The sequence below is a fragment of the Primulina tabacum genome, chromosome 6 (assembly GCF_025594145.1).
Source record: "Primulina tabacum isolate GXHZ01 chromosome 6, ASM2559414v2, whole genome shotgun sequence".
NCBI classification, from domain to species: domain Eukaryota; kingdom Viridiplantae; phylum Streptophyta; class Magnoliopsida; order Lamiales; family Gesneriaceae; genus Primulina; species Primulina tabacum.
Window position 1 is genome coordinate 1,903,843 of NC_134555.1, and position 136,278 is coordinate 2,040,120.

The 136,278-nt window shown below is 35.9% G+C and overlaps 22 protein-coding genes and 4 pseudogenes across 40 annotated transcripts in view; 14 read left to right on the forward strand and 12 right to left on the reverse strand.

The window, feature by feature from the left end:
- The first annotated feature begins 305 nt into the window (after positions 1 to 305).
- Positions 306 to 8,703, forward strand: LOC142548583 (peptidyl-prolyl cis-trans isomerase PASTICCINO1-like). The gene is made up of 20 exons (XM_075656977.1): positions 306 to 633; positions 718 to 802; positions 1,013 to 1,082; positions 1,218 to 1,315; positions 2,018 to 2,140; positions 2,417 to 2,449; positions 2,820 to 2,878; positions 3,047 to 3,131; positions 3,416 to 3,574; positions 3,736 to 3,793; positions 4,121 to 4,269; positions 4,460 to 4,557; positions 4,722 to 4,791; positions 5,668 to 5,727; positions 6,376 to 6,432; positions 7,091 to 7,159; positions 7,314 to 7,391; positions 7,885 to 7,986; positions 8,128 to 8,199; positions 8,275 to 8,703. Exons 1-20 carry the CDS (start codon positions 560 to 562, stop codon positions 8,536 to 8,538), a joined length of 1,863 nt encoding a protein of 620 aa, XP_075513092.1. The 5' UTR covers positions 306 to 559; the 3' UTR covers positions 8,539 to 8,703.
- Positions 8,704 to 11,615: 2,912 nt separating this feature from the next.
- Positions 11,616 to 16,059, forward strand: LOC142548584 (uncharacterized). Of its 4 annotated transcripts, none has more exons than XM_075656981.1 (3): positions 11,616 to 11,889; positions 12,822 to 15,414; positions 15,499 to 16,059. In XM_075656981.1, exons 2-3 carry the CDS (start codon positions 13,003 to 13,005, stop codon positions 15,781 to 15,783), a joined length of 2,697 nt encoding a protein of 898 aa, XP_075513096.1. In that variant the 5' UTR covers positions 11,616 to 11,889; positions 12,822 to 13,002; the 3' UTR covers positions 15,784 to 16,059. The 4 variants fall into 4 exon arrangements, with proteins under 4 accessions (XP_075513096.1, XP_075513093.1, XP_075513095.1 ...); XM_075656978.1 differs by having other exon boundaries at positions 11,616 to 11,881; positions 12,813 to 15,414; XM_075656980.1 differs by having other exon boundaries at positions 11,616 to 11,881; positions 12,819 to 15,414.
- A 1,504-nt stretch (positions 16,060 to 17,563) lies between these two features.
- On the forward strand, positions 17,564 to 20,962 carry LOC142548588 (phosphatidylinositol:ceramide inositolphosphotransferase 2-like). Of its 3 annotated transcripts, XM_075656985.1 has the most exons (13): positions 17,570 to 17,738; positions 17,833 to 18,019; positions 18,205 to 18,294; positions 18,970 to 19,056; positions 19,161 to 19,229; positions 19,319 to 19,399; positions 19,503 to 19,574; positions 19,681 to 19,738; positions 19,824 to 19,926; positions 20,064 to 20,159; positions 20,255 to 20,301; positions 20,387 to 20,496; positions 20,629 to 20,956. In XM_075656985.1, the coding sequence occupies exons 2-13, from the start codon at positions 17,987 to 17,989 to the stop codon at positions 20,698 to 20,700; spliced, it is 918 nt and encodes a 305-aa protein (XP_075513100.1). In that variant the 5' UTR covers positions 17,570 to 17,738; positions 17,833 to 17,986; the 3' UTR covers positions 20,701 to 20,956. The 3 variants fall into 3 exon arrangements, with proteins under 3 accessions (XP_075513101.1, XP_075513100.1, XP_075513099.1); XM_075656986.1 differs by having other exon boundaries at positions 17,564 to 18,019; positions 20,632 to 20,962; XM_075656984.1 differs by having other exon boundaries at positions 17,570 to 18,019.
- Positions 20,963 to 22,803: 1,841 nt separating this feature from the next.
- LOC142548587 (laccase-7-like) lies at positions 22,804 to 25,508 on the forward strand. The gene is made up of 5 exons (XM_075656983.1): positions 22,804 to 22,973; positions 23,389 to 23,540; positions 23,683 to 23,927; positions 24,051 to 24,179; positions 24,268 to 25,508. Exons 1-5 carry the CDS (start codon positions 22,872 to 22,874, stop codon positions 25,353 to 25,355), a joined length of 1,716 nt encoding a protein of 571 aa, XP_075513098.1. The 5' UTR covers positions 22,804 to 22,871; the 3' UTR covers positions 25,356 to 25,508.
- Positions 25,509 to 25,714: 206 nt separating this feature from the next.
- On the reverse strand, positions 25,715 to 26,611 carry LOC142547981 (uncharacterized). The gene is made up of 3 exons (XM_075656355.1): positions 26,471 to 26,611; positions 26,027 to 26,353; positions 25,715 to 25,930 (listed from the first exon to the last, which is right to left on the reverse strand). The coding sequence occupies exons 1-3, from the start codon at positions 26,538 to 26,540 to the stop codon at positions 25,803 to 25,805; spliced, it is 525 nt and encodes a 174-aa protein (XP_075512470.1). The 5' UTR covers positions 26,541 to 26,611; the 3' UTR covers positions 25,715 to 25,802.
- A 577-nt stretch (positions 26,612 to 27,188) lies between these two features.
- LOC142548585 (O-fucosyltransferase 19-like) lies at positions 27,189 to 30,574 on the reverse strand. The gene is made up of 8 exons (XM_075656982.1): positions 29,748 to 30,574; positions 29,265 to 29,337; positions 29,107 to 29,177; positions 28,921 to 29,009; positions 28,691 to 28,823; positions 28,362 to 28,594; positions 27,811 to 28,287; positions 27,189 to 27,735 (listed from the first exon to the last, which is right to left on the reverse strand). The coding sequence occupies exons 1-8, from the start codon at positions 30,333 to 30,335 to the stop codon at positions 27,477 to 27,479; spliced, it is 1,923 nt and encodes a 640-aa protein (XP_075513097.1). The 5' UTR covers positions 30,336 to 30,574; the 3' UTR covers positions 27,189 to 27,476.
- A 4,301-nt stretch (positions 30,575 to 34,875) lies between these two features.
- On the forward strand, positions 34,876 to 36,245 carry LOC142548589 (large ribosomal subunit protein eL33y-like; annotated as a pseudogene).
- Positions 36,246 to 36,920: 675 nt separating this feature from the next.
- Positions 36,921 to 39,745, reverse strand: LOC142548353 (steroid 5-alpha-reductase DET2-like; annotated as a pseudogene).
- Positions 39,746 to 39,917: 172 nt separating this feature from the next.
- Positions 39,918 to 43,721, reverse strand: LOC142548590 (E3 ubiquitin-protein ligase APD2-like). 2 transcript variants are annotated; one of them, XM_075656988.1, is made up of 11 exons: positions 43,617 to 43,721; positions 43,239 to 43,522; positions 42,921 to 43,027; positions 42,643 to 42,765; positions 42,431 to 42,527; positions 41,614 to 41,688; positions 41,457 to 41,539; positions 41,008 to 41,154; positions 40,695 to 40,767; positions 40,276 to 40,609; positions 39,918 to 40,042 (listed from the first exon to the last, which is right to left on the reverse strand). In XM_075656988.1, the coding sequence occupies exons 2-11, from the start codon at positions 43,498 to 43,500 to the stop codon at positions 39,967 to 39,969; spliced, it is 1,377 nt and encodes a 458-aa protein (XP_075513103.1). In that variant the 5' UTR covers positions 43,501 to 43,522; positions 43,617 to 43,721; the 3' UTR covers positions 39,918 to 39,966. The 2 variants fall into 2 exon arrangements, with proteins under 2 accessions (XP_075513103.1, XP_075513104.1); XM_075656989.1 differs by having other exon boundaries at positions 41,008 to 41,148; positions 41,451 to 41,539.
- A 1,244-nt stretch (positions 43,722 to 44,965) lies between these two features.
- LOC142548591 (LIMR family protein At5g01460-like) lies at positions 44,966 to 51,258 on the forward strand. The gene is made up of 14 exons (XM_075656990.1): positions 44,966 to 45,518; positions 45,616 to 45,701; positions 47,840 to 47,955; positions 48,037 to 48,147; positions 48,397 to 48,495; positions 48,616 to 48,738; positions 48,902 to 48,964; positions 49,080 to 49,144; positions 49,550 to 49,659; positions 49,749 to 49,863; positions 49,983 to 50,048; positions 50,504 to 50,614; positions 50,692 to 50,758; positions 50,848 to 51,258. Exons 1-14 carry the CDS (start codon positions 45,169 to 45,171, stop codon positions 50,893 to 50,895), a joined length of 1,530 nt encoding a protein of 509 aa, XP_075513105.1. The 5' UTR covers positions 44,966 to 45,168; the 3' UTR covers positions 50,896 to 51,258.
- Positions 51,259 to 51,674: 416 nt separating this feature from the next.
- LOC142548592 (GDSL esterase/lipase CPRD49-like) lies at positions 51,675 to 53,705 on the reverse strand. The gene is made up of 6 exons (XM_075656991.1): positions 53,491 to 53,705; positions 53,068 to 53,145; positions 52,825 to 52,965; positions 52,525 to 52,601; positions 52,274 to 52,423; positions 51,675 to 52,054 (listed from the first exon to the last, which is right to left on the reverse strand). The coding sequence occupies exons 1-6, from the start codon at positions 53,599 to 53,601 to the stop codon at positions 51,832 to 51,834; spliced, it is 780 nt and encodes a 259-aa protein (XP_075513106.1). The 5' UTR covers positions 53,602 to 53,705; the 3' UTR covers positions 51,675 to 51,831.
- Positions 53,706 to 56,472: 2,767 nt separating this feature from the next.
- LOC142547982 (vacuolar cation/proton exchanger 3-like) lies at positions 56,473 to 59,572 on the forward strand. Its single transcript, XM_075656356.1, has 10 exons — positions 56,473 to 56,938; positions 57,191 to 57,258; positions 57,337 to 57,365; positions 57,477 to 57,673; positions 57,774 to 57,989; positions 58,066 to 58,203; positions 58,453 to 58,569; positions 58,646 to 58,699; positions 58,785 to 58,901; positions 59,020 to 59,572. The coding sequence occupies exons 1-10, from the start codon at positions 56,714 to 56,716 to the stop codon at positions 59,131 to 59,133; spliced, it is 1,275 nt and encodes a 424-aa protein (XP_075512471.1). The 5' UTR covers positions 56,473 to 56,713; the 3' UTR covers positions 59,134 to 59,572.
- Positions 59,573 to 59,853: 281 nt separating this feature from the next.
- On the forward strand, positions 59,854 to 60,782 carry LOC142548354 (pentatricopeptide repeat-containing protein At4g21065-like; annotated as a pseudogene).
- Positions 60,783 to 60,885: 103 nt separating this feature from the next.
- On the reverse strand, positions 60,886 to 63,268 carry LOC142548593 (uncharacterized). Its single transcript, XM_075656992.1, has 5 exons — positions 62,794 to 63,268; positions 62,327 to 62,369; positions 62,080 to 62,240; positions 61,455 to 61,934; positions 60,886 to 61,183 (listed from the first exon to the last, which is right to left on the reverse strand). The coding sequence occupies exons 1-5, from the start codon at positions 62,995 to 62,997 to the stop codon at positions 61,016 to 61,018; spliced, it is 1,056 nt and encodes a 351-aa protein (XP_075513107.1). The 5' UTR covers positions 62,998 to 63,268; the 3' UTR covers positions 60,886 to 61,015.
- Positions 63,269 to 67,029: 3,761 nt separating this feature from the next.
- LOC142547983 (uncharacterized) lies at positions 67,030 to 69,870 on the forward strand. The gene is made up of 2 exons (XM_075656357.1): positions 67,030 to 67,204; positions 67,338 to 69,870. Exon 2 carries the CDS (start codon positions 67,362 to 67,364, stop codon positions 69,828 to 69,830), a length of 2,469 nt encoding a protein of 822 aa, XP_075512472.1. The 5' UTR covers positions 67,030 to 67,204; positions 67,338 to 67,361; the 3' UTR covers positions 69,831 to 69,870.
- A 4,111-nt stretch (positions 69,871 to 73,981) lies between these two features.
- On the forward strand, positions 73,982 to 76,592 carry LOC142548594 (glycerol-3-phosphate 2-O-acyltransferase 6-like). The gene is given in 3 exon segments (XM_075656993.1): positions 73,982 to 74,513; positions 74,515 to 74,736; positions 75,462 to 76,592. Coding segments are annotated over 3 exon segments (1,494 nt in total). The 5' UTR covers positions 73,982 to 74,117; the 3' UTR covers positions 76,338 to 76,592.
- Positions 76,593 to 79,511: 2,919 nt separating this feature from the next.
- On the forward strand, positions 79,512 to 84,742 carry LOC142548595 (tRNA (cytidine(32)/guanosine(34)-2'-O)-methyltransferase-like). Its single transcript, XM_075656995.1, has 11 exons — positions 79,512 to 79,737; positions 79,823 to 79,916; positions 80,089 to 80,138; positions 80,793 to 80,842; positions 81,134 to 81,242; positions 81,308 to 81,368; positions 81,462 to 81,514; positions 81,903 to 81,995; positions 82,817 to 82,880; positions 83,596 to 83,706; positions 84,296 to 84,742. The coding sequence occupies exons 1-11, from the start codon at positions 79,711 to 79,713 to the stop codon at positions 84,535 to 84,537; spliced, it is 954 nt and encodes a 317-aa protein (XP_075513110.1). The 5' UTR covers positions 79,512 to 79,710; the 3' UTR covers positions 84,538 to 84,742.
- Positions 84,743 to 86,178: 1,436 nt separating this feature from the next.
- On the reverse strand, positions 86,179 to 89,281 carry LOC142548596 (protein FLUORESCENT IN BLUE LIGHT, chloroplastic-like). Of its 2 annotated transcripts, XM_075656996.1 has the most exons (5): positions 89,009 to 89,281; positions 87,708 to 87,876; positions 86,927 to 87,247; positions 86,607 to 86,793; positions 86,179 to 86,455 (listed from the first exon to the last, which is right to left on the reverse strand). In XM_075656996.1, the coding sequence occupies exons 1-5, from the start codon at positions 89,234 to 89,236 to the stop codon at positions 86,428 to 86,430; spliced, it is 933 nt and encodes a 310-aa protein (XP_075513111.1). In that variant the 5' UTR covers positions 89,237 to 89,281; the 3' UTR covers positions 86,179 to 86,427. The 2 variants fall into 2 exon arrangements, with proteins under 2 accessions (XP_075513111.1, XP_075513112.1); XM_075656997.1 differs by having other exon boundaries at positions 86,179 to 86,793.
- Positions 89,282 to 90,420: 1,139 nt separating this feature from the next.
- LOC142548598 (sulfoquinovosyl transferase SQD2-like) lies at positions 90,421 to 95,148 on the forward strand. 3 transcript variants are annotated; one of them, XM_075656999.1, is made up of 12 exons: positions 90,421 to 90,556; positions 90,763 to 90,932; positions 91,967 to 92,033; positions 92,623 to 92,693; positions 92,879 to 92,996; positions 93,135 to 93,208; positions 93,307 to 93,362; positions 93,446 to 93,529; positions 93,707 to 93,794; positions 93,871 to 93,948; positions 94,068 to 94,124; positions 94,510 to 95,148. In XM_075656999.1, exons 1-12 carry the CDS (start codon positions 90,530 to 90,532, stop codon positions 95,006 to 95,008), a joined length of 1,389 nt encoding a protein of 462 aa, XP_075513114.1. In that variant the 5' UTR covers positions 90,421 to 90,529; the 3' UTR covers positions 95,009 to 95,148. The 3 variants fall into 3 exon arrangements, with proteins under 3 accessions (XP_075513114.1, XP_075513115.1, XP_075513116.1); XM_075657000.1 differs by having other exon boundaries at positions 90,538 to 90,685; positions 90,755 to 90,932; XM_075657001.1 differs by lacking the exon at positions 90,421 to 90,556 and adding an exon at positions 90,577 to 90,685.
- Positions 94,859 to 96,806, reverse strand: LOC142548597 (BAHD acyltransferase DCR). The gene has a single exon (XM_075656998.1). It carries the CDS (start codon positions 96,710 to 96,712, stop codon positions 95,270 to 95,272), a length of 1,443 nt encoding a protein of 480 aa, XP_075513113.1. The 5' UTR covers positions 96,713 to 96,806; the 3' UTR covers positions 94,859 to 95,269.
- Positions 96,807 to 104,158: 7,352 nt separating this feature from the next.
- On the reverse strand, positions 104,159 to 106,206 carry LOC142548599 (transcription factor DIVARICATA-like). Of its 3 annotated transcripts, XM_075657003.1 has the most exons (3): positions 105,910 to 106,197; positions 105,158 to 105,613; positions 104,233 to 105,081 (listed from the first exon to the last, which is right to left on the reverse strand). In XM_075657003.1, exons 2-3 carry the CDS (start codon positions 105,571 to 105,573, stop codon positions 104,616 to 104,618), a joined length of 882 nt encoding a protein of 293 aa, XP_075513118.1. In that variant the 5' UTR covers positions 105,574 to 105,613; positions 105,910 to 106,197; the 3' UTR covers positions 104,233 to 104,615. The 3 variants fall into 3 exon arrangements, with proteins under 3 accessions (XP_075513119.1, XP_075513118.1, XP_075513117.1); XM_075657004.1 differs by having other exon boundaries at positions 104,159 to 105,110; positions 105,394 to 106,206; XM_075657002.1 differs by having other exon boundaries at positions 104,234 to 105,081; positions 105,158 to 106,196.
- A 2,896-nt stretch (positions 106,207 to 109,102) lies between these two features.
- Positions 109,103 to 110,221, reverse strand: LOC142548355 (laccase-4-like; annotated as a pseudogene).
- Positions 110,222 to 112,162: 1,941 nt separating this feature from the next.
- LOC142548602 (protein NRT1/ PTR FAMILY 8.1-like) lies at positions 112,163 to 115,211 on the forward strand. Its single transcript, XM_075657007.1, has 5 exons — positions 112,163 to 112,397; positions 113,131 to 113,269; positions 113,358 to 113,575; positions 113,721 to 114,271; positions 114,353 to 115,211. The coding sequence occupies exons 2-5, from the start codon at positions 113,164 to 113,166 to the stop codon at positions 115,179 to 115,181; spliced, it is 1,704 nt and encodes a 567-aa protein (XP_075513122.1). The 5' UTR covers positions 112,163 to 112,397; positions 113,131 to 113,163; the 3' UTR covers positions 115,182 to 115,211.
- Positions 115,212 to 115,228: 17 nt separating this feature from the next.
- LOC142548600 (protein OCTOPUS-like) lies at positions 115,229 to 119,530 on the reverse strand. 2 transcript variants are annotated; one of them, XM_075657005.1, is made up of 2 exons: positions 117,368 to 119,530; positions 115,229 to 115,327 (listed from the first exon to the last, which is right to left on the reverse strand). In XM_075657005.1, the coding sequence occupies exon 1, from the start codon at positions 119,372 to 119,374 to the stop codon at positions 117,374 to 117,376; it is 2,001 nt and encodes a 666-aa protein (XP_075513120.1). In that variant the 5' UTR covers positions 119,375 to 119,530; the 3' UTR covers positions 115,229 to 115,327; positions 117,368 to 117,373. The 2 variants fall into 2 exon arrangements, with proteins under 2 accessions (XP_075513120.1, XP_075513121.1); XM_075657006.1 differs by having other exon boundaries at positions 115,231 to 115,352.
- A 5,042-nt stretch (positions 119,531 to 124,572) lies between these two features.
- Positions 124,573 to 132,760, forward strand: LOC142548603 (uncharacterized). 2 transcript variants are annotated; one of them, XM_075657008.1, is made up of 4 exons: positions 124,573 to 124,727; positions 124,908 to 126,651; positions 127,017 to 128,056; positions 132,495 to 132,760. In XM_075657008.1, the coding sequence occupies exons 2-4, from the start codon at positions 125,179 to 125,181 to the stop codon at positions 132,613 to 132,615; spliced, it is 2,634 nt and encodes an 877-aa protein (XP_075513123.1). In that variant the 5' UTR covers positions 124,573 to 124,727; positions 124,908 to 125,178; the 3' UTR covers positions 132,616 to 132,760. The 2 variants fall into 2 exon arrangements, with proteins under 2 accessions (XP_075513123.1, XP_075513124.1); XM_075657009.1 differs by having other exon boundaries at positions 124,584 to 124,727; positions 124,929 to 126,651.
- A 386-nt stretch (positions 132,761 to 133,146) lies between these two features.
- Positions 133,147 to 136,278, reverse strand: part of LOC142548604 (uncharacterized) — a 3,615-nt gene continuing 483 nt past the window's right edge. For 2 of the 6 annotated variants that reach the window (XM_075657014.1, XM_075657016.1), the window contains exons 2-6: positions 135,988 to 136,088; positions 135,044 to 135,213; positions 134,386 to 134,586; positions 133,662 to 133,721; positions 133,147 to 133,512 (exon numbers count right to left, since the gene is read on the reverse strand). In XM_075657014.1, coding sequence (XP_075513129.1) covers positions 133,348 to 133,512; positions 133,662 to 133,721; positions 134,386 to 134,586; positions 135,044 to 135,213; positions 135,988 to 136,088 — 697 coding nt within the window. In that variant the 3' untranslated portion in view covers positions 133,147 to 133,347. Of the gene's footprint in view, positions 133,513 to 133,661; positions 133,722 to 134,385; positions 134,587 to 135,043; positions 135,271 to 135,987; positions 136,089 to 136,278 lie in introns of all 6 variants that reach the window. The other 4 variants (XM_075657011.1, XM_075657013.1, XM_075657012.1 and 1 more) reach the window with 2 other exon arrangements.

Sequence of the window (136,278 nt, forward strand, 5' to 3'; positions counted from 1 at the left end):
AGGGGCTACGCCAGGACACTTTCCTGCGTCTGAACTAATGACACTTGCTTGAATCGGAGCCTGAATTTCCGATGAGTATCACCCTCAAAAATATATATATTTGTTGATATTTTATGACCTACATGATACATTCAAATCTGTAACCTAGATTCAAGAATCAAAACCTAATTATACCCATAATAAACCCCAGTTCTCAAGCAAAAAAAAAAAAAAATCTTCAAAAACGAAATCTTTCTTTCAGATTATTTCTAAAAGATTTTTATTATCTGAATATGTCTAATAGATGTATTTAAGATCCAAAATGGAATATATTTCTTGAATCAAATCTGGATATCCAAACACGGTGTTGGAGAGCAGCCACCGTTCCCTGGAGCGTACCTCCCAACGTCTTTCACCTAATCAATGGCTTTATCTTACACCACTTAGATTATTGCCTTGGGTTGTTCGCCATTATATGTGCTCTAGTTTCACCCTTGCACGGCTTCTGCATATACCCGTGATTTGGCTATTAAACTGGAGTTCCGGAGCAAGTTGCTAGTTCTTGGAATTCCAGGAGAAAATGGCTGTTGTTGATGAATCAGAGCAAGAATTTAAACCCCAGAAGAAAAAGATAGATTCTGAAGATGACAAAAGGCTCGCCCGACCCTTTTCCTTTTCTCTCAATATTTTCATTTTCGTAAGTTCCGCGGGTTCTAACGCCTGAGTTATGTTGTGTAGGAAGAAGAAAATTACGCCTGGAAGTTTGATGAAAGCTTTGATAAGGACTGGAAGCGGGGAAAGACATCCTACCGATGGTGATCAGGTTTGGTTTGTGCCATTCTTTGTCTTTGATGCTGGTATTTGATAGTAAACGACAAATTTCTGAGATAGTATCTGTTAGTTTTACCTAATGATATTGGGAATTTGGGATTTTGACAAGTTCCCAGTATCGAAGTTCTTGGGGAATCGATTTCTCGGGGTATATAAGAAAGAGATCTCTTAAATAATTAATGCCTTGTTCTATATTTTGCAGGTTATATATCACTGCACAGTTCGGACTTTAGATGGGGTGGTTGTCGAGTCAACACGTGCAGAGATCGGAGGTGAGTTCATGCTACTGCATTTTTTCCCTTTATCTATCAATTTCTGTTGCTTTAGTAAATTTGTATGGTGCTTCAAAGAAACTGTAGACCTATATCGAATGAAATCACCTCGAAGTCATGTGTATTGTATTTCAGGCAATGGTACACCAAAGAGGCAGGTGTTGGGTAAAAGTAAGATGATACTGGGATTTTTAGAAGGGATTCCAACAATGTTGCATGGTGAAGTTGCGATGGTATGCTCTGAAACTTTTTCTTGTCAATGAAATTAATAGCGAGTGTGCTGCCTGTTAACGAGACTTATGTTGGTGTTTACAGCGTGCAATCGTGCATCGCCATGTTTGAGGTCAATGAGCACACTCTTGCGTATTTGTGGTTTTGGATACCCTCACATTCTTTTTGTCTTTTTACACTTGTCCATATTGATAAAGACACCTCTCTCATTTACATTAGTTACAATTTAAATCATGTGAATCGAAAAGAAATTCATATAATTTGGGGGGTTTGCAAGATTAAAAAGACAATTGACGATGTCAATGAATAATCTCATAGTTTTCAGCCTGACTGGTCGATAGGTTTTTTAGGTGCTTTTCCTATAAATCCATTTTTCACTTTTTAAATAACATGTTTTCTATGTACTTTTGTATCGGTGAAATCGTTTTTCTTAGAATCTTACTGTTGTTTTGCTGTTGTTCACAGGTTTGTACTAGTTCTTCTGTCTTTTGAAAGCTGTTTTAACTTCCACCTCTTATTTTCTGTAATAATAAACACAATGGCCATAAAAAGTTATTAGTATTTATTAGGTCATTGGATGAAATAGAGAGCGATGCTCAAATTAAGGAATCCTATGCATTGGGGTTATGGTCATTTGTGCTCTTATAAATCGTGATATGTGTACGTCCTATTTCATTTTGACATTATGTAATCTCTGATGTCAGTTCAAGGTTAAACCTGAGCTGCATTATGGTGAGGAGGATTGTCCAGTTTCAGCTGCCGATGGCTTTCCGAAGGATGCCGATCTTCATTTTGAGATTGAGCTGATTGATTTCTGTAAAGTGAAGGCAAGACTTAATAATTTCCTCTCAAGCAGTGGCTAAATTTCATTCTAAGTTTTATGAAGTGTGATATCTTACAATGTGTTCATGTTAATAAATTTTTGTATTGTAGCACTCTTTCTTTTCAACTCTATGTAACCTGTAAATTTATCTTCTCAGGCGCCTGATTCCAATGTTGCTTCTTATGTTTTTCCAAAACACAATGTTTGGCCATTTTTTCGAAAATTTGAAAGTTCTATCTTATGTTTATTGTATATTATTTTGTGCCTTCATTTTTTTCAGGTTATCACCGAAGATTTAGGTGTCTTAAAGAAGGTAATTCTTTTTTTTACTTTATAATGCTTGTTCCTTTGATCAACTGAATTGAATGTGCTATGGTGTTTACTTTCATCAAACGTTTGGCGAAATAGTAAATTATTTTTTGTTACTTTATTCTTTCTTTAAGACCTAAATGCAATATGAAACACTTATAACTCTGCACCTGAGCAGTTTCAATTTGATTTCTCATTTCTTCTACAAGAAAGTATCGACAGCATAAATAAAGAATACAACCCAAATTTGTAACATGTAATGAATGCTCTTTTGTCAAGTTAGCGCTTTGTAAGATTATGGCATTCAATATACAAACCGTTGTTCTGGATATTAATTGAAACATAGAGTTGATTTATTGCATTTCTTTCAATAGGTAATAGAGGAAGGACAAGGTTGGGAACAACCTAGAGAGCCCTATGAAGTTAAAGCTTGGTATGGAATTTCTCTTCCTCTTTCTTTCTCTTTCTCGTTTGTATTCATTTTGTATTCCCCTGGAGAATATGGTGGAGGGTTCTAGTTAATGTTCTTTATGAAGGCTACAATGCACTTTTATCTTTGTTTTTACACTTCACATGATTGAACTTATGGACATAATACTAGGATTTCAGCGAAGTCGGGAGATGGAAACTTGATTTATAGTCATACTGAAGGACAACCATTTTTCTTTACATATGGAAAATCCGAGGTACATTCCCTATGCTGTACTTCTAAATGATTCCATTTGTTGTAGATTTTGACAGTACTTGGTCTTCTGTATCCTTTCTCTGTATTCTGTCTTTCGTGAAATCTGACCGGTAATACCTTAAATTTTTCTATGGCTTTGATCTCGGTGAATTCTATTTTTGATACTCCCAAGTTTCCCAAGTTTCTAGGAAAGTTTTGGTATATTATGATGTTATGTTCGAATTTTGAGATAAGAATATGAATTCAAAGTTCAAACTGTCATGTTCATTGTTGTTTCTTAGCTAGGTCACAAAAGGTCTTGAGATGGGAATTGGAACAATGTCAAGGGGCGAAAAGGCAGTAATATATGTCAATAAGCAGTATATCACTCAAGGCCCTCTGATTCCCTTGGTAGAAGGTATTGCAGAAGTCCACTTTGAGGTGGAGCTGGTACACTTTGTGCAGGTAAATACATGAACTTTATGAAATTGTAGTTATCTTCCGGTCATTCATTAATGTGGGAAGAGAGATTATTGATTCGAGATTAGCATGATACCGCAAAAATTTCAATGAACAATTTGTTTGTGTCGATGAATAGTGACAGATCGTTACATTTCAAAGTATAGGTGCGGGATGTGCTTGGTGATGGACGCTTAATAAAACGCCGGATTCGTGATGGAAGAGGTGCTGCTTCAAAATTTTCTGAAATTCTAGAACTAGAATGGTCCAAGTGCTTGTTTGTGCGATTCCATTAGGGAATTTTAGTTACTGCAGAAAATTGCACACAAAGACGTCATACCTAAAGCTTTTTTCACTCAATTTTAGTCCCTAAAGCTCATGCTAACAATTAAGATATTCCAGCGCACTGTGCCTTTGGGGTTGTTTAATTCATCTATTTGTTCCATTTATTCTCTTTGCTTCTATCCTCTGTATGTGTTTTGGGAGCCATTTAGATTGATTCTTGATTTCTCTGTAATTAATTGGAATCTACTTTCCATTTTTATTGATCAGGTGAATTTCCTATGGATTGTCCACTTCAAGACAGTCTGCTACATGTTCACTACAAAGGAATGCTTCTAAATGAGGAAAAAACTGTTTTCTATGATACAAGAGTTGATAATGGTGGCCATCCTTTGGAATTCAGATCAGGAGAAGGGCTTGTAAGCCACTTTTAAGATCTAGTATCATAACTTGGCCCATGTGTATATTAATGCCTCTTCTCGTTCTTTCAAAATTATTTTTTTCGTTGTCATAAAGAGAGGCCAAATGTGCTGTCTAAAGCCCTTGATTGCTTCTTTCTTATGGTCTTTTTACTTATTCGGGTGACTCATGGCGGGCTTTGAATGCTAGGTACCAGAAGGGTTTGAAATGTGCACCCGACTAATGTTACCTGGAGAGATAGCGCTAGTGACATGCCCCCCTGATTATGCTTATGACAAGTTTCATAGGTTAACTCTTAGCATAACAGTACCGATTTTTTTATATAATAATATGTTTGGAAATAGTGACTAAAACATAGCAGGTTTATTTTCAAGTTCTCATATTAGTTTTTTCCTTTTATTCTGTAAACTAACCTAGGTTTTTTAATCTCTTTTCCTTTTTACATTAACAGGCCAGATAAAGTACCTGAGGGATCCTATGTTCAATGGGAGATTGAGCTTCTTGATTATGAGAAACGGAAGGTGTGGAAATTTAACTCCATAGAAAGAAAACTATGAAGTGAACTAGGATTCTATGCCAATGTGACTAATATTGAATCGAACAGTATAAAATTTTGAATGGATATTTACATGTGTGATTTTAAGTATAAATTGGTTGATATGAATACAATGGCATACACTGGTAAAAAATGTCATAGATTTTTATGATAGAAGCACATAGTGCATTCAAAGTGTCAGCAAATGTCATGCCTTGAACCCGGCTTGCCACAGCGTGGTTGCATTGTGACTTCTTTAGCAACTACTCTGTACCTGTTTTGATTACAAAAATATTAATACAAGTTGTTATAAGAGTTATTATAACCTCATGTAAATCATTTCAGATATCCATTTTAACAAGACAAGATAAGAATAATACAATCACCTTTTCTTTGGAACATGACGTTATCGTCTTGGTTCACTCGTCGATCCACAAACACTAAGAACGTAAAGGTAGGTGGCTCTTACAAGTTCAAGAAATGACTTCTGTGCACATGGCATTTTGCCAGCAATTATCTCCTCTGTGCTGCAATCTATCAGAATCTCTTATACAATTCCGTCATGTCACGAGCCTAGATTTACCTGAACATGACTGTACATGTGTTCCTCTAGCAACTTTTGCGTCTTCGCCATCGCTGGGACAGAAGTATTTTAGTAACGAGGGATCATGATGACCTCATGAAGTTACACACAGAAAAATTGTAACTACAAATTCTTAGAATTTACTTGGAGAACTAATTGAGCTAAAGCTGTATCTCTTGATTGAGGAATAACCTGTCTGGCTCATTATGCTGTCATTTTATGCTTTTGGCTGAAGTTGCCTCCAATCATACCTTGTTTTTAATTAAATCTTTGCCTCAGGACTGGACTGGTATGAACTTTAGACAAATAATGGATGAAGTTGAGAAGATTAAAAGCACGGTAAATATTTCTGATTACGTCTTTCATCTGTCTTCAGGTTTTTTATCTGACAAAGAAAGAATGGGAGAAAGTCTTCCGTGTATAGCTATGAGCACTTCACTTACACCTTGAGTAATATTTATCCTTCAAGTAATTTATCAATTCAGGAACCCTAGTTTATAAAGGTATCCTTTAGGAAAGCTGTTGTTTTATTTTTTGAGAAAAGACTATTCGGCTAATATTTGGACAGAACTGAAGCACTAAGCATGCATGCAACTGTCTAGCATTTTCTAATTGACAAAGCTTATTATGTCTACACACTTTATAGCAAACAGTTAGATTCACTAAACTGTTCAAGCAGAAGTTTCATGTAAAATGAGTTTGAGAACTAGTCAGTCATAGCATACAAATTTCTGGTGAATTTATGACCTTTGAGATAGTGCATTTGTTAATTGAGTACCTCCTTGGTATATTCCCTAGTTAAGTCCATGCTCGGATTAATGGTTTCTGCCTTTGTCATTTACTGCATCCATGTTCCTTTGATATTGTGCTTTAAGACATAAAACCTTACTTATTGAATTTTTTAATTTTATTTTGGAATCAAATGGTTTTATATTGGAGCTTTCTTACAGATGAAATATAGTATTGATTGGCCTCTGGTATTTTCAGGGCAACAGGCTATTCAAAGAAGGCAAATATGAACTTGCCAAGGCAAAATATGACCATGTATTTTTTCAATCTCTTAACTTCAGTTGATGAAATATGTTGAATATTATTGAAAAAATTCTTTTCTGCTATTTGTTCTATGCTGATTGTCATTTATGTTTGTCTTAATTGAGTTTCTTTTGGCACCACCAAAAATTTTCCATCTCCTCATCCAACTGATTACTTTGGTGGTTCGGGTGACGCAATATGAGCATGTTCTTTTTTGTTACTTGTAGTTTTCATTACAATATTCAATTTAGCTGAGGTCAATTTGGCGTTTCCCACAGCTTGTAGCTTAAATTTTATCGTCCATTCCACTTTGTAATGACCATTTGTAGTCTAGCATGTGCTGAACTCCTATCACTACTTGTCAGGACCCATTATTAGCATCTCAGTACTTCATCATTCCGAGTCTCTCATAATGCTATTCAGTTTTATGTTCATATTGAGAGTGCCATACTTTCTATCATCAGCAATTTTATTCTCTGTTTGCACTAAAGATATCAAGAAAATTTGATTTGAGCAAGATGTACTGTTTGTGAGAGTCCTTAGTCACACATATAACCCCCTGGTTATAACTCGTAATTAAACATTTTATGAGTTTTTTTATTTGGATATGCATATTCTATTTCTGTTTTCTTTATTCTTTTTCATGAAAATCACGCCATTACTGTTACAGGTGCTTCGGGAGTTTAATCACGTAAATCCTCAAGATGATGATGAGGGGAAAGAATTTTCTGAGACAAGAGTATGTTTTAGATTTCTGACTAATTATTCTGTATTCCGTTATATTTTTAAAATTAAAATTTGTGAAGATTATCTCTAGTTTTGCGAAGTTAATTTGTTTATTTAGATGTATTGGTTCATTGGTGATTTATTCTCTCATTTAATATTTCTTGAAGAATTTGTTGAATCTCAATGTGGCTGCATGCTATCTGAAAACGGGTGAATCCAGGAAGTCACTTGAAGCATGCAATAAGGTAATATTATAGTCTTTATGCTTAAATTCCTTCAATTTATTTTGTGGGAAAGATGTATGTTCTTATGCCGAATGCTAATAACTTTTCTAGATTGGCATTATTACAGCCATAATCCACGTTGTCCAAAAGTTTAGATTCTCAAGAATAATGTGTTTCTAATTTATGTTTTTGCATTCATCATGCGCAACCATGTCATGTATTCCATGTAGAGCTTTGAGTTAGGTAGTTTTCACGTTGATTGCTTTACAATTGTTTTGGATGATTGGAACTTTTTTTTCTCCATGCATGCAAATTAACTTTGTTTTCATATCTTTTCTAGTTTGCATTTCGTAGGGAATGAATATGACCCTTATCTTAGCTGTAGTGATGTGCTGATCACGTATTGTTCTCTTCTTCTTCAAGACTATTTCATCCATATGAGCGACCCTTTGAACATTAGCCACTTTAAAAAGGTTCTACAGATCTCGATCTTCATTTCAATCATGTTATACAGGTGTTGGATGCAAATCCTGTTCACGTCAAAGCTCTCTACCGCCGAGGAATGGCATACATGTCAGCCGGAGATTTTGAAGAAGCTAGAGCTGATTTTAATAAGGTAATGCTGCTGCATGTATGTATTGGTCAAATTTCATATTTCAGTTGTGTAAGATGTTTCATTCTTAACTTGCTCAAATTCTTACCCTCATTTTTGTGAACATTCTTTTTCTAAATTACATTTCACGACCCACCCTTCTAGATGACCACCATCGATAAATCATCAGAATCAACTGCAAAGGCGGCCCTTCTCAAACTTAACAAAGAGGAGCAGGTTGGCCACGAGAACAACTTCTAATTCTTTACGAGAGTGATCTAGTTTAACTAATTTCTATCCCTATTTGAGCAGGAGGTTCACATAAGGGCTCGTAAACAATTCAAGGGATTGTTCGACAAGAAACCTGGCTTGATTTCTGAGGCGGGTGACATTGATACACAACAAATTTCTTCTGAAATGCCTGAGATCGATAATCGGGATGTTTTAGATGGTGATAGCGAGCATCTTCTTCCGGCCAATGCTCCTCCACCCCGTACCAACTTGTGGTCCAGATTGTGGCCTACCAGCAGAAGACTTTTTACAGCTCTTGGATTGGATCGATGCACCATATTGTGAGTTGGTTTCTTGATCTTTGTTCCTTTTATATGCATGCGCTCAGTTGACTGAACCTAGGAACAGCAGAATGCCACTTTCATATATATAGTTCTTTTGTTGAGTGTAACCCATAATTTTGTGATGAATCTTTTAGCAAGAATACGGTAGAGAAACCACCCACAAGCATTTCTTGTAGAGTATATCAAGCGTCGATGCATTAGAGGTTTGGAATAAAGGAGCAAAGCACAATAAAAACAAAAGCTTCTTTAAAAAAAAATACAATAATAACAAAAGGTAAAGATGATTAAAGTGGGGATTTAATCCTTTATTAAATCAAACGATATTCGTGTCGTATGGTCGGTCCACTTTGCTAGAGTAATTTGATCTTTTCTAGAGAAAATTTCAAATATAAAATGCTGCCTCCAAAGAAATCCTCGGGGTTCTGGTATTTACCTCCCTAATCTATTTCACAATTTTTCATTACAAAAAATTCAAAATTTCCAAAATTAATATTTTTATCAATCAAGCAATCAGTTATAGATATAATTTTTTATCCTTTATTTATGTGTAACATGTCTGAGCGCAACTTATTTTGCCTACAATTGATTGAAAAAAAAAGATATGATTTAATATTAGTGGAAATAATTATTTGAGTTAAAATTTCGATTTTATAATACTATTTTTTTAAAGAAAATAAGTTGCTTTTGCAAATATTAGTTATTTTCTTAAACATTAATAAAATATTGGTATATTTTCACACTTAATTACTTTATGTTAACGTAACAAAGGCTATTATACTTGATTTACGATTTATTAGATTATTTAAAATATATGTAAGTTAATAAAAATTTTGAGTAAAAGTTAATAAATGATATTTTAGGAACAAAAACAATATATTTTCACACTTGAGGGTTTTTTGGCATTAAAATTATTACGTTGGGTTTTAAAACAAAATTGCTTGCATATGGCAATGATTCTCTGGTCTCTTGATCCTGTTTTGCCTTTTTTATTGTTTTTAAATTAGAGTAGGTCTTCTGTTAAACGGTCTCACGAAATTTTATGTGTGAGACATGTCAATCCTACCGATATTCAAAAAAAATAATACTCTTAGCATAAAAAATAATACATTTTCATGGATGACCCAAATAAAAAATATCGTCTCACAAAATACGATCCGTGAAACCGTCTCATTCAAAATTTTGTTTTAAAATTATATATATTCTCTAATAAATATTGAAACCATCCGCATCATAAACAATAATAAATAAATAAACAAGAACGTGCATGTCCAATCAAATTATTCCAATAATTGGCGACCAAAAGTCCAAAAGCCACCTCCATTAAGTACAAATATTCTCTCATGCTTTTTAAATGTTGAATTTGTTAAATCTTGTCGAGGTACTGGAGTAACGAAACATTGTGATTTTGTTTTCTCGGCTGTAAATCAACTGTTAGCAATTAATGAATTAATGGCATTTGGCACTATTCTTGTCTTTCTCTGTCATCACAGGAAGAGACATGTGATACACATTTATAAATTAATTTTATGAAAATGATTTTTTATTTATGTTGCTCATAAAAAAAATTATTATTTTTTATATCAAAAGTATTATTTTTTTATTGTAAATATGAACAATGACTCGCACACAAATAAAGATTCGTAAATTTATATCATATGTTGATGAACTAACATCTACAATTTCACAATAACGCAGCGTTTGGTTGGACGGATTAGGTGTGATAGATTATTTCATCACACCTAATCCTGCGTTTGGTACGATTTTTATTTAACCAGCTCAATCCTTCCTATAAGTGATTAGGTGGTATTACGTGTGATGAAATAATACCTCATTCATCCGTAGGATTATTAATCCCTCCTCTATCCCTATTCTCTTTCCAATTTTACCCTTCTTCCTTCGCCGCTATTGAACCACCTCGGCTGCCGGACCGCCGCCGGACATACGCCGGACCGCACCGCACAGATGTCGTCGGACCTTCGCCGGAACGCCATCGCCGCCGCGTCGGCTGCCGGATCCGCCGCCGGACCGCCGCCGGACCACCGGACCGCCGTCGCCGGAGTGGAAGAAGAAAAAAAAAGAGGAAGGGCAATTTTGTCCTTTCATAAAAAATTTCAAAATTATCCTACACTTAAAAATCTTACAAAACATATTACCATATATTACATATCTACGACAATAATTTTCTTTATCATTTACATACTAATCATTAGTTTATTTTATCCTACAACCAAACGCAGCCTAAGAGTATAAATCCAATTTATGACAGCCCAGGTCCAAGTTTTTCGCGGGAGAAGGTATCATCAGTGACACCATTATTCTTGCAATTTACAGTTGGATTTTAGGATATTCCGAAAATTACAAAAAAAAAATAATACTTGTCGCATTTATACATAAATCATGCAAGCACTGTCGGTGCATGAACAGATAAGAAATATGAACTCAAACAACAACTTTGAAATTATAAAATTTATTATGATAAGGTTAATTTTGTCATTACAATATAATATATAAATTTAATCACTCTTATTAAAATCATATCAAACATTAAATAAAATATCATACATCTTATTTATCCTTAACTTATCCTTATATTATATATCACATGTTTATCCTAACATGTGTACCAAACTATGCCTTAGTGTATTAAATCTATATTCAATCTCGATTTTTATGAATTTTTAGAAAGTTTAGTGGAATTCAAAATAATTTTTTTTACAGTTCTTAACATGTGTGATATTTGATCTCGACTTTTAAAAACTATATAAAAATTTAAAGATATTTCAAAATTTACTAGCCAAAATTGCTTATATACTCTATCGTAATACAAAAATTACGATAAAAGTATAGCTAGGTTGTGTGACATTTTAGTTTTTCAAAATTAAATAAATTTTTATAGTAAAAAAATAAATGAAGTATATCATCTCAAAAAAAGAAGAAGTGGGTATGAATGTGAACAAAGCATCCTAAAGAAGAGGAGGCTGCTGCCCTAATACAAACAAAAAGATCCTATACTCAACTAGGCTTCCAATCACCATGGGCCCACTTGGACCCAAATATGGCCCATGGCCCGTTAAAGCAGGAAAAAATAAACAAGGAAACACTGAGTGATTTTGACCGCACATCTCTTGCTACCTTTATTTTTAACCGTCCGATTCGCCGTTTATTATTCTTTACTCTCTTGCTAGCTGCAGTTGCACATCTAATTCCCGGCAAAAAAAATTTTTTTCCTCTCTCCGTGTGTGTGTGAGAGATTTCTGTCCATGCAGATCGTAGAATACGGTGCGTGCAGTTCGTAGGAGATTTCTTGCTTCAGGGACTCTGCAATTCCTTTCTTTGTGTTCAGTGTAAGTTCGTTCGTTTGCTTATTCTGATTTGTTTTCCTCATTTCGTGTTTTTTGCCCTTCTACTTCTTAGCTTGATGGGCATGTTGCATATGGATGCGGGTCAGCATTTTCTTGTGGCACTTGTAAATTGGGGCTAGCACTTGATTTGCTTGGATCTATGTTGGGTGTTTTCGCCGGTGATTCGGCTTTAGTTTGTTCGGATCTGTGCTTTTCGTGTACGTTTCTTGTGACTGCTGTTATATGATTTGGAAATTCCAGTAGAATACTTCAATGCTTGTTGGGAACCCTTTTTAGCTGACGATTTATGGATCTTGCCCGAGTAATTTATTCGATTGTTCGACTTAGAATTCAACTTTAACAAAAGTTTTGTTCTTTATGTTAACGTTGTGTCGATTATCGGTGAACATAAATTTCGATCTGAAATACATAATGTGGAACTCGGAATCTGCAGCCTATAAAGAAAATTAAAAAATCTGTGAATGTCTACCTTCTTTCGGGTTTTGCTTTTTGTATGCTTGTGGAATACTTTGGGCTTTCTGATTTGCCTCTCTGGTCTTAACATCCAAGAGGCTATTGTGGCGTTTGATTTATTCATTTGGATACTTTTTTCTTTGTTTGATAATACATCTGGATACTCTTTGTTTGCTAAGAAAAGTACATCTGCTTCTCTAATTTTCTTGTTTTTCAGATTCAAAGTCCATTATTATGATTCCACTGCCTACTTCAATTATTTGGTTCCATGTTTTGGTTGCAATGGATATATCTGCCACATCATTTGAATGTTACACTTCCAAAATTTGAGTTAATCTACATAAATCCCCCTGTGGAATTTTATACGAATGACCTCAGGAAATCTATAACCTTGTATCTTAAAAATGTGAATAACTTCATGGATGATTTTTATTATAAATTGACTTTTTTTTATTATCAGGTGCAGGAGGACATATTCTAACGGTTACTAACAAGATTACAAGTTTCCAAAAGGACGTGATTGTAGTTTCTGATGGGTGAGCTGTGAGCATATTAGTGATGATGTAATACAGTGCCATCTGCTGTATAACTTTGTCCTTAAAGGGTAGAAAAAACTCGATTTTTTGGACAACTTAGAGCGAAGAAGTTAAATGAGAGAGAAAACTTCGAACGTGGCTAAAAACAAGATTCCATGGCCCAAAACAGGAAAAGGCTCATGGTTTCTGGACAAGGAGAAAGTTGAGAGTCCCAATGTTCAGCCGTTACTCGTTCCAAATTGTGAATTTAGACAGAATGCAAGCACTGAGCATGCCCAGATTAGATCGTTGGAGAAAAACCGAAAGTTGCCCCATGGGAGTAAGGTGAGCATTGATGCTGAGCTAGTTAGACACATGTCAAATTTACCTGGTTTTCTCCAGAAAGAAGAGAAAGAAAAAAGTGTTCAAGAAAAGGCATTAAATTTTGGAGTTTTCGATTGGAAGCAATTGGAAAAATGGAAGTACAACGAAGGTGTGCCTATAAAATGTCACCATAAAAAACCTTCATCCAGCAGAGGTTATGTTTGTATGGCAACTGGAGCTCCTAAAATGGGTTCCTATCTGCAAAAGCAATACTCCTCAAATGGTTTGAATCCCAGTGTAGTATCTATGGGAAAACATCCCATTCCATGTTCTCGTTTTAGTTCACGTCATAAAAAACCTCCTACAGCACATATTTCATCTTCTAGTGCAACAAAAAAAGTGAGAAATGAAACTCACCGGAGAAAAGAAAATTTCTTTGAGGGTGGAAAAACTGAAATGTGTGATAAAGAATATCAGTTTACTCGAAGTGGCAGTATTGATAGGCATCAAAATTGTCACCAGAGAGCTGAGAACAACTGTAGAAGTTCTGAAACAGCTGTGAACAACTGCCCTAGGAAGGATGCAAAGGAAAAAAATGCACCAGAAAAGAAAGTTCTGTTTGTAGAGCTGGAACACAAGTTGTCGCTCCCTAAAAATGATACAGTCAATGGTGGGGTTAAGAAGAGTACAACTAACTTAATTGGAGTGGAATCTAGTCCACAATATTTCCATGTAGAACCTCTGTCGCATAATGTCTTAATGCCTAAACATCTTCAGATGAAGAGTTGCTCTGTGAGTTCTCAATTTACAGAAGGGAAGAGGTTCTCTGATTTATCTTCTCCTCGGGAGTTTGGAAGGCTCTCAGTTGAATTTCCAAGCTCCTGTTCCCTTCCCGTTGATGCGGATGTTCATGCTGAGTCTTCCATAGAGCCACATAACATGGTAACTTCTACGGCCAATGAAGTAGATATTTACAAAGGTGCATGCCCTGAGCTGAATCCTGTTGCCTCAGTATTGTCTGAAGGTCGGTGCAAGAATACCAATGAAAAAACCACGAGGTCTACATTGTCAGTTAAAGTTCCAAAGAGATCTGAAGCTGACATTGCGGAGCAGCCCACTATGAAAGGGAGACACCCATCCCCTACTCGTTGGTTTAGTTTTGGTTTTGGAAAGATGAACAGGAGTTCTAGTTTTAAGGAAGTGTCCACGGTTCCACAATTGAGTTCTACATATACTACTGCCAAATCTGGCCCAGTAACAGAGAGTTCTTCTGGTATGAACAAATTTGATCGAGACAAGGCAAATGCTAGTAACAGGGGTAGGTCAAGCCCTTTAAGGAGGTTGCTAGACCCATTGTTAAAGTACAAGGGATCTCAATCTACCAAGATTGTTCAGCCAACTAATGGACCCTTATATTCCTTGACGTCTGGAACCCCGGAAACCATGGAACCGTATCAAGGTAGAGAACCTGAGGGGGTAGCCGGTCAGGGTCTTCTGCAGCTCACGTTGAGGAATGGGCTTCCTTTCTTTAAACTTTTGGTTGAAAATAGCAGCAGCCACATGCTAGTAGCTGTTGTGAAGCATCTGCCATCAAATGAAAAAAACAGTCGCTGCATGATATATGCATTCTACTCAGCTCATGAGACGAGGAAAAAGAACATGACCTGGAATCAGGGGTCGAAAAATAAAAGCTGTGGCCTTGACTACAAGATTGTAGGCCAGATGAAAATTTCAAGCTTTTATGTTCCAACATTACATGCTAAGGATTCTAGTCACTGCGCCATTAGAGAATGTGTCTTGTACGGTGTTGATCGAGAGCAGGAGGACAAACAAGCACATGAACTTTTATCTGACATGGAGATTGCAGCTGTTGTTTTGAAAAGTTCGTGTCAAAATCTTAATGCTGGAAACTTAAATGATGACCAAAAACCATACCGAGAAAGGGGGCTTCCACAGTGTGCATTGGAACCTACATTTGATGTAGGAGAATATGAAAACTCTATCAGCGCAGCAGTAATCCTTCCTGGCGGTGTCCATGGTAATCCATGTAAAGGTGCACCTTCGTCATTAGTTAGCCGGTGGAGATCTGGTGGATCATGTGATTGTGGAGGGTGGGATGTTGGTTGCAAGATACGGGTTCTTACCAACATTGACAAAAATGGCATGATTAGTAAAGAATCGATGTCTAGCTGTGCCATTGGTTGTGTTAATCTTTTTGTCCAGGTACTGTTTTTAATGGTTCATGTTGCTAGTAACCTCTTTTACTTCGAATCATCATCCATAATATTGGGATCTTTGCAATTACAGGGTGGTGCAAGAAAGAGCAAGCCTGTTCTCAACTTGGAATCATTTGACAATGGACTTTACTCACTTGGTTTGGATCCATCAATTCCCTTTCTAGAGGCATTTGCAACATGTGTAGCATTTATAACTAGTCAGAAATTTTCTGAAATTTTAGACAACAGTAGCCAGGAAAAAGTTCTAGAGGCCATTATTGGAACGAAACAGTTGAAAACTGCTACCATGTACCAAGGGCAAATTCCAGCAAAATATGTCTCATGTCCACCCCCTTCACCAGTCGGAAGGATTTGAATGCTGAAGCAAGCTATAACTATCTAGATATATGTGTAACGAGCAACTATCACCATGTCAATCTCTCATAGAGAGCATATATTTGCTGGAACTAACAAAAATCATGGGTACCAGTTAATGTTTTGATATTAACATAATAACATAATAACACCTTGTAGGAAATCTAACACATGAGAACTCGTACAAGTCTTTCCTCTTATCTTGAATCATATTCTCTGTTTGTAAAGATTCCTGATTCCTTTAATATGCTACTCGATGTATTTTGAACACATGCAAGTCAATGTATTTATAGGACAAAACTCGTCTCTTTTGATAAAAATAACGGGGATGACCATCATGTTAACCTGTCGTTAGGCCCGTACCCCGGCACACACGAGGTCCTTAACAATGATAGTTATGGATTTCTTGTGTTGTTGAGAATTAAACATGTTTTATTTATAGCTTGACAGTATATTGTGTGCTTTATGGTTACAATAAGATTAGGTGTTGTTTTTATAAGAACTAGGCTTGTGCAGTGCGTACTTTACAAGAAGGGTTTTGGCCACCCAACATTCTGCAACTTGGAAATAACGACCCTTGTTTTTTTGAGTTCATTTCCTATTTTAAGATTGTCATATTTTGTATTACATGCAAACATGTTTTCTTTCTTTTGGGTCTCTCTCTCTCTATATATATATATATATATCATCATTGAAATAATTGTCATCAATTTATATACTATATACATATATATATATATCATCATTGAAATAATTGTCATCAATTTATATACTATTTATAAATGTTAACCTGAAACTCAGGATATGTGGAGTGTGGACCATATATTGGTGGCAGGGAGGGGGGGGGGGGATTCTGATTGAGAAAATCCTGTCCCCCCAAAGTCCAGTGCATGAAAGGGTATGGTGATGACAGCTGACAAATGGTAGTTGCAATAATGACTGCACCATACCAAAAATTTTCAATAATAATAATAATAATATTTACAAGAATCTTTCAGAGTTATTATTTGCTTTAAACAAAAAACTCATTGGGTTCGACCACACACGACATTTTTATCATAAAACATGGCAACAAGATAGTTTTATGATTGATGGTTATGAAATGAATTGGTTCTTGATTTTGTGACGAACAGAGAGGACCAAATTGTGATAACAATGTGTCCGGTCAGGACAAGTCATGGCCTCTGGAAGGAAACCATCACTAAATTTGTTATCAATTTCCTTCATGCATTGTCCCATTCAAAATGCCACCTTCTATGTGCCGCCAAAGAATAGAGACATAAATAGAATAGACATATTCCGTATTATGTATTCCCACTGCCAAATAATAATGTATATGAAATATGTCTATATTTATTATCTTTTTAGTTTTTTTCATCAATCTACCTTTACTCATAAAATATATAGACTATTTCGATATTAAAAAAAAATTGAGTTAGGAGGGCTTGTTTCAATTACGTTTCGCTTCGCGTCCCAAATTCAGTATCAAATAAGCTGCAAACCATGGAGTGAAACAATTTTTATATCTTATTAAAATGCTAATTGGATAAGGTAAAATGAATTTTTTTTATGCAATTTGTTTTTTTAATAATTTTCTTACCTGAAAACACACACACACACACACACACATATATATATATATATATATATATGTTAGACAGAGGAGTGGGTATATGTAATGTTTCTCTTACTTTTTCTGAAAATATAATATTTTTAATATATTGTTACTCTTCTTCCCCTTAGGCGGGGCCCGCCCTCCTGCTCTCAAGTTTCAACTGTCCCTCCGTGTTCGACTCCCGTTTAAATAGACGTTGGACAGAAATCCTAAACCAACCCACTTTCGCAGAGTTTAATAAGAGAGGAAAGTTTGGAGAAATTTTAGAGAGATTAAAAAAGGAAAGAGAAGAGCCCACACCCCCCCGCTTGATTCAGAGAGAGAGGTTGCCTTTTCTGGAGGTGAAAGATTTTTAATCTTAATCATCCTCTTTAATTTCGAATATTTTGGCGTCATTATCTTCAAAGATAATTGATTTGGCAACTGGGCTTTCAGTTATCGTATCTTGGAGCCGGAATTCGTTAGTTTCTTGGTGGATTCTTGAAATTATTTATATCGTGAATTTCGAGGTGTGCTCTCTCTTCTGGCTGCAAGGATGATGAATGTTGATTAGTATGGCAGTTTGGTTATTGTCTGTGAAATTCGTAGGATGTCGTTTTACATTGGTCGCGAGGCTTCAAAGGTTCACCATTTCCCCACTTCCTCTACCTCTCTTTATGGCTTTCGTTTTATCGTTTAAAGAAACTGCTTTTGTTTTTGTTTCTTTTTTGCTAGCAATGCTATTTTTGCGGGAGTACTTTTCTTGATGTGTTTTTGTTCTTTCTTTTTTCCTCTTTATTTCCTGCGTTATTTCTTGGTTACGAGAAGTTCTGGAAAAGATTTTGCGCGGAGACGACAAAAGAAATCAACCTTCTTGCAGAAAATTGGAAGTATATTTTAGGGGGTCTCATCTGTCAGGTTCGTCTTTACATTTATCTATACATTCATAATTCATTGCTTCATCAATTTCTTCTTGCTTGCATATCTGGTGTTAATGCCAAAACAATTTCTGGGTCCAGTAATACATGGAATCTGAATAGTTTGAAAGGTTCAGGAACTTGGTTTCGTAAAATTGCTGGGAAAAATGAATGCCATCGAGACATTATCTAGTTTTAATAATTTTTAGCGGGATGTAGCCTGGCGGCTGGCGCTAGGCATTCACTCTGCTTTTCCCTACCTTGGTGAGAAGCGTTATTTTTTAGTTTCTAGTTTTCCAAGTTTTATTATGTTCTGCTGTATTTTGATTGGTGGAGCTCATTTATCGGTAGGCATTGCATCTTAATGGTAATGAACCTATGCTTTTCCAAGAACTTGTACATTCGAACTCCCGCATTCCTTTTCATGGAATGGGGATAAATAAGTGGGAATGAATAAGTAGAAGGAACTTATTGCAGTTGGTGCTTCAAATGTTTCTTTTTTTTTTTTTTGGAAAAATCACATTAGTTTCCTGCGTGTTCATTTTTTTTTTTTATAGTTATTAGTTTGTTTCAGATGAGTGTTGTGATTGTCTTGTTATATCTTGCTTATTGTCATTGAATTTCATGCAGCCTTATCTTGATTTAGGTCTCTAATATCTATATGATCTTTCAATAGTACATTCATGGATTGGCTGCTCGAGGAGTTCATTATTTCCATCGTCCAGGACCAATACTTCAGGACGTTGGTTTCTTCCTTCTTCCGGTTTGTTTGAATAATTTCTCGTTATTTCATTCCAAGGCACAAGTGAGCTGCCTGCTTACATCTGGAAAATTTTCTTAAGCTATAAACTTGAACTTGAGCTGTAGGAACTTGGGCAAGACAAAGCTTACATTAGTGAAACCGTATTTACCTTCATTTTTCTATCCTTTGTCTTGGTAAGCTTTCACTTTATTACTTTGTTCTTTTGAAATTATGGTCTACAGGGTCGAAGATACTTTAATATTTATTGTGGCTATGCATGCAGTGGACTTTCCACCCGTTCATTTTGAAGAGGAAGAAGATTTCCACGGTCTTGATATGGTGCAGGGTGTTAGCTTTTTTAGTTGTAAGTCTAAGTCGACCTGCCTTTTAAATTTGTTCTCCTGATACTTGGAAAAATATTGACTTTCATCATTTTAGGATTAATTTCTGCTTTCTACTTACTGCAGGCTTGTCAAATTCTCCGAATCATTACTTTTTATTCTACCCAACTGCCTGGTCCAAACTATCACTGTCGTGAGGTAATATCGGTGGCGCGATGACCCTTCATTTGTAAGATTCTGGTATCCATGTTTTTCTAAGTGAGTTTTAATCGTGATATTGGAAAAGTTGTACTAAATGATGCAGGGATCGAAGTTTGCCAGGCTGCCTCATCCTGACAACATTTTAGAATTTCTGTTAATAGGTGACAAAGTGGATAACATCTTCTTGATCTGCTCTTCTACTTGCATTTTTTTTATTGTCCATTCCTAATCTTTATGGGTTTGCAGTTCCTCAGGGAATGCTTTATGGCTGTGGCGATTTGATATTTTCGTCTCACATGATATTCTCTCTCGTCTTTGTGCGAACATACCATAAGTATGGCACTCAGAGGTAATAATACCATGGGTTATCCATGTCATATAAATGTTAAGACACTCAACCTTTGTGATTCAGACACAAGACCTAATTGCGAGTCCATCCGTCCATAGTTCTTAAGTTGTGACGTATTTCTTGGAATCTTGTGCCAGATTAGTGAAGCAATTTGCATGGCTGACTGTTGTGGCTCAGAGTTTGTTGATAATTGCATCTCGTAAACACTACACAGTTGATATTGTCGTGGCATGGTAACCTCTAGTATTGTCTATAAGCTTTTACAGTTAGAGCTCGTGGATTTTAACAGTGGTCTGGTTGGATTTACACACACTTGATTTCGTTGCAGGTATTCTGTGAATTTGGTTGTGTTCTTTCTCGACAAAAAATTGCCAGGTTTGATTTTAATTATTTATATTTTTCTCCTTGTTGACTGCTGCATATTTGATTTTCGAGCTCAGTTCTTATTCAATTTGTGCAGAACTGCTCGATCGTTCTAATGGAGGAACGTCGTCGTTGCTTCCCTTAACCAAGGCTAAGGAAGAGACTCACAAACTTTTGAATGGAAATTTTGGAGATGCTGCTGACTGGGTATGTAACATTAACAACCCCGCCTTCTGGTATTTAGGTGTATTCATTTTCCTGTATAATTAATTTATCTCAAACTCAAGTTTCATCCCATACATTTGATCGAGTCATCAAAATTGCATAATTTTTTTTCAGAAGCCAAGACCTCAGACCAACGGCAAGGTTATGGAGGGAGGACATGTGGAAACCGTTATTAACAGTGCATAGATAACTGAAAGACGAGTTTGGAACTGACAACTGGATTTCCGGCAATTCGTCATGACTGGTAAACTTTAACTGTAATTTAGAGGGTAGACGGTTGAGTCTGTTCAGTCATTTTGTATTGGGAAATTTCATGTTTTCAGTCTTTTTTTAAAATTATTCTCAAGTTACTTCGTTCTCTTTCATCATCAATGCCATGAAAATCCACCGAAATTGATTTAAGATTCAAGAAAATGAAATGCATGTTAGAAATTCTGTTGTTTCTTTAGGCTACAATACATCGTGGGCAGCTGATGCGCTTGTTCAATGCTTTTGTCCACACACATCAATAAAAAACTATTCAAACTTTTGTGGGTAATTTTGATTTTTGCACAAAATGCATTTAGTAGCCAGTCTCATGCTACACACCTGGAGTATTTCTTACTCTATAATGTTGTTAAATGTTTAGTCTTTAAATACATATATGTCAACTTTCATAAAAATATAAAAAACTCGTATGATCTAACGATATTGAAATATGAAGAGAACATATGCTAACCCGTGTGATTCGACATTCAACGTGCAAATCAGTAAGCCCATAGATTAATGATCTGAATTCGGTTTCAAAAATGTTGAAAACTAACTGAAGACTTTTCAAATTTTAATATTCAGTTAGTCTTCTCTAATTAAATAGTAAAACTTTCTCCCTTGCTAATGAAGAATGTTAAGCAACTTTTAAGGAAGGAAGACAGACAGGCAGGCAAGCCCCATAACACAAAAAAATTTCTTTTTAAGACATCATCTTGAAAACCAAGGAACTCAATATTTTCTTACATTGTAATATAATAATTGAAAAGTAATATACCAAATAATTATAGAAATAAAGCACTCGAACCGCCTCACGTTTTGAGATACACTGGCTTAGCTCGATTAATTTAAGGTAATTTTAACACGACCGATGAATATGTCTAAGAAATTAATTAAAAATGTTCTATATATAATTAAGCTCCCAATAATTGGAAATTTTGGTCGTCGGTAAACATTTAAATAATTGGTGAGATAACTTTTTAGAAAATAATCAAATTACATACGATATATCTAAAAATTCTCATCATAAAGGGCAACTAAGTTTTTAGTCATATAATTTACATGTTTTTTTTTTTAAAAAAAATTGTTTTTTTCCCCTAATTTCGTCACTTTGCACTGAAATGTTGATAAATCAAAGAACTTTAAGTTCCCTAATTTCCCTAATCTCATCATAAAGGAATTTTAATTTTTGTTACATAAATAAAAAATAATATCAAGTGATGGCGGTGTTTTACTTGCACAAGGTGCAGAAGTTGACTAGAAGATCAATTTAATCTGACTAATTAACAAAGAGTAGGTTTCTGGTCTCACGTTATCTAAGATCGGTCAACCCTATCGATATTTACAATAAAAAGTAATATTATTAGCATAAAAAATAATATTTTTTCATGGATGACCCAAAAAAGAGATCCATCTCACAAAAATACGACCCGTGAGACCGTCTCACACAAATTTTTACCATCATCAAGCTAATCTTCTTCTATTTTCTGCTTTTGTTTAAATTTATTGTTAGTGGTTAACAAAATAAGGAAGGGAGGAAGTGTTATTGATCAAGCTTCAACTATAATTCAACTTCCCTCAAGTTTAAAACATGAATCATAGTGCTAAATGTCTGCTTTGAATAAGTCATGCATGTTCTAGTAACCATAGACTTAAAAGGATTAACTTTTACAAATTGAACTAAATATAAAATTATTTTAAAAAATAAAAAGAAAGTTAAATTTGGTTTATTCACATCTGGAAACTGTGGAACTTCAAAAATTATATTACCTGCTCCGATCCTTTTAAGAAAATGTCAAAACATACTTATACGAGAACATACGTAGGCAAAAAAAATTCAAACTAAATATATATTTTAATTAAAAATTTGATGGCCAACTCCAAACAGTTAGGTAACGAGATTTCCTCTACCACCAGCTTCCAGTTTTCCTTGATCTTTTATTCGGAGTATCCTTTCACGCAATCGCAGGAAAATCTGCAGAAAGCGCATGTATAAATATACTCCAAATGCAAACCAATTTCACGTACTACACAACATTCTTAAATAATATTCTCCGAAAAGGGAGTGCTTGTCTTGAAGAAAAGTGAGGATTTACGAGTAAAAATATTCCATGGCGAATCATCTTGTTCTCTTGTTTGCATGCGCTTTGGCTTTATTGGCTTATTCGTCTTCTTCGTTTGCTTCGGCTGCCACCGTCGAACATTCTTTTCATGTAAACTTTCTAATTTTACTGTTTTCTTGGATATATAGTTAACCGTTCATGCATGCAGAAAAATATATTTAATCTTCTGCATGTATATTTACTACAGTGCAAAACTTTTTTTTAGCAGATAGATATACGAGTCTGATTCTATTAACTTTTTTAGCATTAAATTTATTGCTAGCTCGATTAAATTTTTTTAGTACGTATAAGAGTTTTCGTTCCGTGAGAATGTTGGAGTGTGGGTTAGCTAGTGTGGTTGACCGGCCATATCCATTTATTTATTTGTATAAATTTTCAATAATAATTAGAAGGGGAAATGGAAAAAGTAAGATATATGTTAAAGCAGCTCAAAACTTATGAATATATATTTCCCCAAGATTTTGATATTGCTAACTTTTAGTTACGTGAACGCATGCTTGCGCAGGTGAAAAATTTAACCGTCAATCGACTCTGCAGAAACCAAGTGATCACTGCAGTAAATGGCAGCCTTCCGGGGCCAACCCTCCGCGTCAAAGAGGGCGACACTCTGCTCGTCCAAGTTTTCAACAAGTCGCCCTATAACCTAACCATTCATTGGTAACACGCATTTGGGATATATATATATTATGGGACAAAAAAATCAAATAGTTTTTGACTTTCTTCGCAAACATATTAATATTTTTTTGTCAAAGGTGAAATAATAAAAATTAGTAATTGGTACTATTCGTTTGATGTGCAGGCATGGGATTTTCCAGTTGCTCAGCGGATGGGCCGATGGACCGGAATTCGCCACCCAATGCCCAATCCGGCCAGGCCAGAGTTACACTTACCGATTCACCATCACCCGTCAAGAGGGTACCCTATGGTGGCACGCACATGTTCAATGGCTTCGAGCCACCGTTTATGGTGCCCTGATAATCAGGCCTAAATCCGGTCGATCATATCCATTCCCTAAGCCACACAGAGAAGTCCCAATAGTTCTTGGTAAGTCCAGACTTTCTGTGTGAATCAACTCAATCGTATTCGAAAAAATCATTTCAACTCAATTTTATCCATCCAAAAATATTAAATCACAATACTCTCAGATATTAATAATAATGACTGCAGGAGAGTGGTGGAATGCTAATGTGATCGACGTGGAAAATCAGGCGCTAGCCACCGGAGCTGCACCGAATCTGTCTGATGCCTATACTATAAATGGCCGGCCCGGTGATCTTTATCCATGCTCCTCCAACCGTAAGTCTTGCACAAAATTTGCCTTTTCATATTAATGTTTCATTTATAAATTTAATGGGCTGTGATATCATTATAATCTTAAATGTAGACACCTTTAAGTTACAAGTGGAGCAAGGAAAAAGATATCTCCTCCGAATAATCAATGCTGCACTCAATAACCAGCTATTCTTCAAGATTGCCAATCACAAGATGGAAGTGGTGGCGGTTGATGCTTCATACACGAACCCCTACAACACCGATGTCGTCGTGCTAGCACCAGGACAAACCACAGATGTAATTGTAACCGCGGATCAGACGCTGGGACGATACTACATGGCCGCAAGTCCTTACGCTAGCGCGGCAGGTGTTCCCTTCGCCAACACCACCACAACCGGTATCATAGAGTACAAAGGATCCACACGGTCTAAACCCATCATGCCCATTCTTCCTGCATTTAACGACACCCCCACAGCACACAAATTTTTCACCAACTTAACTGGGCTTGTTACTGGACCCTTTTGGAGCCCGGTCCCGCGCAATATAGACGAACACATGTTCATAACATTTGGGTTGGGCCTGTCCGCTTGTGGGGCCCCTGGAAACACGTCATGCTCGGGCCCATTGGGCCAAAGATTGGCTGCAAGCATGAACAACGCATCCTTCCAATTCCCCGCCAGGTTGTCGATGCTTGAGGCATTTTTCAGAAACGTCGGGGGAATATACACCACTGATTTTCCCGACAATCCGCCGTTGCGATTCGACTACACGAACCCGAATAACAGCTTGAATCGAGCGCTCGTGATGACCACAAAATCAACAAAGGTCAAGAAAGTGAAATACAACGCAACCGTAGAGATTGTGCTTCAAAATACTGCCTTGATCGGGATAGAGAATCACCCAATCCACCTACACGGGTTCAATTTCTTTGTGTTGGCTCAAGGGTTTGGGAACTTCAACCGTACAAACGATAGCAAAAAGTTCAATCTCGTCAATCCACAAGAGCGTAACACCATCGCGGTTCCGGTGGGAGGATGGGCAGTGATAAGGTTCCAAGCGAATAATCCAGGTGTTTGGTTGATTCATTGTCACTTGGATGTGCACTTGCCTTGGGGCTTAGCGACAGCTTTCGTGGTCGAAAACGGGCCGACGCTTTCGAGTAGGCTTCCCCCACCGCCACCAGATTTTCCCAGATGCTAATTGTCACTGGGAACATGATTTTACGTTATTGTCGGTCGAAATTTAATTATTATTTTTAGTCACATTGTATTGTTTTTTAAACTGAATAATTAGTTTGCATACCTTTCCTATATTCTTGACATTCTATAAATGGTTATTTCCCCAAAAGTCAAATTTTTTCGTTGATTCTTGCAATAATTGACATTTTGATTTCTGACAAGAAATGAGAAACTATACAGAAGGATTTGGGCTCACGGGTATTTTTATTTATAATATATATAAACACATATTTACGAATTAGAAACCAAGTGATTTATATTTAAAGCATACCATTAATTAACATTTTAAATACAGCAAACACAACACATAATTATTCTTGTTAACTCAACTAAAATAACAGAGAACAAATCCCAATCAGCCCGAAAAATATGAGCCCGACATCCCCCATTGGCCATGCTTCAAAATTAATTAGAAAGGGGCGGGAGCGGGAGCGGGAGCAGGGGCATCAACGGCGGCGTATCCGTCGCTCAAAATCCCATACATGCCACGGTGCGAGCTGCTCTTCTGTTTCGCGCATATCTCCGGTAAAAATTGGGCTGCCAATTAAATCATGAACAAATACTGAATAACTCATAATGTATAAATAACCGAAATCATCAATGAAGCTCTGAACTGCATGGTATCTTCATTACCTTCGCCTACGGCTAGATTGTAATACAGGTCGACAATGTTCTGGCAATTCTCGTAACATTCCGGTGAGCAGAGGCTAGCGGCGAATCCCGGCTTCAGGAAGGCGTCGGAAGAAATACCGACGGATTTCCGGTCAACGCCACACGCTGCCACACACTGATCATTCTCTATGTAGCCAGACAATTTATCGGCCAACACTTCCGATGTCTTGCACGTGTATTTCTTGTTACTTGCTTCGTTGATGTAGGTTTCCAACACGCATCTCTTCCCTGAAGATGCGATCGACAAGGCACACAGCTCCGTCGGCAAGTTCTCGCAGATCAACTCAGCTGTATATATAATACACAAAACAGCACATAGTATTATTGTTTAACAAATTGGATAGATACATGCTGAATTAGGAGAAAAAATCCGAAATTTTGTATTAAAAAAAACTCAACATATACCTATTATCCCGTGGAGGAAGAGAGAGCAAGCCAAGAAGATAACCAATGGCAACTTCATGGAGGAATACATGTCTTTATTCGATTATGATTTGTTGAGTTGGTTTTTTGGGGTTTGATTTTTGTTCCAAGTTTATATTTCACGAGGATCAAGAAAATTTTAAGATTTTCAATGCATTTGAGAATGGCCTTTTTTATATAAGGTGATGATCTATTTACGCAAATTTTAATTTGGGGAAGGTGGAGAGGAATCGGAGCATAATTTTGGCCTTTGATTTCTGAATTTCCTTTTTATTATTATTCTTGCAAGAATGTAAATTTATCACTTCGATATTTGGACAGGAAAAAAACAAAAGTTTATCATTACTTTATTTATTGACAGATTCGTTAGAACGTTGGTTCGGCAAATTAACACTTAAACACCGACTTAATTGCAAGTCTCTCACCCCAATCTTGTTGGTTTGTTATGTAAAACTGTATAATCACTGAGATTTAATAAAAGAGAAAATGCAAAAAATATCCCCGGAAATGACGGATGTGCGCACCAAATCAGGGCAGTGAAGGTGAATCCAATTGTTGCACAAGATCGACTATTAGGCGGCTGCTGCTATTGACCATAATGCAAGTAAATCTGTGGGGAATTCACGAAAACTTGTTTTGAACAAAGCTATGTTTTACCAATTCCAGATTAATGGACAATAATTGGGATTAGAAAAGAAATATGTCAAAAACTTTTCCATCTCGAGAACCTGATCCGTGACAAGAAGCAGAAAATAAAGTACAAATGAATAAAAGATGGAATGAACACTGGGTCACACCGATTGCTTCCAATCTTTTTTTGAACTCGTTCTCCTGTCATTTTCTTCACATTCAACTGTTTTCCTTCAGCTAATTCTAGAGGGTGGAGAAAATCCATGGCCTCAAACACCCTATAAGTCCAGATAGCTATATCTGGATCATCCAATATATATTTACATCAACCAGTCACCATGTTCTACCAAAAACGACGCTATCTTCTCCGAGGGGCTTTCCGGCCAAGTTTTTGATCCAGTTCTGCGTGCTTCATTGTCCAATAAGTCGTGCTGTTACAAACACAATCCGGATAAGGATTTGCATAGAAATTTTCTTCTGCTCTTGGTACATCTCCTTGTTGCCTAAGATATGGCTTTCCTACTCTGTTTGAATGTAATATCTTTACTTTAACCACGAAATCATCCCAAGACAACCCGCCATTATCCAAGGAATTTATCAGTCTAACAAGTTTCAACCTGAAAAAACAAAAGAATCCCATGAAAAACAGAACAAATCACCAAAAGAAGAAGTATCAATATCTGAGCAAAAACCTGTTGGGATTAATCGTCCTTCTGAACCCTTCATACACCCTATGCCCCTGCACGGCCTTCGCCATATTCCCATCATACGTATAAACGAACACGTCACTTTCCACAGCTATAATATAGTCTAATGCGGCTAAACGGTTCTGGTATAGCTTGAAAGGCTCCAACTCTTCTTCGGTTGCGAGTGTGGAGTGCGTGAAAACGTTGGGATACTCTTCCCGAAAAGCGTCCATGCTATTTTTACCGTAAATTTCACCAGCCACGATGTATATCCTTGTTGAAGAAGGATACCCCATAGCCTTGAGAAACAATGCTGCTTCCCTCGGAGACAAAGGGCAGCCCCCTTGTAGTCTCTTTAGTCGGCTGTTGATTTCCTTCTCTTTCCAATGCTTCACACTGTACCTCATTTCCCGCAATTCCTCAGCTTCTGCCGCAGTCAAGTTATTGCTGCAGCCTGTAAATGCAAGCATATCTTTCTCGTACCTGAATAAACCATCGTGGCTTCAGTACATAAACATCATGGAGTCTAAACGGCCAAGAAAATGAACGACAATTACCTCAAGTGAAGCGCAATAAACGGTTTTCCATTGTCTCTTAGCCTATCCACCAATTTCTTTCCGAGGGACTCAATCTCAGGCGTGTAACGAAGAGCTTCATAATTTGCCCGACACCTGAGTTTCTGTAGAGAGGAGGCGAGGCCATTATTTACCAATCTTGTGTCGGTATGCGTGAACATTATAACCTTTCGTCTCATTAGCAAACGATGCATCTCTTCTTTGTAGTAGCCACCCTGTGTAGAAACCATGAAAAAAGAATACGGTTCAAGGTCAACAAGAACCAGATATTTACCACGCTAGCATATTACAGTTGTTTGTAACTTACAAACCTTGGACCAAGAAATGGGAGCTTTTAGAAAGGGCTTCACTCTTGCATACTTCGGTGGCAAAGCTTCAACTATCTCGATATCATCTCTCAAAACTTCGATAAAATTTCTCCAGTCGAAAATATCCTTAAATTCGCTGAAACAAATAAAACACTGTGTATATCAATCATCAGAGCATATCAGATGATCAGTTCAGCAACATCGTCAACTTTGCTAACGTTAGGAGGCCATACCTAGGATCTGTCCAAAAGTTATTATGATCAAGGGACGGAAGCACCAGAGTGGCATTCATCATCTTCGCTATTGTTACCATGTCACATATCTATTGTCAAAATTTTAAAATCAAGATCGGTAAATAATTTTTTTCCCCCAAATTTATCCAACTTTAATATTATAAGGAAACATAATTTGGAACTCACTCCCATCCTCATTTGATTCAGACCCCCATTGGCATTAACTAGAATATATCCGTCGGTCATGTTACCCGTCCCTGAAAAGGATTCAAAACATTCCATTATCAAACATAAGATGATGCGCTAATCAAAGATATGCGAAAGGAGATCTAAAATCGACGTACTGATGCGATTCCTTGGTCGATGAATGCATTTGTAGTAGCTTTCACGGGTTGGTTTTGTAAATATTTCTTTCACCTGCCGCAAAGATTTCAAAAGACAAGATTTTTAGCTGGACTTTTTTCGGTGATCATTGTATATTTTCAGTTAATGTTTGAAAGAACACAACTGTATTAATGGTGAATGTGCGTCAAAGGGAAATTAAATCAAAATTTCAACGCTCGTTTTGTTTGTTTCCCACTACTAACTATTCGTGGAGCAGACATAGGAATTTCTATTTTCTATTTCATGAACAATATTAATTACTCAAACCTATAGAGGAATCTGTTCATACAACTTTTGTTACATTTAATTTAATGATATGCATCTTCTACTGTATAAAGTTGATGTCCTTTATCTACTAATTTTGGCATTGTTCTCACAACGAAGATTTAATGCCCAATGCAGCAGTATTAAATCTTCCATTATAGAAATATATAAAGACCCACCGGGAGTTCCTGCATCAGCCGGGGCTGCACAAGATCACGGGAAGAAGATTCTGAATCAGCCACCGCATGAATCAAATGATCATTCCTGTAATTCAGAACAATCAAATTCTCTTCCCCTAGCCACCCGAGTCTTCCGGCGATCGCAGCCACCCTCCCGCCGCCGCCCGTCAACATAGGGAATCTAAGAAAGGCCGTCACGGCCACCAGCATCAAAAGCATCCCAAGAATCGTACGGACTATATGCTTTCTTGAAAATATAGAAAGCAAAACACCCCATAAACTTAACACGCACTTTTCGAGCCACATAACCCATTTCTCAGGAAGCCTCCTGCGTACCAACAAGTACCGAACGACCAGGTGGTGATGGTGTTGGTTGCCCCCGCAGCCGCCTCCGTTATACTGACACACGACTCCATCAATGTTGCTGCTGACGGACTTCAAATTCAACACCGTTTCTGTATCTTTATCGCCTTTAGAATGACCAAGAGAGATCTTCACCTGACCAGAAAACTTCTCATCGTTCGTCAACGACTCCGCCCCTCTCCGCCTATGGTGAGTGAAGATTTTGATTCTACTGCCGCTTGACATTGCCGGTTGAACTTTAACAAACAAAAAATAACGATGGGTCGATCAAGAAAACGAAAGGGAGAGTGAAACAAGGTGAGGGGAGGTTTATTATCCGCTAGTATGCAAAAAGGAGTTTGATTTTGGAAGGAGACCGATATTCATGGGAGTTTAAAGAGATGGATTCATGTGAGTCTCTGTGATCGTTTTTCACTCGTAGTACTTTTCGATTATATAGTTTCGGATCATTGAAGGTTATGCATATCACTTTATCATTGATAAGATTTTATTTGATCTCTATATCCGAATTATCTTGTTTTAAAATTAAAATTTTCTCATCTCTAAAATCTTTCAGAATTTTTTAGGATTTTTTTACATTTTAAATTTATTTTAAAAATATCATGATATGTGATAACGTGCTCGGGTATAATGCTTTATCCCCAAAAAATTTAAATATAAAATTTTGCTTTGAATTAAAAATTGATAAAAATATATGAGAAATTAGTTTTTTAGTCCATTCAGTTATGAGTTTTTCTCAATTAAGCTTTCACATTTTGATTATGATATTTTAACTTTTAATTTCGGTTATTTTGTTCTATTTTTAGACGTCGTCGTTCAGTAATTTTTTATGTCACGTCGTCAGTTGAACCAAAATAGTCAGAAATTAAAAGTTATTATATCAAAATGAAAATTTGAAAATTTAGTAGACCAAAATCAAAATCAATTCCGTTAGTGGATTAAAAAAACGATTTTGCAATTATGTAATTGTGTTAGTAGTTTTTTTTTTTACGCGGTTTTAGGTTCTAAAATAAGTTGATGAATTCATTTTTGCAAATATAACTATTATATTAAACTAATTAATCCATTACGTATGCATAAAATGGATTTAATCAATACAAAAAAATTAGCAAAATAAACGTAGATAACTCCAACTTGAACATGAACAAACAATAAATAGGTATTTTATTACAAGAACTTGTACCTGATTTAACCTGATTTAAATCATATTAAAGTGACATAAAACTCTTTAGGTTTGTCATGAAAACGAAGAAGAGTACATTTTACCAAATTTTTTATGACAAATTATATAGACTTGGACTTCGAAAAAGAAAATATTAAAGATGATCGATTCTTGATTTGCATAGGCATTATGTTTTGTGTCCCCATTGTTAGGGCCACATATAATAGACAAACAAGTATAAAAATTCTCATAAAATATTAAAATTTGAAAATTATAGATAATAAAAACCATTTTTTATACAAAAACAAAGATGAATTTTAGGAATTTTTTCATTAAAAATTAAGTATAGCTTGTTGGCACACAAATATATGCACGTTGACGCAATTGTTAGTTAACATTTAGCCTCGAAAGTAATAGGCTGATGTATCCCACCACGCTCATTAGAAAAAAACATGACAAAAACTTGCGTGAGTTTGTCTCACAGGTCGTATTTTGTGAGAGTGATATCTTATTTGTGTCATCCATGAAAAAATATTACTTAAGAGTATTACATTTTATTATGAATGTCGGTAGGGTTAACCCGTCTCACATATAAAGATTCGTGAGAATGTCTCACAAGATGTCTACTCTTATAACCTATAGAGTAACTAACCACAAAAAATCACGAATAGTCCATTCCATTTTTTAAAAACTATTTATGTTTTTTTTTTATTTTAAATATAAATTGTCAATTAAATTATTTATGATAAATAAACTATATCTCATACTTGTATCTTTCCATCACCAACCTGATATGTTAGGTAGATGCAAATTCAAGAATTCCCGAAATTTTTTAAATAAGACATATACCAAAATATATTCCCATATATATATATATATATATATATATATATATATATATATAGTAATACAGTTGTTTAAATTTTTTTTTCTATTGAATTGACATATGGGGATGCGTATCCTCGGAAACTTTGTGGATTCATCCAATTACATATTAAAATGATTATAATATAAGTTTACTGTAATCAAACCGGCCCTTTGTTGTCTGCAAATCAGAGAATGTCACTTTTTTTTTTGAGCAAATCAGAATGATGATACCAACTTTTCCCTGGGTCCGATCTGGTGAACTTGAGCTTCAGATCAACAATGTTTGAATCGGAGCAGATGGAGCACCACCGGTTTATACAGACTAATGGGTACTGGAAGGTGTCGAAAATTTTTCCGACACGACCACTTCGACCTTTTGATCGGATTTAGGAACAGAGAAATGGGAAGATGTGATAGGTGGAAGTTAATATCTTGATCCTTTTAACCATGAAACATATATGGGTATTTATAGTGGTTGAGAGAACTTCTTCCCATACTGTGCCGAAGTCTATTTTAGGTAAATTTCCTTATAAAATTAAATTCTTCTCCCATCACTGCCAGTCCGGGCCGGATTCCTCGTCACATCTAATCATACGGCGAGATTCTAGCCTATTTAAAGATTATTCACGCTTTTGACATGTGACAAAGTTCTTAGAATATGAACAAGCTCGGGCCTGAGATTCATGTCACAAGCATCTGGCTTGACAGAACCTTGCTCTGAGCGCTGATTGGGCTCGGATATGTGTGATTCGGCTATCCGGGCTCGGCCACAGGGGCTTGGCCGAGACCTACCCTGGTGCTCGGCCACTAGTGCTCTAGTGCTCGGCCGAGCACTACCCTGATGCTCGGCTGAGCTCTACCTCGGGCTCGGCCGAGCCCTACACTGGTGACAGAGCTCGACCGAGCATCAAGGCTCGGTCCTCAGGGGTGCGGCTGGGCTTGGTGCTCGACCGATGTGTTCAAGAAGAACGACTGAGCTCGTTTATAGATGGTATCGAATTCGGACAAGCCGTGCTCGACGGGTTACGTTTAAGTTCCTCGGGATGAAAACTCAAGCGCGGTGGAATATTTTGGGGGCATCACAGAGAATGTCACTTAAAAAAATAAGAGGGGAATTGTATCAAAATGATATTAGGCTCTAGTATTGTCACGGTTACCCCAAGAGATATATATATTTTTTTTAATTTGTGGTTGCTACGAGTTTTACTAGTGTCGTCCATCTGTCTGTATTTAGTGCTTGTATAGTTTGAATAATTATTGAAATATGATAATTTTGTTATTTTCAAAATAATTATTTTTTTTCTTCGTGTTTTTCTAATTCAAATGATTTTGATAAGTTAATAACATACGTTAATTATAGATAAGTTAAAAATTTATCAAAAATAGATTTTATAATACAAATAAAAATCGAACATAATTTTTATAAACCGAGAGAGTATATTCTCAATCTTAATAATATAATATATACAAATATATATATATATATACACAAATATGTATGTATGTATATATGTTGACTTTTTTATATACTAATGTTGCGAACAAAGGTGCACGTTTGATCATCTGAGAAGTGTCTGCGAAGTGTCAAATTATTGCAGGGCTCACCAATAAATTTGATTCATTCCTGATACATGACTCATCCAACAACTTCGTTTTCAGGTTTGTTATTTTATTTTTCTATAAAGGGCTTTGCCCTGATTAGTTGTTTTATCGACTCACGATGTTGTTGAAATCCAGAATGGTAGTTGAGAGGTCGGATTTTCACTTGGGGGTTCGAGTCGTACCTTTGAAATCTGGAAGCACAAACAAGAACGTTAGAAGGGGACTAGAAGGTTGTTTCGATCTAGCATCTCCGACGCTCAAGTCAGAGAATAGAAAATAGAGATAATATTGTATGTAGAGTGGGTGAGTATATGAATAAATAAACAATCAATGTAACCTAATATTTATAGGAGAAAAATAAAGTACTGAATTGGTAGGTCTAAATTCTCAGAATCTCGGACGTAATTAGATTAACTTTTATGGGTTTTACCTTTTTGGGCTGGATTTATGCAGGTTACTCGATAGCGTCTAGGTAGGAGCACTCACAGGCCGAAGCACATCTACACTCTGGATCATGTCGAAGGTCGGCTCTGGAGTTCGGCCAAAACCTTTCCAAGCGACGAGATGCCGTCATCTAGGAGGTCATCTCAGGACATGCTGTGAGGTCGGCATGGGAGGTCGGCCACCGATTTCTGTGTCGTGATTACGGGCGTCTGGAGGTCGGCCGAGATGACCTCTAGCATGCTCTCCTACCAACTTCGTGCATTTGAGAGGACCTCCTGTCGGGGCTCTATTATGAAGATGACCTCATAGGACTTTCTGAATACTGGGATCCTATCTTTCTGGGCTACCGAGAGCGGGCCGAACTCATCTTCGATCCAAGTGTATTAGGTTAATTGTCTGATCTAAAACAAATCCCATCTTTTGTCTAATATGTGAGTTGAATTTTAAATTTTTTCTACTCTCCCTCACTTAAATGTGCATTTTTACTTAGATAACACGTCAATCCAGTGATCAAGATTTCGAGGCTTAACCAAAAATCTTAACTGTAATCTAGACTTGGAATTAGGTTAATTATCATGCACAAAAATAGGTCGATATACATTTAATTTTCCGGTACAATAACAAAATAAGATTAGTAATTGGGCTTATCAAATTTCAATAGGCCTAATTATATTGGGCTTTATCGAAGCATTGGCCCAAAGTTTGTTGGATATCCTTGCGGCTGCGGCTGTAACCAGGGTTTAGTCCTCCATTTAGACTCTCCGCCAGCTGAAGCTTCGGAACGTCAAGAATGGTGAAGTGCCGTCCAGGAGAACGCGTTAGGTCAGATAAACATTTAATTCTTAAAAAATGATGCCCCTTTTCATCCGGCATATATGAATGTTGCGTTTTAGGTTATTTTTTTTGTTTTTTGTTTTTTGTTTTTTGCATTTTAATGATGTTTGAATCGATAACATCTCGATTGTTTCATGATCTTGTTTCTTTGAATTTTTGCAGGCTTTATGTCCGCGGAACTGTACTTGGGTACAAAAGGTAAGGAAAACCACCCATATTTATTTGTTAGCTTGGAGTATGCTGCGTGTTGTTTACTGTTGGATAGGTGAAAATTGACAATACTGGCGATAGGTCGAAGTCGAACCAGTATCCAAACGTCCTTGATACAGATAGAAGGAGTGAACACGCAAGAGGAGGTTACGTGGTACCAGGGTAAGCGGATGGCGTACATTTACAAGGCTAAGGTTAAGAAGAACGGCTCTCACTACCGTTGCATTTGGGGCAAGGTTACCCGACCTCACGGCAACAGTGGTGTTGTTCGTGCTAAGTTCAAATCTAATCTTCCCCCAAAATCCATGGTATATTGGCTCTTTCAACTAAAATTTCTATGTTCAGAAGAGATCATCTTCAGTAGAATGTTGGTAATTACTTTTCACTAATGGTTTGTCATTGTTTGTTTGTGAAACAGGGTGCTAGAGTCAGGGTATTCATGTACCCTAGCAACATATGAGCCTATGAGGTAAAAGTTTTTATCTTTTTGTTAAATTTCTCCATATTGATCTAGATCTCATGTGATCAGATGGACAAGCGTGTATGATGTTGTATTTGTGCTATTATTTTGCATGTTAGTTGTCGAAACCAGGTTCATTGATGGGAAGCTTGGTCACTGGGAAGCCTCTTAGACCATGATAAATTTGTTAGTGTACTGTGTGACATTGTCTCATCTGCTATGCTTGTCAAGCCGACGACTGAAGTGACATGTCAGTTTTTGAATCCTTTATGTTCATTAGTTTTAAAATGAATGGGTGAAAGTTAACATTTTTGGTTGGCATCTAGTTTTGGTGTGGTGAGCTCACTGATTTGCAATGCTTGCCAACTAGGGTGATATATGTCTCTCTATCTCTGTGTTCTTTCTGTTCATCACCGGTATTAAAATAAATGTGCAAAAAGTATTTTAGAAATTGGGTGACTTCATCTTGTTTGGGTGTGGTGAGTTCATCGATTTACTGAGAAACATGATATATCATATAGTTTGGTGATCCTAATATAAACTTTTAAAGTTAAAAGTGATGTCTTATAAACTGAGAACAAAAGCAATATATTATATTTAACTGTTCGTCGCGATCTAGAAACTCATCAAATCTTGGACTACCAAAACTTAAAATATATAATGTATCCTACCATAGTTGATAGGATTTCTGGATACCTGCAATTGTTAGCTTGATGAATTGAAGAAACGAGATATGGCAGAAAAAATGTTTTTGCATGCTTCAATTTGCTAGTGTGTGTTCAAATTCGTAGGGGTTGTTTCATGTTGATTCATATCAACTTTTCACCGTGAGAGCTTTTTGTCCCCTGCACCTTTATTAACTGTTGCTAATTGGGAGGAACAGGTTTTTAGTTGGTTTATTAACCGCCCGCATGATAATCTTCCTCCTTTTCATCTTTTGCAGTTATTTGGCCTCGTAGATTCGGATTTCGTAGTGTACTCCAAGGAAGAAGTATCATTAGAATGTATCTTTTTGATTTGTTGTTCAGAGTTCGGAATAGATTTGTTTTGTGATTCGATGTTATTGGTGTATCCCTTATTCCTTCATGATGCTCTGTCAAACATATTATTGTCTCTCATTACCTTTAGAATTTCGATCTCTTTTACCTATTTTCAGCTGATTTTGACGACATTCAACTGCTAAGAAACAAATTAGGACACTGCAGGAATTTAACAATAATCTGCTATTCAGCACCTAATTACTCTAGTCCGAGATATGGGGTTGATACATCAAAAGACAGCCTTCAGAATTTAGAAAGTTTGAATCTCTCAAAGAAGAACACCGGCAACTCAGGTGAAATGAAACTTGAAGTTAACAAGAGATTAGTCGAATTCATAGATCGACCTGTTCGCGCTATGGTGTAACTCTAAGACGTTGCCGATTAGTTCGAACCAGCAACTTGAAGAAAAGGTTACACAGGTGGGTAAAGACTTAGAATCAGAATTGATCACTATTCTTGGATCCGTGGGTTCACTCTTTCACGCAAAGGCAAAGAAAAGAAAGATTGATTCAACTAAGGAGTGATTGTGATGCATTTTCTTTTTAAGAGACATTATATATGATTTAATACTTAATAGTAAGCGGAGGAAGTATTTGGGATTTAACTAACTTGTAGGAGTTAAACAGTAGCACACGCTTGATTCGGATAATAAGGTACAAAATATCAATACACCAACGGAATTACAGCTTTCCTATTCTTAGGATAATACTCCCCAAACTTTTGCAAGTACCATCTGTGCTTAGCCCCATCTCTGGGCACCAAATTAGCACACGTGTACACAAAAAAGCCCAATCCGGCCCAATACCAAGTCATCAAGGACCAGCCCAACCATTCCAAAATCTCCCCAAAATAATTTGGACAACTAACCCAATCAAATAGCCCACCTCTCGGTATCTTATACGGCCCACCCCTACTCTTCAGGCCCGTCAGCAAATAATCCGACCAAATATTTGCCGCCATGCCGCCACCACCAGAACCACCCATCTCGATCGAAATCAGCGTCTTCGGAGACCCACCTGGCCTGCAAGTAAGCGTTCAAGAGGTTGAACTCGAATGCCATCAGGGCCACGCTCACCAGGAAACCTCCGACTGCCTTTTTCTGGATAGGTGATGTTAACAGAAGTTTGAGTGGGTAGATGACCGTGTGATGCAGGTAGTGGAGGAGGAAGATGGAGATGAGGACGATTGCACGTGGGCCGCGGTGGTTTAATGAGGTACATTCATGATAATAACGATTCCATGCATATGTATAGACGAATTGGTAATTTGAAAGAAATTTATCATTTTCATTATGAGTCTAAATCAGTCATTTATTTTGACATACTATTGTACAACGTATTTTAAGGAGTTTCAGTTGGGCTTAGAATGGTAAATTTTATGTCTAAGCCATTAAGATTATATTTCGATCATTTCGTTGTAGTCTTTAAATTTGTAACTAAAGTGACAACCGAATTAAGTATATCAACATAAAATCATTTAACTGTAGGAGAACGTGTTAAGCATATAAAATGGTCATTGAACACGTTAACACTGAGTTGGCAATTTTTTGACCTAAAGTAATGTAAATTAAAACGTTCAATAATCATATGATAATTAATTTTGGACTTGCTTCCATAATTATTTTATGGTGTATATATTTGGTTTTGATTTATTAAACTCATTCAGTTATGATATCTATCATATTCAGTTACCTTTATTCATCAAACTATACAGATTTGAGAAATATAATGCAGTCTGATACATGTAAGATAATACTCGTTTTCAGATGACTTATCCCCATGATTCATGTATTTTGTTTACTCTTTTGGTGAATGAAATGTATATCGACTAAGTAAGATAATGTAAGAAAGATTTGAATGTGAACAAATCATAATGTGACCCATATTAAGATAAAAAAAACAAAAAAAAAATTGTGTGGAACGATGGTCATAGTCAGATTTTTGGACTAAAGGTGCATGCACCTGTCTAACTTTAGGGTTTTGAGATGCGTGTGCGCTTTTCTTTTTTGACTCTAAAGCTCCCCAATCTTACTCATTTATGGTACAAGAATGCCCGTAAATAACTCATACAACTCATAAGAACAATACTACATGATCTACAAATGATCGAAGTGTTTAAAATACTTCAAATCAGATGAAAGAAAAATACTTATGAATTATTAAATGGCTCGAGGTAATCCTCGATACACATCCACATATTTATTTATCATGTTCATCTAGTAGAAATATGAATTTTGAGAAAAACCACAACATGAATGAGGGTGTAATCATCATCTCGAGTCCTCCAAGAATTTTGAGAGTAATGTCATCATGATCAAATGATGTATTACACATAATGAGTTCATCGGCAATGGACTTTGCATACTGCAAGTATTCAGTTGTTGTTTTTGTGCCTTTATTGAGAAGGCGGAGTCGTTCCTTCAATTGATTGAGTCGGCCGCGGGTGGGCGTAGCATAGGTGTGAGACAAGATTGTCCATGCTTCCTGAGATGTATTTCAAGAAAAGACGAATGAAACAAGAGTAGGAGTAATGGAGCCTGCTATGGCACTTAAAATAAGTTGATCCCGTTGAACCCACGAGATGTAATCTGGATTTTAAATTTGCCCATCATTGCTTTTCAAGATAGATGACAGAAAAGGATGAGATCCGTCATTTAATATAATGAGACCTTCACCCACAAGAATGACATGAAACTGAAAACGGCAAGAGCTATAATTACTAGACGTAAGTTTGATCGTGATCTGGTTGGTTGGGTTTATGGTGATGAGATTTGAAAAATTGGAGGTGGAGGGGTGGTGGAAGAATTTGAGGTGCTGTCTTTTTCTTTATTGGTGTCGGCCATGGAGAAATGTAAAAAAATATTGGATGCTTGTTAAGAACTTATAATGGCTCTGGTACCATGTAAGCCGAGAAGACAACAAAAGTAGAGTAGGATATTTTATTGCATTTCATTAAATCATTTGATTACAGTTTGTGTCGGTGCAATATTTTGCATTTGTTTGACTATAGCTGCCATATTCTCAGTGTAAACATTCTTATAAAATTGATACTCAAGAAAATGTTATTCAACTATTCAGTATATCATGTAAGGCAAGCTATTACATTTATGGGTGATAATTTCAAGGATCTTTTGTAACATGGAACCTGTACAACCACTGGACTTGATCGTTCTCAGGTCAATTAAACTCGATACAAATTCAATAATTTCATACTCGTGATGATTGATGCAGGCGCGCCTCAAACTGTGTATATCTTTCTTACTTTCTTTATGCGTTTACGACAAATAGGGCAGGTTCCAGAAGCCTCGGCTATCCTGCAAGGTAAAGATCAACTTATAGTTACTTCTGACCAAGAATCAATTCCTAAAGAGTGTGCTGACCTGACATCAATTTACTCGAGCTCGAGATACTTGATTTTTCAATCACCAATTAAATCAGTATCACACATAAGCGAAAAAGTCTAAACTCGGTCGTAACATGGCTCCAGTTGAGCTTCTGTCACTCTCCCCCTACAATAGATTAGGACAAGTATGGTCGTCGAAATTACCTTGTGGCACATCTAATGCAAGCGACACAATGTGCACATGGAATGAAGAAACAATCCCTGGGAGCATCAAAGCATATTGCACAGAGACGCCGCAAGCTGTTGTGCTCACCATCTTTGACATGCTTCTCATCCCGTGAATCTTCAAGAGACTCGTCGTCCTCTGAGACAGACACATACGAGGAACCCCAACTCGAAAGATCATCATCTTTCTGTGAGAGCAAAGGGCTTCTCTCAGGTCCCGTGTCGCCCACTTGTTCTCTTCTCCTTTCCTGATCGGTGCGCTTGCAGTGGTTGGAGGTGTGATTAATGAGTAGCACAAGAACAGTCATTCCACCTGTATTTATAAAGAGATTGAAGAAATCACAGATATTTCATTGATATAGATTCTATAAGAGTAAATTTAGCGGGAAAAGAAGTACCTAGACCAACAATATACGTAAACCATCGAGGTTCATATGATATTTTAACATACCAGCCATCATTAGCCATGTCCTACAGTAATAGAGAAATTCACATGTGAACACAGGATAACACAGGAACACGGATATATCTACTGTGACTTCTTAGCATAACACAGGAACACGGATATTCACATGTTCGCATATGGAGAATTGCTTTACCATTTTCTGATGAGGAGCAAGGTGATGAACAGGAGAATGACTCGGTAGTTTTATAGTGGAACAGGTCGAAAATTTATTTGTTGCCAAAAACAATCAGCCAAGAAAAACTCACAGATTTTCGACCAGGAGTGGTAAGAAGAGCAGCACTTCCGCTTGGGATATTAAGTTTAAAACTACATTGGTCCGGCGCAAGCACACACTGGTAACTTGCTTCCGTTGTATTGTAGAGAAAAGCCTTTATTTGGATCTGAAGCTGCACCTGTTAAGGCATCCAATTTCTGTAAACACCGCAAATAAAGTATGAAGAATAAGAAAAATTTAATCTATTAGCACATCCATGAAAATTCAATTGGTGGATATTTTAATATACCAAGTGAGAATTTTTTGTCCGATTCTTAAAAATGATGGACTCCATGACCGGTAACTTGAGGAAAATAAGTTATCACCAAGATCAAATTATTCATTGAAGTTCTTCATGCACGTGACAAAGAGATCATACTTTCATTTAAGTTGTAATCGTTAAAGAGTGACTATACTACAAATTCATTCAAGAACACTTGCCTCTTCTACTTCAGAATTCAAGTTACCCAAAGCTATGTAGTAGGGAGAAGATTTGGACATATTTTTCTGAACTGAGCCATTTCCTGTAGACAATAAACCGATGAGATTCAACCACTAATATAACAAACACTCAAAACTTGACCTTATTTTACCTCACCGCGAATGATATTCCAAGATAAGGCTGCATTTGGATACAACGGATCCTCAAGCCACACATCTAGACCTTCTTTTCCTGGAATGATGCGGCATGCAGAGAAATCTCACAGGGTACCCAAATAATAAGAAAACCCACAATCTAAAAATACCCACTAGTATGAGTTGCTAACGTAAAAGAAATCAAGCAACTTAAAAGTGTATCTTAAACAAGTCATTTAATAACGACAAGTGTTAAGCATGTGTCATTAACAAATTACTGTCCAATCACGACCCGCGTCTAATCAATCATTACCGGCGTGGGTAAACACTTCCGTACCTGCGTAGGCAAAATACTTCTCCACCGTTGTAGGTAGAATACTATTCCACTTTAACTTTAACCAAAATAATGTATTTGAATAGATCAATAACCAAAAGATCAGTATCACTTTAGATTCCAAGCTTCTGGAAATGTACTGTCATTCTGTCAAACGAGCAATTACAATGCACCCAAAACTATTATGAAACTCCTTGATTTTTCCCTTCATCACAATTACTGGTGCCTTTCACCACCTACCAAAGTTATTGAGCTCAACAATATAGCATTTGAATAGGACAAACATCAAAAGGCAAATAAACTTGCACAGGCTACAAGAATTTTGCATAACTGTCAGATTCTCATTCTGTGAGTTCTAATTTCTATCTGTAGCAATCAGCAATACACACGTCCTCCTGTGTACTTCTATTCTCCAACTATTGAGATATTTTTCCATGATCTACTTCCGTTGTATCAGGTCTCTGATTGCTAAAAGTAAACTTATGTGTTAGAAATTAACTATTACCTTCAGCAATTACCAGAACGACAGAGGATGAACTTAGGGAGTTCACTGAATAGGATATGTTTATTTGAGACCCTTCATTCAAAAAGAAATTCCATTCCTGTGATAAAAAGAAGTAAAAAGTATATCCCTTAAATTCACTGTCACCAAGTAGAAATCAAAACAGAACTACTTGAAATCACATTCAGGATTAAATCGATTCTTAAAAAACTCACCTTGTGGGTTCTGGAAGGGAGAATAGTTGTGTGGCTTTCTGACCATGTGATCATGACATCAAGGGGAGGAATTTTATCAAATCCATACAACATCGGCCCTTTACCTGTTTTGAGTTCCACCACCTAGCACAAGTCAATATTAACTTTAATTTAAATATCTTGGGTTCTAAAATATAGTGATTATTTATTTATACAAATGCGAAGGCATTCCATTCCATATAGTGAACATATAACTAGATAGAAAGACAAACTAAAATTGCAAGTTAACTATAGTTTACCTTTATAGACTCCACAAATAGATGGCTGGGATTGATCAATATCGATGAATGTGGTCCAAGCAGTACATTTTCAGGTGCATACACCCCATATATCAGTATCATACAGCCTGATAACAGAAACGGAACAGACAAACACACCATAGATGGACTTCATTGCTTGCCATTCTAAATCGTTTCACTTCTATAATTTTTAATAGTAGCAAAATCCTATATTATCACAACGAAAGAAATCTCCAAACTTTTTAAACCGCAGGTTCTATTATCAAATTTCATATTATAATAACGTAAAATTTCGCGACAAAATGATACAAATTTTACCAAAAAAACAGAAAGTGAGCATGACGATGACGCAGGACCAAGCATCGCTATGCGTAGCCGGGAAAACCTCATTTTCCGTCGCAGTCAAGTGATCTCTGTGCAGAGTGTTGCCGGAATATTCGAGATTCCTTCGAGGAAACGGCAGCGGCGGCAACTCTTCAAAATTCTCCCCATCTTCTAACACCTGCAAACCTGAAGCCGATCCAGTACCATCTCCAAAATAGTCTTCCCTTATCGATCTCTGCACCTCATGGTGTTCCATTCAGAATTCGATCGGACAAATCCTGCAAAAAAAAACACATAATAATAGTAAAGAACAAGATTAATTCACGGGATACGAGCATTATAATCTTTGAATACAATTATGGAGATTTTTACGTGTTGTGTGAGGAAATTTTGTTTGAAGGTGACCGTTTGCGAATTCTTCATGTATTTTCATATTTATTATTATTATTATTTACCAAACAGACTGCTTGAGAGTTGAAGGTTAGTTGTAAACGAGACGGTTAGGTTAGTTTTGTTTAGATTATTTATAATCACACTGTCAACCAATAATATAATGATACGTTTTAAATTTTTTATACCAGCTGATTAAAAAAATGTTTAAAAAGTTATGGTACTTAATAACTTTGTAAATGGAGATGTTACCATCATTTTCTGATAACAAGAAAAAAAGTATATAATATGGAGACGGTCTCTTGTGAGACGGGTATTTTTTCATGAATGATCTAAAAAATAAAACTCTTAACATAAAAAGTAATACTTTTTCATGAATGACCTAAATAAAAGATTTGTCTCACAAAATACGACCTGTGAGACCGTCTCACACAAATTTTTGCTCTTGAATAATTAGCTATTGAATTGTTGAGCCATGTCTATTAATATTGAAATGAGTCGGGTTTAAACTCAAAATTATATTGAACTCACCTTGAGCCGGTCAACATCTCCAAAAGCGATTCTAGGGCCGATATCAACTTTTAATAAATCGGGTCGGATCCGCATAAACAACAATTTATTTTTATTTTATATAAATTTTCAGGGTGTGACTTGCAATAATTATCTTTTTTTCTTTCTTTTTGGTTACTAATTTACTAATTTAGTGTTATGGTTGTAATGTGTGTGTGTTTATATATATATATATATATATATATATATATATATATATATATATATATATATATTCTATTTTATTAAGATTGAGCACATGATAATAACCACTCAGGAGGACACCAACTTTTTCTTCCAATTTTACCCTTATATGCTACTAATATTACACTTTTGTTTTTTGTTATTTTGTTTTTTTTTAATTTCAACACACACTTTTATTTTTTATTTTTGTTATTTCAACAATTCAAATATCAATTTAGTCACTCCATAAATTGTCAAATTACACTTTAGTCAATCGATAATGATAAAAAAAATTTTACACACAGCATCGCGTGTGCTTGATAACTATATATTATTGTCGTTGTTTTCTTGTGTAATTACTAAAATTTAAAACATTTACTATGCTTAGACTTTTGCAGGTCTGGTCCAAATTGGGTCGTGCGGGTTTTATGCACTATTAAATATGAAAATGTAAATTTTCAAACAAAAAGCGAAAAGGGGACAATTGACAATTGTATTTTCCAGCTCATCACATAAAATACCTAAAAAACCAAACGAGATCCACAAAAGCAACTGTCTTATAGGGCTACAACAGTACTTTCTTATATTACGTCAAACTCATCATGTTCGACGACCCCACCTTCACCCGTTAAGCATAATCATCGGAGCGAGTCGCCTTTGTCACTTTCTTCCAAGCGAAATTTTGAAGAAACTTGTGGGAAATTTGAATAATTTCTGTGAAGTCCCAAATCCAAAACCCTAATAGAAGGCTAATCGGTCACGGATATCGAGAAGAGGCCTCATTGTTCATATCCCACCAGAAATGGGGGATTTCAATCTGGCCCTGGTGATTGTGGCGATTGTTGTTTGTGTATTGGTTTTTGTGTTCAACTTGTACCTCCTGGTTAATTATCAGCACCCTGATGATGTTAACCAAGCATATTTCCCCAAATTTGTCGTCGTTTTGGGGCTCTCAGTCGCCGCAATCTCAATTCTCATGCTTCCAGCTGACGTGGCTAATCGTCAGGCCTGTCGCCACGCGATTTACAACGGCGCTTGCAATCTCACTCTACCGATGAAGGATTTGTGGCTCGCTGTTTATATTGTGGACGCTATCCTTGTTTTCTTCGTTATCCCCTTCGCTATGTTCTACTACGAAGGAGATCAGGACAAGTTAGAGTTTTTCGATTCGTGGTTTTAAATTTGATCTGTTGATTTTATATGTGAATTTGGTCCTAAATTGTTGTGACATTCGTGTTCTTTTCTTCAGGAGTGTGTGGAAGAGGATGAAAAGTGCACTGCTGTGGGTGATTGTGACAGCTATTGTCTGTGCACTCGCTCTTGGAATTTTGTACGGTATGTTATTGGCAGTTTCTTGCTCTTTTGTGATTTTATGGGTTTGAAGGTGCATGGTAAATGAGCTTTGAGTTAAGGAAGTTGCATACTAATCAACTCATATTGGGAAACTGATATGATAGCGAATTTGAGATCTCTAGAGAAACTTTGTTTTAATCTGCAAGTTTAATAATACACATCGAGTCTTATTCACCCTTTTTTTTCTACTAACTTCCTGTAACCAATTTTTGTAACTGAATTTTAATTGTCTATTCACTATATGATTAAAAATACATTTATTTGTATCTAACATTGATGATATAATCAGCTAATCTTCTTGAAAAACTTGCTACTCGCGTGGCTCGCTTACCCTTTGGCGTATCACTAGCCACCCGGTCAAGAAGCACCTTGTACTCAACGTGAAGTGGTGTAAAAGCGGAAGCCACGACTACGAGTGTAGAAAATTTGCCTTAGTTTGAACCATCGAGCCCATCCAGTGCTTTCACCGCTTCAACAGAGAAACCACTTTCATCGTCTTCCTTTTATTTCACCACTCTACAACCACTATATCATTGAATTAATTATATGGTAGGACAACCACCCTTCTTGTCCGGCTTCTTCTTTTGGATCGACAGTGACCACCTTAGGTTTGGATTTTGCTTTCGAAAATGCACTGGAAATTGAATGTTTCGCTGCAAAATCCCTCCCTTTCAGCTCACAATCCAATGGACACATGGAACATATTTGTGTTCCCTTCTATTTTCTGCTCCAAATACTCTTTGTTAGAATGAGCAGTGTGGATGTGATTCTGCACTTGGGTTGGGTTCCTGGAATCCACGCTGAAGCCTCCTTCATTTCAGGTTCCATTTCCTTTTTGAAACAATCTTTCAACATCTCCTTTATATCCCTTGCTGTTTGGTGGACCAATTCCATGTTCAATTTGAGGGAAAGGGGATGATCTTGAGTGTTGGTGGTTGCCACTGATTTTACGCTCTCGCTTCTTGATTTCCAAGCATACAAATTTTCCCCAAAGCAGCACGGCCCCTCAAGATTCATGGAGCTAAATTGATTGTCGTTTGCTTGAAAATTCTTGTACCATGGTTGTAAAAAATCAAAATTGATCGGCGATTGCGACTGATTTTCAGCAGCAAGATTTTGATTCTGTCTGTTGTATTGTCCCACTTTTGCATCCATGCAAAATCTTTCTTTGAATTGGTTAGGGCTTCAATACTAGTGTTTTGTTTCTCGTGGTCGTTTGATTCTCTTGAAGCGTATTGAGTTTGATCATGGTCGCTTGATTCTCTTGCAGCGTAGTGAGTTTGGTCAAAATTTCTTCTAACCTAGCCCTTCCACCATTGTTGAACAATGCCAGAATTCAAAGAATTAACAAAGAACAATTGTACTGGCGAATGAATCGAAGAAACAAGAGCACGATTTGGAACCAGAGCACCAAATGATACGATAGCGAATTCGAGATTGCTGGTCTCCTAAGTAAATAGATCAAGAATAAGAGAGAGAAAATTGAAGAGAGAAGCTTTGTTTAATCTGCAAGTTCAATAATACACTTTTGACTCTCATTCCATCCTTTTATTCTACTAACTCCATGTAACTAATTCTTGTAACTGCATGTTAATTGTTCATTCACTAAATGGATAGAAGTACATTATTTCATATCTAACCACTATTTGCATTAATCTCTTCCATCTTGCTTGCGACGTACTTGTATCAGAAATGTAAACCCTTCAGTTCCAATTTTATTAGTTACTGAGTGACTGGACGAATTAATACATTGCAAATAGATCATCGAGGATTTATTTCATTATTTGTGCAAAATTTCCTGTACATCGTGCATATCAAAATCTCTGCCTGCTTGTTTTATATTAAGTAGTTTAGTGGCGGTTATATGTGCTGGATATTATTTCATTTTCATCAAACAAAACACTGTTCAAATATTTGCCTGACACGTGAAATTGGGGAGGGAATGTGTTCTGTAAGTTAGGATTTTTGCAGATTAAGAATGAACAGGTTATTTTGCTTAGGCAACGAAATTAAAATCGGCAATGGATGAACTTGGAAGTGGGAAGGGTTTTTTGGAAATATGGACCCTTCAAATACCGTTAGGACCCTGTTTTTGTTCACATTCTTTTTGTTTGTCCTAGGCCTTTTGGGGAAGGTGGATTTCACAGTTAGGCACCTATCCTCATCCACTGAACCTTTCTCACAGTCATTGACCTTCTCCAGTGGACAACAATGTGTTGGAAGTGGGCAAAGACAGGTCAGGGAACACATCAATCAATCTAATTTCTCGTCAGTTTCACTTCTTGATTCTTTCAATAATCCTTTTTTCTTCTCTCAGTGTTCTGCATATTCTGCCAATGCTTCATCTGAGACAACATGGACCATGCACGCTACCTTCCCAGAATATGTAGTTGCGCTAGCCACAATTGTTGGATCTGTCCTTTTCACTGTAAGATCAGCTACAAAATTTCTTCTGAAAAAAGGTCCTTAGATGTAACAAATCTCTGAATCCCATGACTTCCTGTTGTATTTACTTGTGCAAACTATGTGATGTTATCTTTAGCATGCTTTAGTATCTTTGACCACTTTTTACAAAAAAAAAAATTGCTGAGGTCTGATAAAAAGGAAAAATAATATCTTTGTACATCACTTCAATATTCGATACATGATTTCAAGTTTTGATGTGCTGGAATCCCAGATCTTTGGTGGTGTTGGCATTGCCTGCCTTCCACTGGGAATGATATTCTCATTTATCCACCGCCCAAAGGCTGTTATCACACGTTCGCAGTATATCAAGGTACTCATGTGTCTAATGGACTTCATTCTTTTCCGCATTGACCTTGGAAAAAATTCATTATTCAGAAGTTTCAGTAACGCGTACAATTTTCATAAGAGGCTTATATCTCATGATCTGTAGGAAGCAACTGAACTGGGGAAAAAAGCAAGAGAATTGAAAAAAGCAGCTGATGCTCTTCACCAGGAAGAAAGAAGTGGCAGCAAGGGTAGAAAATGGCGCAAAAATGTGAAAAGTGTTGAAAAGGTTGTGTGTAGTGTTTGTCTTTTTCCTGTTCTTGTAATCTTTTGTCTGTGTCTGAGGACGGGTTTTTGGGGTCGCGATCCATTTACATTCTTTCAAGCTACAGTTTCTTTATTTTAATTCGAAAAAGTGATTTTCATATTTTAACTATCCAATAACTACACAGGAACTACTACTTTTGGAGGAGGACGTGAAATCTTTGGAAGAAATGTACCCTCAAGGAGAAAAGGTGATTAAATGAAACAGATAAATTACACCTTCCTTCCTGAAGTGAAATTATTAAAAGAACAGAAAATGAAGGTAATACCAAAAAATAACTTAATGAAGGTGTCTAATCTATTCAGGCTGAGGCATCTTGGGCTATGACCGTGCTTGGTTACCTCGCGAAACTGGTGTTTGGAGTTATAGGGTATGTCCTTTTTTGTGACATTTCTGTTGCGTTCTTGAATTTCCATTTTTGATTATCCATGCGAAACTGATACTCATGGGCTGTGGATCATATATTGGTAATAAAAATATCGCTGATTGAATATTAAATAAATTGATGGCTGGTTTTATTCATGTGGAAGTCTATTTGTCCTTGCTGTGGGCAATAGAATTGGGGAAGGGTGGTTATGTGTTCAAATGCAGATTGCATGGAGTTTCTGGGAGGAAGATATTATTGTTGGATGGTGTGTTGAATTTCCATTGCTGCAGCTTGCATTGACTCATTCAGATAGCTTTATTTATTTATTTTTGGTTCTCTCCCAATGTTTTGATGCGTTTGCTTAGTTGAGCTTTTAATATATTGAACAAGTAATGTTGCCTTGTACAGGTTAATCGTTTCAGTGGCTTGGGTTGCGCATATTGTGATATATTTGCTGATTGACCCCCCTCTTTCTTCTTTTCTTAATGAGGTGTTCATCAAGTTGGATGACATTTGGGGTAACCAAAAAACTTTTGTTTGTCATTTGTCTTGATCTTCCTTCAAATTTTACACATTTGATTGGAATGGCATCTGCTTCTACTTTTAGGTCTGCTGGGTACTGTAGCATTTGCATTCTTCTGCTTCTATCTCCTTGTGGCTGTGATTGCCGGGGAAATGATGCTTGGCATGAAATTGGTTTTCATTACGATCCATCCTATGAAGTATGTATTAGCGGTGTCAATTTTCTTTCCTTTCTTTTACATTCTTTGTTATCACTTATTTGTGGTCTTGATTTTTGTTTTAATGATTATTGTTTTGACATTAGTACCGATATTTGCAGGTGGGGAGCTACACTTATGAATTCGTTTCTTTTTAATGTGGGTCTTATTCTTCTTTGTTCAATCAGGTAATGAATGCCTTATCATTGGCATCCCACCTTCACGTGCCAATCTTGAAATTTTTTATTGAATTTTTTAAGAACTCGGCCAAAGGCAGCATCATATCGTCTCTTTGGATCAAAATACAGTCACATGGCACAGTTCACACCATTACTTTTAAGCAATTTCTTGTCACTTGATACATGGTTAAGTCAGTGATTTTCTTTTTTGTACAGCATTAAAAGATCCATTAATCAAAAGATCCAAGTTTTAGTAGTCCCCACTCTTTAAGATGTCCAAGTTACTAACACTATTGTAGAAGCTGCAATGAACCAAATTATGAGAACCCTCATTTTATCAAGGGATTCATTGAATGCAACTCTGTAACCTCTGCTTCAACTAATCATTATCTACTGATGGTGCATTTTGTATTATCTTTCACTTGTGCTTATTGTGAACTTCTACGGCAATCGCTGGACTGCAGTGTGATTCAGTTCTGTGCTACTGCATTCGCATATTATGCACAGGCTACAGCAGCTCAAGAAATATTCGGTCATACCCTGCAATCCCTTCGGGGAATCAAATATTTGTACAAGTTAGTTAGCATCTTACGCTCTTGTAAGTTTTTGTGCTTTAAATTTCATGGTATTAAAAATTCATTTGCTGCTGCAGGTACAATGTGTTTCAAATTGCATTTATTATTCTAGCAGGGCTGACATTTGTATATTATGCAGCTTTTGTAAGTTTTCATAACCCGCTCTATCCCTATTACCTTTTTCTTTATTCATGTGAAGTCTAAGCTCAAATGTGTGATAACCTGCTTTCTAGGGATGGAGAAGAAAAAAGCCGAGTGGCAGGTTCCAGCTTTCCACATGAACATGGTGTTATGACCAAATTTCAACGCATGAATCTTCTGTATTTCTTGATTTATTGCTTATCGAGTGATTTCAATCTCGGATATTTGTGGTCCGGTTTTGTGCGGCTTCCTTGCCTGGAGTAGAAGACTAACACCATCAAGAACGAATGTACACTGGGACAGTGGAATTTGTATTCGTATGTTTGTAGTGTGCTGCTCCGGGTACAGCGTCATTGCCTTTCATTCTCCTGTGTATGAAGTTATATCTTTTTAATTGAGTTGTGAACCATCAATTCATGTATTTATCTGTACTGTGAAGGATTGGTTTGAGAATTATCATTGGTGTAACATTAGAATCAGTGATGACAAAAATGCTTGTTGGGGACCTCTTTGCAATTTAGCATCTTTACTTCCTGAAGCGTGGGTCTGGTACTTCTATTTATTTTTTAAAGTTGCAACTTTTAATATAATTTCAATTTCAATTGTTGTCAAGCTTTCATTGATAGTTTATTTTTTTTTATTTAAGTTTGGGTTTTAATTGCACTGTTTTTGTGACATGTCACTAAAACATTAAGAAAACACACTCTCCTATTGGTTTAAAGTTTTAAGGACGTCCACAATGTACGAGAGCGATTCAAATTCTTAATCCAAATGTACCCATATGTTTGGATGATTTTTTTAGTCATGATAATTGATTTCAAAAACTTAATTTATGGAGTCATTTTCATCCATTCTTTAAATTCCTTAATCAAATCATTCAACCCAAGCAGAACCTCAAAAAATTTAGTAACGAACAATATTGGTCTGAAATGGAAATATTCAGTTGGTCAAACAAAACCACCTGTAAAGAATACAACTAAAATTTCAAGATAACACACTCACGGGACGATACTAGAAAGAAATGACAAGTTATACAGCAAGAAGTCGGGTGAATACGACAGCCCGAGTTCTTTCAACTACTCAATGTTGAGCCACTGCCTTTGCCAGGTACAGATATGACCAGAAACATTGAATGTGTTCTTGCCATCCGGACCTACAACGTAATACGGTGAATCCTCTGAAAATTCAGGCGTCATTGCCAACCAATATAGACTCGGTTCCCAATCGACTCTTTTCAAGACCTTGAGTATCTCCTCCAATACAACTTTGGACCCATCAGAAGACAAGTGGATTCCGTCTCTGCAATTATATAAAACCGTGAGTTTCTTATTCAAGAATGGAAGAGCACTGACAGACAGGGGTCAAATTTTTTATAGATCCTTAACATTAGCACACAGCAAGAATCATTATTGTGGATAAATGCATTATTCCCTTTGTTCCTTTTCCATTCCAGAGTTGGTTCAAGCTGTTTAACGGATAATTAGGAAACAAGAAGAAAAGAATCAAAAGTTTACTCACATAAAGCAAGATTCTGCCCAATCATCTTTTCCCTGAATTGCAGTAAACAGATCGATAGCCTTAACATCCATTTCTTCGCATAACTCTATCAAAGCCTTATTATACTTACATAAACCTTCGTTCGTACGAGCTTGATCATCAAATGCAGCCCTGTTTACAAGGGATAATCAAGATTAGAATTAGCAAGATGAAAAAACTTCGTAGCGGGTAGAAAACTAGTAGTAACGAAAATTTATCCAAATCTGGCTTACCCAAAAATTTCACTAATTTTTGCCTCATTCACCGGAGGAGAGCTAAGACATATTATCCTTGTTTTATCAGAAAGACCCTGGATTTGGTTGAGAACATTGTCTCTCAGTGCACAGGGTAGACATATGTACTTCCCCAAGAACAAAATGACAGAAAACAAGTTTATGTAATCCATTTTAGAGCAATTCCCTCTAACTTACGAAAAAACCATATAGAACTCAGATATGGTCATTCCTTCACAGCAGGCAGCAGCATCAACATAGTGAAAAAAAAGTACAAGGCATGATAAAAATGCAACGGACCTTGATATGGACAATCATCCTTTTCATGTTTTCGACATATTCGGCAAGAGGTACATGACCACCTAAGCCACTTGGATGAGGATTTGTTGCATCATTACCACCAAAATATAATATAACAAGTGAAGGCTGAACAGCAGCATCCTGAATTCAAAGAATAAGACGAAAAAAACTTCGATTATACAGTGAAACGAAGAATCTAACATACTCATGCCACACGAGCATGATTCGGTATCAAACACTTACCTTCAGGAAAACTTGATCAAGGATTTGAAGAGCCATCCTTGAATTCCAGCCAGAGTATCCACGTAGTAGTATATCCGCCTTCAAAGTTTAGCACATAATTCAAAATTTGTTTGAAGTAGAATAATATTATTAGGGACAAAAAGGATAGCGCAATCATTTAAACCTTTTATCTGCTCAAATCTAGAAGATCTAATTAGCATGACCGGAGATGAGTGATATATCTAAACTCGCAAAACAATAAGATGCAGAGACCAGAAGCCATCTAAAAAAAACTTTTACCGAATATTCTCCGAACATTCAATATACTTATAAACTAAACAGCATTCGAAAGACGCTAGATTCCAACACAACAAAGCAGCAGAAGGAAGAAGGAACTCGTCGATGAATTGCACGCGGAAAAGAGCAGGACGAAGATGAGATTACCTTGCGCGCGTAAAGATCGGCAAGCATAGCACCCCAGCCCCCGACGTTGTAGCACATCTGCACGATGGAAGATCCGAACAACACGAACTGCGGCCTATTCGGACCCACCATCTTCGTCTCCCCTTGGTCTTCGCGTGGGCTGTGTGTGTGCAAGAGCTGATGCTGATAAATAAAAGCAACAGCCACGGGGTAAGGAGTAGGTGGACCTCGTGGTGGTTGTCTACAATTTGTAAGGGTTCTTTTGGAATTTCTTATTCTTTTTTCCCCCCTCTTGCAAATATCGCTGCATTTTTTTTATTTTTTTGTATTTTGTTGTTGAAAAAACAATAATATGAATTAAGAGTAGGTATATTGTGATAGGGTTTTACGAATTTTTAGTATAAAAAATACTTATATTCACAATAAAAAGTAATATTTTTAGTATAAAAAGTAATAATTTTTTGTGGATGATCCAAATAAGAGATCCGTCTCACAAAATACGACCCGTGAGACGGATCTCTTATTTTTTGTCATGAATTAAACGAGTCACACCTTATTATTTCGATTTTATTTTTGGCTATCTTACCGATTAATTCGATTAATTCACAATTTTAGTTTATTAAAGTGTTGAGATAATATAATATATGTCAGCATTTCTCGACAATTCTTGTAAAAAGTTACTAAAATTATATATATATATATATATATATATATATATATATATTAACGTAGTAAGGGTCTGAATTGATTGATAAAATGATCAAAATTAAAATAAAAACAAAAATTTAAGAAGATCGACCTATATAAAAATAAAATTTAAAATAGAGATATAATTATATGAAAATGATGGAATTAAAAATATCACATGGAAAATTATTGTCTATATATTATATTTACTTTAAAATTTTGATGATAAATATCACTCGTTTTTTTGTTCAATAATTGTTCACATGGAAATAGGGGGTATTGGCTGTATGCCTAATTCATTATCCAACGTTGCTCTTTCCAAATTCCAAGTGGGGAAAATATAATAACATGACAAACGACGGGAATTTGATGTACAACATACGAAGCTTATTACAAAAGGTGAAATATTGGTTGAATTGAAAGAATAAAAAAAATTAAATCATTGAAAATAATAAATAAAAATATAATAAGTTTATTGTTATATGGTTTCATGAATCTTTATTTGTGAAACGTGAAACCGACCAAATCTGCTCATGTTTACGATAACAAGTCATATTTTTTTTATATAAAAAGTAATATATTTTTATGAGTGACTCAAATAAAATGTATGTCTCACAAAATTGATACGTGAGACCGCTGCACAAAAATTTTATTATAAAAAACCAAAATAATGGGGCTATATTTTTTATTTTGAATGATTTTAGTATATTGTTGAGACGTGCTCACATTGACAAATATAACAAGTCTTTGTTTTTTTTTTTTTTTGTTTATTATTATAAAAAATTGACTAGGTACTTGATTTCAACAAAATGATTGTTGATGTAGATTCTCCAATAACATCTTCAGTATATTTGCAACGTGGTGTTTATGGGATACAAAAAACTCTCTTTTAAGATAACAACGACTTTTAACTTGTGATAGTAGCACTTACAAATCACAAGTTCAAAAACCAAAAAATGAAACAAACTCCCTTTTGAGAAAAAAGAAGAAGAAGTTCAAATGATTACAAATATTTTTTTTTTTGTTTGATCTCAAAATTAATATTATGTTGTCTCTCATTGTGTTAATTCACTCAAATATATTGATATTTAAGTCACAAATCTTGAAAATGTGATCAATGCACACTTTTTGGTGACAAAGACGATGAAAACTCGAAACTCTTACAAATAACGCAGTCAGACACGATCAACGGATGCCTAGGTGCTTCCCCGCACTTACGTGCTTCTACCACGGCCGTGAAAAAATACACGAGTGAGCCGAGTTAAAACTCGATCAAATGGGTTACGGGATGGAGCGGATCTGAGTCAATGGATCCAATGGTGGGTCCAGGACGAATCTCGAGTTTGGATGGACCTTATATATTATATACATATTACATAAAAAATTGACCGTGATTTATCATTTCACACACAGGTATCATATGCTGAATAGACGAATACACTACAAATATTAAATAACATCTGCCAAACCACCATCCACTATGTCAAATTCTTCGTGAATGAGTTACCTGTCTTTTCAATTATCATACAAATCAACGTTTTCCGCCACAAGTCCAACTGGACTATTAATTTTTTCTTTCAATTATTTTACAAGAATTGGGAATCTTACTGTACAAACTATGTTATACATCATAATGGGCATAGCTAAATTATTCCTGAGGTCGTTTTATTTGTGAGACCGATATTTAATTCAATTCTATCCATAAAATTTTACGTCGAAATTTATTTATTTTTTTTGTAAATATGATCATAAATATAAATTTGTGAAAATATCACACATAAATCCTAAGAAGAGAGATATATAATATTATATTGACACGTGACTTGTGCAATATATGAAGGTTAACTTTATATTCAATATATTAGATTAGTATAAAGAAAAGTCTATGCGTGATTTAGGGAGAAAAGAGTTGATTACTTTTAAAATGTCTTTGCAATAATAAAATGAGGCCCAAACCATATCAACTACAAAAGAGATGATTTTCATGTGTTTAATAATGTAAAAAACTCATGTGAGACGGTTTTATGGATCGTATTTTGTGAGACGGATCTCTTATTTGGATCATCCATGAAAAACCATTACTTTTTATGCTAAAAGTATTACTTTTTATTGCGAATATCGGTAGAGTTTCCGTATCACAGATAAAGATTCATGAGAACGTCGCCTACTCTTTAATAATACTAGGTATTGACCAAAATTTAAGTTGAATACTGGGTAAAAACCACGAACAACGGGGAATACTAACTGTAAAAAGAAATTTAATGGGACAAAGCCATGTGTATTCCTCCACCCCCGCGCGCCAGTTGGATTGATTCTCGTAACAGAACAAAACCCTTTAACCTTCGTGGAAAATCGAAGCATTAATTCACAGCGAAATACCCAACTTTTATTTTTCTCAGATTACTAGCTTCTTGCCCACATGCCAACAAAGAACCCTCCCAGGCTACGTGTTGCCCCGTAGTCTTTAGTTTTACGTGCTTCTATTGCCACCTTAACCCTCCCATTCTGGGTATTTTTGTTTAAATTTTCATATCTATTCGTAAAGGATTAATTAAAGATGGAAGCGGCATCAGCAGAATCATGGCTTATGGAAGATTTGAGCAGATACAATTCCGCTTCGCCACTGAAGAGATCGGATCCGATGCTTGTTTCGGGAGTTGGGGTCGGGCTGCTGAGAATGTTCTGGGCGAATATTCAAGAGGTTCTTCTTGGGACGAAGTTGTCGATTCTGTTCTCGGCTTTACCGATCGCCATTGTTGCTGAGCAGCGTAATTACGGAAGAGTGAGTGCTCTTGCATTGCATGCAAGCAATATAATATGCATGCTCAATCATGTAACGACTTAAATTAAAATGCTCTCTTTTTCTTTGATTTGTTTGGTTAAATCAATGGAAGGTAATACTTTCTGGGAAGAATTTTTTGAAACATTTTTTTAGTAACAATATGTGTACCGGCATATACAATGTTGGAGAAGTTTTCTTCCAGTATTTTCTTGTTACATTAATGTAATTTTTGTTGTTACAATATATGAACAGGCGTGGGTGTTCGCGTTGAGCCTAATTGGACTCACTCCGCTAGCCGAGAGACTCAGCTTTCTGACAGAGTACGTATTTATAATTTTTATGAATATCGAATATTAAGCATGGATTCCTTAATCTGATCATTAATGGATAAACTGCAGACAAATCGCTTTCTACACAAATCCGACAGGTTGGTAGATTCTTCTGATTGATACCTTAAATAGTATACTGATTTATAAATAAATGAATAGATTAAAGAATAATTATTTGTTGAAAAGAGTTGGGTCGTTTGCCACTGCAGTGGGTGGGCTTCTAAATGCAACATGTGGAAATGTGACCGAGCTCATAATATCCATTGTTGCTCTTATTCATCACAAAGTAGATGTGGTGAAGTACTCTCTATTGGGTTCCATACTGTCTAATCTTCTGCTCGTCCTCGGGACTTCTCTCTTTTGTGGTGGAATTGCTAACCCGTCGAAAGAACAAAAATTCGACACGGTAAATAAGTGAATTCAAGATATGCATACTAATTGCAACCTTTAGATTCAATTCTCAACATCGGTTTCTTTCTTATGTAAATATATTGCAATCGTGATAGGGACAAACGGGCGTGAACTCCGTGCTGCTGTTGTTGGGATTGCTGTGTCACTTACTGCCTCTTATGCTAAATCTGTCAGGAACTCCCACGGAGTTGATAGCAGCAGGCAAGCTGCAGTTGTCGAGGGCGAGCTGCGTTGTGATGCTTGTCGGGTACATTGTTTATCTTTTTTTCCAGTTATGGACCCATCGACAACTATTCGAAGATGGAGATCAGGTGAGTGTTCGATAGGTTTGAGAATCAAGAAATAGATATACTTGTAAATCTACAAACTCTTGTGTGTGATAAGCAGGGTGAAGATGACGATGTCGACTTGATAGCAAATGAGAAACCGGGCCCCGTGATTGGGTTCTGGAGTGCATGTTTCTGGCTAGCTCTGATGACCGGAATCATTGCTCCCTTGTCCGAATACATCGTTGCCTCTATCGAAGTAAGAACATTTACACTCAACTGACGTTTATCTAACCAAAGATTAACTTAAAGGGATGGGTGAAATGAAGAAACAGAGGTCTCAATGGAAGAAATAAGTAAAACTTGAAATTTCAAAAAATTACACATAAAAGTCGGGTTTTCTTGTTTTGTGCGAGGAGGCCAAGGCTCTCTTGCCCTATATGTATCAGCAACCCACCTACAATAGACGCATTTCGGTACCATTGAAGGAATTGTTGATGATGAACAGGTTGCTTCGGATGCGTGGGGGTTGTCTGTGAGCTTCATAAGTGTGATCTTACTGCCAATAGTTGGAAATGCAGCAGAACATGCTGGAGCCATCATTTTTGCTTTCAGAAACAAATTGGTCAGCTATTTTTCAAATAATGCAATTCATGTGGAAATGTTAAAGCATTTATCATATAATCTGGGAGATGATGCAGGATATATCTATAGGCCTTGCTGTAGGTTCAGCTACTCAAATCGCCATGTTCGTGGTAATAGTTCTGGGATCTCAGAGTTTTCTCCGATTAAATATTTGATCGATTGAATATTGCTTTTCCGTTGTCGAAATGTTTGTAGATACCATTGAGTGTACTCATGTCGTGGATAATGGGTGTGGACATGGACCTCGATCTCAATCCTCTGGAAACTAGCTGTCTTGCTCTATCGATACTTGTCACAGCATTCACCTTGCAGGTCGAGTGATCGATTCAGATACCCGGAATTCGATATGTTCGAATTCCTTCTATTACTATTAGTATTGATGAAATATTTCTGCATGCTAAGATGCGCAAGAATTTGAATAATACTGCAGGATGGAACGTCTCATTACTTGAAGGGACTGGTACTTGTGCTGTGTTACATTGTCACGGGGGCTTGCTTTTACGTGATGGATCGGAGGGGGCCAATTCCAAATATCAAGCCGTGATTATTATTTCTAATGATAACGATGAACTTGTATTTGTATATATGTTGGTGGTTTTAAACTATTCGTTCTTCGTTTTTAATCTTTTTTAGATTTTCACATTTTGAACAATGAACGGGAATCGATAGGCTATTCAGTATTACAAAATTTCGGTTAAACAAATGATGAAGTCGTTAAAAACTAGTGTTTACTTGCAACTTTCTTGACTCAGAAATGCTGTCATTGGCAGATTCCTCTCGGTTTGATTTGTGAACGGATCATCATGTTGTCTGGCCGCCTCAAAGAATCGGTAGAATTAGCGGCGGGCCGAGAAATCAGGTCGAGTGGAGTGAACAGGGGGGAATTTAATGTAATATTCATGAGAAAACTTGTATTTCCTGAGAAATCAGACATGATAATTTATTTATCTATTTGTTTCAGAAGTGTATTGAGACTATTAAAGGTGATATTTGCCGACTTTTGATCAATTGATTTAGTCCAGTATGGAACTATGCAGTTTGGGGATTGGAAAAATACTAATGCGGTGGCTTGTCTTGTTCATTAATTCGTTGGAAAATGATTTTGGTTCCTTAAAATTTTAAAAAGGTTGGGAGTTTTATAATTTTTAGTTTTTACTAAAAGACTATTCTAGCAAGTTTTTTTTTTCCTCAAACCTTTCAAAGCGAGGGTTTTGTCCCACTCACCTCCTTGTTCTCAGTGATCCAACGCGCCGCCGCCAGCTGAATCGTGGTGTCGTGGACGTCGTCGATTGTTAGATTGGCTGTCAATGGATTTGGTAATGAAGCACTTGTTAGATTTTCAAGGAAATGGAGATGCGTGGGTTTCTTCCTAGTGAGATTACTTTCGTTGGAGTATAACATGCCTGTAGCAATTGCGGGATGGTAGATGAGGGATTTGCTGACTTTGAGAGGATGAAAAACAAATTTGGAATTGTTCCAAAAATTGAACATTATGGTTGTATGGTTGATTTACTCGGCCGGGCAGGATTAGTGAAACAAGCTTATAAATATATACACGAAATGCCGTGGAACCTGATGCTGTAATCTGGAGAACGGTACTAGGTGCATGCGCATTACAAGGGAATTTAGAAACAGCGGAAGCTGCAAGAGATCAGCTCAAAAGATTGGAGCCTAAACACCGTGGAGATTTCGTGCTTCTTTCGAACCTTTATGCATCAGAAAGACGGTGGTCGGAGGTTCACAATGTCAGAACAACAATGCTTAATGAAGGTGTAAGTAAAGTACCTGGCTTTAGTCTTGTTGAGTTAGGAAATCGTCATGGGAATGGATCTCATCCTCAAACCGAGGTTATTTCTGCAATGCTTTTGGAGATGACCAGGTTACTGAAACTGGAAGGCTATGCACCTCATACATCAAATATTCTTGCTGACATAGAAGAAGAAGAAGAAGAGAACGAGACAGCACTGTCGTATCATACCGAGAAGATTGCAATTGCATTTGTGTTAATTAATACTCCACCAGGGACTCCAATTAGAATCTTGAACAACTTGAGGATTTGTGCAGATTGTCACCTTGCAATAAATCTAATATCAAAGATTTTTTTATCGGGAGATTGTTGTCAGAGATCGAAGCCGGTTTCATCATTTTAAAGATGGAGTTTGTTCTTGTAAAGATTACTGGCAGATCCCTTGACACCAGGAAATTGACACGAAGCTCGTGCAGTATGCTTGGTTAATAAAATGTTCTCATGTTGTAACGTCCCACGGACTAAACATTGTGCATTCTAAGCATTGGGTATTGGAATCAGAAATCAAATTGACAAATTCATTGGGTAAAAATGGTCATCTAAAACTATTTACAGCATAGAATGGAATAAGTCCACCTCAAATTGCTGGTTTTTGGTAGAAAACACAGCCATAGCAAAATTAGAATCCCAAAATAGCAAGAAATTTCTGAACCATTCCTCTACCCCATTGCATGCTACAGTCCAAGAATTCAAGCTGCTCTTTTCCACGAAATCCTTTCTCGTTCTCCATCACCAACTTACCAGTTTCTGTAGAACACAAGGAGGCTGAGTTGTGTTCTTCTTTGAGCTGAATGATAGTAGTAATGCATAAACAAATGAGATATGCAAAAGGGTACCAACTTCGGAATAGAAGAGATCGTGTTTATATGGACCACAACTCAACAGCTAATAGGGTTGTGGTACGGAAAAATTAAGATGTGGAAGTGACCAAATCAATTCTTTCAAAGGATATATCCACAATTTCAGTGGAAAATGGTTTCTTTAAGCTTTGTTTTCTACACTCTGCCAAACCATTGTTGCAAGAAACAAAAATTCTACAAGTTCTATTAAGTATTTACCTCCTTGTCTTTCACTTCATTCGGAGATTCTTCATCCGTCTCATCTGTCAACATTGGAATCAAGCCCGGCAATAGAACAGGAGCCTCTTGCTCTAAAACTGAGCTTTTTTCATGTTTCGAGTAATTTATGCACGTATTTGAATCTTGTTTCACCTTATCATCAAGACTCGTATGCTCATCAGTGCCAACGAGTTGCTTTTTCGCATCATTTCCTTCATCTTGTGTTGTCTGGCTTAAATTTTCGGAAACTGAGAACAATTCTGAATTGAGCAAAGACTTCTCATCATTTAGATCAGCTATGAATTCTTCCTCCTCTACAATCTCCTGGAATTCGGGATGATCCCAATCTTCATAAACAATTATAGTCTTTTCCGTCTCCCACGTTTCCAGAATTCTATCAGGCCCCGGTTGCCACGAAATAGTATTATCATCTACTTTCAATACGAATTTGTACTTGATCACTCTGCCACAGGGTACATCCTGTTAACTCACAAAGAAAGAGAAATTAAATACTCAATTGATGACCAAAATCAATGTGCAATAGCCATTGCTGTGATTAACCTAATCGTCAATAAAAATTTATAAACAATTCCACACGTATCGCAGGTAGATTCTTTCTCCTTACCATTTCTGCAGTCCATATGTGCCCATCTGACCAATCAAACCGCACTCCATCGGACGGATCCCACAACCCCAAGCATGGATCATCTCCTACTATTACAAAGTGCTGACCAAATGCACATTCCTTAGTTAATTTAAATTGGACATGGGCTGTTTTGGGCTGGTCTGCATGGCAAAAGAAGCCAGGCTTCAACAAGAAATCAGAGTAATTAATAGGCATAAGTACAGAAACCCCTTGGGAAAAACATTACCAGCAACTTGTATCTGATCAGTTTCTTCACTTTCAACGAGCGTCTGCAACATTGGTAAATTTATTTGCGGTGAGTGCTTGCCATCAATCAAGATTCCATGTTATTAAGTTGGTGCCTACTAAATTTTGCCCCATCGTTACATGCATTTAACACGCAATGCTTGGCTTTTGTGCATATACTAGCTTCGAACTCAATGTAAAACAAATAAATAACCAATAGAGTACTCTCTCAATCCCAACATCTTAACCAAATTCTTGGACTCGCATTGCCCTGTCGGCTTTAAAACTTGAACCTTCGAATCTTTCTATATATTGAATTCTTGAATTAGGATTCAGTAAAGTAAATTAATCACATGATCAATCAACTGACAATAAAAAAAAAAGAGCCCATGAAACTTCACATGCCATTCATAAAGAACAAGACACTCGAAAGAAACGGAAACCTCTTTCTCATCCAGCATGAATTACCTGATTTTCTGGCGCAACCGACGAAACAGGGCGAACTGCAGTCTTGCAATGAAAGAAGCCCAGAAGAGGATCACGCTTTTGGTTCCTAATAAACCCGTTTTCTTTTCTACTCAGCGACACATCGCCTGGCCGCCAAATCAGTCTATCTTTCTCCCCAAATTTGGGTGGGAAAGTCTTCCAACACGAGCCCATCAAGGTTTCCATTTCGTCCTTCGATTCTGATAAGAAACTACTACCTTGGCCTCTAATTTATGATGGATTTCAAGAAGATGTAATATTAAAAATCTAAACTAGTGCTCGTTTGTGACTCTTCTATGTCTTGGCTGGAAATGAGTGGAAGAAATGGGAGACAAAGGGGCCCGAAACACAGGATTCAGGCCTGAACTTGAATCATGTGTTGGACATTGTGCCCGAATCTTCCATAGGACTTCCTTCGCGATTATTTTATGATGCAGATTTTTTCTTTGTTTCTTTTGTTTTGAGCCACACACGTCCAAAGTTTTTTAAATTTACGTATACACTGGATGTAACGTAAGGAATTCTGTGTTTAATAAGTTATGTTTGTACAAATTATTAAAAATTAAATATTATAAATGATATATATATATAAATAAAATACAATAAACACAAGCAAAGTGTTAAATACATCTTTTTTAAAAATATAATAATAAATCAACAATAAATTATTTTAATCATTTATCGTGTATAAGATATATATTTTTTTTCAAAAAAAATATTGATAAAACGTTTTGTCTGCGATAATTGTGTTTTGTTTATACGTAATGCTTTGCTTGATACATTTAATTTTTAATAATTTATGTAGACGAAATTTGTTTGAACAACTTAATATAAAATGATTTTAAACATTAAGTACAAGAAATTTAATTAGTAATACCTCAGAGGTATCCGCCTCATCTTTAGCTCGAGTTCCAAGAAGTAGAGAAAAAAGTCATACCATATGATGCAACTCGGGCAAATGGACAAGTCGGGTTGGGTACTCTGCCGGATTTGCGATCAAGTTGTTAAAGGAAATATGAGTTGGGCGTCTGGATTGAACTTTTTTCCTTAGGTTTGAGAGATCTGCGAACAAAAAGTAACCACGTGAATGGACGTCGGAGGGGTGTCCGGCGTGACCACTCCGATGCTTAAGTCAGTGAGGGACTCAAGCAAGAAAACCAATGTAACCAAGTGTTGGTTGTGTGATTGGTGTGGAGAGTGGGAGTAAATAAGCAATAAATGAGAGCACTCAATGTGTATATTCAATATCTGAATAGAGAAAATAAATTCAAGTAAAGAACCTGGTATTTATAGTAGAGGATGCAATGATGACCTCGTTTTTTGTGTTTGAGCATTAATTGTAGTAGGGCGGCTGATTATACCCTATTGTTCTGACATGTCAAATCGCATACTAGTCACATCAAGTCTACTTAATTTTATCAACCACTTGCACTGGTGTCAGAGATAGGTCGGCGGCACACACCCTACTTATCGGCGGTATTAAATGCGGCACTGATATCGAAGCAGCCTGGGTAACATGCATCTCGGAACTCCTTAAGAGAGCCCGGGCATATAACGTCCCGGGGAGACAATGTCCCGAGTGCTTCTATGGCCCGGCCCATTGACTGACTGTCCACTCCATGAATTCTTCAAGTCTTACTTTCCTCATCCCGGGCAATCTTATGACTCGGATGTCAACCCATTTTGTCGCTTTATTGACCCAGGGACATTCCATGCTTCTGACTCGGGCACTTTCCATGGACAGGCTCACTGGCCAGGGTTGTCCCGGGTACTATCCATGACCCGAGACATCCCGGGGTATCACCATATGCATCCTTGGATATCGCAAGGGCCATGGAGTTGAGCAAATTGTTCAGCGCTCAAAAGGAGCCAGTCTCTCAGTTGAGTTCGAGCAGTGTGAGCTCAGGTAATATACTTAGTAGACAGTGCTTCACGTTACGTCAGATAATCATTGACATGTCTTTTAGCGCACGTATGATTAATGTGACTAGGCTAGAAGTAGTAAGAATTGTCATATTTAGCAACGTCAAATAATAGGCCATGAGCAACAATCTCGCCATGAGTAGCAATTGGACGCTGAAAACAATGTCATCATTAAATTTTCTCCTATAAATATCAGGTTCGCTTGACATTAATGTATTCAGATATTATTACACAAAGAACATACTTTATATTATTACACAAAAGAACATACTTTGTCATTATACTCATTCGGATAAACACTTGACCGACTTGATTGTCAGAGTGCTTACGTCAGAAAACCTTCTGGTGTCTCACTAATGTTCTTTGCTCTATTAAGTGTGCAAAATCTTCAACCCGAGTACTTCTCATCCGAATTCAAGTGTGCTCGAGACAAAATCTATCTGACCCGATGTAATTGCTCACTAAACTCAACCCGATTCACCCAGTCGATATCAGTAACCAATTCTTTGCTCCACTTAATGTTCTATATTTTGTTCTAAGCTTTGTTTACATAAATTATTATCATTAAAATTAAATACATCAAACAATAAGTATAAATAAAACACAGCAAACACAAACAAATATTAAATCCATCTTTTTAAACATTAAATCACAATAAATTGTTTTAATAGTTTAACATGAGCACTCGAACCTGAAAACAATATAATGAATATATTAACTGAGCATTCGAACCTGATATTTATAAGAGAATACATAGGTCCTTGATGGGCTTGTCTTCCATTTGGGCTAAGGATAGGCCAGGGATGGGCCAGGGGTAGTGGACTCATCCATAAGATATCATGTATAATAATTTTTTAATATATACAATATAACTGTATTAGAATATTTTTCCAATGAAATTTAAATTTGAATTGATACTTTATTATGTTTTTTTAAATATTTAAAGAAAGAATAATAATTCATTGGAAGAAATTTTTTATATGTTTAAAAGATCAAATTTAGTTATTACAAATTAAATTTACTTAGTAATATAATAAATAGAATTGAAGCCAACTTATAAACTTTATGCTATTGTAATATATATTCATGTTTCTTGTTTTCATTTTTATATTGAAAATAAAGTCGAGACCGGGCTTGTAGCCCAATGGTCTCATCCTCTGCCGGATTAACCGGTTCTCCGTGTTCAATCCCCCTGTCTGCGTGAGTTGAAAAAAAAAAAATAAAGTCAAGTATACCGGCCACATCTTATGTTGGCCCATTATTATAGTTTCAGTGAGCTGTGGTTTCAATCACGGGCTCTTATATTGGGTCTTCAAATAGAGACAAAAGAAGTTGAACTGCAAGCCCACTTGATCTTAGAACACTATTTTACTGAGTGTGAGCTTAACCTTAATTCTTACCCCAGTGAATCCCCCTCTATCTAAGTAACCATGTCTAAAATTCATAATTGGGTCGGGTTAGAGATAATATTTCAAGATTTTTAGCTCGTCATAAAATGGTCTTTGTTATTGGGTTTTTTTTGTTGTTTGTACATCGTCATAATCGTTGAATTCCGTGATGAATCCCGTCATTAAAATAGGTCCTAAAGAAAGTCCATCTATTCCTAATCTCCAATGAAAATAAGAATAAAAGAAGATGAAGTTTACTCTCCTTCACTAGGAAGACGATGGTACTCGAAAGCGTCCCGTGACCAACTACCATTCAACCATAAGTCTACATTTGTTACTCCAAATGGTCGACCTTGCGTTCAAGTTAATTGTTCATTTCTTGACGAGACTATTCCTATATGGTATTAGCCCAATTTTAACTGGATCTCGAGCTAGGTAAGATATTTTTGTTTTAAATTTTGTTAACAGAACCAAAAGCGAAGAAGTTCGTCAAAGAAAAGTTATTATTATATGATTGACAAAAACTTACGTGAGATGATCTCATGTGTTATATTTTGTGAGACAGAACTCTTATTTGGGTCATCCATGAAAAAGTATTACTTTTTTATGCTAAGAGTATTACTTTTTATTGTGAATATCAGTAGGGTTGACACCAGAGACGGATGTATTCTAGGGCTGTACTGGGCTGTAGCCCAGCCCACTTTTTTAATAATTTAGCGACGGATTTTCAAAAACCGTCGCTAATATTTGCGACGGTTTTAGTAAAACCGCCGCCGATCTGGATCGGCGACGGTTTTAATTGCACCGTCGCTACTAGGGACGGTTTATTCAAATAGTCGCTAATAACAGTCGCTATTAGCGACTGTTTTTTGAAAAACCGTCGCTTCAAAAACCGTCGTACATCAATGTCTTAGTCCAATCAAGTCCCGTCCATTTACAAGGATGAGACCAAATTTATCCTCTGATCCGCCCCACCTCAATTCTACAAAATTTCTCTCCCAAGTCCCAAGCCCTTTAGCGACAGAATAGAATTGCGGACTCCCGAAGAAATCGAATTGCTCATCGGCAAGGCAACAATCCAGGTAAGAATCGGCTATACATTTTTTATTTTGTTTTTTATAGCTTCTCTGTGTGTGATTTGTGGTTTCTTGATTGTTTGTTGTTGAGTGACTATTACTTGTTTATTTGGTTAATAATTATTTTATTCTTGTTTAGGATTATAAATTGAACTATTTCAAAATGGAATATCAATCTGCTGCAAAGAAAGGAAAAACATTGATATCCTCTTTCTTTAAGAAGAGAGATCGTCAAGCTAGTGAAGATACTTCAATTCCTACGGTCCTTACAATGCAACATCAATCCAGTGAAAGTCTTCTATTTCCCAATATCCAAATTCCTTCATGTTCCTCTCCTAGAGACGATCATCAGTCTTCGTCTACTTTTATTGAACGAGATCCAGGAAAAAGAAAACAGATATGTGAATATCATGTTAATGTACGAGATGAGATAAGACGTTCATATCTAAATATGGGGCCTTATCAACCAGATATGTTGGAGTATCCAGGTACAAAATTTGGAAGCCAGAATCGTCGTTTTCAGAAAAAATGGTTTCAGAAATTTTATTGGTTGGAGTATTCGCGTTCAACAAATAAGGCATATTGTTTCTATTGTTTTCTTTTCCTGAATGATGTTAATTCATCTAATATCTCGGCATTGGTCAATGAAGGATTTGACAATTGGAAAGGGGTAAACCAAGGAAAAACATGTGCTTTTCTTGCCCATATTGGTTCTGCAGCTTCTTCACCTCATACTATGTGTGAGAGAAGGGCTGAAAATTTGATGAGGCCCTCACAACATATTGATAAAGTGATGCATGCACAATCTAAAGAGGAAAAAGAGAAAAATCATCTGCGTTTGAGCACCTCAATTGTAGCTGTTCGTTGGCTAGCACTTCAAGGTTGTGCTTTTAGAGGTAACGATGAATCTCTATCTTCATCTAATCGTGGAAATTTTCTTGAATTGGTGAAGGCTTTTGCAAAAATGAATATAGAAATTGATGAAGTTGTGTTTGAGAATGCTCCAAAAAATGCCCAATATATCGCTCCAGAAATTCAGAAAGAGATTTTACATATTATGGCCAATAGAGTACGACAGATGGTTCGTGAAGAAGTTGGAGATAAATACTTCTGTATTCTTGTTGATGAAGCCCGAGATATATCTAAACGAGAGCAAATGGCCATTATATTGAGGTTTGTGAACAATCATGGGATTTTGACAGAAAGATTTTTTGCCATCAAAAGTGTTAGTGACACTACCTCAATGAATTTGAAAAATGAGATATCAAATGTTCTTGTTCATCATGATCTCCATGTTAAGAAAATCAGAGGCCAAGGATATGATGGTGCTAGCAATATGCGTGGAGCGTGGAATGGACTTCAAGCATTATTTCTCAAAGATTGTCCCTATGCATACTATGTCCACTGTTTTGCACATCGTTTACAACTGACATTGGTTTCTGCAGCTAAGGATGTTAGTGTTATTTGGGAATTCTTTTCTCATTTGGACAATATTGTTAATATTGTCACTTCTTCTACTAAGCGCATTGCTGAATTACATACTGCACAGAGAAATGAAATTGAGTATATGTTGTCAATTGGAGAACGTGATTCTGGAAGTGGTGCAAACCAGATTGGTAATTTGCAACGAGCAGGAGCTACTCGTTGGAGTTCTCACTATGATTCGGTAAAAAGCTTGATAGGTATGTACACTGCAACTTGCAAAGTTTTTGAAGTTCTCAGTGATTATTCTCCAAATGGAAGAGTTAAGGCTGAAGTTCGGGAGATTTACAGAAACATGGCAAGCTTTGAATTTGTGTTTATTTTGCACTTAATGCATAAAATTATGAGAACAACAGATACTCTTTGTCAAATTCTTCAAAGAAAATCTCAAGACATTTTGACTGCTATCACATTTGTCACTACTACCAAAACTTGCCTTCAAGAATTTAGAGAATGTGGGTGGAATGAATTTCTTCAGGAAGTTAAAGTTTTTTGCTCAAGAAATGAAATTGATGTACCTGACCTTGATTGTCTATATAAGATTGGACGTTCCTGTCGGCAAACTACAATAGAACATCATTACCACTTTGATGTTTTTAATGCAGCAATAGATTTCATTTTGATGGAGTTAAATACTCGGTTCAATGAGTCATCGGTGGAACTTCTTTCTCTTAGTACAGCTTTAGATCCTAAAAATTCATTTGACTCATTTAACAGTGATGATATTTGCAAGCTTGCGAAGAAGTTTTATCCTGGAGATTTCACAGATCAAGAAATTGTTGCTTTGGAGTATGAATTGATACATTATAAACTTGATGTGATGCAGAATTTAAAGGTTTCTACACTTGTTGAGTTGTGTCAGCAATTGACCGAGAGTGGACGGTCAAGTGTTTATGTTATGTTGACTAGATTGATTCATCTTGTTTTGACATTACCTGTGTCTACTGCCACTACTGAGCGGGCTTTTTCAGCAATGAAGCATGTGAATACGGCACTTCGCAATAAAATGGAGGATGACTTTCTTGCCGATTGTTTGACACTCTATATTGAACGAGATTTAGCTAAACATATTGATGTAAATTCTATTATTGATGAATTTTATGTTTTAAAATCTCGTAGGGCACAACTTCGTTGTAACGATATAATGTAAATTTTTTTTTAATAATATATAACTTATCATATTGACTTCAAGCCCCTCCCAACTTTTATTCCTGGATCCGTCCCTGGTTGACACATCTCACAAATAAAGATTCGTGAGACCGTTTCACAAGAACTTACTATATATGATATAGGAAACTCTAGGTCGTGTTTTCGTGACCAAACAAGTTTTGGTTGGTTGATTTATACATCAAATAAACATATTGATGTCGGTAGATCCATAACTTTGATTTTTTTATGTTCTTTAATACAATATATATATAAAAAGTAATGATTATTACGTAACAGTTATGCGTTACTAACTCAATTAAACGGCCGGAATTTGTAGAAACAAGACAAATTGATGTTGACAAATCCATTCATATTTACAAACTTCGATTCCTTAGTCCAAAAATATATATATAATAATAATAAATCCACAATTTGTTATTTAGTCATGTTTTCTACAAATTCCGGCTGATTAATTAAAGTTAGTGACACTTTATTGTTAGGTATATGAAACCGTCTATAGCGTTGAGAAGAAACAAAAATAATAAAACACCCTGGAGGTGACTATCTAACAATTATTCCACACAAAAATCAAGAAACAAAAAATTTTTTTTTCTAAAAAAAAGTATGGAATTTGGAAATTTTTTATGGAGGAAATTTTTTTATTTATGAAAATATAAAATTATATTTAAGGATCAAATTTTTGAATTCGAATTATATTTTAATTTTATTTTCAGAAATTTCTTTGAGTCGAAAAGCAGATGATGATGAAGTAGGGGTCTATTTTGTTTCATATTAAGAATTAGTTGTAGTTCCCCTCTCAATCACTTGTCTAAATCATATTTCACTTTGAAAATCCACATATTAATTATTATTGTACTCATAATAGGAAGTAATTAAGAATGATAAATAAAAAAAAAAAGGAAATTAATGTCCAAGCTTGACTCGGTCATCCTCTCCATGTCCCCACCATGTTGTGGACATGAGATTTTTGAATAATATTTCACACTCAAGTGTGTGTAAAATGAGAAATTTGAAGTATTTACATCATAGATATAAATAATAGTATTATTACTATTTTTTTAATAGCATATAGTTATTTATTCAAAAGTAGCATATAAAAATAAATCAATTAATTTTTAGAAAGTATATATGAATTGTCATATCTTGATAAAGGTTTTTGTTTTTGTTTTTTGTTTTTGTTTTTTTTTTTTTTAATATCTACATCTTGAGTAAGTCTCTTGTGAGACGTTCTCACGAATCTTTATCTGTGAGACGGGTCAATCCTACCGATATTCACAATAAAAAATAATACACTTAGCATAAAAAGTAATATTTTTTCATGAATGACTCAAATAAGAGATCCGTCTCACAAAATACGACCCATGAGACCGTCTTACACAGATTTTTGACATCTTGAAAATGGGTTTTGTTTTTGTTTTTGTTTTTGTTTTTTGTTTTTGTTTTTTTTTTGCCAATATCTACAGTCTTCTATCGACCTTTAAGTAATATTTCTTACCACATCCTTGATGACCCACTTTAATGGCATTTATCATAGTCATTTATCATAGTCCAATTCACGGGCCTATATTTTACCATAAATATTACAGAAAAATATAGACGATGTAAACCCTAAATCAAGCTAGCATATTTAGTGAAACTGCATAACTAATGCACCGAATTTGAAATTTACTTAAACGTTATCCTCTTTTCTTCATGTTGTAAACTTAAAGTTTTAGTTCTTTATTTTATGACCATATAAACTGCATTCACTGATCTTTGGTGTACAATGTGTAAAAGTTTGGATTAACATAATAACTTGTAAATCACGTTATTCAAATAAATTGTATTTGATAAATCTAGTAGCGACTTGCTAAAATTACTAGCTTATTGCACTCATTAACAATGGCTTATTATTATTTTTTTTTAAATAATGTATGAATAATAAGAAGAGTCACATGAGAAGTGGTTGGGAAAAATTTGCAAGTGATTGAATGTTGTACTCTATATATTTATTTATTTTCCTTTTTTTGAAGTTAATAAATTTTCCAAAATTAGTTTGGGGCCATATCTCTAAACTACTACCTATCGTGCGAATGACCTCTTGTCGTGATTGACGTTCTTTTGGGCAACACACAAATTAATTTCCTATTCATTATTTTCGGGAAAGAAATTACAGCGCATATCATATATATATAAAATCACATTTACATACTATACCGAATTTAATGAAAGAAAAAGATATATAAAATAAATAAAAATGGGACAATTTTTTTAAAAGCAAATGATCATTTGGTGCGAATGATGATGTAATAATTGATTATATGTTTTTTATTTTATACATGTTTCATCAGCACATCGCTTATTGTAAGCCGCTTTAACTCATGAACGATTATGTTAAAAGTCAAGGCGACTCTTGAAGTACAATTATTTACATTTTTTTTTTGTTATCGCATATTTTGAGAACAATTATTCAAATTATATATGTAACGACCCATTACAGGCCCAGTGGACCGCCCATACGGCCCACTGCCCCGATCGACCCAAGGCTATCTCGATCTTGGGCTCCCTCAAAGGGGTCTTTTCCCTCACGGGCTTTCCATAGGCGTAGTACGGATTACTCATAGGATCTCCCCCTCCCTACCAAGGGGTTTCTTTCGCCTCCCCAGGACTCGATCCCATGACCTATAGGATAAGTACATTAATATCAAGAGTTCTGGTACCAAGTCTCTTTGAACTATGTACTTATGCCAGGAGGTCATGGGTTCGAGACTTGGGGAGGTATCACTCCACGCGGTCCACTGGGCCTGTAATGGGTCGTTACAATATATCTTGTATTTAAGTCTTCTGTTGAGATTATATTTCGGATATAAATAATTTGTGAAAAAACTCTAAGACACGTTTGCAACATTTTCTTTTAAGAAATGTTTTCTCCCTCACTTTGGTCACAGAGATATGAAAAAGCTCTCTCAAGATACAATTGAAATATTATGTATTTGTAAGTAACTAAATCAAATCAGAATCCAACAAAAACAACACAATTTCTTGATCTAATGATGTCATATAAACGAAAATTCGATTCAGAACAGAAACGATCATTCATCAAACATTGCACATTTTTTCATGAAAACAATTATGAAACAATATGTTGTTTCCAAATAGTTGTCTTTTATCCCCTTGCGAATGATTGTGTGGTTTCTGAAGAGCTTTTGATTTGTCCCCCAAGCCCCCATAAGATCGATTCCCGTAATTTTTGCAACATTAAACATTGTTCGTTATCGACAAACTAAATAATTATGAAAATTATTATAACATCTTCTTCCCTTTGTCAAATTCAATTACTTGTATGATTAAAAAAACAATTATTTCATTTAAAAAAAAAACAATTATTTATATATGAGAAACCTCAAATTGTACACACATACTGGCGGCTAGCTGGCGTACCATTAATCACCAGAAACAATATTGTACTGCATAAATTACTTCCCTGTCCAAATTATTGTAACTTTTTCTTTAATTGCCTATTAAAAATTAACGTCTCGTTCGATGGAATTTACTGCCACAATCTGTACGGTTAATATTTATTTCCATGTCCCAAAATTATTATTTATTATTTCTATGGGTTTTTTAATTGCATAACACAATCATCATTTAATATGGTACTTATTTTATTATTTATTTCACCTACATATATTATTTATCTGCACTCAATATTATTTACAAGTTATTTATTGCTTTGATTTTTTAAACTAGCATGCGCTCAATGTTATTGCTTGTAAAAGAACTTTATTTTAAAATATAATTTTTTAAAAGACAACCTAGCCATTTATAACAAAAACAATAATACTAAGATAATCTCACTTAATTTACCACATCGACTCATTTGATACATGATTTCGACAAATTATATATTCTTCCACTTTCGAGTATGATAATGTCCGTCACCCTAGCTGACTATACTTGACCGTTTGATATGAAACTCGAGATATCGTTCTAAATTTGAGATATTAGTATAAGATATAAGTATACAAATTGGCAAGGGGGGGAGCATAATGGGGCGTCCCTAGGGGCGGCAATATCCAAACCTAATAAAGCAGGCTAATTCAATGTTAATCAGTATTCAACTACCTGGGAAAGAGTTGGACCCCTTTCTCCTCACAACTGTTTCATTTTGAACCTCAACCCCATGTTGCTTATTCCTTTTTAAACCCAACACCCCATTGTATTTTTTTTTATGTAACATAACTTTAATTTGTTCATCTCCAAACACAACCCCTCTCCCCTCCAAGAAATGGGTGCTTTTCGGAATTTCGATCCAATAACGAAATGTAGCAGGGAGGGACGAGACACTCAGACTGTGGCAGCCGACCTGGATGGCACACTCTTAGTGTCTAGGAGTGCATTCCCTTATTTCCTGCTTATGGCCCTGGAGGCAGGGAACATTCTTCGTGCATTGATCCTTTTGGCGTCTGTTCCTTTCGTATACTTCATCTACATATTCGTGTCGGAATCATTTGCTATACAAACTTTCATCTTCATCACCTTCTCGGGGCTCAAGGTCCGTGACATAGAGATCGTGTCTAGGTCCGTGTTGCCTAAGTTCTATTCCGAAGACGTGCACCCGGAGACATGGAAAGTGTTCGATTCCTTCGGGAGGAGGTACATAATCACTGCCAACCCCAGGGTTCATGGTGGAACATTTTGCTAAGAACTACTTGGGGGTGGACAAAGTTCTTGGGACGGAATTGGAGGTGACGAAATCGGGACGTGCCACGGGCTTTGTCAAGAAACCTGGTGTACTTGTTGGAGAACACAAAAGAATGGCGATTTTGAAGGAATTCGGGACGAATGTGCCTGATTTGGGTCTTGGAGATAGGGAAACTGATCATGATTTCATGTCCATCTGCAAGGTGAGTTCGATCGATGTCGTCATTTTGTTTTTTTGAATAATTTATCCAATAAAAAAATCATTTCCTACATGTGTATGTAACTACCACCCATGCGCATTTCATGTTAGTAGTTGAGAGCAAAACTTTATATCTGCGAAACTGTGCCTTCTTCATGAACATTTTTGCTAGTTTTTTTTTTTTATATCTCAAATTTGTTCTACTAATATCTCCGATCCGTAACATTGAAGATTTTGGAATACCAAAACTAATCATGAAATACACATGATGAGTCTTTAAATCAAATTAAAAAGTATTTAGTAACTTTGGACCAATCACAATATCTCTATTTAAATACGATTATTAGATAGTAACTAATTATTTGCTGGGATAAAATAAACCTCCGAAAAATAGAAATCGTTGCTTCTCTGTCATAATTATGCATGTAAGTCGAATGTTAGAAGGTTTCTTTTTCCCGTATTTACAGAGAGTTTCCCAATCTTCCCGTAAAAGGTCGATGGGAAGCCATTGTTTTCTGAACATAGGTATGAATATATGGCGAATTGTTACACAACAATATTACTGAAGATTTTTTCTCATTTTATATGGACACTTTGATCACGCAAAAACAAAAGCTCTGCAGTAATTGTATGGCTTTGTTTTTTTTTTTTTTTTTTGGGTAATTGTATCGATTCTTGATTTGAATAACAGTGTCTTTTCTGAAAATAAGAATAAAAATTTAAATGCAGGAGGGTTGCATGGTGCCTAGAACAAGAACCAAGCCACTCCCAAGAAACAAGCTTCCATCCCCCGTCATTTTTCACGAGGGCCGGTTGGTACAAAGGCCAACCCCCCTCGTAGCTTTGGTAACCTTTCTATGGATGCCAATCGGCTTCATTTTATCGCTCGTTAGAATCTATGGAACAATCCCTTTGCCTGAAAAGATCGTGCGTTACCTCTACATTGCCCTGGGCATCAAACTCATCGTAAAGGGGACACCTCCGCCCCCGCCGAAGGCCGGCGAGGGAGGCGTTCTCTTCGTCTGCAACCACCGCGCCGTCCTCGACCCGGTTGTCACGGCGGTGGCACTCGGCCGGAAGATCAGTTGCGTCACCTACAGCATAAGCAGATTGTCCGAACTGATATCTCCGATCAAAGCTGTTGCGTTGTGCAGAGAAAGGGAGAAAGACGCGGCGAACATAAAGCGGTTGCTCGAAGAAGGCGACCTAGTGATATGCCCAGAGGGAACCACTTGCCGGGAGCCGTTCTTGCTGCGGTTCAGCGCGCTTTTTGCCGAATTGAGCGACAGGATAGTGCCGGTGGCGGTCAACACAAAACAGAGCGTGTTTTACGGGACAACAGCTCGAGGGTATAAGTCGTTGGACCCGTACTTTGGGTACATGAACCCAAGGCCAACTTTTGAAATCACGTTCTTGAATCAACTCCCACCTGAGTTAACGATGAGAGGAGGGAAATCCGCCATTGAAGTCGCGAATTATGTTCAGAGGGTATTGGCGGGGACGTTGGGCTTCGAGTGCACAAACTTGACTCGGAAAGACAAATATGCCGTGATGGCCGGAACAGATGGTCGTGTCAAGGACAACGGCATCGAAGGAAATAAATGAAATAATTTTTTTTTGGATTTAATTAAAAAAAAAGAAAAAAAAAACTTTTAAAATGTCACATGCTTGTTCAAAATTGAAATGAATTAATGGAGAGAAAAAGGGCTAGAAAAGAATATTTGGAAGTTATGGGTTTGTCACGTATAAATTATGGCAGAATAATGTGATATATAAGACATGTATATTACTTGTTTTTCTTTGATAATTGATATAAACCAATTATAAAACTTGGCAAGTGAATAAATATTGTTTTGTAAAGTTTGTTTCTTCTATGATCTTTTTGCATCTATTTATAGGTTATTCCATAACATTTTTGTGTCGTTTGACTCGTGAGACGAGATAAATGATAGATAAATGTACATAGATAACACAATAATTAACAGCTATAATCATTTCTAGAACTTAATCTAATAATTAGATTAAACGAAGAATTACAATCAATTAATATTGCATAATTCACGTAAAAAAAATTTTAATCTAAGAGTGAATATAGAATTAGAAATATAATGATATAGTTATGAGTCACAAGATTAGAACTTGTCCTCGTGAAAGTATTCATGAGCATTGGCGCCATGTTCTCTTATTAATCATTATTCATAAATAAAAGCCCCTATTTGCCGACAGTGACTTATTTGTTTTGATTAGTACAAAACAGTGCTTAAATTGCTAATGTAATTTAGGTAACTATTTGCGGCATAAAAATAAAGTAATAATAGCTTAATACTACTTTTTGGCAAAACGTTATGAGACGGTCTTACGGGTTGTATTTTGTGAGATAGATATCTTATTTAAGTTATAAATGAAAAATATTATTTTTTATGCTAAAAGTATTATTTTTTATTGTGAATATCGGTAGGGTTGACCCGTCTCACAGATAAAGATTCGTGAGACCGCCTCACAAGAGACCTATTCCTACGTTTTTTTTATAGTATGAGGAAGAAATGTTACAATTGGTCTTTGGTCTCAAATTTCTGGTTTTGCTCACAGATGAGTTACAAGTCGTCGACAATAGGTAAATCTTAATTCACTACATGTGTTTGTGTCTCTTTTTTTAGTTGGAGGAAGAATTATTATAATTCGATCCTAAATCTCTGATTTTGATGTCAAATGAATTATAACCTACTTATTTGTATCATTCCATTCGAACAATCGGTGCTACACATACATATATGTATATCCTCCCAATTCGAGAATCCTATCACAAGCTCATTTATATGAATTTCTAAATGTAATACTTCCTAAAAATATTATATATTTATGGCATTAAATGATTGTGGTCACCAAAAATTGATGGCAGCTGCAAATTTCATTTGAAAGCATACTTCACACCAATGGCCAGGAAAAATGGGTAATTAATGGTGGCCAAAAATGTTTGGAAAATCTGTTGTTTAGTACAATTTCACATGGTTAGCGAGTAAGGTTCACAAGGTTTTCGATTTGACAAGCGGAGAAAACAAATTTATAGTCGTACTGTTTAGTTAAATAGAACCACACACTTGTCCAATCTAGACTGAAATTTGAATTCTCAAAAAAAAAAAAATATATATATATATATATTTTATGATAGTTTAAAGTGGAATATATTATGTTATAATATAATAAGTGGAATTGAAGTAATAATTATTACATTTTTTCTTATTTTTATTTATTTTAACAATGAATTTGGATTTTTAATCTCATTTTTTCGTCATGTTACGGTGAATTTTCATTTTTATTCACGTACATTTTTTGTTTTTATGTTTGGTGAATTTCAAATCAATCATCTGCTAACCTACATCATAGCTGCAATAGTAGTTACGATGAAATTGAAATTCACTCAAGACAATGTAATTTCAAATTCAACTTCCAAATCTCTCCCAAAATTAGATGCGTCCATCCGAATCAAATCATCCGATATAAACACAACCTAATTGATCGGTGATAAATATATTTCATATGAGTAGGTTTCTTGTGAGACGGTCTCACGAATCTTTATCTGTGAGACGAATCAACCCTACCAATATTCACAATAAAAAGTAATACTCTTAGCATAAAAAAGTAATATTTTTTTATAGATGACCCAAATAAGATATTTGTCTCACAAAATACGACGAGTAAGACAGTTTCACACAAGTTTTTGTCGTTAAACCAAAATTGATGAGTAGGGTTGGGTTTGAAATTAATGGCTGAGTGTCAAGGTTATAGTGGTTGGGGACCATAACCAGCTCACTAAAATTGAAATTGGATTCACAACATATATTGATGAGCCCCATGTGGTTTGACAGCTGCATGCATATAATAATATGGTTCCATTCCTTCTCATTTTTCCAGCTAACTTAACCAAGATGTCGACCTTCTTCAATTCGATCGGTCTAACTCAAATTTTCATGAATTTTCTTCTCGAAATATATACATCGTTATGTACGTACACTTTGTTTGTATTGTTCGAATCGTTTTGTAAATTCGATTTTTTTTTTTTTTTTTGGTAATGAAAAAAAGTTGGATTCGTTTGAAATTTCTAAATTTGAGATGGATGGCAAAAGAAGTTGTTTTAGCTTAATTTGTAGTGGTTGGGTCACATGCTTCAAGACATAAATACCATAGCATAGATTTAGGTTGTCAAATGATAATTTTTTTCCAGTAATAAAAAAGTGGCATTATTTTGTCTTGTTCTAGATAAGGAAATATTTATTTTTTGAATATATTTTTTTTGTGAGACAGTCTCACGAATCTTTATTTGTGAGACGTATTAATTCTACTTATGTTTACAGTAAAATAACACTTTTTGCACGTAAAAGTAATATTTTTTATTAGTGATCTGAATAATATGTCTCACAAAATTTCTGTCTCAAGTGAGCTTTTGTGTTATTTTTTTTATATGGAGAAAACGGTTGAGGCTTTAGAGCTTGTTGAAATGGCTTTATTTTATATGTTGTTTCAATAATAGTTGTAAAGCGACTTTGAAAACAACGTGCCACAGTGGAATGGGCTTTTCGGTGATAAATTAATGTTTTCAGCCCAAATTTGAACCCAAAATGCCTCTAAACATTTTTTATTTGAACTGGGTCTACGCGATCATGACAAGCCCAGTAATATAGAATTCCAGAAAAGGAGAGGCCCAATTAAAAGTTGGACTCACCAAGAGGCCCAAAATCTCAACCATTAAACTCCGGATGGGCCGCGGCCTTATCACGCTTCGCCCCCGGATTACCTTACATAAACTGGCAAGCATTTGTGCAAGAAGTACTGGAAATTCAAAGGCCGGAAGGCGCAAGCGAGCTATTCGAAGTAATTACTGAGTTGATGCATTTTCGTCTTTTCTGGAAACAAAGCTTGAATTTTTGAGGTATATATCATTGAAGAGTGGGTGAGACAGCGGGGGCTTTAACAAAGATCAATGGGAAAAGCATCAAGAGATAAAAGAGTAATCCCTCTTCTGGCCTTTTGCAGTAAATTCTGTTGTTTTGATCTGGGATTGCCTATCTCAAATTTTTCGTTTGACACTGTAGGATATCTACTATAGAAAAGCAAAAGAGGAAGGATGGCGCGCTCGAAGTGCCTTCAAATTGCTTCAAATTGATGAGGAATTCAACATATTTGAAGGTGCGAGACGACTAATTTTTATTAATGTATACTTAACTCTTGCAAAATGTGTATTGATGCTTACGTTTTTCTTTTCTGTTAATCAACTATGTTTGTTTAGCCTAGTTTTTTGTTAGTTTGGGTTCATAGATGTTATCTACAATTGGTAATAGAGTTGTTCGGATTTACGCAGGTGCTAAGCGTGTGGTGGATTTATGTGCAGCTCCTGGTAGCTGGAGTCAGGTATTTGAAGTCATATAAATTTGAATATTTAGTTGATAATTCACGATACTTGTCTTCTTGGAAACGTTGCAAAAACATTGTTATCATATGCTTGTAGTTGTTAAAGGAGAAAAATTGAACCGATCAGATATTTTGACATTGTTGCTGGATCTTGAAAATCTCTGCATGAAAAGTCGCATTGCAGTGTTAACTTTGACATTTTGAGAAACTATAACAACTACAGAGTTATTAGCATCAACTTCATGTATCATGAAGCCTACCCAACACGGTGCTTTATGAGATGCAGAATTTTCTTGATGGCTATTTCTTGAGAAGAATGTTCCCAATTAACTGCATTTTTCACCAAACCGAAATTGTATGGCTTGCTCATTCTTTCTTGGTTAAATATAAGCACATGTGCGTGGATTATGAATTTCGTAGTGCTGCTAATGGAATTTGCTTCTTTTTTAATTACTTCTCTTTTTATCGCAACTATGTTGCATAAGAAGACTGTTGAAAGTGTTTTAAGTTGCTACAGAGATTGATTGGATTAAGGAAATATATTTTTCACTGTTTGTGGACAAATTACCAATTTACTTGCATTTCAGTATAACTCTTCAAGGTTGTCTCATTACTGTACTTTTCCGAGTTTGATGTGCGTCATCTTTCTTGTAGGTTTTGAGTCGGAAGCTTTATCTCCCAGCAAAGCTATCTTCTGATTCCAAGTATGTTTGCCTGGTGCATCGATCATTCTTTTAATAATAGTGTACTATTTAATTCCCCTAAGGTGCCCGTTTCTAATTATTATTAACTTGAAATATTTGAAATAAGGGTCAGTTGCATATAGATCCACTTAATTTCAAAGAATAACTGTGTGAAGCATTGGAATTGGGATAGTTTTTTGTTCCTTTTCGGACCATGGATCATTATATATTAGTGTGTTAAATCCATAAGTTATTTAATCATCTGCATGACTTTATCAGCGTGAGTACAACGTGTTCATTATAATTTTGCAGGGATTGTGATTTACCTCATATTGTGGCTATTGATTTGCAACCCATGGCTCCTATTGAAGGCGTTATTCAAGTTCAAGGGGATATAACAAATGCCCGGACAGCTGAAGTGGTATGAAGCTTCCCTTCTTTTCCCCTTGTCTGTCCATCTATATATCCAATATTTTTTGCTTTTAGGTCATTCGACATTTTGATGGAGGCAAAGCTGATCTTGTTGTATGCGACGGTGCACCAGATGGTGAGTGACAGAAATGTTAAATTAGACTATGATCTCTATTGTACATTCGACTATATATCCATGCGAAAACCTGATTTCTGCACATTTTTTCAGTAACTGGCTTACATGACATGGATGAATTTGTTCAGTCCCAACTCATTTTAGCGGTTAGTAGTATTTACAATCATTTGTAGAATATCAGTGATGTTTTTCTAAGATTGTTGTGCTTATGATGGCATTACTCGTTCACATATGTGCATGACGTCTCTGCTATGTTATTTGAATCAATCCATATGTTTTCATACAGAAACTGTGGTGACTACATGCTCTGAATCCCCTTTAACTTGCAAAATTTGTTTCTTTCCTTGTCATGTCTATTTTCACTTTGACGTGTCATGTTGCTTCTGAACCAGTGACAGATGATTAATTTATATTGTGTTTTCCAGTATTTCATTCTGACTGCTGTATTCCTTGTATCTTTAGTATAGGCTTGAATTTCAAGTGTTATATATCCTAGGGTGTCTCTGATTTTAAACATGGATAACATTCTTTCAGGGTTTAACAATAGTTACGCACATACTAAAGGTTGGTGGAAAGTTTATAGCAAAGATATTTCGAGGAAAAGATGCCAGTCTCCTTTACTGTCAGGTTTGTCATACTTCTGTAGCTCACTTTTATATTTCTTTAATTAATATGATTTGCAGGGCATGATGGTCTTGTTTGAGTCGCATAACCAAATTCCCTCTATTTTTATGTCTTGATAACAAGAAGTGGAGATTCATTTTCCATGTGTACATGACTTATCTTGAAATTTTGTGTGATCAATTTTATTGGCTCTTAAACCTCAATATCAACACAATACTTTGATCTTATATAGCCGTGCCGCAGCTTAATTTCAACTCTGTTGAAACCACCCCTTTCCCAGAAAAATATGGCCCAACTTTGTTGCATTTTTGTTCGTGAAACCATCAAATAAATTTGAAGTACTGACCACAGATTGATGCTTATATTGTTTTCTTTGGTTGGGGTTGATCAAAGCATGATAAAACACCGAGAGTAATGTAAATTCGAACAGACATTTACTCAATTGCAAAATCCTGGGGAACTTTTTATATAGTTGGAGTTAAGATAACCGCATTCCTTGAAATCTTTTGAAATTAGAGTGTTATAATTGGAATGGGCAAGGCATTATGGAGCCACTGGACTTATGTATATGCTGATTATGTTATTTGGTAGGCTTCTCCTTTTACCACACGTCATGGCTTGCTAAGTATAACCTATAATGTTGGTATCTCCTCTCTGTGTGTTTTCATTCAGGTGATTCATTGAACAATGAATTTTCTGGTTTGCTGTCTACAATATAATTATGCCTTTAATAATCAATAAGTTCGGTAGATTTTTGCCTTATCATCAACTACAATGGCAAGGTTAGGTTGGAACTTATGGAATTACTAACGTTTTTCTTGCAGCTTAAGTTATTTTTCACGGAAGTGACGTTTGCTAAACCAAAAAGCAGTCGCAATTCAAGCATAGGTAAATTATTAATTTGTTTAATATTTTCTGCACGTTCTCCAGTAAATGTGGTAATACGTTCACATCTTCCACTTATCCAAAAACTCTATCATGAAATCATAACGAAGCCCATCCAGTTGACCTATTCCTCATTCATCTCACGTATCTTCATAAATAATATTATCTTACATTATAATTTATTGACGCCACATGCGTGCATACCCTTACTGGCATCATCTCACAGCTTGGAACCAGTGATATTTAAGGCCATCAACCAAGTTTGTCTACAGTTGTAAACTAGTAGATGTGGACAACATCCAAATGTCATCATAGTTCGCAGTATTCTTACTTTCTCACTCAGTTTGAAATTATGAAGTTTGGAATTATTTTTCTTTCTCGGTTATCAGGAACACATATTTTGTATTGAACAACCCTATAGCGGTGAAAGCAACTAAAGGTATGAAGGGTAATATTGCAACAAAATAAACAATTTGTTTTCTCAAAAAAAAAAAAAACACAGCTTTCATCTAGTTATTTCTAAGGGAAGTCCACACTCAACATATGCTCGGTGAAAGCACTATTTTGTTTGAATCTGGATGAAGGAAGCTTAATATAAATGAAGTATAATTAAATTATATTGTATGTATTCGGTGTTTATGCATGTGAATAAATTTTAACGTATCTGACATACTGAAGCCTTTATTTTCTTTGGTCAAAACCATTACTGAAAATGTAGAGGCATTTGTGGTCTGTGAGAATTACTCACCCCCTGAAGGCTTTAATGAGAAAGATCTGCACCGTCTCCTGGAGAAAATTGGAAGCCCGTCTGGTGCTGCTGATGACATAGGTACCTTTCATACTAACAGTACTTGTTCCTGAATATTTATTTATGTTCTCTTCTAATTCGAGCAATCTTTGCATGCATTCACGGAAACATTTAATTTTCATTCATCATATCGTTCTCTGCTACCACAGAGAATTCTGGTCTCACATTAGATATCATCACACCACCATCCTTCAGGGAAAAAGATGCATTCAAAGAAAGATGTTGGTTATTTGCAAGTATTTATATTTTTAATGTTGAAATTATTCTGAAGGACTCACGCATCTCTTATCTGGTGAGGATTCTGGAGATGATATCCTTAGGCTGGTCCGTTTCTGTCGAAAATTTTTATGACCGAGTACCTCTTGCCAAGTTGCCATACCAAAACCTATATTCTGTTGCTCATTTTTTTAACAATATATAACCTCAAACTTCTCATTTCACCAAAATCAATTTTTTATATCTCATTTTTTAAACATCTACGCTCAATCATCATATCTCAAATGTTGTGCAGTCAAGAAATTGTTGTTTATGGAAACCTAAAAAAACAGTTTTACATGTGTTTTTTTGTTGTTTTTGCTGCATTGTTATAACACACAATATCATGCGACAGATTGCAGCAGTGGGTGGCTAGAAGGCGCTAATAAGGTTTATATCCCATTTCTGGCCTGTGGGGACCTTAGCGGGTTTGACTCGGATCGTTCATATCCGCTTCCTAAAGTTGCAGGTGGAACTTACAAGAGCTTAGATCCTGTACAACCTCCTATTGCACCACCATACAAGCGAGCTCTTGAATTGAAGAAAGCTTTGAATAATGGAAGCCGAGCTCTAGAAAAGCTCTCCCTTGATACATGAGCATGGTTATTTAGTAGGCACCATTCGAATATTTTCATTTGTCTGAACTTGAATCGTGTTTATGTGTACATGGATTAGACTCAAATTCTTTGTGGGATTACAAAATGGGCACAAGTCACAAGGCAAACTGGACAATTCCTTGTACATGTTCTGAAAAATAAAAGGACACAACTATGTATTACATAAAACAGCAGTTTCTATTTCATTCACAACACTTTTCTAACAAGAACTTGCAACTGAGTTTGATCTTTGTAAAGAGGAAGAGGAATTCAAGAAATCAATGCAATCCTCAATGGCTTCAGCCCTCTGAGAATCGAGAGTGTTAGCATATGACCGCGACCTTGTAAAACTAGCAGAAGATACCTTCCGTGAGCATCGATGCCGAGACGATACGTATTGCAAGGCTACTTCCACCTTTGTTCCTATGTGCCTCAGGAATGTTGCAGGTGAAAATCTTGAGCCATTTGGAAGTTTAAATGTCCATATTTGGAAGAATCTTCTCTTGTTTTCACCAACTTTTGCAGCAGCAACCCCATGTCTGGGCTTAAAGGTTTGGATAGGGATGAAGCTCACTCTTCCGTTCATTTTTCCTTTCTCAGCATCACCCAGTGTTTTTGTGTATGTGTATGTTTTAGAGAGAGAGAGATGGAAGTTTAGTAGTTGTGGGAATTGAGAGTGGTATTATGAAGAGTTGAAAGGGAAGGAAAAAAGAGAGAAAAAAGCAAAGTATAGTGTTGAAAAAGATGAAAGCAGGTTTAAGCTTCTTAGTAATTATTGCTACATGACTACGGTCAAAATTGTGTGATATATTTACGAATAACGGATGATTTAATGGTTGTGCTACACGATGTGTATTGGATTTAACCACTAGATTATATGATGTTTCGCTTATTTCCTTGCATCTATCTCGGTTTAATAAATTTTTTACAGTGTAAGACATAATAAAGATTGGGACACTGTTTCGAAAAATATCATCTTGTGCTAAAGATTGATCGCAAAATAAGATATTCTGGTTTCAAACTTCTACTTTGACGAAAATTGTCCTCTGTTTAAACTTGCAACAATGAGAAATAAATGTGATAAAATGTAAATGAACGAACAACTTTGCCATAAAAGAGTAAAACAATCTCATGGAAAAAAACATTTGGTCAAAAGAAAAAAATGTGGGGGGCCCCGAAATTGGAATAGAGTTGGTAAATACTATGGTACCTTTAACTAATCACAGCTTACGTTACCAGAGTTTAATAAGGAGAGGGTAGGATTCAGAAAAAAGGTCTATATAAATTTCAAAATCATACCCAGTACAGTTATTTTTATTTTAAAACCATACACATCCCACAAGTTTTATTTTAAATAATTTTATGGCAATCAACAATTCCACTGCCATTGTGTTAATGTGTTCAAATGGTAATGCACTAATACCGCATCATCTTTCCTTTGCTCTCCACGATTCCTCTTCTAAAGAATCACAATTTCTTACTCATGGCCACAATTTTGAGAGTTCTTTTTGAATCATGGTGGGGATAGCAATCATACCATGAATATTTAGTATTTATGAAAATTTCAAATCTTTACCTTTATTTTCCCTTTGTGACAAAAAGTTTGTGTGAACCAGAAAAAGGTTTGTCTGGAGCGTCTGAGTAAACTTTGAATTAAATGGCATTGAAACTTTGACACCAATCCTTTACTACTATACGAATTCAAATATACTTTATTCACTGGTTACATAATACAAAAAAAGTTGTACGTACGGTATTGTAAAATAGATGTGGATCCTATGTATATTTATCAGTATAAAGATGTCAAAATATGAAATTGCGACTATATTACAAAGCCGCAAAGTGGCTGAACAGGCGCCACAATCATAGAATGATTCAAAATACCTTATGATTACTTGTACTCAAAATTCCCTTGAAACCTGCAATCATGAATATATAAACACAAAAGATTTAGCTCTGCCCTAAATTTATCCTCGGCATACCATGTCAAATGAACTCAACTAAAACGCGGCATCCTCAACAACCGTGACGGGGGAGTTCTGGAAACAGAAAGATCAGTCAGATTGTAACCTTGCAATATACTGGTCATAGTATTTAGCAGCTCGTTCCAGATCCCCAAGTTCAGTATAACAATCAGCTATAGCTCCATAAGCTTCGGTGTTTCCAGACTCCTCTCCTTCTCTCTGTGAAATTTCAAGAACCATTGAGTGATATTTGACGGCATCGCGATATTTGCCTTGCCTTTGAAGTGAAGCTCCTAAGGCATGTATTAATTTAATTAGTCAAACCAAACAAGACATTCAATTACACAGACTATCAATAGGAATATTACTTTTAAGGAAGCAATATTACTGAGGAATACAAAAATTATATGAGCAGAGCATGAGTACCTAAGCCCCTTGCAGCTTTCTTTTCCTCGATAGGATCTTCTAATTTCTTAGCAAGCTCGAGCGCCGATTTAAACTCGAAACAAGCGTTCTCTAGATCTTGATTTCGAAGAAAATTTTTCCCATTTTTCAGACGAGAAATTAGATCTTGCTTTCTCTCATCAACAATTATTTCGTTTTCTGATATTCTTCCACCAACTGGAGCATAACTCAAACTGGGAGCATAAGATTCAATCTTAGCTTGCCTTCTTAAAGCTGTGTTGATCTGGCGCAGCTGCTCGTTAAGCCGCTTCAATTCTCCTTTCCTCTCTCGTGCACGTAGCCCTGCATCATGGAACATTAACATAAAATTTGAATGGGTAAAAGCAACAAAATCCTTGATTTGACTAAAACTAGAACCAAGAATAATAAACACGAACAAGAATGGAAGAAAATCTTAAGGTTTTCCGAAATCGAACAGCTGATAAGTTGCAAACTAAGAATTCTATAAATTAGCATTGGCTTCTAGTATCTTAAAAATGTGACAGAATATCATCAACTACATCCAACCAGGAAAACTGAAACCTTGCTTTCAAAGTATTCAAAGAGCATCCCTAAAAGAATGAATGAAAAATTAAACGAAATCAGAATATTAAGACAGAGAAATCGATGATAGCAAGTACACGTAAGGTAAGATGATTATACAACAACCAACTGAATACTCTTAGAAGTTCATGACTAGCAACATCAACTCACAATCATGGACAGCAGATGTGAATGAACCATGAAGGTGCTTATGCATTACCTCCGACAGTGGCACCAACAAGAGCAACAAAAAGCAACAACGGCATATTCATACTGAAAACTGAATCCTTAGCTTCACATGTTTCTGCGATTGCTTCAAAAGGTTTGGCAAACATTAATCCATTTACGACTAAGAGAGCCATAGCTGGAAGCCTTGAACGTAAAGTTGCCTGCAAGAGTGAGCATAAAAAATGCAAGCTAAACGTGATCTATCCCAGGTAAAATTGAGATAAAGCATATATTAAAGAATCCAAAATAAAAATACACTTCGATGGACAATGAAACCAAATTCTACATTTAGATATTGAAGCATGTCTCATAAAGTACAACTATGTTAATAATAAAATACCGAAAATTTTGATTCAAATGAAAGCCACAATGTTGAGTCTCTCTCTCTAGGTTGTATTGGATAATTGATGTAGACGAGCATCAGAGATAGCATAACAAAAATCGAAACAGATACGCGAGAAACTACATGCAACATAAATTGTAAAGGTTCTTAAGCGGTTCCTTAATGCATTTGACGCAATGAAACAGATACGCGAGAAACTACATGCAACAGAAATTGTAAAGGTTCTTCAGTGGTTCCGTAATGCATTTGACACAATAAAACATGCTTACATTCACACTTGATAGTAGAATAATGAGTTTCTATGAAAGAGAATTAGTTTGCACTTGATTCAGAATAAAATATAGGAAACCGCAACAGTGATACTAAAATATGCTTTTTTAAATCAGCACTGGTTCTTTATTTTGGATTCTCAAGGTTGCAGTTTTTATATGCCCGCCACCACACTAACAGTCACTCTTCATCTCCAAGATAGATTATACGAGCAATTCAATTCAATGGATTTTCTTGTAAGTCCATAATACAAATTGGATTCTGGGAGAATACCTCTCTAATTATAACTCAGTGAAGCAACCATATAAAAATTAACAATCTAGGATGAATCACGTCCTATTCGAGCCGATTTGGGTGGGTGGTATCCACGTTCTTCATCCTCATAAAAGTAAAAAATCAACGTAGCCCTCGCCTAATTAACAATCTGACCATTTCAAGAACACAACAAATCAAAAGCTAATAAAACTACAGGAGGCCCAGACAAAAATGAATTTCGCAGCAGGCCGTGAATCAAAATGAAACTCACAGGGAAAGGCATTACAACTCATAAGCCACTTAACGAACAAAATTTCGAATATTTCCAGATTAACCGGAGACAAACAACACAAACTTCACGATTCACCTAAGACTGCTCATTCACTGAAATTCAAAAGGAAAATCTGCATCTCATCAAAAACTACCTTGAAATCGACAGCGGATGGCATTTCGTGCAGAAAACCCTCACATTTACATACATATCTAACATGACTGGTACAAGCAGTGGCATTGAAACGAGTGCCATCAACTGTTGCACGAGTGAAAGAAGAATTGGGAATGAGAGATTTTACGGTTCCAATAGATGATGAAAACCTGGAAAAAATTCTAGGTTGATTGGGGCTCCAGGCCACTGGCCCTTGCTTCAACAACATCGTTTGTTATCTTCTTCTTTGTACTCTCTCTAGCTTTCTGCTCTTATTATTGTTTTGCAAAAATTTGTATTAAAAACATATTCTATGAGACACCTCTTGTTTGAATAATTGATGAAAATATTATTTGCTAAGAATGTTATTTTTTATTGTGAATATTGATAGGATTTATCCGTCTCACACATAAAAATTCGTGAGAACGTCTCACAACATACTTACGATTCTTTATTAGTTGAGATGAATCTAACTTGGAAGATGGTTGGTCTAATATTTGATTGAAAATTAATATTTTTGATATAAAAAATAATATATTAAAAAAAATTAATCCGATAAGAAAACTATTCTATAAAATTATGAAACCATCGCGAATGAATTTTTGTATTTGATTAAACCGCACCTAACACACGAGTTTCTGTTCTAAGTGCTAGTCACACACATAAGTGGGTCGTCAATAAATTTGGACCCAGACTGTTTGGTAAACCAACCAATTTGGGCTGGGCCTAGCTTAGATGGACTGAGAGGCAACCCAGCTAATCAGGCCCAATTCGAATCATTATTTTCACGCTAGAAATAAACCATCCGTACCAAGTCAATGATTCACGAGTCTCTCAATCAACAAGTGCATTATAATAAGAGAGTTGACCAAAATTGGAAAACTTGCACGTTTGTTATTGTTATAACCTCGTTAGATTTTCGTTTCAGATTTACGAAGTGTCGTCTCATTTGAACTAATGAAGATGAGTTGCTTTAGAAGCAAGTTAGTTTAATTCATGGACGTTCACGTGATGATATTAATGTTCTTTTGGAATTAGTTGGCTCTTGTCTTACCATTATTATGTCTTTTAAGTTCAAATTAAATTGGTAAATTGCACGTGCTTCTTCGTTTCTGCCCAGTTCTTGCATTGCTTGTACGCATTTTTCGTTAAATAGATCTCTTTTAAGACGGTCTCACGGATATTTATCTATGAGACGGGTCAACCCTACCAATATTCACAATAATACTTTTAGTATAAAAATAATACTTTTCATGGATGACCCAAATAAAAAATCTGTCTAACAAAATACGAAATTTTTATCTTAAAATAATCCTCCAGCAGTGAAATATGTATTTATGTTGAGAGGGCATATACTTTGTCGTCACCAATTATTCCCCAATGCCACCGTTCTCGAAAAAGAATATCCAGTTGGGGAGATCCATCTCTTCCGTGGCCCATCCTCTCTCTCTTCCAACTCCGCAATTGTACGACATTGACTCCGAAAGAATCAAACATACCAAAGGGACCCAGGCCGGGGAAAATGAGAGGCTGTCTTTCTTTATTTCAGGTCACATTTTTTACACGCTAAATAGCAGCAACTCATCAAAATCATCTCAGCGATGAATAGTTAGCTGCGCTTCTTTTCTCTCCTTTCGTTATCCCCGTGCAGCTCTCTCATGTGATTTTGAGTCTAAAGGTTAATTTCTTGCTCTTGAAAACCCATTAGTTTAATTGGCTAAAGACTCCATTTTTTTTTTTTTTGCAGTTTGGCAGGTGCTTAAAGTGGAAGAAGTTTATTCTTTTGCTGTTAAACCTCAGCATGAAATGACTATCGTTACAGACCAAAGGGAAGATGAGGAGGAGAACCCTCCTCCAATGTTTGAATCTGAGATGATTTCCAAGGCTAGGCGTATTGCTCTTTTTGTGGAGCCATCTCCCTTTGCGTGAGTGTTCAATTCTGAGCATCTGTTCCACTTTATTTTTCATGTGTATTTCGTTGGCAAGGGATCTGCTTTGTTGGCATTGAATTTCTGGTAGTTGATCTATCTTTGTTGGAGAATTAAAACTGATGATTTTGCTGTCTTGTATTTGGTATCGTACAATTCTAGATGTAGTATTTTGATGCGAATAATACGATCACAAGATCTACTAAATTGGACAAAGTTGTTGATTAAATTTGCTTGTGTACGAATTTGAAATTTATGTTTGAATAGATCATTATTCTATGAAGTTATAGTCTGTAAACAATATAGTACGAGTTTCCTTTATGATTTTTTTTAGAACTGAGAAGCATTGTTCATATTTTCTCTGTTCCTTTTTGCAATTAAATGCTCAAAGTTCATGCTTCATACCTTTGACAGGGTTTTGCAGCAAGCTGGCATATGCATGTGCAATAAGATCTTTTTATTTTTTGTTGTTTCTTCTCTTTTTTTTTTTTTGGTATCTATACCCATCAAACTAGCTGATAACTGTGATACCATGATATGCTATTTGATAATCCGTTATTGAAATATGGCTGGTCATTTTAAATCATCATGAATTTTTTCATGAGAAATGAACCGGGAAATTTCGTTGACTTCAAAAGCAGCCGGTTTAAATTGGTGTGCTAGCATTTTCAGTCATCTGGGACAGGGATAAAAATTGTTTGTGTATTGTCCCTTATGTATGTTGTTTTGAAGTATTTTAACTTACTCTTTGTATGATTGTATCGCTTTTTGTTTTATTTGTCCCTGTTGTTACCTACATTTGCAACTTGCTTCAATCAGCTCAATCAAGACGATCTATTGTTCAATTTCTCCTCGAGTCAATCTACTCAAGAACCGTCAATTTAAGTTATTCAATTTTAGTTTCTTGTTTTATTAATTTTTCCATTTCGGATGTTCGAGTTGTCTTGTGCTCAATTTGCATGATTAGTCCTTCTTTGATAGTTAGATAAATCTTCATCTGATGACTTCATATGTTTTGGAATTTTACGCAGTTATGTCTCTGGATACAAAAACAGGTTCCAGAATTTTATCAAATATCTACGAGAGATGGGGGACGAGGTATGTTATTAACACTGATGGTTGTTTACACTTATAAATAAGAGATATTCAAAAATGTTATGTTTTGCTTTGTGAGACTGCACTGTAATACTAGGTTTATGCTACATGATTTTGCTCTTAATCAATAAAATTGCGATTTTTGCTCTAAATATTCATTATTTATTCTTTATGTCTTGCAAATATTCAAACTTATCTAGATTTTCTGGCCTTTGTTGTTCAAAGGAGTAGTGTCCAAAAGAATTCAAATCTTGTTTAAATCCGATCTATGATTGATAGCTGGGTTTATTCTTGCTTCCATGATTTGAGCATAGTATTGTGGCCATTGTGTTTGAGTAAGATGTTAAAAATATTTATGCAGGGGCCTTCAGTATATTGTTGGGATCTTCGTTTCTTTCTTGGGGTTGATTCCTAATGCCTTTTTTTCTCGCTTGAACCATAAAGAACATATTTCGTCCTAGTCTTTGTTATGACACGATCCTCACTTAGAATTATTTCTTATGAGCATAAAATTGAAAGCGCTAGTGATATTTTTTTTTTGTATTCCGATCATTTTATCTCTGAAAAGTTAGTGTTCGGATGTGGGGTTCAGGTCATGGTTGTAACAACTCATGAAGGAGTGCCAGAGGAATTTTATGGGGCACAATTGATTGGTTCAAGAAGGTTAGTGATCATATTTTGGTCTAATGTAGAATAAAAGACATTGCACTTCATGTGTTTTTTCTTAACACCAAAAAATCTCGTAGAAAGTCCATGGTTTCAAGTTACAAAATCTGTATCCTTTTGCTACAGTGAATTTGCACTCTGTCTTGTTCTGATGGAATTCTGGTTTTGAATTCTCTTTACAGCTTCCCTTGTCCCTGTTATGAAAAGGTACCCCTGTCACTAGCACTCAGCCCCAGGATAATCTCTGCAGTTGCACAATTCAAGCCCGACATTATACATGCATCGTCGCCTGGTATCATGGTATGGTATATCTAACTAATCTGCGTCCTTGTTACTTTAGCTGCTGCCATTTCAAATAACACGGGAAATAAGTATTAGCTCGAATTTCTTCATTATTAGCTCGAATTTCTTCATTGACGTATTTTGCATCTCTCATAGGTGTTTGGAGCTCTCTTTATCGCAAAAATGTTAAGTGTACCGCTAGTGATGTCATATCACACTCACGTTCCTTTGTACGTCTGAACTCCCTAATTCATTCATTATGATTCCACATTTTTCTCTAATAAATCAGGTTTGGATATGGTGCTGATATTGTATTGTTATTTTGCAGATACATACCTAGATATACCTTCAGTTGGCTTGTTGAACCAATGTGGTTAGTTATAAGTATGTGATGTGTAGTCATAGTCTTGAATTTGGATTTTTACTTTTTAGGATAAAATATTAAAGATTGAGTTATCCGTGGACAGGATTTTTGCATAGAGCTGCTGATCTTACCATTGTCCCTTCTGCTGCCATTGGAAAGGATTTAGAAGCTGCAAAGGTGACAGCAGGTGAAGTTTTACTTCTTGAATCTTGTTGGTTAGTCTTCTGCAGTTTCAAAACTTGTATAATCTTTATCCATCCACTTTCTGTATATGTCCACCTAATTTTGGTAATTAAATACTGTAACTTTCATGCCAGCAGAACGTTCTTGAAACTGTATCTTAGCCATTTTGCAAAATTTTCAGCTAACAGGATACGCCTCTGGAATAAGGGTGTTGACTCGGAGAGCTTCAATCCCCGGTTCCATTCTCATGAAATGAGAGAACGTTTAAGGTAATAAAATCTAATTTCAAATCATCTCAAATTCGATTTCCCAAGTTTTTTTTGACAATGGCCATTTCCACATCAGCGATGGAGAGCCGGACAGACCATTGATAGTTCATGTGGGACGACTTGGACTTGAGAAGAGCTTAGATTTCCTCAAAAGGTTTTTTTTCATTTATCTAAATGGAGAAACTATAATTATAGAATGCCTTGTAGACATAAATATACACTGAGAGCAATGTTTATCAAGCACTTATTGGTGAAATGGCGAATCGTAAGCAGGGTCATGGAAAAACTTCCAGAGGCTCGAATAGCTTTCATCGGAGATGGTCCATACAGGTGACATTTTGTTTGCTTCATATAACTAATAATCTATTAAATGAGGATCCTGAAAACTTTAGTCCATGTGTGAGGGCGATGAAGGATATGATATATATTTTGAATTATAATTCGAACTTTTCTAAAATATGGTTTCCGAACAATATACATGTGCATACTTTATATATGAGTTACTGTTGATATGCAATAATTGTCTCTATTGAGTAGAACAATCGAAACGTCGCGTTTGTGTTGTGGCACGGTTTAAAAGATTTAAGTTGCATTGTTACCACCACTTATAACTTTTGGTAAAACGGCAAGTGATCGACCGATCGGTCCTACAATTACATGCATAAATTCCTTTGTCCCCAACTTATAAATGAGTTTTTTTTTTTTATTTGGGTAGGGAGGAACTAGAGAAGATGTTTTCCGGCATGCCAGCAGTATTCACTGGTATGTTACAAGGAGAAGAGCTGTCACAGGCGTACGCCTGTGGAGATATATTTGTTATGCCTTCAGAATCTGAGACACTGGGACAAGTCGTTATGGAGGCAATGTCGTCTGGACTTCCTGTTGTTGCTGCTCGTGCAGGAGGAATCCGAGACATTATCTCTGAAGATCAACAGGGTAAAACTGGCTATCTCTTTAATCCTGGAGATTTAGATGACTGTTTGAACAAAGTGAAACCTCTTCTGCACGACCAAGAACTTAGAGAAACCATAGGAAAAGCTGCGCGTGCAGAAATGGAGAAATACGATTGGAGGGCAGCGACTCGTAAGATACGTAACGAACAGTATAATGCTGCTATTTGGTTTTGGAGGAAGAAGAGGGCTGAGTTCTTGAGGCCCTTCTTTTGGTTGTTTCGATGTATTTTTCATGTACAGGAACCCGCAATCGAAATGTAGTGCTGAATTGTCTGTAGAATTTGAAGATAAGTTGTATTTAGTGCTTGGCCTGAAGAATTGTCTGTTGCGTTATAAGCCTGTATATTGATTTCTGTATACTTTTATGTACATGAAAGAAAGAACAGAGGAAGTTAATGTTTGCTGCTCGTGCACGATGATTTATTAATCATGCTTTCCAAATTATGAATCTTGTCAAATGAAATCATGGACCCTAAAAGTAAGCATTTCGATTTCAATTCGTAATCAAAATTAATGTTCGATTTAGGAAACATATTGCATAAATTCTAAATCATTCTCCAAACCGACCATGGTCTCCGGAGCAAGAACTACCTCAAGATCAACGCTCCCATTTCCTTCTCTCCCCGGAAATGCCGAGATCTTGCCGTCGAATTTGTTTGCCTTTCCGCTTCTCACTACCAGCGGCCGCCCCCATCCGAAATCATTGTCGTACATCGGAAACCTAGGGGAGCTTCCCATGGTGATCATAGCACCGTCGAAATTGCCCAAAGGGAACAGCCTGGGATTACTCTCCCAGTCCTTCACGCCCCGCCGCACCGTAGCGTCATCGTGGGCCACTACGTTGTCGTGCAGCTGATCAGCTCCCCAGTTCAAATCGTTGGCTAACAGCTCACCGGCTGTGGCGACAGTTGGTATGCTTTGGATTGCGTTTCCGAAATAAAACGGGGCGAGCCCCGGCTCGAGCCGATGTCTGCAGTTCACCGCCATTCGGAATGTCGTCGTTTTGGTGGGGGGCAATTTTCTGGCACGTGTCACGGATCTCCACAGCTGGGCACACAGGGACTGGAACGATGATATCTCAGCCGTTGGCGGTTTGGCTCCCATGACAGACGTTATATTTCCGTTAGTTTTGCGGTGATGTTCACCGTTAGTAACCGCCCAATTGTCGTTACTCTGTATGCTCATAATCTCCGCCGAGGAAATTTGAGCCTTTTCAATTGGGTTATTATTTTTATTATTGTTAGCCCTAGATTTCATTCTTAGGATCGCTTCCCTGCTGAAATGGAAGATCTTCTCCCGGAGAGGCTCGTCGCCGGAAAAGGTAACCGACGGTCCCCCGGGGGGAAACGCCAGCACAGCAGGGGAATCAAAAACTGTGTCGCGGCAGAAGTCCGGCGCCTTCGAGATCTTACTCTCACCTCGAGCGATTTCCGCAAAGATGTTGAAGAAGTTCCAGAAGGACGTGCCGTCGACCACGGCGTGATTCATGGTGCATCCGACGAAAACGGCATCGGCTAGTTCAGTGATCTGAACAGTAACGAGTGGCTTGTGATGGCCTGCGTAACTGAGGGTGCTGTCGAGCTGGAAGAACCGCCAGTACGCGGCGGGTATGTCCTGATCGGATGGAGGAATCAATGCCGCAGTAGAGAGGTGCGACGCCTTGGCATGGTAAAGATCTACACCAGCGTCGTTGCAAATAATATACACATGGCCAGTAGCATCGTTGGTTCCGAGCCTGCCCGCGAGCGCCGGGAAGCGAGAGAGGGTTTTAGAGAGTGAAAGCTTGAAAAGGGAGATAAGGGAAGCGGAGGAAAGCAGCGGAGTTGGAAGTAAAACCCCTTTCTGAATATACTGGCATGAAAGCATGGGAAGATCAGATACGGAGAGCTTCAAAGATTTGATGGCTGACTTGCGCTGAGGATACACAGTCTGTTTGGAGACGATGACCACCGAAGAAGATGGCATGATTAGTTTCTTTCTTGGGTTTTCAAAAGTGTACAAATTGAAATCGAGAGCTCAGAAAATATATAGAGTGGGTGATGGGTTCCACGTTGACGTTCATGTTCATGTTCATGTTCATGCACCTTGCCCTTGGTGGTTAAGTTTAAGAGAGTGGAGTGATTGATTGGGGGTTGTTTGGATCATCACATCACTCATGTACCTCTCACCTGGAAGGGGGGACACTTGTCAGCCTGCCCATGGTTCCTTCTATGCAACCCATGCCCCACATTGCCGATATCAAATATTTAGATTCTGTTTTTTTATGTAGAATCATTCAATTCAATTATGTATAGTATACGCATGGGGTTACCAAAGGGAATGTATAACTTAAATAAATCAAGATATCATGCATTTCGCACTAATATTAAGACTCCCTTGTAAATGATGTTTTTTATATATGTGTTTGTATTTAGCATCAAACACGTTTAAGATTAAAATTTGAGCATAACTCAATTCTAAAAGTTAGTTCAAATTGAGGATTGTCTAAGTCGACTAATATTAAGAATCTGGACCACAAAGTTTACCAGATATTATCGGGTGACTTACATAGCAGTCCAGCATATAATGGTGAGTTGATAAAGATCGAAACTTGACACTTATGATCTCATGCTAAGATTGAGATTTATATCTAAATAAAGCTCAAAAGCTAGATCAGTGAAAAAAGAATTGTTCAAATATATATATATATATATATATATATATATATATATATATAATATATATATATATAATTTTCAAAAATTTATTCAGTTGATGTGAGCATATAAAAAATATTAATAGCTTGGTACATATATATATAATTTTCAAAAATTTATTCAGTGTGGGCATATAAAAAAATATTAAAAGCTTGGATATGTTTTAAATTTTAAATATTTTAAGAAGTAAACGATAACGCGAATGGAAAAAGTGAAATGAGTGATCTTAACAGTTTTTGCTGATAACCTGATCTAATATCCGTGATTTATTATTAGTAGCTAAGTACTCGGAAGAAAGTGTGACAATTATGTAATGAATGGATAGATCATTAATATCAACGTTAATTGATACTCGATGTGTGTGTATATATATATTAAAAACTTTACGTTATATAATGTTTTGTGGCAAATGTCTTTAAAAAGAATTATTCATGCACTTGGTGTTCACGTGATGTGACAATTGTTTTTCAAAATAGGACGACTTCTGATTTATGATTATTTCAACATGAGATTCTAGTTGGTTGGATGGATCAGACAAGACACGATGTGGTATGAATCATAATGGTTAATGATATAATCCAATCCAATCCAATCCATAAAATATATAATTTATATGTTTTTATTATTAATATTAATATATACTAATAATATGACTATTATAATAATAAATAGAGGAGTAGGTCTTTTGTGAGACGGTCTCACGTATCATTATATGTGAAACGTGTCAACTATACCGATATCCACAATAAAAAGTAATACTCTTAGCATAAAAAATAATAATTTTTCATGGATGATCCAAAAAAGAGATCTGTATCACAAAAACGACCCGTAAATCCGTCTCACAATTAGTTTTTATTTAAATAGGGTGTAGTGTATCCTCCTCAAATATATCAAAGTGCCGAATCTAGGCCAATGAAAGTCAATACTCAATAGACGTGTGACAAGTATCATGACGTCACCAGAAAAAATAGTGTCTTTGTTCATGTACATATTAATTACAAGAGTTTCATAATCAATATTAAATTAATTAACTATGTGATTGCGGCAATAATCTCTGTCCCATTATCGAGGAGATTCCGACCCAAATTTACGCTGATTTGAAGATCGAGATTATTGAATAATCAGGCAAATTAATAATTTAAAAAATTATTGATAGATAAATATAATATATAATGATAAAATAGTATTACGATATGATAAATTAAGAATCCCCACATTTATTTTTTGTTTTGGGTAGAGCAAATGGTATTTTTGGAGTAAGAGATTGTCATTTAAATATGGATTGTTAGTCATTGACTCATTGGTTGTTGGTGGGTTTAAATATCCAACCTTAATATGAGGTTTCTTTCATTGGAAGAAAAAAATAAGTTTACCAAAAAAAAAAAATGAATCAAACATAGGATAAATTTTTAAATTCTCATTTTAATCAAACATGATTAATTCAAGTTATTAAATGTGAAATTAGACTTATTTTTTTAAAAAAAAAATTTGAGACAATATTTATTTTCATGGCAAAAACTTGTGTGAGACGGTCTCACGAATCGTATTTTATGAGACGGATATCTTATTTGGGCCAACCATGAAAAAAAGCATTATTTTTTATGCTAAGAGTATTACTTTTTATTGTTTATTGTGAATATCGATAGGGTTGACCCTTCTCACAGATAAAAATTCGTGAGACCGTCTCACAAGAGATCAACTTTATTTTCATTGATCCAAACTCCAACTTCATCGTTTCCAAATGATCGAGGTCATAATTAACTTCCATACAATTGTATTCCATTTTATTAAATGTATAACATGTTTAAATAGCCTGTGAATTCTTATATTTACTTTTTAAATATGAGAAAGTAAAATTATAACAAATTAATCAAGTGCGAATATAGAGGAGAAAACAAATAGGGAAAAAAAAAATCTTCGGATTAATTTAGGGATAATTATTAAAATATATCTGTGTGAATTTAAAGAAAAGACATGGTATGGTATATTTATACTTCTTCCAAGCCAGGCAATGTATATACGAACAGTTAGTTCAGTGTTTTGTTTGGTTCTGGTTGAAAAAGGCTATGCTTTCTGGATAAGGTAGTCTTCGTGTTCATGTATTCTCCAAGATTTAGATACAATGAATACATTTCTTACTATAGAAAACGAGGTGTAACGCCACGTAACCGTAGATGTCCTAAGAATGAATCCATGCATCAGACAGGATAACGACATATTTTATAATTTGTATTGTCTTTATATTTATATTATAATAATTTTTTTATCACTTTATAAAAAAAATATGTAGTATAAAATAAGACAACATAAGACGAATCTCAAATATCAAATTTAGAGTGTCTTGGAAGACAGAAAGTTTAATGAAAAAGATTGTGCTAAAGTATGTCAAGAGAAATGTGAAGCAAACGCACCAAATTTGACCGGATACCTGTGATGTATGTTCGATGTAATCTTAAATAATTCACATTTGGGAGAACATAGTCGTCAGGCACATTGAACCTGGCTTTGTCAACTGTCGAGTCTACGGGTTTATTCAAATCCACAATTTCCCTGTCACGTCCTACCTATGACAAAACAAATTTTGGAAAATACAGATAATTTCTTCAGTACTTTATTTTGAAATTTCAAAATGATCCCAACGTTTGTTCTCCGAAAGATGATATACATATATGAATAATTTTGAACGGAGTTTTCATATTGATATTCACTGAAATTTTAGAGTTCGATTTCAGTAAGTGACATTAATTCAGACGCATGTTTCGAATTTGCTCTGAGCCTGAAATCACGAAGAAAACCGCTAGAAGGGAGCCGGGAGGGTGTCCCGGCGTAGCCCCTCCGACGCTCAAGTTTGAGACTGAGGATATAAGTGGAGAGCAGCTAAAAGTGCTGCTGAAAAACAATATTGGATGCCGAATTAAACACTCAAACCTGGTATTTATAGGAGAATACATGGGCACGTGACGGGCCTTCCCACATTGGCTGGGGTTGGGTCAGGGATCCAAATCTGGTTTGGGTCTAACCTTAGCGGGCTCATCCATAGGATATCACATACGTTGTTCATCAATTGTGATTGTTTATGTGATCATCGTTGAAGTGATATTCATTTAATGTATGTACAAATTTAATATGCTTCATCATTTCTAATAGATAAATGTTACATCAATGATGAATACAAACGTAGGCTAAGTTGGGGGACAAAATATTAAATTTATATATATTAAAATTAAAAAGAACAAATAACTATTTTCACGAATGGTGAGATTAAAATCAAATGGGCCCAATGCCTGGGTGGCCTCTTACGATCTATGGAAAATGGGCCAACTTCACATCATGGCCAATGACAACTAATCCATTATTAGTTTGTGTGAAGCCGTCATTATAATTTTCATTTATCCACAATAATAATAATAATTGATTCAAATACCACGTCATTGCTAATCATTTCATCCCACAACACTATATACATTATCGTACGTATTTAGCAAAATAAATTTGGTCAATATTTTTAAAAAATCCTCCAATTTTTTTTTTTTTTGAAAAAATTTGACCAGTATAATTTCCCATTATTTTCTATTTTAGAAATTAAATTTTCTCCTCGATTTGTTTCACTCTGAGGGAGGTGCTTTTATGGAAATTCAACGTCTGCTCGTGGGTCTAGTTTGAAACTATTTGAACAAAAAATGAAGCAGAAGCGTAATGGAGTTTTCGGGAGTCACGGACCGACCATAGAACCATGTTTTGAACGCTAGAGGGGACACCTAAAGTTTTGACAATGCTCTGGTGGCTTGAGTTACAATTTCAACAATATGTTTGAAGACGAGTCAAAGCGGACAAGCCCAAACTAAACACATATTGATGTGAGTTGGGTTGCTTATTATTATCTTAAAAAATAAATTTTTTTTGTTTTTTTTTGTTTTTTTTTTTTGAAATCCAACCAGGAGTTATATCAATTCAAAGAAGAGTTATTGCAATCAGAAATTAAAAGCTCGGAAATAAGCAAAGGAGCCTCATAGAAGGTGTGCAGACTAGCATAAGAAGTGGTCGCTTTTGCAAGGATATGAGCTACCACGTTCGCTTGTCGACGAACAAAATGGACCTTGTAATTTGGTTCTCTTGAAATAATGTAACAACACTCTGTAATTATCGTTCCAAATTCGCTGCAATCCACATGGTTAGAGTTGATAGCCTCAGCTACGGATTTGGAATCTGTTTCGAAGATTACTTGTTGCAAATCTAAGGATGTAGCCCAAGAAAGAGCCTCAAGTAACGCCTTTGCTTCCGCTTCACGGACTTCGAATAGCCCTCGGTGACTATAGCTCCTGCACATCATAAATTCCCCTGCCGAGTCCCGGATGATCGCAGCGCCTCCAATCTTATTTATCTCCTTGAAAATTTGTAATCGTGTTGCGTATATGGTTAGATTTATGTGTGAAAAAGTTAAATGTAGGTTTTTCAAAAAGAAAGTAAGAATGCTCAAAAGAAAAAATAAAAATAAAATAGAAAATTATTTGAGAATCAAAGCATATAATAAAGACTATATCCTATTATCGGTGGGGGAAATGAAAAAGATATTGCATTTTAAAAAAATATTAAATTTACTAATTATCATCACTCATATTTAATAAAAAAAATAGATATATGTGTTGAGTATTGGCCAATAATTTTTTAATGTATATTTGACACGTCAAATAAATGTTTAATTTTTTAGTAATGTGAACAATAAATTTTATAAAATATTTGTGAATTTATTATAAATACGAAGATAAAATTTAAAAATTGTTGGGAATGAAACTAAATCTCAACATTAGAAAATTATGAGTTAATAAGAAGAAATACTATCTCCATGGATATAAAGTCTTTTCGGTAAAATCCAAAAGCAAATCAATAAGAGTTTAGACTCAAAGGGAACAATATCATACAATTATTGAAATACGTGACTTCCATGTCATAACAATTGGTATCAGACTCATGGTGTAGATTGAGTCATGTGGGTTAAATCATTGTATACTTGAACTAAACGAAAGAGTTGAGGGCTCTCAGCAAAAATTTCTGATAAGCTCTCGAGATGATGTTGCTCTCGGTATTTCATATAAGGAGTGCATCCCAACGCGGTGAAGAGGAGGGACCTCAATTAGAGGACATATAAGGCTTGAGAAGAGGCCATGACCATGAAAATAATGGTGGAACTTCGTTTGAGGAAATGATTGTTGGGACTTGAGAATGCAACCAAAGTTCCACACCGTAAGATCAATATCATACAATTATGAAGATACGTGGCTTACTCGTCAAAACAAAAATGATATTAATTTTATTATTTTTAATTTTTTCTGACCCACCTAACTCACAACCGATATTGGTTGGATTGTGGCCGGAGTAGACCAATCCATTTTGACAAGTCCACTTGGACTTTTGTGCATACATCTTGAATTTAAACACACAAAACTCTTTCATGTTCTCATCAAGTCAAACTTCCCACGCTTGACACTTGCGTATATGAATCTTGATATCACCTATAAAGAATCATTTTTATGTCAATGATAATACACGATTTTGCATGTCCTTTCTACCTTCCCTTAGATATGTTTCACAAGCTTCCACTAAATTTATTCTTGTGCATTTTTTGGTGGAGCATACAAACAAATCACCATAGAGAAGTACTACTTTATCCCCCAAGGATTTAGTCGGCCATCACCTAACCCCCCCCCCTAGGATTATGAAAATGCGAGTTGTGACAAAAGATTGGTATCGATTTTATCGTTTTGAAAAAAATAAAGGGTAAGAGAATCGAGTGAGAATAAGAATAAAGAACACAGACATAAAATTTATTTTAGATTGTAAGATAAGGTATACGGTCTAAATATACACAAGGGGGAATATCACGATCATTGAGAATAAAGTATTAAAGTTCTTTAAATGGGCAACTTGCAAAAAAATTGGGGGCTCCATTTGAAAAAGGGAAATGGAGGGTGGGGTTGGTTTGTCATTTCCCGAAAGAGTTCGTCTGGATGGGAATTTTGCTCTTGTTGCCATAAAAATATTGTGCTTGCTAGTGGCTGAGATGGGACCTAAAATTGTATATAAGAAATAACTTCAAGATTTAGTTTTGATTTTGTCGAATCAAATATGTGACGAAATTTTACTTATTTGAACGTTAATATATGATGTTGACTTTCATTTAAATAAAAAAAAACCAACATGATGTATTAGTTTTGGAATACGGTGAGAAACACTCTCGATGAACGATATATTAACTTAACTCCGAAATTTACGAATGCCTGTTTGACTAATAATTTGGTTCGGACCCCTTTATTGGGAGAGAAATAATGGGTTTTTTTATTCAATTCATTAGATTCATATCTAAAGGTTAAAGGACTAATAGTTCTCCTAACTTTTTGAGATGTTAACTCTTTCCTCCGGGAACCACTTATAATCGTTTTTAAAGTTCAAATAATGTTTAAATTTCAAGAATAATGTTTTTAAATATAAACTCCATACCCAAATTCAACTAGAATAATATATGAAAAAATATGGTCGAAATGCTTGGAGAATCACTTATCAGGATCAATCTTGAAAGATATTTCAGAAGAATATAGTTATAATTCTCAAAATAAAAGGGGGAAAAAAGAGAGAAGAATAAGGTTATGAGAATAAACAGGAGGAACCAATGGTATGGATAAAGCTTCGAAAGCGTCAACAGAAATTAAACACTAGATTTGATCCCTGGTGAGACCCATTTGTTAATTTTATTGTAAATGTGATTCAAAACCCGTGCAAAAGCACGAAAAACAGAGGAAATTCGAAGAAATGTAATAAAGAAAAGATAGTAGGATCTGAGCATGAGATGCTTATGTTTGTTTCAATCATCATATCATGGAAAAGATTATATTCTGTCAAGTTGGAATCATAGGACAAGCAGAGAGTAACACTTGTGAGAGTAAGAATCTCCATTTGTTCCGCCCTTAGTACGCGAATTTCGACTGGGAAGTTATGTTGCGATTTGTATTATCGATATTTACATTTGTAAGTTGAAGATTCCTCAACATGAACAGCTGAAAATTAAGACCATAATTTACTTATAAGTCAAGCTTAAAATCTTGCTGATATGACATGTATGAAGTATGGAGTACTATTTCAAGTCTCCTAGCAAAATCAGCTTTCCAGGGCTGTAGAAATCAATGTTGCTCCGCGCGTTGCACCTGGAAAATCGCACTATTGTAAAGGTCGAATCCAAATGAAGAATTCCCTGGAAAATGAGTGATGATGAAGCCGTTGTTTCCAGGAGCGAAACCCATAATTGACCCTGGATCTTGCAGAACATTATAAGATTCGTACATTTCCGGCACCAAACCTGCAATTTCGCCTGAATCTTGTTGGGATTTCAAGATTAAAGCTGATTTATGCAGCGAATTAGGCAAGTTTAGATCTTTAGCAGGTGATGAAGAATCGGTTTCGGCGAGATTCCCGGTTGTGATATCGTGTATGCTTGATCTTCTCTTGTCTTTCCCCCCGGAAACTTGCCTGATAAAGTACTTCTGAGCATGACTCGCGACCTGTGTGGGGGTCCTCGTTGTTACGAAGTTTCGCGAGATGTTCCTCCAATCCCCTTTTCCGTACTTTTTCAGGCCCAGCAGAAATTGCCTGATCGCCTCGAAAATAAGTAAAAGATCCTACGGAAGAAAATAAAAAACAAGAAAAGGAAAGTCAGTTCAATCACCTGTGTTCCTCCTCAGTCCAGGGCACCCCTTTTTTCCGTTCGTGATCGGGGCCCCGAATCGAAGAGCTCCGTTTCCCGCCTGGATTATACAATGGTTTCAATCCCTGACAGGGGTGACTACTCACCCACTCCAAGGTGAAAGTGTTGTTCGCATAACCTGGAATCGGGATTAGCCCTGCTTCTATGTCACTAACATCTTCTACCAATTCTTTATACTGTTTCATCACATCACTTACCGTCTTTCCAGGAATCATGGCCGCCACATTGTACCACCTGTCTGGGGTATCTTTGTCGAAGAACGCAAGTGCATTCTCAAATCTCTTATTTTCCTCGGGTGTCCATTTCGTCATTACCTTATTTTCCTCGAACAACCAGTCCGACGTCCTGATCCATGGCTGCAGCGTTTCTCTGTCCATTGTCGCCTGTATTTTTCACCACCTGGTGAGGTGAAATTTCCTAAAACAAAAAACCCACCTGGAATTGAAGCAAAGGAATTTGCTACCAATACAAGAGTAGATATAGACGAGTGGAGATTTGCTAGAGCATTAAGTCAAAAAATGGGAATCTGAATACTACTTTTTTATTTTTTCACACACGGTGAGGAATCTTGGAAGGCCACTCAACTTTCGCGTGCCCGAGGAAAATTTCAAGACACTGTTGAAAAAAGTGGATACAGATACAGATACATATACAGGTACACATATCATAGGCGGACAAAGGAAGAGGACAAAGTGAAGAAAGATACAGTGAACCTGTGACAGGAAACAGAATACGGCCGTCATGTGATGCACAATACTACAGTATTCCCAGATTAAAAGTCGATTAAACAGGGAAAAATTCTTCGGGATTTAGAATCAGAATCATGAAAAATGGTTGTTTCTTTCGTTTAAAAGTATTCTGAAGCTGATTGCTGAGTTCGAAGAAGTGAATCTTATGTCTAAATTTTATTCGTTCTTGTTTCTTAGAGTAGAGGGAACGGTGTTTAGAGCAGAACGAACACCCAGCAAAATGTGTGGTAAAAAAAGAGATGGAGACTGATTAATACATGAAGGGTGCTTATAAATTTTTGGGTGGTAGACGTCTTCTTGGTCGTGAATATCTGAACTGGTTTGTTCATTATTCAAGAATTCTTGTTTGGACAGTTGACAAAAACTTGTGTGAGACGCTCTCACGGGCGTATTTTGTGAGACAGATCTCTTATTTGAGTTATTCATGAAAAAAAATTATTTTTTACTGTGAATATCTGTAGGATTGACCTGTCTCACAGATAAAGATTTGTGAGACCATCTCACAAAAGACCTAATCTGGACAGTTCATACCACCCGTACATAATATTTTGATCTAAGATTTAAATTCTTACATGTTTCAGCTTTAATTAATGTTTAGAAATACAAATAAATATATTTTCTTTTCCCTATATAAACATTACTGCATTATACTATGATGATTAGAAACAATATATTTTTAAAAATGAAAAATATAATTTTGGTAAATAATCCAATTCAACAAAACATCTTTCTTCCAAAAACATAAAAATACATACATGGCATTTCTATATGTTTAACTTTGAAAATACAAAATAAATATCGTATTTCGAATATAACTTCAAACACTCACATGTATATTAGTTCTAGATTTTCTATGTGTCGTATCGAATTTTATCTCAAAAAACTCACATGTGCCTACAGAGTACAAAAACATTTTCTTTTGTGAATCAGAAACCGTAGAATTTTTTTCAGTACGATAGAGAGTGTGTATATATATATAATTCATACCAATCACCAATTGAGGAAACCTAATAAAGAAAATGGGGGACAATCTGTCATTTTTATTCCAAGATGCTTGTTGTATTTGCATATTGTGTACGTTCTTATTTAGACCGTGAAAATATAAAGTATAAATTATGATAAAGTTATATAAAAAAATAATAATAATCTTAATTTGATTAATTGAAATTCCAAGATGGAGCATTTGGCAGATTTGTCCGAATGCAATAAAGAGATGGGGTATTTCCTTAACATTGGTCCAAAGAATCACCACGTCACCACGCTTCGCATGGTAAACTAATGGTTGTCGTCTGTTTTGACTTTCTTCGACTTCTCTCAAATAATATATAATAATAAAAAATTTAATATAATTTCTTAAAAAGCATAGATTTATTTTTAAATTATATATTTAACGGGTCTTCATCAATGTGCATTAAAATTTTGCCATACCTTCCTTGTCTGGACTGTGAAACTTGCGGATACATTTCTCGTAACCGAGTTCATTTTTAAATTATACTTAAATAATCACTGAGTTTAGTTAGCTTCTATAAATATAAATTATATATGTATTCCCAAGCTTAATTTATTAACAACAATGTTAAGTACGAGAATTAGCTCCGTTAAGCGAGCAATCAAAACTTGACATTTGAACACTCGTGCGATTTAAAATATTAAAGTTGTATTATTATTATCGTTGACTAATAAGTTTTTTTCCAACAACAAACAATTGATCATACAATTAATATCAGAGACAAATAATTGTTCATGTAATTTAAAATATTAAATTTGTATAATTATCATCGACTATAATTTTTTTGCAGCTTTTACATTTAGGGACCGCGGACTTAGGGATGTAATCGAGTCGAGCCGAGTCGAACTCTTGAATGTTTGAGCTTGGTTCGTTTATAATCGAGCCGAGCTTGAGCTTTATTTAACGAATATATGCATGGCTCACGAGCTTATTCAAGCCTTTATCGAGCCTAAACAAGCTTAATAAATATGAATTATACATTTAAATTTTCATTAAATTAATTAAAAAGTAAATTATATATTTAAAGAAAAATATATTATTCTTTTTAAAATTTGTAAATTTATTTATAATAAATAAATTTAATAGATTTTTCTATATATTTAATAAATAATATGCAAAATCAATAAATCAAATATCAAAACTATTATTTTTTCATCTAAAAGATTACTCATGAACTTACCAACGAATATGTTCACGAGCTAACGAGCCGAATACTGTGAAGCTTGAGTTTGGTTTGTTTATCTTAACGAGCCTCGTTAAACGAACTCAAACGAGTTTTTATCGAATCGAGCTTCGAATAGCTCACAAACGATTTGATTCGTTTGCATCTCCACGCGGACTTAGTCTTTCTTTCGGTGACAAATTTTTTAATATATATTTCTCCGTCTTCCATATAACGATTACCGATGCACAATTTATGATGAATGTGAAGCATCGTAATAAATTTGATATATTTTATTTGCGAAAGAAATAAATTCGAGATTTATATTATTATTTTTAAGGTATTGAAAATTTTCACTGATAATTAATAAATTGACAGGAAAAAGCCGACACTAGATTTAATGTTGACGTTAAAGTTTGCGAGTAATATATATTTGAAAAGAAACAAGAATTGTCTTTTAAAAAATGAAACAATAATTTATCCACAATAAAAATTAATTTAAAGTGGTTTATGTATTATGCATAAGAAAGACAAGTCATCTCGCCAGTCCGTTTTGGCATAATACATATAATATATATGTATATATCATATATGTCATCGCAAAAAAATATATGCAAAAATTAATCTTGACCATAAAAAAATTTTTGTTGAGCGTAAATAGGAATACCAAACTTTCCTCGAGAGTTAACAAATATGAAACATATCGAAATTACGCTTGATTTCTATAACACATATGATGTTGCATGTATAAAATCCTAGACAAAAATTCAACACGTATATTGTTAATGTGTAGTTATTGAGAAAACTTAACTTCAATTCACTCAAGAAATAATATAGCTTCCTTAGCTCTCACAACTCTCGCCAACTCCTATATTCTTGGTTGATTTCAAACTATTTAATTTGGCCTGTATACATTGCTATTTCTTGAAATGAAAATTACACTCGAACGAAAAGTTGAAATTGATCACACAAATCTGCATTTAGATTCAACATTTTGGCAGATCGATCTTTAGGAGGTGGGATTATGGATTCATTTGGACCATTTCCATTGTCCACCAACGCCATTTTCAGCATGTTGTGTGCACTTCCAAATGGCAATGCATGAACCAAACTCCTGAAAATTTTACGCGCTACAATTGTTAGATTTTTATTCCAAAATACATTACATTTGGTTTATGCTGAGTCCAAGATGGATCGATATATTTTTACCTGGATGATCTGCTCGGAATCTGAATTAAGGCTACACATCCACAAGTTGGCACACCGATTGTGTTAATCCTTTCGAAAGGATCAACAAGATCGAAGTTCTTAGGATCTGTATTTGGATTATAATTCCCTAACCCTTTTCCCACTGCAAAGAAATTGAATCCGTGCAGATGAACAGGATGGTTTTCCGGCGCAATAATTCCAGTATCCTGTAGTACAACATGAACTGTGTCATTGTAAGAAACCCTATAAACCTTTGTCCCACTCGTAGTACTCCCGAGATTGGAAGGTGGGGTGCCGGTATAGTTGAACTTAAACGATGGATTCCCGGGAAAAACAGTGGTGAAAACTCCCTTAATCTTGAAGTAATGCGCATGAAGAAGAGCAGTATTCGGCATCACGAACGTGACATTATTTACCAAGGCCACGACGCGGCTCCTATTTCCTGCCTCGCAGGTGGAGCACGGACTGATCCCCTGCCCGACTGTAAACAACAGAGAATGGTCGAATTTTTGTAGGACATTCGCCTGATATTTGATGGAATTGAGACTCCTTAATGAGTTTGTGAAACTGTTAGCAACAGGTGTAGCATTTCTTGCGGGCGGGGTTGCAAACGTGGTCGGAAACTGGCCTGGGTGCCGGAGTAATGCATAGTCGCGGTGGCCGCCATGTTGTCCAGCGCGACAATAGGCGTGTCCGTGAACGTTGTCGCCGCCACCATGTACTTTCCGACACCTTCATTAGCTGTCACGAGCACGTTGGCGGTCTGACCTGGTGCGATCAAGATTGTCTGTTTTGAAGGGTTTCACGTTAGTGGCATCTACTTCTACTACAGTCATTTTGCGGCCTGCAATCTTGAAGAAGAGCTCTTCGTTGTCTGACCCCGTGCCTTGATCCATCCATCGAGATATACATATATTATTTGAGGATTTATTCAATATTTGAGGATTTATTCAATATACTCATAAACACCTAACAAAATTTCTGTTACTATTTTACCAGTGGATTGAAATGTTGAAATTTACGTTGTCGATGACCTAAGACCTTGACGACGACTGCATCGCCATCCCGAGCATAGATGGCTGTGCCCGGAAATTGTCCGTTGACGGTGACGATGGATTTGGATGAGCACGAACGAGTGATATTTGTCATCACCACCTGTGTACCACAATGAGCTACTATTACACATAGAATACTAGAACTTAATATGCATGCTGATTTAGTTAGCAAAATAATTGGGCTTAACAATGTAATCTACAAACCACGCCACATTAGCTAATAACCATAAGATATCTTCCTACAATGTACTAATCTCTTTTTATTTACCAACAAATCGTACTAATTTTGAAACAATATATATTATATTGCTTATTAATACATACTTTAAATTATTAAGTTGCATTTAGATTGATAAATTTCAAATATATTTTTGTTGTTTAGAGAAATGAGATATAGAGAAGTAAGATCATAAACTCCAAATTCACCTTTTACGTGTTTATATAAAATATTTCATGTTAATCATCATGAATTTCAAGTTCACTCGATAAAGATTTCGTTTGAAATTCTATCCTACATTTTATAATTTATCGTGAATGAATATGATATGAATTTAACATTTGGTCTATTGTTTCATTGTTAACGATTAAATTATAATCGAAATCCACGAATTTCAAATCCATATCGCCAAATACAACCTTAAATTCAAATCAAGACATTTAGTTGGCAATTGCATACGTAAAATAATAGTTTCCCCCATGATAAAGTTACATTGTGTATAGCTGAATACTTTCTTTTTTAGGCAAAAATAAAAGTTGTGACTTACAAATGATCTTCAATTTTGTCCAATTATTTAATGTTGGGGGCAGCGGTGATAAGATATTTGTTACATTTGAACAATTTATTTGGAAAATTAGACAAATTCAAAAATATATATTTTAAACACGAAATACTCAAATAATAAAACTTTGAAGGAGTAAATTTTCATCAATTATTTTTAGCAACAAATTTATTAATTATTTTTGGACATAATTATTTTATTGTGAGAAGGATAAATATTTTTCTTGTTAATTTCAGAAAAAATATTATGACTTTAGTACATAAAATCATGTCATGTTCTATTATTATTTTTGACATTTTTCTTTTTTTAAGGAATGTCCTTTGTCTTTTATTCCATGAAAATTCGTGAGGTCAAAGGGTGATGAGATTTTTTTAAAAAAAAAATTAATCAAGGAGATGATTTAAAATTTCAAATTGGTTAAACCCCATGCATGTTCTCATAAGACGTCATATGAATTAATTTAAAAAATTTATATTTATCAAAATATGCATATGAATTAATTTGAAAACTTTATATTTATCACATTTTGCTAAATAATCGAAATAAATAAGTGATTCATATCAAATGTGAGACGTCTCACGGATTTATGTCCGTGAAACGAGTCGATATAGTCCATAAATTTTTATGCATAAAAGGTAATAATTTTTCGTCCGTCGCGTCGGGTAGCAGATTCGTCTTATAAAATTAACTAGTAAAATCATTTGAATTTTTATGTTTATTTGACCACTATTAGCCACCAAAAATATTTTATCCCCATTTCTCTAGGGCTTCGATGAATGGCAAGAATTGCTCATATCGATACAAGCTTCTATATCAATTAATACTGTACGATAATGATACGATTACCGAGCACGGGGTTAATGGGATCCTAACTAACCTCGCTTTATTTCAACGAGATCTTGCACATATACAATTTCAAAAAAAAATGGATCTTATCTTGTCATCCATCTTATCATGGGACAATATCCACGTGGATAGGATGCAATAAAACCGAGCTACAGTTCCCAACCCATGCTGCTTTTCCTCGCATGCAATCTCTCTCTCCCCCTATTTAAATTTTCTTAAAGATTTGCTCTTTGTTGTTCGTCTGTTTTGATCAAATCTTGATAACAACCAAGATGCAACAGGCATAAATCCTGGTTTTGTTACTTTCTTGTAAAAAGCCTGGATTTTTTTCGTAGGCTTGTCGTCTTCTGCATGCTACGCTTTTATACGCTTCTTGGGATATCAGGATTCAAGTTTGTTTCTGAATCTTTGTGGGTTCTTTCTGTTTTTGAAATTCTTAGGTTTTTTTTTATTACTTTTTGTTTGAATCCGTGAAAAGATCCGAGTAGTACTAGATTTTGGGAATTTCAGATTTTATTGTCAAGAAAGCTTGTTATAATTGGTTTCTGTCGAAAGTTATCTTTTTCTCTTCCGATTTTGCTTTCATCATAAATTGGTAATTAATTATGAGATTCCATGAATACTGTATGGATCTAGGCCATTCAAGAGCTCTGGTTTAACTTTTGTCTCAAACATTCTCGTACTACATAATTTAATATCATTATTTAGCTTTTTTGTGGTACCCTACTTTCAGATCGTGTGGTTCCTACCTGTTAAGAATACAACAATTTCTGTAATCTTTTCAAAAGCTCTTTTTTTTTCGGACAAAGCATTTGAAAGAGTCCTGGGGATATAATCATAGATTTTCCATGAATTAAGAAGCATCAATTTACAATTAGTTTATAATTCAGATTATGATTTATGATCAAGACTTGTGTTATGTTGCTCCAATATTTAAGAATCCTCTTGCTAGACTGATATGATGTTCTATATGAACATAGTTACTAACAACTAAATTCTTGCTTTCTATGGACGATGGGTGTATGATTTTGGAAGACATGCTTTCTTAGTTTCTTATGTAGATGAATTCTGCTCTATATTTGTTTGGTGGTTGATTTTAACGACTCTATATGATGTAATTACCAGGATTACGGGGGGGAAGAGTTAAAGATTGCAGCCATGGGAGAAGAGCATATGCATACAAATGACGGGACTTTGGATATACACAAAAGACCAGCTAATAAGGAGAAAACTGGAAACTGGAAAGCATGCCGCTTCATCCTTTGTGAGATTTTTGTCTCTGTTCTACGTGTGCTTTACAGTTTCAGCATTTTTTTGTTGCATGATAATTGGTGAATTTATATTTTCAACAGTAACTGAGTGTTGCGAGAGATTGGCATACTATGGAATGGGCACTAATTTGGTAAACTATCTAGAGCTACGTCTTAACCAAGGGAATGCAACTGCATCGAACACTGTCACAAATTGGTCAGGAACCTGCTACATAACTCCACTTATCGGTGCTTTCTTGGCTGATTCATACCTGGGAAGATATTGGACCATTGCGACTTTCTCTACAATCTACGTTCTTGTATGTTATTCGTGTTATTGTGCCTTTAATATTTTCTATATCATAGTAAACTACTCGTTCTGGTTTAATTTTACTAAAATAGCATGATACTGCTAGGGACGAATTTGATGTAGATTCAATGGGTTATGATTTTTTTTGGTTACAGGGAATGACACTTTTGACGATATCTGCTTCGGTTCATGGGCTAAAGCCAGAATGTGATGAGAATGCTTGCCATCCTACGTCGTCACAAATCGCCATCTTCTTTGTGGCTCTATACTTGATTGCTCTTGGAACTGGTGGAATCAAACCATGCGTCTCCTCCTTTGGTGCCGATCAATTTGATGAAAGTGATGAAAACGAAAAGAAGAAGAAGAGTTCTTTCTTTAATTGGTTTTACATGTCGATTAACGTTGGTGCTCTTATAGCTTCATCCGTCTTGGTTTGGATACAAATGAACGTGGGCTGGAGTTGGGGGTTCGGGATTCCAGCAGTTTCTATGGCCATTGCAGTTGCATTTTTTTTCTTTGGAAGCCATTTGTATCGGATACAAGTACCAGGAGGGAGTCCCCTAACAAGAATTGCTCAGGTTTTGGTTGCATCCTTGAGAAAAACCCACGTAAAAGTTCCCTTGGACAAGTCTCTTCTTTATGAGACAGTTGATATGGAATCTAAAATTCAGGGCAGCCGCAAACTTGAGCACACCGAGAAGTTCAGGTAATATTCTGAACCCTCTGATATTAGTACATTGGCAACACGTTGAATATGGTAGCACTAATTGTAGCATGTTGAAACTAGGTTCTTTGATAAGGCAGCAGTGGAGACTGAAACCGACGATTCGAAAGGGGAAGGGCAACCATGGAAACTCTGTACGGTGACTCAGGTCGAAGAGTTTAAATCTGTAATCCGCCTACTCCCAATTTGGGCTTCTGGGATCGTTTTCTGTACCGTCTACAGTCAAATGAGCACAATGTTTGTTCTACAAGGTAACACCATGGATCAAAGCATCGGACCAAACTTCAAGATTCCATCAGCTTCCCTGTCGCTTTTTGATACATTAAGTGTCATATTCTGGACACTTGTGTATGACTTGGTAATCATTCCAAAGGCAAGAAAATTCACTGGAAATGAGAGGGGATTCACACAGCTCCAAAGAATGGGAATCGGGCTTGTCATCTCGATTTTTGCTATGATTGTTGCCGGTGCGCTCGAGGTTGCTCGGCTTGATTATGTTAGAAGAAACAATTACTATGATCTCAAGACCATTCCCATGTCAATATTTTGGCAAGTCCCACAGTATTTTCTTGTTGGATGCGCAGAAGTTTTCACATTTATCGGACAACTCGAGTTCTTTTACGACCAAGCGCCTGATGCCATGAGAAGCTTGTGCTCCGCGCTATCACTCACAACTAATGCATTGGGCAATTATCTAAGCACGTTGCTAGTAATAATAGTGACAAAATTGACGGCTAGCAATGGCAGGCTTGGCTGGATTCCTGATAACTTGAATAGAGGTCGTCTCGACTACTTTTACTGGCTCCTAGCCATTCTCAGCTCCATCAATTTCTTTGTTTACCTGTTGATTGCAAATTGGTACACTTACAAGAAAGTTGCAAGAAAATTGTAAGCGATAATGGAGCAGGATATTGGGCAATTATCTAAGCACGTAGGGTCTAGGGATTTATTCCAGCTCCTCAATTCCCGAAGACCAATGCCACCTTCATCTTTAGAAAAGCACATAGAAGCCCAAGATACCGCCGAATGGTTGGACTCCTGATATAACATGACCCAGGTATATCTATAAGCAAAAACAACAGAGATAATTCATATAAATGGTATAATACGAGCCATGCAAAGGATTTCCAGCTGCTATCACATTAATAATTGTGGATTTTGTTTGATTTATGTGAACAATAATTGAACCTATTGTCAAGTGCAGAATGGAAATATAGTTTCGCATTGCTTATTTTTTTAAAAGTAAACGATCCTCGTGTTTTTGGTCAGCTATGCCAGTTATCTTCTAGGCTCTAGCTGTTTTAAGGTTCCCTCCTCATGGCTATACTGACATGACATCGTATATTGCCGAGCAAGGGACCAACATAGTAGGTGTCTTGGGAGCTATTAATTATAGGAGTCAAAGAAAATACTCCGGCCTCGTATATTACTAAAATAAGATAGAGCTTGTTCTTTACAACAAGAGGATCGTAACCCTTTGTTGCAAAAATATCCTGACTTTCTGCTATTCGGGATAGAGCTTTTCAGCATTAGAGAATGGATTTTACTTAGAGAAGTTTCTTCCTGTATAGAAAAGATTTTGCATGCAATATTGCTAACTGTTGTCGATTAAGTTCGACTTGAGATACTCAACCATACAACGACAAATGTTATCTAGAGAACTGATGTTGCTTGGCATGTCGTTGGATAGCGAGCCTGTCTTCTTCCCTTTTTAAGCACGTTGGGATGTTTTTCTTGCTGCCTTTTGACTTATAATCTAATAACTTCATCGACTTTGGAGCTTTTACACGTACTATCTCATAACCAGGAATATAAAACTCCATCTTAAAGCACTAATCCAGGAATCTCCAAATACTGATGGACAAAAGAAAAAAACTTTATCAAGCTTTAATTTCTTCATTTACTTTTCCTAGTCAAATATCTCAGGTTCCTTTTCTCTCTCTGTATTCACATTCTAAGAATGCAAACTCTCCTCTTCTACTTCATTGAATTACCACGCTTTAATCTTACACCCAGTCCTCTTGCACTTGGTGGTCTACTATTGTTTTTACATGGTTGATCTAGCGTGACCGAGGTAATCTTCATGTAACATTAAAAATGAACAAACTGACTTTAGCCATGGGTGCAACCAAAGTCGAGAACAGCGAAGATAGATTAGAGCTCAATTCCTGGTTTTGGGCCAAATCGAGCTACTCGAGCTGTTATTTGAGTTTCAGTTGAAGCTCTCAAGTGGCATATTTATCTAGTTCGAGTATCGCAGAAAGTACACACTAACAAAACCTCAACCTGTTAGGGGGACATTCTCTTTGAGCCAAGTCATGTTATCAAAGTGTGACAGACAACTCTGCCCATTTACAGTATTTTTCAAAGACCAAATTATTGTCCTCCAGTTCCTCTTTATTGGTGGATGATCCACTTAGCTTTGTTTCATTGACAGAGACTAACAACAATACAAGCAATCATTGCTGACAAATAAACAATCATCGCTTTCGGAAAGACTGTTAACATACAAGTAAAAAAGTCTAAATCACAAGAATAGAGTGAATTGTATTTAAAAACTCAAATTTACCGGCTTCAGAATTTTGAACTTATAGGTTTTGTCCATACGGGGTATCATGTTTAAAAGAATTTGACCTCGAACTGGATCTGATGTGGTACTCACTGTGATGATGGTGTTAGTTCGTATCCTATGAATTTCGCCTTTTCAACAAATCAGAGAGCTGGGATAGTAGAGAACTGTGACTAAATTAGAAACAGTTTACAAGTGGAAGGAACATGCAAGACAAGATCCAAGAAAGCGTGAGAGAGCTTCTGGACATCGAATATTTATCAGTTTCATCTAGTGGCAGAATGATAACGGGATAAATCATGAAGATAACATGCAGGCATTAAAGAATAAGAATTCTATCACTCAGAAACAGAGAAACGTGGGTTTTTCTTATTATTAAAATACTTATAATATACCATCCTGATGACAATGCTCTTCGGACAACAAGAATCCAGTTGGTACATGTAGTCATACAACAAATGCAGCAAAGATATATAGCACTAAATCAAAAGAACTAAACCAGGGAAGACCTTGAATCAGTACAAACGAAGCACGCTTCTTGTGATCGAGTGCGAGTTAGTAGGCTTGATTATACCTCTTCGCCCACTTCTCATGGGCGTCAAGTAAAACCTTAATGGTCCATTATCAATATGCTTAGGAGAATATCTTGCACTTCTATTCTTTTCCAGTACGAACTTGTCTCTCCTCTTATTCCCACTTCCATTTATTTCAAGATTTGGTTTTCTCAAGCTCCCAAATGATCCGCCAAAGTGATTGGAGTTTCTCCAGCTCACACTACTACTGCTCCTGAACGCCTTTCTGTTGAATCCACCCATGGCCTCCCCATTCCCTCTCTGATGCAACTCCTCCCAAGACTCCGAAAAAGACCTCTCCACGCCGTTTATTCCATCATACCTATCCTCAATGTCAAATTTGTTTCCATTACCAAGCCGGTATATGAATCCCCATATCCTCCAACTCCAACTCCTTGACTTTTTGGACTCCTTTCGTTCCCCAGTTTTTAAACCATCCCTAAACCCATTACTTAGCTCAAAAGTCTCAGAAACATCGTCCTTCAAAGAATTCAAATTTGGATCCCTCAAACTCTCTTTCACCAGTAACTTTGGCCCGTGAACGCAATCTGCAGTGTTGGGCAACACCTTAGTATCAATATCTGCAGCCCCAGCAGCTTCAGCGATCCTCGTTGAGCTAGACCTATCGAGACTCTTCCTTCTCCTCGAAGAAGAATCCGAGTAATACTCCCTGGTCTGTGCCGAACCTCCAGGCACAACTTCACTCTCATCGGTAATATTCGTTGTCATTGTTACGAGTTCTTCCACTGGAATTTGCATATCAGAGCGAGTGACATGTGCGACTGGGGAATCCTCAATTACAGAAATCATTGGTGCAATTCTTGGAAACGTCCTCCCAATCAAATGCCCGTCCCAAGAGGCTCGAGGCTCATCGAATGAATACCTTGGATCGTCGAAGCTGATCCTTCCAACATCAAGTGAAAACCTAGGCTCCATGTCGCAAGACCTCCTCCCAAATCCATAATCGGCCACCTCTGACAGAGTTTCGCGGTACTGCCTTGAGATTGGTTTATCAACGGGTAATCCAGCTACATTTTCGCCATCATTATGCTTTTTAACCTTCTGCTTCCTCCTCCAGTTGTGCCATTTCTTGCTGAAAACAGAGGCAGCTGCCCAAAATCCTCCGCCAGAACTCTTCTTTTCTCGGATATCAAGATCTATGTGGTCCTTCATAGGCTTCAAATTATCAGTGTTAAAAACATCTGTTTCAATCACACCAGCATTATTTACCTCCGGCTCGCTATTATTTCTCAGATTCTCTAAACGAGAATCCAGGACTGGAGTTATTTCATCTCCGCAATCATCATCATCCACCACGGGAGTTTCTATATTTTCAGCGTCTTTAAAGTCGTCCTCATATTCAGTTTCCTCAAAAACGGGCTTATTGACAACACAAGATTCGTAATGTCTAGAATTCTGGCTAGACTCTGGACGGTTTTGAGAGGATGGAGCAGAGGGTTTCTTAGCAGTGGTCTTGTTATCGCCGTCGAGAGCAAAAAGTGACCAAAGAGTGCTCGAGTTTCTCACCCTAACGTCACAAGATTTCCTCTGGGGCTCGCAGAATTGGCTTAAAGCTTCATTCTTGGTCGCTGAAAATGACTTCGAACGTCGGAGCTCAGGCAAAAACGAGGTGGGTCTGGAAGGTTTAGTAGGGACTGGTGGTGGGAGAGAGTTATTGTTAACGATGGGTTTCGAAGATGAAGATGCAAAAAGCGATTTAATGGCTGCCGCGGCGGCAGCCGAGGCGGAGGAGGGGCGGCGAGAAGACGAGGGAGTGTTGGAGGAAGATTTATCTAATGTGGTAAGGCGCTCGCAGAGGCAAGACGGACAAAAGCCCGAGAACTGCTCGTCGGGGTGGCGGTCACAGCTGAAAGAGGACCGCGGAGGCTGTGGCGGCGGAGGCGGAGGCGCTGTTGGATCAACGACGGTGGCGTTAGGATTCATAACCGTTGGAAATGGTCGAAAATACCGCACCACCAGTTCATCTTACAACAATGCAGCAGTAATTTGCATGGCTAATTTCAAGATCATATTTTTTTAAAAATGTTGAAGGAAATCAGAGAGGGGAAGAGCAAGTGCAAATGTTGGTATCCTCTTATATCTATATATTTCTCCGTAATCATCAACGGACACATTAATTATATTTATTTATTTAACATTTATAATATAATTCATTCAAACAATAAAATCTCAAAATGTTATCCCATTAATTAATAATTAATCTGACTATTTCAAAAGAGGCAAAAACTTATGTGAGACGATCTCACGGGTTGTATTTCGTGAGACGGATCTCTTATTTGGGTCATTCATGAAAAAATATTACTTTTTCATGCTAAGAGTATTACTTGTTATTGTGAATATTAGTAGGGTTGACCCGTCTCACAGATAACGATTCGTGAGGCCGTGAGACTTATTCTTCAAAAGGATAATAGACATTAATCAATCTAATTACCTTTTGTTTTGAAATATTTTGATGATTCCTTTATTGATACGTGTAATCAACCAAAATTGATCCAATAACACCCTTTTTCACTGTCCTTAAAGAGATTTATTTTACTAAAAAGAATTCGATTTTGACTCTACATTTATAATTTTTATTTATGTTTATTCTAAATATACAAAGTTTAATGTAACTTTTTTGGGAAAAATAACAAATTGAAAATGGTGTGAGTGACTAGAATATTTGAATTTAAAATAAACTTTGAATTATTTCAAATTTCATGAATCGGGGTTCAATGTTTTTAGATTATATTAAAATTAAATTAATTGAAAGTCAAACCCAAAAATAATTAATTTTATTTCACCATAACTACGAGATATATCACGTGAATAGCCAAAAATGTCCATGGAGAAAAAAAGATAAAACTTATTCTTAAGAAAATGATATAGTGTGAATTCGGCATAAAGTAATATTTTTTTTTTAGAAAAAATAAATAAAGTAGACATAAAGCTTGTATCTGTCCACACCCTTTTACTTTTTATTAAAACAATGAAGAAAGTTGTTCAAGAAATTTTTAATTTTTTTTTAAAAAAAGTGAGAATAAATAAATAATAAAAAGCATTCAATATTTGTCTTTTTACTTCACGGGCTTGTCTTTTCATGTTTTTCTTTTTCTTTTCTTGATACGGTTACTTAGAATTAATTAATGAATGAAGAATCGAGACAAAAATTCTTTCTCATGTGTGGTGGGTCCTTTTTTATGACATTTCACATATTTGAGTATCTCTATCGTAAAACGGTCTTACGAATCTTTATCTGTGAGTAGAGGTGGGAAAAAACACCGAATTTTCGATATACCAAGATTATCGTACCGAAAAAATGCAGAATTTACCGAATTTTCGGTATACCGAAGATTTCGGTACGGTATGATAACAATACCGAATTTTTCAGTATGGTAACAGTATACAATTTGAAAATTTCGGTATATACCGGAATACCGAAAAAATATATAACATTTTTAAAATATATAATATTTTAAAACAATAAAGTTATTAAAAAATTAAAATGTAAGGTTTTTTTCGGTATAAAACGGTATATACCGATACCGTACCGAAATTTCAGTATACCATACAATTTAGGTATAATCGGTATGCTAGTTATATGTACCGAAAATTACGGTATACTGAATTTTCGGTATGGTATCGGTATGAATTTTCTTATACCGTAATCTTCGGTACGGTATACAGTATAAGATTTTCGGTACGGTACGGTACATTATACCACACCTATCTATGAGACGGGTCAATCCTACCGATATTCACAATAAAAAGTAATACTCTTAACATAAAAAGTAATATTTTTTCATGGATGACCCAAATAAGAGATCTGTCTCACAAAATACGACCCGTGAGACCGTCTCATATAAGTTTTTGCTTAGATATTTTCTTATTATTATCTATATATATATATATATATATATATGCATGTTGGAATTCGCAATTTGAGAAGTTTCATATTCCGATTATATTAATTAATTTGATATTTATAAATATAATATTTATTTCTTATTTAGATATCTTAATATATATATATATTCCGTAATTTAGAATATTTATTTCTTATTTAGATATTGTAAATAAATTAATTAATATAATAGAAATATGAAACTTCTCAAATTGCGAATCCCAACTCATGCATGGATGACAAGTCTGACAGCCGATAATTTCCTCAATATTCCACTTTTATATAAATTAACGACAAAAATAATAATAATTCAAAGAATTCAAAGAATTTATTATTTAATGATTCAAGTTTCCCCTCCAAAGTAGAAAAAAACACGAGCAAATCTCATCAAGTTGACAAAGCTCGTATGAATCAATCAAATAAATAATCAGGAAATCAACGGCACGCGTGCGCTATCGATTCCACAAATTTCGCACATCCTCATTATGCCAAATCATGTTGTCTTAATATTAAGGTGCTGTCTAATTATTGTTCATAATTACATAGAAAACCAACATGTTATGATCTAAGTATTTAAATTCATGTAGAGTATAAAAAATCGGTTAATGAGACACCTACAGTAACGATATTCTCCTCGATGCATATACTCGTCGATCAAAATATATAATATTCATGTTTGAAACCTCATTAAAAAAATTATTGCAGTAGTGATAATTAGATTTATCGTGAAGATAATGTCCTCGAATTATGTTGATTTCAAACTAAAAAAACATCACATTTGATGACATGTCACCACTTTTAGTGATCTAGTAGTGTAAAAAAAGTTACTCGCATCAATGATCTTTTTAGTCTAGTGGTAAGAGTGAAATCCCAAGATCTTTTGTTAACACAGTTTGTCATATCCGATGCATGTTCATCATATAGTTAGTAATTTATTAAAAAACATGATAAGTATAAATTATACTGAAATATTTTCCGACAACATGCGGTTTGGTCCATTGTATGTCATACGAGCAAGTGTGGTATGTTCAATGTTATTTGTGTTAACCATGTCACTTGATTTATCATATTAGAATCATCAATTATACACACAATAATGACTTTTAGCTTGTTCAAGAGAAATCGGGATCTCGATTAGATTTTGGAATTAATGGAAATATTAGCTTTTAACATTTCGACATGAAAAATTTAGTAAGTTTTTTTTCCCCCCAAAAAAAAAAAGAAAAATGAATAAAACAATGGTGGAATACGAAATGGTTTGAGCATTGCAGTAACATTTTTTTTATTTTTAAAAAGGAGCCCTCAATTATTTCAAGATAAACTTGGACCCCATAATTGGAAGAACATTGTCTTAGATGAAATCCCACTATAAAAGAAGCCTTCATTTTGGACCCAAAATGCCCAATCCTAGCCTACAAGTAGGGAACCAAAAATAAAACATTTATATTTTATTAAAGGCTAGTTAATTATGATAAAAGTACGTAGGGGAGTATATTTTTTGAATATATAAACGCTAGTTAATCATTCGTTTTCAGGGTTATCATATACACTAAACCATAAAATAGGAAAAAAAAAAAAATGTCAATTCCTTGTATTTTCAAATATTCAGCACATATATCTCCGTCCGTATGTGTTTTTAGGTATACGTGTCTTCAAAATTCAAAAACACGGATAGTTTATAGTCATGAAATTTTTTAATAATCTCGATGTTTCACAGAGATAGTTAACGCAGTTTCTCGATTTTTGAAACATTAAAGAAGTTTTTCAAAATTTTATAATATAAAGCTCAGCCCTACACCAGTGTTTGTATCATTGCATAACATGGTTGAGTGAAGGAATCCCAAGAAAGAAAGCACAGTTTGGCATGTTACTAAAGCTAGACAAAGTTATAGGTGAAAACAACTTGTTCGTTTCTCGGTACACATGATACAATTTCTTGGGGATTGACAAAATATTCCAAAGAGATCCTTAGCAAATGTGCATATGACGAAAAAGTAGGAGATGAGTATTTTGTCGTTCTTCTACGACATTTTTTCCATTGAATCGAAGATTTGTTTAGTAACACGATTAGCGAGTCTGACAACTCATACTTTAACAAAGGTTATCAATTTTATGGCTCTGGTGTAGTAGGGTGGGACGATATCCGTATTTTTTTTATTAGATGTAAGTTGATGAAACATTTACTTTGAAAAAAAATAATGTTAAATTTAAAATTATTTAAAGAACAATGTGTACCCAGAATGCTAGTGGGCTGGATCAACTTTGGACTTGATTTATTTGGACCCAAAACCAAAATTTATTCTTATTGATATTGTAACCCAAAGCGAGGTCAAGCCCGTTGATAAAGCAATCCAAGAGACAGAGAGATCTTTTTTGTGAAACAACACATTATTTTTAAGATATATAAAATCTAAAACGTATTTATTGATTGCATGTGACATAGTTTTATGATATGAATTCAATTAATTTAATCTGATAATTTAATGCTATATTATTTTTATTTTAGCATATTAGATATCACTCTTAAAATGTTTCTGTAGAAATTATTTTGTTCAAAATACAATTTTTCTTTAAATTTTTTATATTTAGACAATCGTTATAAATTAGATATATTTCCAAAAAGGGAAAATTACGTTTTTTGTCATGTAATTTGCACTTTTTTTAATTTTAGTCATGTTATAAGACAATTTACGTTTTTAAGTCCAGTGATTTATAATATTTTCTAATTTCAATTCTTTTTTCCCAAAATTGAGATCTTCCACTGGAAAATGCCTAGCTGGCGATCGGAATGTCGAGTTGTAATTTGAATTGGGGGTTTTGATTTTTGGTGGTTTTTTCAAAATCCAACTAAGTAAATAATATAATAGAAAAATAAAACTTAAATCCACGTCATTTTTTAAGATAAATCCACAAACATATTCAAAAAAATGAAAAATCTTTAAAAAAAACAAGCATATTCTCCAAAAAAAAGCCACAACATAAAAGATTAAACCCAAAACAATTTTCATTTTTTTTCTCTCTAAATCGCGATACATTTCCGAATCCAAAGAAATCGATGCAACTCAAAAATCCTCTTTCTCGAATAAATTACAGTAAAATTCATCTCTCAAATGGAGTGAAACTGTAAAATTTAATTTTTAAATATATATATATATATATACCGACATTTCTGTCTGACAATAATAACCAGCCGGTTTATTTCCGAGCCGCGCCGATCCAATATCCATTCCAACTTATTAAACACCAAAGCCGGTACTCTGCATTTTCTCACTTCGCTTCATCTTTTTTACTTATTGCGAAAACAAAAATCCGCCGTAAAAAATTCCACACATCGTCGCCTCGGTACTTCAATCGACGTTCGCCGCCGACGTTACTCTGACGATCGTGACGTCCGTGAGTGCTTGAATTTATTGTAGTTTTTTTTTCATTTTTAAAGCATTATGTACTTTAACAATTATTAGTTTCTTGTTCGCTGTGTTTCGGAGCTTAAACAACGGTTCCGACATCCTAATCGATGATTTATTGTATATGGGTAATCTAATAACGAATATAAGCATTCTTTTTTAAATTTAGGTGTTTTGACTCGAATCGCAGTTTTAGGGTTTGGAGTAAACGCTGGGATTGATTCTGCATTCGAAGAATTTGGAATTAAACAAGCGTGGAGGGTTGGTTGACAAGATTTCCAATTCAGGGCCTGTCTGGTTGTTTTAATCATACAGAGGTGGCATTCAAAGAGGGATTTGCGAAACATCTTAGATTATATTCTTTTGGGGAAGTTGGGAGATTGATCTAAAATTATTGTCATATTCGAGACTGGGGAGTAGAGTTGGGTACAAGTAGGATAATGTGTATACTTTGCGTTATTCAAAAGTGGTCGCGGAGAGTTGCTACCATGCTGCCATGGCTAGTGATTCCTCTCATTGGGTTATGGGGTTTGTCGCAGCTCTTGCCACCTGCTTTCCGTTTTGAAATCACATCGCCCAGGCTTGCTTGTGTATTCGTGCTGTTAGTGACTTTGTTCTGGTACGAGGTACTGATGCCTCGGTTGTCGGCGTGGCAGGTCCGGAGGAATGCTATGCTTAGGGAGAGGAAGAGGCTCGAGGCTATTCAAATGCATAAATTGAGAAAGACAGCCACACGGAGGTGCAGGAATTGTCTTACTCCATATAGGGATCAAAATCCAGGTGGGGGCAAGTTTATGTGCTCTTACTGCGGCCATATTTCCAAGAGGCCGGTTCTGGATCTTCCCGTGCCTCCGGGTATGGGTAAGTCGGGGATATTGTATGATTTGGTTGGGAAAGGTGGAAAGACACTGAATGGGAAGACTTGGTCAGGTAATGCTTTGCTGTGTGGTCAGGACTGGTTGGAGGATGGAAGTTTGGTTGGCGCACCTTTTACTGGGAAGTCGAGTTATTGGAAGAAGGATGGTTGTGGGTTTCATTTTGAGGATGACCATTGTTTAGCAGAGAAGTCTTATTCTCGCCTTTTTGTTTTCATTTGCAAAGCTTTTGCATCATTTTTCTTCACCATAATGTGGCGCTGGAGAAAGATTTTCAGGGTTAGTTCTGCTGGGGATGATGGTTCAGATGCACAATACACAGGGATGCTGGATACTCGAAGTGAGAATGAAGTGAATGGCCTGGAAAGTAGAGGAGAGAAAGCACGCAGAAAAGCTGATGAGAAAAGGCAAGCTAAAATAGAAAAGGAACTTATGGAAGAGGAGGAAAGAAAACAGAGAGAAGAGATCGCTAGGTTGGTTGAAGAGCAAAGGAGATTGCGTGATTCAAAACTGGAGACTGAGAAAAACTGTGGAAAAGGTTCCCCTCGTGCCAAGAAAATAGATGTTAAAAAAGAAGCTGAAAGGAAGCGTCATGAAAGAAAGAAAGAAAGAGACAGAGGATCTAGTAAAAGCAATTCTGATACCGAGGAGGTGGAAAAAAGATCGGCCAAGGAAAGTGAACGAAACAAGAGCGAATGTGATGGACGGGAACAAAATAGAAGTTTAACTGAAAGTATGAAATCTCACAGCACACAAGCAGGGCATGGTTTTAAAAGTGCTACTGCAAACAATCAATATAGATCGAATACAGGAACAAGATACTTGGATCGCATGAGAGGCAGTTTTTTATCTTCTTCCAGAGCACTCACTGGAGGCAGTTTTTTCGGAAAGAGCACTAATGCATCTTCTCTTTCAAGGGAACAAAAATCTAACATATCTCTAGATCATGCTCACACTTATTTGTATAAGAAAGACACTGCAGAACGTGTGTCTGGAAGAGGAAACGTAAATGGAGATGATAAGATTGCCAACCGCCCGGTAAGTTACTTTTCATCTCATTTCTTATTTATTTTTTCTATTTGGAGGTTCTCTGTAATCTATCCGCCTTTTTTCTTTCTATTTTAAAGGAGTTATTAAGTTTATAAAGGAGAATCTGACTTTGTATAAGACCTTAGGTAGTTGTGACCAATGCCATCACCAAATTTCCATTCCGCTTTTAGGTTTATTAGAATATGTCTCTGTTGCGGTTGCCTAAACCCAAAATTTGAGTGGCTTTTCGAAGAACTCGATTTATGATTTTTATATTGATTAGGTAAATTATGGCCAATATACTGCTATATTTAATTCTCTCTCTCTTGTTCTATTAGGATGTTATCATATTTTCTTGCTGATGTACACTGCAGGTGTTCATTGATTCTCAACCATGTACAGCCCCTAAAAAGTCATGGCAACAATTATTTACCAGTTCATCCAATGTTTCTGTGCCTTCTAATTCTAATATCTTAAGCGAACCAAGTGGGAAATGTTTAGCAGATGTTCAGAGCCCGCCTTTTTCTGCCCAAACTACTGAACCTCTATCGTTTGACAAACCTGTCAATTTTGGAGTACCATCACCAGTTGCTTTACATCCATGCACTTTTGGATCAATGAGACGTAGCACAGATCTTCCATTACCTTCTCCTGGCTTGTTTTCTAAGATAGGCGACGCTCCACATCCTTTTTTGCCAGAGGAGTCAGAGATTTTTGAAGACCCTTGTTATGTTCCTGATCCCATATCCTTGCTAGGGCCTGTTTCTGAATCCCTTGAGAACTTTCAGTTGGACCTTGGCATTGTGACAGATCTAGGATCGGATAAACCATGTGCTCTAAAGACAATAGCTCCACCATCTGAAACTACGAAGCCATCACCCATTGAGTCCCCTTTGTCACGATCACGGGTTTCTGAGGAAAGGCGTGCCGGCTCACTAGTTTCCCCTGGAGTTCCAAAGTCTAATGATTACTCAAACAATGTGAATGATAGCGGAACATGGCAGATGTGGAAAAGCTCTCCTCTTGTGCAAGATGGTCTAGGTTTGCTTGGTGGGCATGTCAACTGGTTTACGAATTCGGAAATGAATGATCCAAAGAAGGAAGATATCAATTCTGCGCCTCATAAAACAATGGCTTCACTATTTAAGAATTATGAGCAAGTCATTCCTGGAACTCATTCTTCTCCTGATGTTCTATTTGGCAACTATCAGATTGGTGGAAAATTTAATGATCATTTACCTGCTAGCGCAGATGGTCCATGGTTACCAAATCCTTCATATGGACTGGATCCAAGTGGGAAGAATCATGTTTTGGTGAGATCTAAGGAAGAGGCTACTCAGAATGCTCCAATCTATGGAGATCACGATGGCTCTGCCACTAGATTTGAGTTGTCTACATCTGATTCATTGGCAAAGTAAGAACAGTAAAAATAGATTTTATTTTTAAACTTGTATGTCTTAGGTGTTACGGTGGAATGAAACTTTTTATTGTCCGAGCATTTATATAGAAAGCTGATTTGCTTTAGTTATGTTTTGCTGTATGGTCATCTTCACCATCACGATTACGACATGATGTTATATTTTTGTTTCTAAATATTGCTCATGCTGTTTAAAGTCATGTCCATGCAAATACTGAAAATGAGATGCATCGCAAAGTTTTCTTTCAGGGTTATCGTCCACACCTTAGGTTTAGAGATGTCTGTTAAAATAGATTTCTGGTGTAGCTAATTTACTGCCATAACATAATTGAGTTAATTTTTTGCAAAACTCACTGTATCGTTGTGTATGTGTTTGTGTACGTATCTACACATATATCATGTAACTGTTTGTGATAGAGACTACTTAAAATTCCACGGCGTTAGTTTTGGTTCATTGTTAGTATTATTTTCTTACTGAAATATAATAATTATTAATCTTGAGATGACTTGTATGGAATGGAAATATTCCACAATTTCTTTTATTTTCGGAAAAATTGAGTTGAGTTGTTTCAAATAAAAAAATTTGATTGGTTTAGTAGAAGTAATAATTTTGAGTTTATTCTTATATTTTTGTCCTTGTCTATTATCGTATGTTTGTATACATAGATTTATGCGTGTTTTCTTAAAATTGTGAATCCTTCAACTCTGTTTTGGTTCTTGGATCTCTCGACTATTGTAAAACTAAAGTTTATGGTCTTTCTGAAACTTATGAAATGATGAGGATTGGCCTGAGTAATTTATTTCTCCAGCTGTCCAGACTATTTTCTTCCTTTGTCAAATCTATTTCTAGAATCAAGATCCTTGAGTGAAAAATTGAATAGCTCATCCATAGCCACGAGTATGCTGTGTTTCAATAATTTGATTGATGAACTGGAACTGCCTGACCCACCCCTACTGAATGCTAAATACACTTGGTCTAAGTTCAGGGATACACCGATATGTTGCAGATTAGATAGATTTTGTTCATAGGGGGTTGGAAGGATATTTTCCCAGTCTTTAGACAGACAATACTATCAAGAATTACCTCTGATCACTTTCCTGTTGTGCTGGATACTTCAAGATTAAATGGGGACCATCTCCTTTCAGATTCGAGAATGCATGGCTGAACCACAAAAACTTCAAATCTTCACTAGCTTCTTGGTGGAGCATTTCGGAGGGTCAGGGATGAGAAGGGTATAAATTCACGAGGAAACTGAAAAGAATTGAAAGTGATGTGAATAAATGGAATAAAGAGGTTTTTGGGAACGTGAATGTGAGACCTGCTGAATTTAAAAACAAAATCAGTAAGTTGGACGAGCAAGAGAGGGGAGTAATTGGACAACGGATTTAGTAAAGGAAGAAAGGAAGCGAGGGGTGATTTGGAAGAGTTGTTTAGAAGGAATCATATTGAAAGTCAAAAAGCAAAAGTGAAGTGGCAGAAGGGATGGGGATAAAAATTCAAAATTTTTCCATACGCTACTGAATCAGCTGAGGAGTAGATCATTGATAAATATGTCGGTATTGGAGGATGGGTCGGTGTTTTCTGATGAGAGACAGATTGAAGATTTTATTTTATATTTCTTCAGTAACTTTTACAGAAAACATGAAGGAGATGAGAGGTAGAACATGGAGGGAGTGGATTGGAGTCCATTGAGGATGGGGTGGGAGAGGATTTGGAGAGATCATTTTCAGAGGTGGAGATAAAAAAAAGTAGTGTTTGAGAGTAATGGATCGAAGGCTCTAAGGCCAGATGGTTTTGCATTGGCATTTTATCAAGAATGTCGGGATTCAGTCGAGGGAGAATTGATGATAGTGTTCCACGAATTTTTTGAGGAAGGTGTTGTTAATGGTATCACCAATGAAACATACTTATGTCTAATCCCAAAGAAACGAGATGCATTTAAGGTTAAGGATTTTAGGCCGTTTAGTTTGATAATGAGTCTCTATAAGATCCTTGCACAAGTTTTACCAAGAAGATTGCAGAAAGTGTTGGGTTCAACCATAGGTGAGAACCGGTGTGCTTTCATCGAAATGAGACAAATTCTAGATTGTTGGCTTATAACCAATGAAGTGCCGGAGGAGATGAGATAGAAAAAGAAGAAATGGCGGGTGTTTTAGGTAGATTTGGAAAAGGCCTATGATAATGTGGACGGGAGATTTCTGGATTTTGTTCTTCAACGGAAAGGTTTCGGAGTGAGATGGAGAAAGTGGTTTAAGGGCATATCGTTTGTTTCTTTCTCAATCTATATAAACGGTAGACCGATGGGCAAGTTCAAGGGGGTGAGAGGTTTGATGCAATCCACTTTCCCCGTTCCTGATCAATCTAGTAATAGATGCGTTGGGAATATTGGTGGATAAGGCGAAGGCAAGGAAGGAGGTCTGGGGATTGGAAGTTGGTAGAGAGAAAGTGGAGATATCTCATATTTAATTTGCGGATGATACTATATTCTTGTTAAAACTGAGAGTCATTTGCGCAATCTGTTGCATATTTTGAACTCATTCTATCAAATGTCGGGATTAAAGGTTAATTTGGGAAAAAAATGCATTGTTGGGAACTAACTGCACATATGTCGATTTGGAAGAATTGGCTACAGAGATTGGATGTTGGAGGGTGGCCTATTCGTCTTGAGGGTGGCCTATTCGTCATCCCTCAAATCCCTTCTGAAGTGTTTGAGTTGAGTTATTTTTTAGGGGTCTTAGATATTGTTTGGTTGGAGGTGGGTATTGCGGATATAAGGATTTGGGAAGGGGTTTCCTCATTGTCTTTCTCCGCTAAATCTTTCTACGAAACTTTTTTCTCAATCATCAACTTTCCTCTCTTCTCTTGTTTTCAATCTATTTGGAAAGTACCGATTCCACACAAGATTCAAGTATTCTCGTGGGCGTTGGCTCTGGGAAAATTGCCGACTTGTGATATGTTGCAAAAAAAATTGTCTCAGTGTTCACTTTGTCCGAATTGGTGCATACTTAGCTGGGAGGAGACTCAAGAGCATTTGCTATTACACTGTTCTTATATGTGTGGTATCTAATCTAAAGCTATGAACGAGTTGATTCTTGTGTGGGTTACTTCGAGATCAGCGCATGATATGCTTGTCTTAATTAATGGTGGTAATCTTGGTAAGAGGAGTAGTACTTTTTGGAGTGTGGTAGTCCACTGCATATTCTGGTCGATTTTGCTGGAGCGAAACAGAAAGATTTTCGACAACGTAGCAGAGTCGATCGTGTTGAGATAACATCAGATTTAGAGCTGAACTGTGGACTAGAAAAATTTCAGTTTTCAAATATTTAGCGATTTCAGAGTTGGTTAGGGATTGGGGTTTAATTCAATGATGTGATCAGATTGTTTTTTATTTTCTACGAACTTGCGGATACCTCATCCTTTTTATATTATATATAATATGGTTTCTTATAAAATAAATACATATGTGTTACCCTTAGTAGTTTATGGTGCACTAGAAGCCTGGGAGCAAGTTGTTAGGCTTTAAGAAATTTTAACGGGAAGGTGAACACTCTTGGGTTGTGGGAAGACTGAAGAGTTATGGATGACTGTGTGAAACATCTATTTAAATTTGCTATCACCCAACTGCTAGTTATTTTTATTGACATTTTACTGTAACGCGTTACTTGTACTTTTTGTACGATGGTGCAGAAGAGTTATGAAAATAGCCTCTTTATTTTCTAAGCTGGATACAAGTATTTTAATAGCCGTTAGAGTTATGTGGCTGAAATGAGTAGCGTTTGTTGCGACATTGCACGCATAAAATGAGGTTTTGTATTCCTTATGTAGGATGAGAATCATTGAATAGTTTTGTTGGGCAGAGGTGTCGCTTAAACCAAAATCCTTATGGGTAAAGACGTAAAGTCTATGTAACAATCATTTAGATACAATGGAGTCTATCTGATGCATCATTATTAGCTTTTATTAAGCTTGACCATGATGCTATAGCAATGACTTCTTCCATTAGACTTCTTGATGGCAGATTTTCTTTTTTCTCCTTTGTTGAGCGTAGGGCTATTTACATCTGTATTTGACCATTCTGGCATTTCGAAGTTGTCACCATGCTTGAATTACTTTCTTTTGCATCCTCTTATGGTCGTCTTGCCCATACTTATGTAGTTCTGTTTCTTTGATTATGGGGGTTTAACTAAAGAGAGAGGGTCATCTAAATATGGAGACAGTAGGATTTGAAATGGCTTGCTTATGTTGGTGACGAATGTGTTGCAAGGGGTGGTTAAAGCCTGTAAACTTGATGGGTGATGACTGTGTTGCAAGGGGTGGTTAGTGGCATGGGGTAAGGGTGGGTTGAAGCTAATCTCAGACAAGTTTACCTATTCTTGATGCTACCTTTTGGTTTGTTTTTGGGGTGCTTATCTTCTTGTGTTGTTTCCTTTGCAGAAAAGACTGGAGTTTGCAGGGTTCGAGAGATGGTGCTGGCAGCCTTCCATTGAATAGACCTCCCAACATTGGAGGTCTATATTCCACGCCAGATGAACAATCTCTTTGGTCTTATGAGTGAAATTAAAAAAAAAGGAAAAAGAAAACAGAAAGAAAAGAGAAGGAAATTGACATTAACCTCTTCGGAACAAAAGTTTAGAAAACTGAACTTGTTACTGTATCTTCCTTCTCTTTTATTTATATATACAAAGGAGATTTAATTAGTTAACCGCAGTTTACTTGCATTTTGCGTATGAATGGCATGATGTCAAATATGTTTCGATTTAATTTGTTCAAATATGTGATTCAACTATACTTAAAGAGCATGAGATGAAATACAATGATTTGTGTGTGTGTGTGTAGTAATCGATATGCATGTATAGATTGAAGAATAAAGTTATTTATATTTTTATTATCAAACGATTTAATCGAGTACTAAGCGCTGTAGGATATGTTCTTTAAAAGCTTCCTGATTTTCTAACATCTTTTTCATAGTTAACGGAAAAATTATAATGCTTTATGGCAAATTTGGTTAAAGTAGGTTCTCCTACTGGTACTTTTTTAAAATGGGACGTTTCAAACAGAAATAAATGCAATATTAAGGAAAATCTCGAACAAGAAAATCAATCTTGGAGATACTGATGCAAGAAGAATACAATTTAAAACGAACCGTACACTTGACTTGCCATACAACTACCTAGCACGATGTACTCTTTTTTCCTTGTTCATTTTTAAAAATCACAATACAATGTATAAAGCCGTATATTTTATATTACATGAATAACAAATACAAATCGCTCGATCATTACTTTCATTAAGATGCAGACAGCAAGGTTGTATCAGTCCTACTCCCTATCACTGCTTGTTCTGCCCCAACTTCATCACAAGCATGCAATATAGTGCATACATCATTCGTTTCTAAGAATTTCTCCACGTTGACAAGAACAATAGGCGCATATTCAAATACCAATCTTTTACACTGCACAAGGACATACATTAAACCAAACTAATGAGCATTTCATAGAAAAAAAAATGTTTGCACTATGCTATTCTTGATCACAATTAAAGACTGAAACAGGCCATCAGATTGAAGCATCGCTAACTAAGAATTAAATGAATGGTGCTCACCTTTTTGACATCATTTTTGATTGAGTTACATGCCTTCAGGAGCACCTCGACTACTTCCAACTGAAACAAAAAATAAATAAATCGATGATAGAGCCTGTGTTTCATGAAACAAAATATAAAATTTACTTTTAAAAGATATGAGTACCACAATCAAACAATAAACACAGATGCAGAGAAAAAAAATATTCAGCTTGATATACATAATTGCAAATAATTACATTCTGGATGTATGCTGGATGACTATTATTCATGGTCCTTAAATCATTTGATTGAGGGCGTGATAACTTTAAGGAATGTCTCAATATTTCTTCAAAGTTCTTTTTCTAATTGTCCTGCATGGACTTGACATAGCTCTCATAGCAACCATGTCAGTATTAACAAAATATGCACGACAAACACACTCAATGTCCCGCATTTGTATTTTGTTTTGCAATTTTTTCAGTGACAACTTTTTAATGAACTTATTCTCTTCGAATAATTCAATCAACCATAGTCTTACTATTACAAGATAGCTCACTCAATCGATGTGACCAACAGGCAGTATTCCTGTGAGAAACTTACGCAAAAACCTAAACAATCCAACCATAAGACTAACATGTATGCCCTTTAAAATAATAGGGTCACGAGGGCAGAGTTAACAGTTACAAAACAAAGTTTGAATCAATAGTTTGCAAGACCAATGATCATGATGATTATGCTTATCAGCTGAAGGAACAAAAGTTACCTCCGTGTCGGGATCTTTCAACTTCAATAAGGCTTCAATTACCATGTTATGACACACATCACATTTATTATTCTTAGAGAGATACTGGGGAAAGGAAATCGCTACTTCACAAACACCAAACTTTTGGCAGAAAGCAGCAGGTTCTATTGAGGAGACCTCAATAAAAAATAGAGGGGCATAATAGTCCACCAAAGCTATGCACTGCAAGAAATAAAAAATAACGACAGGAAGTGTTCGTTCGGAATAAGGTAACAGAATGAGAACAACTAAACAAACAAAATCTAGTCTTAAAAAAATAGTTGTCGCTGAAATTTTACCAGTACTTCTGAAAAAGTTTAATGTTTTTACATTATATCTTTTCTTTCTTTCTTTTTTAACCATTTTTACCCAAACAATAACCAACAGAGCTTAACTACGTCAATTAAAATATAATTGTCTTTCATCATACCAATATGATATGAAATTCCTAAAAATAGACCTCTCAAATAAAAAAAAATCATAAAAATAGCAGATATTAAATAGGATGGCGGCCATATTTTCATATGGGTAGCACTATATATTCATGGGTCATATCCGTGATTATAGGAATTCTGTAAGAAACAAATTGGAAAAGTTCCATTCGATAATTTTAAGCTTAAAAAAACGTATCTCTTAATACCTGTTTACTGAATGTCGGTATTCGAGCGCAGATTTTGTGAAGGATGTCAATGATCTCGGTTTGGGTTTTGTTCTCAGAGAGATAACAAACAGCGTCTGTAGAATATTCTTCACACAATGAACACAAGGTTTCGTTCTTCATAACTTCTTTCATATGTTGAGCTTCTCTCCCTGAAAGCTTGTTATGTGACTGCTGGACTGCAGACAGAAGGTCGGAATTAGTATTCACTGCAAGTATTTGTTGTTCAAAGTCATGACATTACATCATTTTATTTTATTCAAAAAAGACTGACTGACACAAGAAACTAAATAAATTCTCTCCTGAAATTTGACAAATACCAAGTTTATTCATACCCAGAAAGGTCAAAGAGTGTTATGTGAAGGAAGGATTGCTGGTGATTCTAGGCAGCAATTTAACTTTCCCAAGGATGGTGTGCTAACGTGGTACATTACAAGGGAACTCAATGACGTTGAAACACAAAATACACTGGTAAAGCATATTATATGTCTAATGGCGAGAGATTATCAACATATACTTCTACTGCAACAACTTTCAGCCGGGTTTTTCCAACATTACATGTTCAGAAAATTCCACCAGCAAATAGGTCGTGATAATTAGCTAGAGTATGCTTAAAATCAAAGAAAGTAAAGAGGGAAAAAAGTGGGCTCGAATGGGAACTCAAGAAGAAAGACCTCAATGATTTGTGTATTTGAAGAAACTAAGATGGAATGTTTGCTAGTCAACCTATACCATATATGCCTTAATTATTTGCCGGAATTTTGGTTGAGCTGAGGTAGACTGCCACTAAGTGTATCTGAGGCAATGACCACGCCTTTCAGCAAAGTACTAATTCTAACTTCCCTACCACAAACCATCATCAATAAGTTGTTACTTCATTGTTTTCCAGCAGTTGAAGCAAGAACAGCGTTTTCAAATTTACAAACCTGAAACCATTTCATTGAAGACAGCAGAAGTCAGATCTCTAGCATTACAGCACCAGACGCTGTTGACTGTGAATAAAAATAAGAGCACCCTAACATCCATGCTGCAACAAGTGAATTTGTCAGCCAAAAATATAGGAACTTTAAAAGCAAGTTACAAGATAATACCCCCTTGCAAGTTGCAACAATTCCAAAACACTTGCCAAATAATAGCTAAAATACCCAATGAACCCTGTATCCAGAATCAAAACATTCGACGAAAGCAAGAAAAATGGAGCATAAAGAAAGATAGTT

Coding starts and splice junctions, on each gene's coding strand:
- LOC142548587 (XM_075656983.1), top strand. CDS start 22,872: ATGGCGAATCATCTTGTTCTCTTGTTTGCATGCGCTTTGGCTTTATTG. Junction 23,541..23,682: donor TATAACCTAACCATTCATTG/GTAACACGCATT, acceptor TTTGATGTGCAG/GCATGGGATTTTCCAGTTGC. Junction 24,180..24,267: donor TTATCCATGCTCCTCCAACC/GTAAGTCTTGCA, acceptor TCTTAAATGTAG/ACACCTTTAAGTTACAAGTG.
- LOC142548583 (XM_075656977.1), top strand. CDS start 560: ATGGCTGTTGTTGATGAATCAGAGCAAGAATTTAAACCCCAGAAGAAA. Junction 3,575..3,735: donor AGCTGGTACACTTTGTGCAG/GTAAATACATGA, acceptor TTCAAAGTATAG/GTGCGGGATGTGCTTGGTGA. Junction 4,558..4,721: donor GCTTATGACAAGTTTCATAG/GTTAACTCTTAG, acceptor TTACATTAACAG/GCCAGATAAAGTACCTGAGG.
- LOC142548602 (XM_075657007.1), top strand. CDS start 113,164: ATGGGAGAAGAGCATATGCATACAAATGACGGGACTTTGGATATACAC. Junction 113,270..113,357: donor AGCATGCCGCTTCATCCTTT/GTGAGATTTTTG, acceptor TATTTTCAACAG/TAACTGAGTGTTGCGAGAGA. Junction 114,272..114,352: donor GAGCACACCGAGAAGTTCAG/GTAATATTCTGA, acceptor TGTTGAAACTAG/GTTCTTTGATAAGGCAGCAG.
- LOC142548598 (XM_075656999.1), top strand. CDS start 90,530: ATGAGAGGCTGTCTTTCTTTATTTCAG. Junction 93,363..93,445: donor ACCAATGTGGTTAGTTATAA/GTATGTGATGTG, acceptor ATCCGTGGACAG/GATTTTTGCATAGAGCTGCT. Junction 94,125..94,509: donor ATCGGAGATGGTCCATACAG/GTGACATTTTGT, acceptor TTATTTGGGTAG/GGAGGAACTAGAGAAGATGT.
- LOC142548600 (XM_075657005.1), bottom strand. CDS start 119,374: ATGAATCCTAACGCCACCGTCGTTGATCCAACAGCGCCTCCGCCTCCG.
- LOC142548599 (XM_075657003.1), bottom strand. CDS start 105,573: ATGGACAGAGAAACGCTGCAGCCATGGATCAGGACGTCGGACTGGTTG. Junction 105,082..105,157: donor TGGACTGAGGAGGAACACAG/GTGATTGAACTG, acceptor CGAGGCGATCAG/GCAATTTCTGCTGGGCCTGA.
- LOC142548584 (XM_075656981.1), top strand. CDS start 13,003: ATGAGAGAGAAAACTTCGAACGTGGCTAAAAACAAGATTCCATGGCCC. Junction 15,415..15,498: donor GTGTTAATCTTTTTGTCCAG/GTACTGTTTTTA, acceptor TTGCAATTACAG/GGTGGTGCAAGAAAGAGCAA.
- LOC142547983 (XM_075656357.1), top strand. CDS start 67,362: ATGGAATATCAATCTGCTGCAAAGAAAGGAAAAACATTGATATCCTCT.
- LOC142548588 (XM_075656984.1), top strand. CDS start 17,987: ATGTCGTTTTACATTGGTCGCGAGGCTTCAAAG. Junction 19,230..19,318: donor TTTTTCTATCCTTTGTCTTG/GTAAGCTTTCAC, acceptor CTATGCATGCAG/TGGACTTTCCACCCGTTCAT. Junction 19,575..19,680: donor CAAACTATCACTGTCGTGAG/GTAATATCGGTG, acceptor TAAATGATGCAG/GGATCGAAGTTTGCCAGGCT.
- LOC142548596 (XM_075656996.1), bottom strand. CDS start 89,236: ATGTTGTTGAAGCAAGGGCCAGTGGCCTGGAGCCCCAATCAACCTAGA. Junction 87,877..89,008: donor CATCCGCTGTCGATTTCAAG/GTAGTTTTTGAT, acceptor TCACTCTTGCAG/GCAACTTTACGTTCAAGGCT. Junction 86,794..86,926: donor GAAAGCTGCAAGGGGCTTAG/GTACTCATGCTC, acceptor TACATGCCTTAG/GAGCTTCACTTCAAAGGCAA.
- LOC142548585 (XM_075656982.1), bottom strand. CDS start 30,335: ATGTCAAGCGGCAGTAGAATCAAAATCTTCACTCACCATAGGCGGAGA. Junction 29,338..29,747: donor GGCTGATGCAGGAACTCCCG/GTGGGTCTTTAT, acceptor TCTTTGCGGCAG/GTGAAAGAAATATTTACAAA. Junction 29,178..29,264: donor TCGACCAAGGAATCGCATCA/GTACGTCGATTT, acceptor AATCCTTTTCAG/GGACGGGTAACATGACCGAC.
- LOC142547982 (XM_075656356.1), top strand. CDS start 56,714: ATGGAAGCGGCATCAGCAGAATCATGGCTTATGGAAGATTTGAGCAGA. Junction 57,990..58,065: donor TATTCGAAGATGGAGATCAG/GTGAGTGTTCGA, acceptor TGTGATAAGCAG/GGTGAAGATGACGATGTCGA. Junction 58,902..59,019: donor TCACAGCATTCACCTTGCAG/GTCGAGTGATCG, acceptor ATAATACTGCAG/GATGGAACGTCTCATTACTT.
- LOC142548595 (XM_075656995.1), top strand. CDS start 79,711: ATGGGAAAAGCATCAAGAGATAAAAGA. Junction 79,917..80,088: donor GGAATTCAACATATTTGAAG/GTGCGAGACGAC, acceptor GGATTTACGCAG/GTGCTAAGCGTGTGGTGGAT. Junction 81,243..81,307: donor ATGCCCGGACAGCTGAAGTG/GTATGAAGCTTC, acceptor TTTTGCTTTTAG/GTCATTCGACATTTTGATGG.
- LOC142548593 (XM_075656992.1), bottom strand. CDS start 62,997: ATGGAAACCTTGATGGGCTCGTGTTGGAAGACTTTCCCACCCAAATTT. Junction 62,370..62,793: donor CGGTTGCGCCAGAAAATCAG/GTAATTCATGCT, acceptor CCAATGTTGCAG/ACGCTCGTTGAAAGTGAAGA. Junction 61,184..61,454: donor ATGAAGTGAAAGACAAGGAG/GTAAATACTTAA, acceptor ACTATCATTCAG/CTCAAAGAAGAACACAACTC.
- LOC142548591 (XM_075656990.1), top strand. CDS start 45,169: ATGGGGGATTTCAATCTGGCCCTGGTGATTGTGGCGATTGTTGTTTGT. Junction 48,496..48,615: donor CACGTTCGCAGTATATCAAG/GTACTCATGTGT, acceptor CATGATCTGTAG/GAAGCAACTGAACTGGGGAA. Junction 48,739..48,901: donor ATGTGAAAAGTGTTGAAAAG/GTTGTGTGTAGT, acceptor ATAACTACACAG/GAACTACTACTTTTGGAGGA.
- LOC142547981 (XM_075656355.1), bottom strand. CDS start 26,540: ATGTATTCCTCCATGAAGTTGCCATTGGTTATCTTCTTGGCTTGCTCT. Junction 26,354..26,470: donor CTTCCTCCACGGGATAATAG/GTATATGTTGAG, acceptor TTATATATACAG/CTGAGTTGATCTGCGAGAAC. Junction 25,931..26,026: donor CAATCTAGCCGTAGGCGAAG/GTAATGAAGATA, acceptor TTTAATTGGCAG/CCCAATTTTTACCGGAGATA.
- LOC142548597 (XM_075656998.1), bottom strand. CDS start 96,712: ATGCCATCTTCTTCGGTGGTCATCGTCTCCAAACAGACTGTGTATCCT.
- LOC142548603 (XM_075657008.1), top strand. CDS start 125,179: ATGTGTATACTTTGCGTTATTCAAAAGTGGTCGCGGAGAGTTGCTACC. Junction 126,652..127,016: donor ATAAGATTGCCAACCGCCCG/GTAAGTTACTTT, acceptor TGTACACTGCAG/GTGTTCATTGATTCTCAACC. Junction 128,057..132,494: donor ACATCTGATTCATTGGCAAA/GTAAGAACAGTA, acceptor TTTCCTTTGCAG/AAAAGACTGGAGTTTGCAGG.
- LOC142548590 (XM_075656988.1), bottom strand. CDS start 43,500: ATGGAACACCATGAGGTGCAGAGATCGATAAGGGAAGACTATTTTGGA. Junction 41,689..42,430: donor CGTTCTGGTAATTGCTGAAG/GTAATAGTTAAT, acceptor GCATCATTCCAG/GAAAAGAAGGTCTAGATGTG. Junction 40,768..41,007: donor CCACTCCTGGTCGAAAATCT/GTGAGTTTTTCT, acceptor CTATTACTGTAG/GACATGGCTAATGATGGCTG.
- LOC142548592 (XM_075656991.1), bottom strand. CDS start 53,601: ATGGTGGGTCCGAATAGGCCGCAGTTCGTGTTGTTCGGATCTTCCATC. Junction 52,602..52,824: donor GGATGATTGTCCATATCAAG/GTCCGTTGCATT, acceptor AACCAAATCCAG/GGTCTTTCTGATAAAACAAG. Junction 52,424..52,524: donor AAAATTAGTGAAATTTTTGG/GTAAGCCAGATT, acceptor CCTTGTAAACAG/GGCTGCATTTGATGATCAAG.